General features: G+C 44.9%; 1 protein-coding gene across 7 annotated transcripts; it reads right to left on the bottom strand.

The window, feature by feature from the left end:
- Nucleotides 1–17,993: 17,993 nt before the first annotated feature.
- On the bottom strand, nt 17,994–98,140 carry AGBL3 (ATP/GTP binding protein like 3). Of its 7 annotated transcripts, none has more exons than XM_030548412.1 (22): nt 96,523–96,538; nt 94,768–94,870; nt 91,380–91,440; nt 89,803–89,985; nt 84,210–84,317; nt 81,289–81,427; nt 79,806–80,588; nt 77,244–77,406; nt 76,300–76,426; nt 71,845–71,945; nt 71,563–71,684; nt 69,788–69,854; nt 50,720–50,818; nt 48,854–48,922; nt 42,578–42,631; nt 41,072–41,126; nt 40,468–40,539; nt 25,958–26,146; nt 23,805–23,853; nt 22,161–22,363; nt 20,296–20,548; nt 17,994–18,944 (listed from the first exon to the last, which is right to left on the bottom strand). In XM_030548412.1, the coding sequence occupies exons 2-22, from the start codon at nt 94,852–94,854 to the stop codon at nt 18,548–18,550; spliced, it is 3,381 nt and encodes a 1,126-aa protein (XP_030404272.1). In that variant the 5' UTR covers nt 94,855–94,870; nt 96,523–96,538; the 3' UTR covers nt 17,994–18,547. The 7 variants fall into 7 exon arrangements, with proteins under 7 accessions (XP_030404272.1, XP_030404271.1, XP_030404277.1 ...); XM_030548411.1 differs by lacking the exon at nt 96,523–96,538 and adding an exon at nt 95,747–96,218; XM_030548417.1 differs by lacking the exon at nt 96,523–96,538 and adding an exon at nt 95,747–96,218 and having other exon boundaries at nt 20,296–20,374.
- Nucleotides 98,141–127,406: the final 29,266 nt, after the last annotated feature.

Here is a 127,406-nt window from a genome sequence, read left to right as displayed (position 1 = left end):
ACGTCTGTTAGTCTATAAGGTGCCACAGGATTCTTTGCTGCTTTTACAGATCCAGACTAACATGGCTACCCCTCTGATACTTGACAATAGGAGGGTTTGGCCATATAGCTATACTATACTAGCTTTTCTAGTCTAGACTCTGACCTAAGTCTTCTTTTCTCACTCCCATTGACCCTCTTTCCTTCAGATCTCAACTTTTAGTATAGCTTCTGGTGGTTCTGAGTGTCTGCTGCCCGTTGTCTATGAAATTCTAGGTCTCTTAGGAATGGTCACACTGCACAGTGGTTATCTGTCGACTACTTCTCAGAAAAAGTTCCATGTGGCCAGGCAGATGACTAGTGCGGTCTGGCAGCCATGACATGAAGAACTATATCTATCCCCAAAGAACTGTGCAGAGGATTAGTTATAGAATCTCTTTAAAGTGCTTTGAAGGTGTAAATACATGCATAGATTATTTTTACCTTCACCAGAATCAGTCAGGAGATCAGATCAGAGCCCCAGAAAAAAGCAGCAATTACACCAGCTTTTTGAACTCTGATACTTCCAGGCTTCAGTAAGTCACCCCAAACTTTGCGAAATCAGAGAGTGGTAAAAAGAGGGGTTTTTAGCTTTAGGACCTTGGGCTCATTAGTCACAGAAAAGAATATACACAGAATTGATTTGCTTCTACTGACACAGTGTAGAATGAGCATGGACTATGAAATGGAATTCTAACCTGTTCCCCATTCACACTAACAGATCATTTACACAAACAAGTGGAAGAACTAAGTGCCTTGAAGCAAAAATATTAATTCACCTTCTTGACTCAAATTTCTACACAGATTTGTTGAAGAAAGCACCCTGAGTTCACCATGGTCAGAATTCACACAGCCTAGACTGGGAGCTATGTAACAGTGACCTAAAGAAGATCTAACGGTATGTCTATGCTGGCAGAGTTACAGTGCCGGCTGTTACAGCGCTGCTCAGAGAGCACTGAAAGGAAACTGCTATTGTGTGTTCACACTGTCAGCTGCTGGTGCAATAGTGTGTTCACACTTGCAGTGGTATTCAGAGGAGTGCAATCTTGGCAGCTATCCCACAGAGCACCTCTTTCTCTTCTGCCACTAAGAGTTGTGGGAAGGATGAGGGGGTCGTGGGACATCCTGGGTCCTGTCCCGATGCCCTCTGATGCATTGCTTCACATCCCAGCAATGCCTGTACTTCCATCCGCATTTAACACCATCTTTCAACCCTTTGTGTACTGCGTGCTCTGCCTCTTCAGTCTGCAGAAATGGATCCTGCACTGTTGACCAGTACGCTGCTCGCTCTGGCTAACACGTCGTGAGTGGCAGTAGAGTTATTCCTTAAACTACAAAGGCAAGAGTAGTTTGACATTGATTTTGCCACATGTAGTAGGTCTGACACAAGATTGCTTGTGGCATTCCCGGAGGTGCTGGAACGCCAGAGTCCAGGGCTATTATAGGGGCACAGCACAGGGTCACAAGGATCAGGGATGCCTTGAGGCAGCACTTTGAAGCTGAAAGTCACTAATATTTGTTGCCATGCTTGGGAGTGCACTCCTTGTAATGCTAGGAGGTGATAGTGATTGGTGCAGAAGATGCACTATGAAGGTGTAAGAAAATTGCCCGTTGTTTTGCAGGGCTCTGTTTGCTTTCAATTAATGGAATAACGATCGCTTTCAAACTAAAACAATTCTTTTATTAAAAAACAACAACCAGAGGGGAGAGAGAAACAAAAACACACACATCAGCATTGTTGCGCTTTTCCAAGCTCCTGACTGCATGCGTCTCTGACCTCTGTCAAAGTTAGAATCAGGACTCACAATTTGTCAGACCACTCTGTTTTATTAGCACAGTGCTCTGCCAATAACATTCAGAATATGTGAGCGGCCATGCAAGGCCAAAACAGTCTTATTTATACAGATAAAAGAGCGGGAATCAGACAAAGGAACAAAGAAAGCAAAACTGTAAAATTCACCTGGGGCACAGCATGCATATCCTACTTCCTTACTAACTCTTTATGGATCTGAGGCTAATACTTCACCAATTGCCCTTAAATGGTGCAATTGTTCTATGTGAATGTCTGTATTCCTGACACCTGGATTGCAGCATTCCAACAGTTTTTCTTAAAGGTACAGACAGCATTTCTTTAATCCTTTCTATTTTTACAATATAATTCATTCTACTTTCACAATCCCTCCTTTTGGTCAAGCGCATGCCATGACCAACAATTACTGGGTTCCACAAATTAACCGTTTCTTATCTTTTTGTTCATCAGTAATATTCAAAATCATTATATTAGCACTCTGTTTTGGGGCAGCCATCTGGGTGACACAATTCTGGATACAACAGATTAACTGAAAGCATACAAAAATCACTAAGATTTCAAACAGGATAGTTAGGGCTCCCTGAAACAACCAGTTTCCTATGCCAGAGAAATTGAACAGGTTACTTAGCCACTTCCATAAAGAACTCAGCTCTTCATGAGGAAGATATGCGATTTGTTCTAAGTGGCTATAGCGATCTATTACCTTATTGGTATTGTATAAACATACAACATTGTTTTCCAGTGAGAGCACAGGTCCCTCCTTTGGCCGCGAGCACTATGTTCAATGCCTGACGGTTCTGGAGGGCCACCTGTCCGATCGCCTCTGTTTCCTTGGCCAGGGCTCTTAAACTTTCTCTGGTTTTATTTGCCATTATTTAACTACTTAGGAGCCTTTTTGCCTGGTGTATTGCTCCCCCAAGTGGGGTAAAGGAACTGCCAATAGCCTCTTCCCAGGTGTCATTACTGTTCCATATTGTGTTAAACAGACAAGGTCCTTCAGTGAGGTCTGGGTAATTGAGTGGGATAGCCAGGACAGGAACACCAGTTTGAGAGTGGGCTGGGATGTGGCTGCAGACCCAGCATTTAGAAATAATAAGGGTCTGAGCTATCCACACTTGCTGCTGGATAAAAGAATTGTCATTGTGTGCACCCCAGACCTTAAGACACCAGCAGCCGAAGAACAGGCACCACCAGAGGCGCATGTTGGAGGCAGGGCCCTTCTGGTTCTGACAACCTCAAATGAGGGAACTGCACTTACAGTTTTATGTCCACCAGGCAGCAGGCGCTCGGCTCACTACTGCTTCTTCTTGGGCCTTGCTTTATGTAGTCATCTGCTTCTGGCAACCCTTACGAGAGCGTAGATTGTAAGGTATTGCAGGCTGTTCCTCTACGTCTTCTTCTGGAGTCAAAAAAATTGACTCTGCGTGGTCCTGAGGTGGTGGTTGGTTCACTGGGGTCTGTGCATTCTTACACTGCGAAGCATGTATCCACTCTGAGATGCCAGACAGTTTAACAGCCGTCCCTTGACTATGGCTGTAACAATGGCCTTTACACCTTATCTTTTCCTGATGCATACATTTCTCATTCACACAAATAGATTTGAGAATACAAACAGTAGTATTTTATATTGAACAAAAAAAAATTGCAAATTAAACCTTGCTAAGTTTTACAACTGATAACTAAGACAATTTACATTGAGACCTAGGCCTTCAATGTTTCTCTAATTTACTTAACACAGACACAATAGAGAATCCTGTCTCTTACTACCTAAATCTTAAAACAAAGAGTTAGAGAGGGCCCAATTTGTAATGCATATGGGAAAACAGAATCCTATAGTCCCAGGGGGTCATTTTTTTCTGCTATTTAAAAATAGTGACTAGCAGGATGAAATCAAATTATACTTTAATTCTTATGGGATATTATAAAATCCTGCTCCTACATATCCCCCTTTTGACACTAAGATTATTAATCGCCAGTGTCACTTCTTATTTAGTCCACGTAATAGAAAATACTGGGAGGTGATTTGGGCCTGTGGCTTTAGCTTTACATACATTTGTTTTATTCACCAGCACATTTTAAACATTTCAATTAAACACATACAATGTAAAACCAAAAACAATTAGGGTAGTAATATTAGTATGCCAGTAGTTGTGGGAGACCATCCAGAAAATGTTATACCAATGGTAAGCTGTTATGCTTTTATGCAGTGGCAATTTTTAACATGTCCCCATTTGCGTGTATAATATGAATAGTTCAGTTTTCCACATTTTTGTTTTTATTTTTTTAGGAGCCATGTTACCTTTTTACCTTTTAACAGATGATTGGTAACTGTTTGCCATTCAATGCCAAGGTTGATAGAGAACTCAGCTAAATCAGTGCTTACAGTAAGCTGAGACTCTTTTGTTGTTGTTGTTGTGGCAAATAGTAAATGCGATTATTGGTAAACACAGTACTTACATTACATTTACATTTGTCTTCTGGTGGGTTGCTAGCACTTTTTAAACATTTTTCCCCAAGAATTAACACATACACATAGTCCATTATACAGTACTTTGGATTATCTGAAAGACAAAAAGAACAGTTTTCTACCCCTTTTGGGGTGGCATTGATTATTGCTTAAAGATTTCATTCTTTTACAAATACCCTTCCTGACTGCAGGCAAAACAGAGGAATTACCCCCATATTTTCCTGTGTGTTTTTTTTTTTTTAATAGACAGGCCAGGTTTTAATGGCTTCTACATTTTAAGGGTTATGCAAAAATTATTTTACTGTTTAGTTATTAAATTCATGAGGTGGTGTACCTCAAGTTTTGCCTCTTATATAGCAGACCAAGTTTGTAATGTTTTCCCTGCTGTGTTAAGCTTTAAGTTTATTCACAGGTAATAGCTGAGAAGCATCATTACCATATTACTTTAAAGGATTTTTTCAAAAATTATACACACTACAAGTTGTTACAGGGGTACTCACTAACATTAAAGTTATTTTAATGTTTAATATTAACAGTAACATTAGCATCAAATTTATTAAAGGTATCTTGTTATACCATGCCTTTTATGTAGGCAGTTTGTTTGCTGACCAGGTATGTTCTTTATTTGCAGCTTCGTTTGTGCTGGCAGTTTTCACCTTTCTTTATCAGTTAGGTAATTTGCATCAACACAGGCTAGGCTTTTGGATTCAAAGCCATCAGCAGAGCTCAGAGACTCTGTTTTAACACACAGGGATCTGAAAAAGAAAACACAGCCTATTGCGGCTCTTTTTGGAGCCCTAATAGGATTTTAATTCAGCAGCATGTTTCATTTGCATTTTTTTTTACATCCCTTTTTACAATATACGCTGCACATGTCCTACGGAAAATGCACATTCTTTTTATACTATAATTTTTTAAAAACATTAGCCATATTAATTTTTACATAAGGTATAACTTTGTTTTTTTTTCAGAGTTTTTATGTACTTTTATTAAAGTGACAGTCTGATTACACATAGTCATTTTAAGGCTCAGTGTTTTTAACATTGCTTCTTTTTGTTTTGTGCACCTCACCTCTGCTGTTGCTTCAGAGGGTCACTGTTAACTTCTTATTTTGTCATTACAGCTCTTATCTGCTATTGTTACAAAAAAAACAAACCAATCAAACAAAAAGACTCCAGAATCTCTACCTATTCTCCTGATTCTGACTGCCCTATTGCAGCCATGACTTGGTTTTTATTTAAAAACATTTTAATTTTTGTAAAGAATTAAGTTACCCCTTAAGGGTTAAATGCTAAATCCCAAAGCCAAACAACACTAATTACCTGTGTCTTGCAAAAAGGTCTGTCAGTTTTGCAACTTTGAATCAAAGAGTCAAATGAATTTTTAGTGGCATTAAAAACAAAAACAAAATCAATTTATCTTACACCTACAAAACAGTAGTTTTACAAACCAGATGTGTTGGTTTAGATTCTTAGAACTTTACATACACAGACAAATAGATACATACACATTTTCTTTTTCTTAACATTTTTTTTTTACACTGTTTTGTTTTTACATAGCTGTATATATATAAGGATTATTTACAAGCACTCTTCTGGAAAAGGGCCCATTTTCCCTTCAGAATTTCTGCAAAGAAACCAAGAATTCTCTCTCTTTAACATGGTCCTTTTTAACATTTTTCACAAAGTTTAACTGCTTAATTCTTTTCAGCCTCTATAGTTAACTTTTCACTCTTTTTTCTTAAATCACTTGTTTATGTTCCAAAATGACACCTTTATTACCTTAGATTTCACCCTTTTAAGTATTGTTCCAGGGGTTCATGCCTGCACTTACTACTTTTTTTTACTCCTGACACTATTCCCTTAGGGCTTTCAACCTGTTTCTTTTCTGTTGCTTGCCTGCTTGTCTGGGCCCGATCCTGCTTTTTTCAATGAACCGTTTGTGAATGATATTGTGGTTATGTCACAATTTTGAAAGAAATGTTTAAGGAAAGGGACCAGAAAGGGTGGGGGCTAGTTGAGGAGCCCCCCCCCGCCCCCAACCTTGCTGAATTGGTAGTGGGACACTATAAAGAATCAGTTTCTGAGGCAGACAACAAAGGGGAACAGAACAAGGGACTTTTTGTCCTTTTTACAATGAGATGGGAGTATGAAGGGGTTTGGATCGATCTAGGGTTTGGAGAACGGGGTAAAGGGGAGCGCTCGGTCTAGTGGTGGGAGAGGAGGCTTTTAATAAAGCTTTTAACTTATTATTTGAATAAGTGAGAGAGGCCAGTTTTGATTTTGTCCACCTATGATTTGCCTCTTCCCACCACTGCATGAAACAATTAACCTCTCCTTTAGCCAATTTAGTTTTAGGTTGGCCAAGTTTGTCCTTTAAGACGTCCACTCAGTCTTTGTTCCAAGATTTTAACAGTGGCCACTGAGTTTTGGGATCCTCCTGAGTTAGCCTAGACCATTTTCCCAGAAATTTACAGGAGTCTTGACCCTTTTTACAGGAGTCTGGACCCATCCTAAATACATAAAATGAGCCGGCGTTCATTTAGGGAACTGTCCCGACGTAGACGTCTGGTTACAAGTACAGGAGGACTTTCACACACCAATCACACAAGAAGGAAATTCAGGTTCGTCAGAGCGATGCCTGCTGCAACACATAAAAGGAGCCCACAGGCTACTGCCTCAATTGCCCTTGCTTTCACACTAAGGGTTTTACCCAAGGTGTGGTGCGGCTGCAATTGTGCAGATTTCACTCACTGAGACCGCGGGGACAGGAACCCCTTGGTCGGCCGATCCCCAGACAGAGGCGGCACCCAGACTCAAACACTCCACAAGAGGACAGATAGACACAGAGACAGGACAGTCCTCAGTCCGGACAAAACACAGAAAAAATTACCTGACCAGATTCCTGATGTCAGATCCCGGGATCCCTACCAGAACAGAGTGGGAACCAACAGGTTCGATGGCGTAGACCTCACTGTGGCTGTGCGCCTTTCCGCTCTAGTGGAGGACCGCTCGGGCCAAATGCCCAGGTGCCGGCTGCCACGGTCATCCCACAAAAACAGTCAGGAATCACACAGCCCCAGTGAAGACGGTTGCCATCTCGGTGGAACCTCCAAATTGTCAAAGTTAGAATCAGGACTCACAATTTGTCAGACCACTCTGTTTTATTAGCACAGTGCTCTGCCAATAACATTCAGAATATGTGAGCGGCCATGCAAGGCCAAAACAGTCTTATTTATACAGATAAAAGAGCGGGAATCAGACAAAGGAACAAAGAAAGCAAAACTGCAAAATTCACCTGGGGCACAGCATGCATATCCTACTTCCTTTCTAACTCTTTATGGATCTGAGGCTAATACTTCACCAATTGCCCTTAAATGGTGCAATTGTTCTATGTGAATGTCTGTATTCCTGACACCTGGATTGCAGCATTCCAACAGTTTTTCTTAAAGGTACAGACAGCATTTCTTTAATCCTTTCTATTTTTACAATATAATTCATTCTACTTTCACACCTCCAAGTCATCGTCTGCCTCTGGGTCCCCCTCTGCCTCCCATTCCACATCCTCGTTGAAGATTTCCTCCTCCTGGCTTGGTCCACTCTTGACTGGCACGCAAGCCACCGAAGTATCCACAGTGGCCTTTGCAGTGGAGGTGAGGTTGTCATAAACAGATAGTTAAGGGTTAATGTCTCTTTTACCTGTAAAGAATTAACAAACAGGGACCCAAACACCTGACCAGAGGACCAATCAGGAAACAAGATACTTTCAAATCTAGGTGGACGGAAGCCTTTGTTTGTGGGTTTTGGGTTTGTGTGTTGTTCTCTCTGGGTCCTAGACGGGACTAGAGGTGCAACCAGGTTTCTGCCAATCTCCCTGCTACAGTCTCTTATCTATTCAGAATAGTGAGTAAGTAAAAAGGCGGTTATAGTCTTTTAACTTGTTTTTCTTTATTTGCAGATGTGTACTTGCTGGAAGTAGCTTAAATTGTGTTTCTGCTGGAGAAAGCTTCTTTCTATTGTCTATAAGCTAACCCCCCCCTGTATATTTACCATCTTGATTACAGAGACAATTTTTATGTTTTTCCTTCTTTATTAAAGTTTTTCTCTTTTTTTTTAAATCTAATTGATTTTTTTGGTTATCTTTTGTAAGACTTCAGGGAAGGGAGTCTGCACTCACCAGGGAATTGGTAGGAGAAAGGAAAGGGAGGAGGGAAGAAAAACCTGCTTTCTGCGTTTATCTCTGTATCTCTCTCCGGGGAAGAAGGGAGGGGGAAGTTAACATTCCTCTCGGTGTGGTGATTCAAGGAGTTGAATCACGGTGGTCTCCTAGTGTACCCAGGGCAGGAAAGAGCTGGGAGGAAGAAAGGAGGGGGAAGGGAAATGGTTTATTCCCCTTTGTTGTGAGACTCAAGGAATCTGGGTCTTGGGGGTTCCCAGGGAAGGGTTTGGGGGGACCAGAGGGTATCAGGCCCTGGAATTCCTGATTGTTGGCAGCGCTACAGAATCTAAGCTGGTAATTAAGCTTAGAGGACTTTAGGCTAGTACCCATATCCTGGACGCTAAGGTCCAGAGTTGGGAATTATACTATGACAGAGGTCACCATCAAGTATTGTGTCCAGTTCTTTGAATAACCAGAAGCTTGTGGGCGCATCATCGGAGTGGCAGTTTGCCTCCTGTGCCTTGTGGTAGGCATTCTGCAGCTCCTTCACTTTGACCCTGCACTGCAGTGTGTCCCAGTCATGGCCCCTTTCTGTCATGCATCATGAAATCTGTTTGTAGGTATCATAATTCCTACTGCTGGAGTGCAGCTGGGATTGGACAGCCTCCTCTCCCCAAATGCTGATGAGGTCCAGCAGCTAGGCATTGCTCCAAGCAGGGGATGCCTAGTGCATGGAGCAGGCATGGTCACCTGGAAAGATGCGCTGAGACCACCACATGTGTCACCAAGCAAACAGGAAGGAATTTTAAAATTCCCGAAGAAGGGGTGGGGATGATGGTTGGTCACCTGAGGGCAGGGCAGTAGAATTCAAACCAATGACCAGAGAGGCGAGAAGAGGCATTGTGGGACACCTCCTGGAGGCCAATTGCAGCAGTGTAATCAACAAGGGTGTCTGCACTGGCACCATGGTGCTGTACCGCCGGCGCAGAAAGCTGTACACCTCTCATCGAGGTGGTTTTTTTACAGCGCTGCTGTGACATTGCAGTCCATAATGTTTTATCTCTGAGGGTGACATATTACCTGTAATCAGTTTCTTAATGTATTAGGCTTAGACTTGAATGTTTTTGCTTTATTTTGCTTGGTGACTTACTTTGTTCTGTCTGTTATTACTTGAAACCACTTAAATACTACTTTTTTTACTTAATAAAATAACTTTTGTTTATTAATGAACCCAGAGTAAGTGATTAATACCTGGGGGAGCAAACAGCTGTGCATCTCTATCAGTGATATAGAGGGTGGACAATTTAGGAATTTATCCTTTATAAGCTTTATACAGAGTAAAACAGATTTTTGGGGGTTTGGCTCCCATTGGGAACTGGGTATCTGGGTGCTGGAGATAGGAAACATGCTGAGCAGTTTTTAGTTTAAGTCTGCAGCTTTGGGGGTGTGGCCCAGACCTGGGTCTATGTTGTAGCAGGCTAGCATGTCTGGCTCAACGAGGTGGGGTTCTGGAGTCCCAAGCTGGCAGGGAAAATGGCTCAGAGGTAATTCAAGCACAGCAGGTGATAGTCCCAAGGGGGTCTCTGTGATCAAATTTGTCACAGCTGCAGCTGCACAGTTTTGGCGCACTAAGTGGCTTGGCAACAGGGCCGGCTCCAGGCACCAGTGAAGAAAGCAGGTACCAGGGGCGGCCAACAGAAAGGGGCGGCACTCCATCCTTTGTTGGGGTGGCAAGTCCGGTCAGCGGCAGTGGCACTTCGGTGGCAGCTGAATCGGTCCACTTTAGTCTTCGGCAGCAATTCGGTGGGAGCTCAATCAGGTTTTTCTTTTTTTTCTTCTTTTTTTTTTCGCAGCCTGGGGCCAGGGCTGCCCAGAGGATTCAGGGGCCTGGGGTCTTCGGTGACGTGAGCCCCTCGCCACCGAATTGCCACCGAAGACCCGGCAATTCGGTGGCGGGTCTTGGGGCAGAAGGACCCCCCACAGCGGGTCTTCGGGGCACTTCGGCAGTGGGTCCCAGAGCAGAAGGACCTCCCACCGCCAAATTGTCACCGAAGACCTGGAGTGGAAGAAGCTCCGGGGGCCCGGGCCCCACCAGAATTTTCCGGGGTCCCGGGAGCAAGTGAAGGACTCCGCTCCAGGGGCCCCGAAAAACTCTCATGGGGGCCCCTGCGGGACCCAGGGCAAATTGCCCCACTTGCCCCCCGGGCAGCCCTGCCTGGGGCGGCAAAAAAGCTGGATCCAGCCCTGCTTGGCAGTGTATAGACCCAGGAGTTACAATGCAGAAAGCTGCTTTACTGTGCAGAAATTTGCCACTGTAGACAAGGCCTAAGAAAAAGACCAGTAACTAGAGAATGTAAAAGTGCAATAGAAGCACATATAAAACAAGTGACATGAAAGACTATTCCCTGAATAAAGGGCATATACAACAGGAGGAGGCTGGAAAAAGCACCGAGTGAGTTACTATGTTGTCCTTTCTGGAGACATGAATTCCAATCCTGTTTCAAATCACAAGTGAAAATGCTGATTTGTCTCAGATGATGCTCTGGATTAAGATAAAAAGGGGATGCTTCATGCAGTTAGGCTTGAGGTATATAAGCAAAGCAGGTCCTGGCTCAGTGAAGGGCACAATAACCAACTGGAATCAGCAGAGGAGGTAGCTGACTTAGAAATGTTACATTTTACTTATTGTCATTGGTGGTGTCATGGTATAATTCCCCACTCTGAACCTTAGCGTCCAAAAGATGAGGTACCAGCATGAATTCCTCTAAGCTCAATTAACAGCTTAGAACCTGTAATGCTGCCACCAACCAGGAATTCCAGTGCCTGGTACACTCTGGTCCCCCCAAAACCTTGCCCGGGGACCCCCAAGACCCAGACCCTCTGGATCTTAACACAAGGAAAGTAAACCCCTTCCCTCACTGTTTCCTCTCCCAGGCTTCCCCTCCCTGGGTTACCCTGGAAGATTACTGTGATTCAAACTCCTTGAATCTTTTAACAGAGCGGAAAATTCATCTTCCCTGCTCCTTCCCTCTCCCCCTCCCTGACTCTTCCTGAGAGAGAAAGTAATCCTAACACAGAGAGAAATTAACCTCTCTCTTCCCCTTCCCTCCTTTCTCCCCACCAAGTCCCTGGTCAATCCAGACCCCGTCCCATGGGGTCTCACCAGAGTAAAAAAACAATCAGGTTCTTAAACAAGAAAAGCTTTTAATCAAAGAAAGAAAAAACAGTAAAAATTTTCTTTGTAAATTTAAGATGGAATATGTTACAGGGTCTTTCAGCTATAGACACTGGGAATACCCTCCCAGCCTAAGTATACAAGTACAGATTAAAATCCTTCCAGCCAAATACACATTTGAACTCCTCCCAGCCAAATACACATTTGTAAATAAAGAAAACAAACATAAGCCTAACTCGCTTTGTCTACCTAGCACTCATTATTCTGAACTTACAAGAGCTTATATCAGAGAGACTGGTGAGAAACCTGGTTGCACATCTGGTCCCTCTGAGCGCCCAGAGTGAACAACGAAAATCTAATAGCACACACAAAAACTTCCCTCCTTCAAGATTTGAAAGTATCCTGTCCCCTGATTGGTCCTCTGGTCATCTGACAGCCTGGCTTACTGAACTTGACCCTTTACAGGCAAAAGAGATATGAAGTACTTCTGTTCTATTAACCCTTGACTATCTGTTTATGACAGGTGACCATAGCTTTTACTGCTTGCTTTGCTTCACTATTTGTTTTTCAAGGAGGCTGGGTTTGTGTTCCTGGGAGGCAGGATTCCCCAGGTACCTTGCCTTGTAAGGTCTGAGGCCTTTTTCTGCAGCCGTAGTAGGAGAACAGCAGCCATGAGTCAAGACTCAGGAAGTCACATTCTCACATTCCTTCTAAATTATATCAAAACAATGTAATATTGGGCTGTTAAGAAGGCACCATCGTCAGATAAGCAAGGAATCTCCTAAGGCCTTGGCTACACTGGCACTTTACAGCGCTGCAACTTTCTCTCTCAGGGATGTGAAAAAACACACCCCTGAGGGCAGCAAGTTACAGTGCTGTAAAGCACCAGTGTAAACAGTGCCCCAGCGCTGGGAGCCGTGCTCCCAGCACTGCAAGCTAATCCCCACGGGGAGGTGGAGTACCTGTAGTGCTGGGAGAGCTCTCCCCCAGAGCTGGCGCCACGACCACACTCGCACTTCAAAGCGCTGCTGCGGGAGCGCTCCCGTGGCAGCGCTTTGGAGTTTCAAGTGTAGCCAAGCCCTAACATGTTTAAAGAAAACTTTGTTTGATGGCCCTCTGTCTGGCAAGGAATCTTATCAACAGTTGGGGGTGTGAAATCTATTTTGTTTATCTCTGTGATTTCTGTCTGCTTCTTTGATTGTTTCTGTCACAATTAATTTTACAAGATTTAAATCAACGAAGATGGTGGGGTATGAATTATTTCACAATATGTTAGGACTGGTCAAAAATTATTTTCTAACATTTCAGTAAAATGATTGAAGTATAGCTAAGCGGAACTCAAGTTTCACTAGATAAACTGAGGTCCAAGAAGGAGACCAGCTGGGAAGGAAAAAGAAAGGAAAAGGGAAAAGAATAATAGGAAGGAAAGACCTGAAAGTAGAACTCACCCCCGAAGACACAGCCCAAGAGCAGAGCTGCTAAGAATCCTCTGCATGACTGTGACATGAAGCAACCAGAATCCAGATGAGACTGAACTTGCCTGGGCAATAGGGAAAGTCCACCTGTGTGATCAGCCTTGGTGAGCACAGCACTGTATGCTTAGCATGTGTATTTTGCTTGGTAATTGTTAATAAATAGAAGATAAGGATATTACTGTGTAAGGTTCTTTCACTGGTAAAAAGATCCTGGAAATGCACAGAGGAGTATGCCCCGAGCCCTAGGAAATGGGTAAGAGTGGGTACTTAAGTGAACCAGATTACACTCGGAGCCTGAGGAATTGGGCATGGGTGGCCCTAAGCCCTAGAAACTGAGTAAGGGTAGGTGCCTTTCGCCCAGAGCCCAGCCAGAGACCTGGGAAAGGGCAAGGGTGTGTAAATCAATCAGGTTATGCCTTGAGTCCTAGGAACTGAGTAAAGGTGTGTGCCCTAAAGTGTGCAGGTAACAGCCCCACATCCACCACGGCTGTTGAGGCTGCTATACCTGGAGGTAGAGTGCTTCAGGGCCCGTGAGGAGTGTTTGGGGGTCAGGCCATGACCTCCTACTAAATGTACCATCGTTTTAAACTGATACTGTAATTTGTAATCCTGGTGAGGTATCAATACTGTTTGTAACATCTGCATGCTGGACCTAACCCACTTCATGTTTTCTTTCAACTGCAGGAAAAGCTGCTGGAACAGCCAGCTGGAGAGAAGCAAGTGTGAATCTTCTGTGCAAAGGCTGTAAAGCTAGTCATATCTGTAAGTCTTTATGGGATCAAGCCTTAACATTTCATACACCGATCTCACTAGTCACATGCGCGGAGTGAGTGTTTAGAGGTTTGAAGCGCTGTACTGAAATGAGCTATCTTGAGATCACTACTGGCTCAGGATACAGCTGAAGCAACTACAGTTACAGCATTATCCTGTTTACTTGCAATATCCTATTGTTCAGTACACAAGAGAAGGAAGTCAACTCTATGTTACTGTGACATTCCCAGGGCATAGGGAAGCTGTGTTTGTTGTGATATAAAGCTGAGTAAATATGAGAGGGGGTTCCTTTTGGGGCTCTCTATTATCTGACCCACATTTCATGTGAGTGTGGATATGTTCCACTATGGTAATAGATACACATTTCTGGGACAGGGGCATCAGATTGGTATAATTTTTGGTGGTGCCCACAATGGGTCCAAGTCCTGCCCCACCCCCCCACCTGCCTTGTAAGCCTATATATATATATATATATATATATATATATATATATTTAAAATAATGTAAAAATGGACTGGAAACAGTAAGCGTTGAATGGTTTCCCTATATTGCACAATGTAGGGGTGGGGACTGCAGGGTGGAGCCAGGGATGAAGGGTTCAGGAGGAGGCTCAGGGCTGGGGCAGAGGCTAAAGGTGCAGGGAGGTGAGGGCTCTGGCTGGGGGTGCAGGCTCTGGGGTGGGGCCAGGGATCAGGAGTTTGGGGTGCAGGCAGCCCCCCAACCCTCTCAGGGCCACGCAGAGGATTCAGGGGGCCTGGAGCAGGGCCAGGTCTTTGGCAATTCAGCAGCGGGTCCCTCTCGGAAGGAAGGACCCGCCCCTGAATGCAGCTGAAGCATGAAGCAGTGGGGTAGAATAGGGTGACCAGATCACCCAGGTCAAATATCGGGACGCGAGGGGTCGGGGCGGGGCAGGGGCAAAGGGGAAAAAAAAGGCCGCAGAGCAACAAACACAAACAAACAAACCAAAAAAAACCCCAACAACACAACAACCACTCCCCACCCCCGATTCCTCCTCCCCCCGCAAGGGCTGGAGCAAGGCCCAGGAGACTGTGAGTCCGGCCTAGCGCCGAGCAGGCAGGACTCGGGCGCGGTAGCTGGAGGGAGAGTAGGAGGTGGCCCGCCGGCGGCTGTTCTCCCCACCTGGGCAGCGGGACTCGGGAGCAACAGCTGCTGCAGCTCCCACTGCTGCGGGGGGAGGAAGCGGCCGCTGGCCAAGCTCGGCGGCTGCGGCGCTGGCGCTGGCCCCCGGGCCTGAACCCCCCGAGCCCGGGCCTGCTGCGGGGACCCAGCGCGCACGCTGCGCCCAGCCTCTGGCCAGTCGCGTCTGGGCTGGCTGCCCGGCTGGTGCAATCCCGCGGGCGGCCCCGGAGTGGGGGCAGCAAGCCCCAGCCCCCTCCCCATCCCGCTCGGGTCCCGCAGGGGAACGAACGGGGCTGGGCTGCCGATGCCTCCGCCGCGGGATTGCACCAGCTGGGCAGCCAGCCCAGACACGACTGGCCAGGGGCTGGGCGCAGCGTGAGCGCTGCTGGGTCCCCGCTCGGGGGGTTCGGACCCGGGAGCCGGAGTTAAAGCCGCAGCCGCCGAGCGCCACGTGCTTGGCCACTTCCTACCCCCGCAGCAGTGGGAGCTGCAGCAGCGGCTGCTCTCGAGTCCCGCTGCCCAGGTGGGGAGAACAGCCACCGCCTGGCCCCGCGGGCCGCCCGCTGCTCTCCCTCCAGTACCGCGCCCGAGTGCCGCCTGCTCGGCGCCAAACCGAACTCACTCACCCCGGCCCAGCGCTTCCCTGCGTCTCCTGGGCACGGCGGGCTTGGCAAGAGGCGGGGATTTGGGGAGGGAGCCATGGGGCAGTGAGGGGGCGGGGATTTGGGGAGGGAGCCAATGGGGGAAGAAGGGGGCGGGGAAGGGCGCGAAGGAGCGTTTGTTTTTATTGGTCGGGACGCGGGACAAACAAGCAGATATCGGGACGTCTGGTCACCCTAGGGTAGAGCGACCTAAGTGCCGCCGACCGCGGCTTTTTTTTCCTTCTGCCGCTTGCAGCGCTTGTACTCACCGGGCGGCGCTCCGAAGCTTCCGCAGCACTTGGGTGGCGGCGGGTCCTTCACTTGCTCGGAGTCTCCTGCATTGAAGGACCCGCCGCCAAAGACTCGGAGCGAGTGAAGGGCCCGCCACCGAAGTGCACCAAAAACCCGGAGCGGCTCGCGGGACCCCTGCGGGGCCCAGGGCAAATTGCCCCACTTGCCCCCCCCCGGGTGGCCCCAAATCCTCTCCCTGCCAGCAGCAGCGAGCTCCTGGGGAGGGCTCCCCCCACCTGACAGCGCACTAACCTGCACCACTGTCACTGCACCTGCTCCTAGGGCCCATCTCAGGTCCAGGGAGTTACACTTTCCCAGAGCAAGAAATCCTCATTCAAAAACAAGAGCGACGAAAGTTCAGAGGGAAAACTGACAATCAACAAACTTTTCCCCACCTTCAACTCCGGAGAGAGCTTGGGGTGGGGTGGCGGGCGAGACTTCATGCTGCATCCCGGGAGAAGCTGAAAGGAGCTGCTCACGTGCGGGAGGTGCAGCGAGAAGTCCTGCTGGCCACGGGGAAACAAAAGGCTACACTGCACCCAAGGAGACAGAGGGGAAAGAAGCTGGCTCAGTGGGAGAGGAGAGGAGGAGAACCGGTGAAGTTGTTTGCTGCCAGGAGACAGAAAAACAGCCTGAGTTTCGTCCCCCAAAGTGGAGATGGGGAGGAGGAAGTGTGGAGGGGAGGGGTCGGAGTGCCCTGGCTACAGCCACAAAGAAGGGAAACTAGCAAAATAAAAGAAAAGCAGAAGAGAGGAAGGGAAAGAAAAAGCCCAAAGTGGGCTGAGCAGTCACCTGGGGCTCCCTGAGCTGCTGCACTCAGTCACTCGCTCCTCTGAACCTCCACCCAAACACCTCAGCCTACCACCACACCGCTCCCTTTTGTAGCCAGCAGCAGCAGCCGCCAGCAAGGGAGCACAGCGCAGAGCAGAAGGGCAGCCGCCCGCTGCCCAGGGCACAGGCAGGGACGCTCTGGGGGAGGCATGTGGGGGCAGCAGGTGGGGTCAGGGGATGCTCTGTGGGAGTCATGCAGGGTGGCAGGCAGGGCTGGGGGAGAGACCCAGCCCCCAACACTGGTGAAGCTGGGCCGCTGGGGCCTGAATATTGCTGGAGCATGGGAACCACAGACCCATGTAACTCACTGCCTGTGTTCCAGGATTCATCACAAACTGCATGAGCTCTCTTGGAACCTCCCTGAAAAACTCCCTTGAAACCAGTTTACTCAGCTGCGTGGGAATTCTCCTTGGCTGTTTGAGGATTCCCTGTGCAGAGAGGAATCCCTTCTGGTGGGGTATGGCTGCTGCAGCTTGTAGGCCATCCTGCCTCAAAGCTGTGGCTGCCAGACTAGGCCCTGGAGGTTGCTGACTGTTGGTGCAGGTTAAAGTAGACTGATCTAATCTGTGCCAGTGGACTGGACTGGCGCTGAGCTGCCCAATGATCAGGAGGGTGCAAATGGCATCTTTACAGTCTGCTCTGGAGCTATGCTGAGGCACATTGGTCACAGCTCAGGATCTGTCCCACTACTTGCAGGTTTCCTACAGTGCCTATCATTAACCGAGGCAATTAGGAATTACATGGAAATCCAGTCCTGGGGTTTCCAGGAAACTTCCTGTTCAGTTTACTGATGTAAGAATGTCTAATAATTTCTATTTTGTGGGGTACACTGTATGTCAGTTCAAGGAATAAAACCAGAAACATGCATTGCTTCATTGCCCCATATGTTAAGCTCTTCTCATAGAGTCACATGTTCGAACAGCACACCTTTATTCTAGTCACAACTAACACTAAACGCACAGCGAGGTTCTGGGATACAATGGACTCAGGTATCGTCTGAGTACTGAGAAAAGCATCTCTGCACTTAGCACTTTTAGCCAACTCTACTGATCTTCTCAAACCCCAAGCTAGTGTCCTTGGGATTAATCCTGGCCCATCTTGGGGAAGGAACAAATATTAAATAGGCATAAGTATAATGGATTAGATGGACAGCAACAAAGACAGCAGTTCTAGTCACATCTGGGATCCAGCACCATAGCAAGACATACAACAAGATGGAATTTTTAAAGACACTTTACTTTTAGCTTTTTAATTTTAGAATAAACTTCTGCTTTTTGCTTTTGCCTCACAGTGGAACAACATCCTCCTTTACTTCCCCAGACTCTCTAGCATAGGCAGTCCCTGATCTGCATTCTCTATATTCCCCCAAAGGTCCTAATCTGTGACTAGCAACCATCAGCTGTACAGAACTAGATGGAATTCCCCTAGAAGTCCATTAGCACTGTTTCTTAAAGTGGCTGGTAGGGTCTGAATTGAGTAACACAAATCCTTCCCCTTTTTAGTTTTCCATTCTGGTCAGACATCACTTTAATTCTGAAGAAGTCAGATGATTCAGGTGTTTTTCTTATGTCTGAAATTCACTGACAATTAAAAAATGAAAAAATTCTAAAAGAAACTTAAATGCTGTGCCTTCTTTAGCTGTCACTCAGAGGTTCTGGAAATCTAGAATCTGTCTTGCAGGACAGTGTGAGGCTAAACTTCTTTGCACTGTATACACTTCTGCTGCATTTTCACAGTACTCCTGCCAAAGGGTTTCCCCAGGACTGGAGTCCTAATCCCTCAGAGTATCTGATGTGAAGCCACTCATTTCCCAGAGTTGATGTCCTGTCTGAATGGAGCCTGGCTGGCTGTATATTTTAGCTTGTAAGGTACCGTTTTTCACAACATTTGCATCAATTTCTAAGCCTGACAGGAAATTCACCCAGTTGCGACTGGAAGGTCTTGTAAGTAGAGTTTGTGACCCAGGCTCCAGAGTTTTTCTCTTAGCCACTGCCTTGGTCTCACTATTGCACAATAATCCTTTTGTTGATGTCTTCTTCATGGCACATAGCAAAGATGCTGGATGGAATGTTTCTACGTTGTCATGTTGGGACAGTAAAATAACTTTGCTTGATAATGTAGGCCTGGCCATGTTCCCTTTCATATTTGAACAAGTTGCCAGGTCTGCTCTGTATAGAAAAACAAAATATGTCAGTTAGTGCCTTACATGTATCTCAGTCCACCCTATTCAACTTGTATTATAGACATGTCTACAAAATACCATCTGGTGGCTATGTCCTCCAATTCCAGGGCTGTCCAGAGGATTCAGGAGGCCTGGGGTCTTCGGTGGCGGAGGGCCCCGCAGCCAAATTGCTGCCGAAGACCTAGCACTTCGGCAGCAGGTCCCGGAACGGAAGGACCCCCCACCGCCGAATTGTCACTGAAGACCCAGAGCGGAAGAAGCTCCAGGGGCCCGGGCCCCGCATGAGTTTTCTGGGGCCTCCGGAGCAAGTGAAGGACCCTGCTCCAGGGGCCCTGAAAAACTCTCGTGGGGGTCCCTGCAGGGCTGGGGCAAATTGTCCCACTTGCCTGCCCCCCCAGCGCGGCCCTGTCCAATTCTGTCTATCAAATCAATCGATCTATCATTCTAGGTATTTTACAAATTCTATATTGTAGTTAATAACTCTTTCTAGCAGCATACAAATATAATCAAAGGAGATTTCTTGTACTATTGGCTAAATCCAGTGCTGGCCACACTCAGTTGAACTGCTCAGTACTGGGTTTTGACTTAGTTTTGGGGTACAAACCGTTGAGAGGTGGAGATAAAGAAGAGGTAGTGAGAGGGCAGTCCTAGCCAAATTGCATGCTGGGTAACTGAACATGTTGGGAAATTTAAACAGCTAAGGTTCAATTGGATATGAGATATTTTTTACTTCCTGTGCTAAACTGTTGTATAGTATCATGCCTCATAAATGGTTGCAAATCAACTCTCAGGTATCCACTGTCAATAAAATGATACCTATGTAAAGTGCTATGGGATTCTCCTGGATGACAGATGATAATTATTATAATCTATATGGTTTATGACTCTCCAATTTATCTATCACAGATCATGAGATATGTATGTCAGTCTCAAAAGATAGGTTGAGTGGCTTAGTGAATAAATCTCTCAACATGTGTATCAGGGATCAAGAGTCAAGATCAGCTTGAGATGCCAAACAAAAATGAGGGCTATGTTCTTAGCTCAGTTGCTACTGGGTAGGAGTTTGCATTACAAAAAAACAATGCATATGATAGACCACAAGTGGAAGTTTCTACTCAGGAGAGACTCAAAAGTAAGCTTGTGCAGTGAGGACAGAGAAATCCCTGAGCAGGTGAGATCCCTCATTTTTCAGTTGCCCAGCTGTGTATGGCTTAGAAATAAAGCAAGAACTTTTGCTTCTGTTAGTGCTGACACCCTCATTGTTCATGCCACAATGTACATTCAACATATCACTGACAGGATAGGCAAGTTCAGTAACTGGACTTTTCTTCACCTACCGGTGCTGGCCAAAGGATTTTGGCTGTGGTTCACTCTCATGACACTTTTCATTGGATTCCCTGTCCTTTGCACCAGGCACTATAGGGAGAGAAAGTTGCAATGATTCTTGTGTCTGGCATGACTTGATCATCCTAACATTCGCTCCTTGGTTTGTTGTCCTGTTTCGGCAGGACCTTGAACTTTTCAGTGGTGACCTGTTCTTCACTTTTCTTTCTTCCCTCCTTGAACTGCTCTTTGCATAGCGATCCAGATCTGGGCCAAAAAGGAAAAAAAGCTACACCACATCAGCCATGTGTGAATTCTTTATTAGCTAAGATGATACATGGTTTTAGTGAAATGCGAACCTACTCTGATCGTTTAGTTTAGCTTACAAGAATGGAAAGTCTGGCAGCAGGGTGCATCCAGTATGAGCAGTGATCTACAACATGCTTTACAGCCTAATATACTATAGTGCAGGGGTTCTCAGCTTTCTCTCTGAGGCCCTGCTCGACATGCTATAAGAACTCCAGGACCCAGGGGAGGGGAGTGTGCCTCAGGGCAGGGACCTTGGGCATAGGCGTAGTTTGACTTCTATTTGGGGGAGTCAGGGGTCAGCAAGGTTTGAGCCACCTCCGCACGGTGGGGTCCATGGAGGGAGTTTATACATTTAAATTATAACTCAAAGGTGGGGTGCTTAGCTCAAAAAAATTGAAAACAGCTTAAGGTGCAGGGAGGGGGTAGCTAGGGGCTGTGTGCAGACAGAGGGTAGCTGGGTCTGTGTGCACACAGGGGTGGCTGTGGGTGCAGGGAGAGGGTGGCTAGGGGCTGTATGCAGCTATGGGGGTAACTCGGGGTGCAGGGAGGCAGCTGCTAGGGCCTTTGTGCAGGCAGGGGGTAGCTCAGGCTGCAGCAAGGGTGTAGCTCAGGGTATAGGGAGATGGGTGTTAGGGGCTGTGTGCAGGAGGACTCCCTTGCAGTCCCTGTTCCCAGATGGGTCTGCCAGCCACAAAGCCAGGTCTCCCCACCTAGGGGGCTCTTACTGGCTGCCTCTGCTGGAGCAAAGGGGGCTGGGACCTGAGGAGAAGCTTCAATCTGGGGCACGAGCAGGAGACCAGGGAATGCTGCCATTGCCTGCTCCATGGCACCAGTCAGAGCAGGAGTTGCCCCGCACTGCCCGGCTCTGGCTTCCTGCCTCTGACCTGGCTGGGGGTGGGAGGAGAGGAGATGGCGGTGGGTGCTCAGGGAGACGTGGAGCTGCCCTCGAGACGGTGCTCTTACACTGCACTTTGGTGTGGGGGGAAGCAATGCCCTCCATGTCCCCAACCCAGCCCACCATGGGCTCAGGGTTCTGCCCCACAGGGAGCACCAGGGCTTGGGGCTCTGGGATTCAGCCCCGTGCCTCCCGGCTTCAGCTCTGCAAGGGGTGCCAGGGATTTGGGCTTCAGTCCCATGCCTCACCCGGTTTCAGCCGGGGGGGTGCTGGGGATTGGAGCTTCAATCCTGTCCCTCCCAGCTTCAGTCCTGGGGGGGGTGCCGGGGATCGAGGTTTCAGTCCCACTCCTCACCCAGCTTCTGCCCTGTAGGGGGCGCTGCAGATTGGGCAGAGGTTAACATCCAGTGGAAAAGATATAGATTCATCTCCTACATCCTGGTAAATTTACTCAATGAAACCAGTTCTGCCATCCTCTGGCATGTAAGTCATTGCTGAAAACCTAATGGTTGCTGTATTTTTCAGCACAATCCTTGCACTTCCATCATCTAACTCATTGCTTTGTAAAATGCTTTGGGATATCTGGACTAGGGAATACACTAAACAAAAGCAAATCCTGTTGTCTTTTGGCACCTAGAATACTTTAATTAAAAACATATAAAAAACCTTTCATACAGGTAAGTGTCTTTTCTGTGCAGCTGGTGACCCCTCTGCGTTGGTGCTTCTCTACACTTTGAGATGTTATCTTGAAGAACGGTGAATAGAGGTTTGCTCTCTTAGGTAAGGTTGCATCTTCGGACATGCTTTCTCCTAACCCCAGTGGCAAACAATTCTTTTCAAGAACATTCTCTTCGGCACCCTGAGTCAGTCTCTCAGAGCTGAAAGAAATGGCATTCACACCAGTAATTCATTTATTTCCAGACTAATTTGTGACTATAAATCTGTATATAAAAGACAATGACACTGTTACAGCTGGAGGATCTCCTGTTGTTACATTAATGCCAAGTTAAAGTGTGTATGGGGGGGCATTTTCCCATATAGTTCAACTGTACAAAACAAACTATGGTGGCCCAATCATTTTATCTGATGGATACTGATGCAAATGACATTTGGCCACTGTACCACCATCCATCCAGGATCTTATACTGGTGCCCATCCCAGGAGTACTGGAGAGTCACCAGAGTAGCTCAAGAGTAAAAAACAGGAACAATGATATTTCTTTTTTCCCTTTCTGGGAAGATAGGCTTAGTTTTTTTTTAATACAAAAGTATGAGAAATAAGGTACTATTGTGGGAAAGCTTAAACGAAAAGGTGGGTTTTGCTTTAACTCTCAATATAGAAAATTTAATGGTTAAGCTTATTGCATAAGCCTTCTGGGGCAGGGACTAGCTTTTTGTCCTGTGTTTGTACAGTTCCTAGCACACTGGGATTCCGGTCCATGACTGGTGCTCCTGGGTGCTACCGCAATAATAATAGTAATAATAATAAGCAAAGAGTTTTCAAGTCTTGGTCTGGCTCTTGTGAAGGTTCTTTCTCTGCTGCATACTGAGATTCAGACAATAAGTCTACTGTTAGCCACTCATGCAAGCCATCTTTGGTATAAAAGTATTTTTTTTTAAAGCATATGGTACTTTTATAAATAAACTGGATGCTGACTGGCCAAAGCTTTATCCTTTTTCAAATGTAATAAGTAATTTTCTGCCATCCTGCAATTTGACTGGCTACCAGTAGCACTGATTCTACTTTTGAATAACATACCACCAGGCACTTCCAACCCAGGAATAGCTTACTGTGCATATTGAACAAGCAAAGGGAACTAACAGCCTATCAGTAGGTAGGTATTTATGTACTTAATGAACACTGAGCACCAATGTTACTGATATAAAAGTCCTGCACATCCAGAAGAGGATACAGCCTTCAGATTTCACTGCCAAGACAGCCCAAACCTGGAAGTGCAGATATCCATGTCTTACCTGTAAGTATGTGAGTAGTCCCATTGATTTCAGTGGGGCAAATCACATGTTTAAAGTTAAGCACATGTATAAGGATTTGCAGAACTGGGGCCTAAAATGGCAAGACAAAATGACAGAAGAACAGAAAGTCAGATAAATAAAAAAGATCAGCGGGGGAAAAAAAGCCACCACCACCTCTGAAAATCATCTTCCAAAAGGGGATCATCCTTCCCCGGTAAATGATTTTAATCTCTGTTTCAGTCTCTTTCCCTCTCCACATCATAAAGAAGGACTTTGAAAAATCAAGCTGGGATCACTCTTTCCCCTCCAAGAGAAATTTTGGAAATCAAATATAATGTTCTCTTACCTGAAGCATTTTCCCACTTGCTTGATGGAGGTTGTAACAGGCAGCTTTACTATAAAAAGTGGGAAAGAAATCCTCACTGTAATGAATGTGCATGTCAGATTTAGAGGAAATAGTTCAACACACAATACAATACCCTGATGTTTGTCTTTACAGTTTACTCCTACTTTTGATAGCTAATGTAAGTCATTGGGAGTTGTGGGTGCTTAGGACCTCTGAAAATCAAGCAACTTATTTAGGTGCTTAAGTACAGATTAGTAGCCTAATTTTAGGCATGCAGTTTTGAACATTTTGGCCTTGGAGCATATATCCATTATCCTGCTAGTACCTCAGCTGGATTTACCTTGATATTTGAAACAGCACAACTGATCAAATAGCCTTCAGATTAAACAAAATTTAGACCATTTAAGTTTGGTAGATGAGCAACATACATTATAACTTCAATTGAATATGAGTAAATGCTGATTTTATTTATTTACATTATAATAATTTCTAATGTGCTCAATACTTTAGCATCTGAGCACCTTTAACATTAATGAATTACTTTCAGCACCCCTATGAAGCACGGAAGTATTATTATTTTTATTTTACAGATAGGGAAACTGAGGCATAGAGCAGTTAAGTGATTTGCCCAAGATCACATTTGTTAGTATAGTTCTATCAAAATCCAGAGAAAAGTCCCCTCTACTGCACCTAGTTTCAATATGTGTGACTCAGGATCTCTGGGTTCAATATCTGACCCTGTCACAGACTTCCTGTGTGACTTGGGGCAAGTCACTTCATCTTTTTGAGCCTCCATTCTCCATCTGTAAAATTGGGACAATAATATTTCCTTTCGCCCTCACTTTGAATGTTTTGCCTACTGAGGCCATGTCTACATCTAAAATTTTGCAGCGCTGGTTGTTACAGCTGTATTAGTACAGCTGTATAGGGCCAGCGCTGCAGAGTGGCCACACTTACAGCAACCAGCGCTGCAAGTGGTGTTAGATGTGGCCACACTGCAGCGCTGTTGGGCGGCTTCAAGGGGGGTTCCGGGACGAGAGAGCAAACCGGGAAAGGAAACCAGCTTCGCCGCGGTTTGCTCTCTCGGTCCCGGAGCCAGCCAGCAAACCGCAGGGAAGGAGACCTGCTTGCTCGGGGTTCCGGGACCGAGAGAGCAAACCGGGAACGCCGCGGTTTGCTCTCTCGGTCCCGGAGCCAGCCAGCAAACCGCAGGGAAGGAGACCTGCTTGCTCGGGGTTCCGGGACCGAGAGAGCAAACCGGGAACGCCGCGGTTTGCTCTCTCGGTCCCGGAGCCAGCCAGCAAACCGCAGGGAAGGAGACCTGCTTGCTCGGGGTTCCGGGACCGAGAGAGCAAACCGGGAACGCCGCGGTTTGCTCTCTCAGTCCCGGAGCCAGCCAGCAAACCGCAGGGAAGGAGACCTGCTTGCTCGGGGTTCCGGGACCGAGAGAGCAAACCGCGGCGTTCCCGCGGCGTTCCCGGTTTGCTCTCTCGGTCCCGGAACCCCGAGCAAGCAGGTCTCCTTCCCTGCGGTTTGCTGGCTGGCTCCGGGAACGCGAGAGCAAACCGCGGCGAAGCTGGTCTCCTTTCCCGGTTTGCTCTCTCGGTCCCGGAACCCCGAGCAAGCAGGTCTCCTTCCCTGCGGTTTGCTGGCTGGCTCCGGGACCGAGAGAGCAAACCGGGAAAGGAAACCAGCTTGATTACCAGAGGCTTCCTCCTTCCACGGAGGTCAAGAAAAGCGCTGGTAACTGTCTACATTGGATTACCAGCGCTGGATCACCAGCGCTGGATCCTCTACACCCGAGACAAAACGGGAGTACGGCCAGCGCTGCAAACAGGGAGTTGCAGCGCTGGTGGTGCCCTGCAGATGTGTACACCTTCAAAGTTGCAGCGCTGTAACTCCCTCACCAGCGCTGCAACTTTCTGATGTAGACAAGCCCTGACATTGTAAACTCTTAAAGAGAAGGACAGTGTCTCCTCCCATGTACGTAGAGAGCACCTAACCCACCCCTAAGCACTACTGTAATAAAAACAATAATTAGATCCCAACAGTCTTTCTCTGGGGATTGTCAGCTGTCTGATTATCTCTAATGTTAATATGGAATTCAAAATTCTAGATATGTTTTACCCGTCCCAGTTTCCACTACTCCTCACCTCTTCGCTGTGCCTTTTTTTCTTTCACTTTCGGCCTATTCATCACCTTGGGAAGCTGACACCCAGAAATTGCCCCATTCCCTGCTGTTGAACCTATATAGCACATTTGTTTGAGGATGGCAGGAGGGAGAAAAAGTCTCTGGGATATGAAATGTTTTAGAGGTTGGGACACATTGGTCCAGTCCAAGTCTAAGAAAACAATAATCAATGTCAAAGATAAATGTATTTAATCATGCATTTCCATTAGTTATTGTTTAGTCATTCTTCCTTTAGCTAGTGCCATTTCCAGGAAAACCTGTCAGAATATAATCTACAAATCTCTATAAAATTGTTAATTTTTGGATATGGAATACAATAGCTGAGGACTGTGTATAACCCCTCTAAAGGCTGCAGGCCAAATCTCAGAAATCGTGTTCCACTAATGAATGTTCAAGTTCCTTGTTAACCTCTTCTTATGCAGACAGACCTTGAACAAGCAAAGCATTTAAGCCTGTGCCTAACTTTAAGAACATGAATAGTCTCACTGAACTCAGTTATTCCTAGAACTCTTTGTGCCCACAGTTAGAGGCTGAGGCGAAAAAAAAACAACAAAACAACAAGGCCAGATTTTTTTAATCTGTCCCTCCAGAATACCTGGGCTGGTATATGTATTTGTACTATATCTGTGTAGATGTGAATATAGATGTAAGCAGAGTCAGGATGAGCTCTATCCTGACATCTGGTGGTGAATTATGGGGAGTGTGGAAAGAATCTCAGGGAGTGTGGAAAGGGATTCCAGGTATTTGCATTGGCACACCCACCTCACCTAGCACAAGCCCACGGCAGCCTGGGATGGTTATTTTGACAGCTGGGATCCCCAATTTCTTTGTTATTGGGGCAGGAGGAAAAAAAAGTGCTGTCACCCTAATTATGTGAATGAGGAACTATGAGACTGCTTTATGACAGAAATGACTCAACCTAAATTAAGTAGTACTTGCTAGACAAAGGACATGGGTTCCAAAACCCAGTGAATTGAGAGAGGTTGGGGACTGGTGGGTGGGTGCGCGTGCCTGATGGTATGGGCCCCTTTTGAGGGCCTGGAACACCAATTGCACATCCTCCTCTATCCACTGTTAAAGAGTAGAGCTAATTTTGATCCCATTAGGAGTCCATCTAGAGACTGCTGAGCTGAATTCATGTTGGGCCAATGGTGCACCAGCACCAGGGCTCCCCTACTAAGAGCTGAAATCACTGAGTGCTGTGTTAACTAGTGGGGGAGCCTGAAGACCTATCGCTAAGCGGCTGGCAGAGCGGAGCAGTTTGCAGCATGTTGGAGCAGCTCATGGAACAGTGAATGGAGTGAAGCGGTTTGCAGAGATGGCTGGAGTGGCTCACGGGTCGGCTAGAGGAGCAGCACAGCTGGTATAGTGGAGCTGGTCGTGGTGAAGGCTGCAGCAGAAAAGACGGTTACTCACCTTTGTAACTGTTCTTTGAGATGTGTTGCTCATATCCATTCCAGTTAGGTGTGTGCGCGCCGTGTGCATGTTCGTTGGAAGACTTTTTACCCTAGCAACACTCAGTGGGTTGGCTGGGCGCCCCCTGGAGTGGCACCGCTATGGCACCGGATATATACCCCAGCCGACCCAGCCACCTCTCAGTTCCTTCTTGCCGGCTACTCTGACAGAGGGGAAGGAGGGTGGGTTTGGTATGGATATGAGCAACACATCTCGAAGAACAACAGTTACAAAGGTGAGTAACCGTTTTTTCTTCTTCGAGTGATTGCTCATATCCATTCCAGTTAGGTGATTCCCAAGCCTTACCTAGGCGGTGGGGTCGGAGTGAGATGTGGCAGAGTGCAGAACTGCTGAGCCAAAGGCTGCATCATCTCTAGATTGTTGGACCAGAGCATAGTGAGAAGCAAAGGTGTGGACCAAGGACCAGGTAGCTTCGCGACATATTTCCTGGATTGGTACATGGGCCAGGAAGGCGGCTGATGAAGCCTGAGCTGTGGTAGAATGTGCAGTGAGATGGCTCGAGGGAATATGAGCCAAGTCATAGCACATGCGGATGCACACCGTCACCCAAGAGGAGATCCTCTGGGAGGAGACAGGTAGGGCCTTCATCCGGTCAGCCACTGCAACGAAGAGTTGGGGGGATTTACGGAAGGGCTTCATCAGATCGATATAAAAAGCGAGCGCCCTACGGACATCTAAGGAGTGTAACTGCTGTTCCCGTCAGGATGAATGAGGCTTTGGGAAGAAGACCAGAAGGAAGATGTCCTGATTGGTATGGAAGGCCGACACCACTTCAGGGAGGAACGCCGGATGTAGTCACAACTGTACCTTATCCTTGTGAAAGACAATTTACGGTGGGTCCACCGTAAGTGCTCGAAGCTCGGACACTCATCTGGCCGATGTACTGGTGTCATAAACAGATAGCTAAGGGTTACTGTTCTTTTACCTGTAAAGGGTTAACACAGGGAACCTGAAACACCTGACCAGAGGACCAATCAGGAAACAAGACTTTTTCAAATCTGGGTGGGGGGAAATTTTAGGTGTGAGTTCTTTGTTCTTTGTCTTGTGTCTGTGCCCTCTCGGCTTTGAGAGTGATTTTTCTGTCTCCTGCCTTTCTAATGTTCGTTTCCAAATTGTAAGTACAAGGATAGTAAGACAATAGGTTTATATTGTTTTCTTTTGTATTTACATGTGTGTAGTTGCTGGAGTGTTTTGAATTGTATTCTTTTTGGATAAGGCTGTTTATTCATTTTTTCCCTTTAAGCAACTGATCCTGTATATTGTCACCTTGATACAGAGACTATATATTATGTCCTTTTTCTCTCTTTTTATATAAAGCTTTCTTTTTTAAGACCTGTTGGAGTTTTTCTTTAGTGGGGACTCCAGGGAATTGAGTCTGCAGCTCACCAGGGAATTAGTGGGAGGAAGAAGTCGGGGGGAAAATCTCTTTGTGTTAGATTTACTAAGCCTGACTTTGCATACCCTCTGGGTGAGGGGGATAGATTAGATCTCTCGGTACTTGTGTTTCCAGGACTGGAAGCAGGGAATCTCCTAGGGTCGTCCAGGGAGGGGAGCCTGGGAGGAAGTAACAAGGAAACAAGGGGAGGGGGTTATTTCCCTTTGTTGTAAGACTCAAGGCATCTGAGTCTGGAGGTCCCCTAGGGAAGGTTTTGGGGAGACCACAGTGAGCTAGGCACTGTATAATTCTTAGCTGGTGGCAGCGGTACTAGGTCCAAGCTGGTAACTAAGCTTGGAGGTTTTCATGCTAACACCCATATTTTGGACGCTAAGGTCCAGATCTGGGAAGAAATGACATGGTGTGCAGTGTTGTGGGATAGATAGAATCCAGAAGCCAGTAGGAATATTATATTTTCCTTTTCTCTGCTAGGGGCTTTTAAGCAGAGAGGGTTTGGTTTTAAAAGGAACCAGAGAGAATTTTTTTTTTCTGTTCTCTCCTTGCAGTGGCTTGCATATTAAGCAAGGAACATTTAAGGGTCTTTTGTTAAACATAGCACTCCCATTGGGAGTCCAGTACCCAGCACAATACACAGGCAAATAAAGTGGTTTTCTGGTTTACTTTACATTAAAAAGATTAGCTAGAGAAAGAAAGGGAAAAAGGCACTGTTGCTAGGCAGACCCCAGGAGGCAACAGAGAACCTGCAGTTCAGACAATAAACACCAGAGGGCACCCCAACACAAGAAAACAGGAACCAGAATGTCACGAAAACCAGAAGCAGTACAGCTGGAAGCAATGGAAAAACAGATAGAACTACTAAGAACACAAATGGCCAGAGACGAGGCAACTCACAAACAAGAGATGGAAAGGCTACAAAAACAAGAAGACGCCAAAAATGCAGCCCACCACAGAAAACTAAAATAAGAAGAGGTGGCCCACAAAATGAAACAAGCAGAAGAAGAGGCAGCCTACCGCTCAGAAATGGAAAAACAACAACAAGAAAGGGAAGAGAGGGGAAAACAGAGAAAACATAACTGGAGTTAGCGCAGGCTGAGCAGCATGCTCCAGCCAATCCTAACAACCCTTCACCAATTATGGTTCCACATCCCAAGAAATTTCCCACCTACAAGGCAGGTGATGACACTGAGGCCTTCTCAGAAAATTTTGAAAGGGCCTGTCTTGGGTACAGCATCTCTGAAGACCAGTACATGGTAGAATTGAGGCCACAGCTCAGTGGACCTTTAGCAGAGGTGGCAGCTGAAATGCTTAAGGAGAAAATGAACGATTATAAACTGTTTCAAACCAAGGCCAGATTAAGAATGAGGATAACCCTGGATCATGCCCGTCGGCGTTTCAGAACCCAAAAGTGGAAACCAGATGTGTCATTTCCCAAACACGCCTACTACGTTGGGAAAAATTATGAGGCCTGGATATCAGGAAACAATGTTAAATCCTTGGACAAACTGCACCTCCTCAAACAAATGGAGCAGTTCTTGGATGGTGTTCCTGAGGACATAACACGGTACATACAAGATGGAAAACCCAAAAATCTCACCGAGGCGGGGGAGATTGGAGCCAGATGGATGGAAGTGGCAGAAAGCAAGAAAGCTACTGTCAAGGGGAACGAATACCCCAGAGGGCACACCGACAATAAACCCTACAACCGAGGGCAGCCAAAGATCCCTCCTACAACCCAAGGAAAGCCACAGACACAGTATTATTCCACCTCACCAGTCTCCAGTTACCCACCTCGACCCAGTGACCAGTCAGATGGAAGATGCTTTAAGTGTAATGAACTGGGACATATAAAGGCCAACTGCCCAAAGAACCCAAACCGAGTGCAGTTCATTACACCACCATCACACCAAAGATCCCCAGGCCCAGATGCCTCTCAAATACCTTTGGAGCGAAGGGAAAATTTGAGAGTGGGCGGAAAGAAGGTTACTGCGTGGAGAGACACGGGGGCACAAGTGTCAGCTATCCACCAATCCTTTGTAGACCACAAATTCATCAACCCAAAGGCCCAAGTGACAATTTACCCCTTCATGTCACAAGCTGTAGACTTGCCTACAGCTGAACTGCCTGTCCAGTACAAAGGCTGGTCAGGAATGTGGACTTTTGCAGTCTATGACAATTATCCTATCCCCATGCTACTGGGGGAAGACTTGGCCAACCAGGTGAAGCGGGCCAAGAGAGTGGGAATGGTTACACGTAGCCAAACCAGGCAAGCTTCCAGACCCATTCCTGTTCCTGAGCCGTCCACAGACACCCCATCTGTGTTACCAGAGACCCAGACAGAGGTAGTGGACCCGGATTCCATGGCTACCACTGAAACAGCCACAGCACCTCCAGTCCCAGGCCCGGAACTGGAACAGCAACCAGCACCAGCAATTGCAACCACATCTTCAAACTCAACGCCAGAGGGCGCCAGCGAGCCAGAACTGGCAGAAGCAACGGACAGCCATACCCAAAAGGCTCAGCCAGAGCCTGAAATACCATCTGGTGCACCAGCGGAGAGCGGTTCACCAGCAAAGGAAACAACCCCATCACCTACATCGCTTCCAGAGGGACCAAGCCCAAGTCCCCAGTCTGAGGAAGAACTGGTGACCCCAGCCTCAAGGGAACAGTTCCAGACTGAGCAGGAAGCAGATGACAGCCTTCAGAAAGCTTGGGCGGCGGCACGGAGCACCCCACCGCCTCTCAGCTCTTCTCACCGATCCCGGTTTGTTATAGACCAAGGACTTTTATACAAGGAGATTCTTTCTGGTGGACACCGGGAAGAATGGCAGCCGAAAAAACAGTTGGTGGTTCCAGCTAAGTATTGGGGCAAGCTCTTAAGCTTAGCCCATGATCATCCCAGTGGCCATGCTGGGATGAACAGAACCAAAGACAGATTGGGGAAGTCCTTCCACTGGGAGGGGATGGGCAAGGACGTTGCTAAGTATGTCCGGTCTTGTGAGGTATGCCAAAGAGTGGGAAAACCCCAAGACCAGGTCAAGGCCCCTCTCCAGCCACTCCCCATAATTGAGGTCCCATTTCAGCGAGTAGCTGTGGATATTCTGGGTCCTTTCCCAAAAAAGACGCCCAGAGGAAAGCAGTACGTACTGACATTTGTGGACTTTGCTACCCGATGGCCGGAAGCAGTAGCTCTAGGCAACACCAGGGCTAACGCTGTGTGTCAGGCCCTAACAGACATTTTTGCCAGGGTAGGTTGGCCCTCCGACATCCTTACTGATTCAGGATCTAATTTCCTGGCAGGGACTATGCAAAAACTGTGGGAAACTCATGGGGTGAACCACTTGGTTGCCACCCCGTACCACCATCAAACCAATGGCCTGGTGGAAAGGTTTAATGGAACTTTGGGGGCCATGATACGTAAATTTGTCAACGAACACTCCAATAATTGGGACCTAGTGTTGCAGCAGTTGCTGTTTGCCTACAGCGCTGTACCACATCCCAGTTTAGGGTTTTCACCATTTGAACTTGTGTATGGCCATGAGGTTAAGGGGCCATTACAGTTGGTGAAGCAGCAATGGGAGGGGTTTACGCCTTCTCCAGGAACTAACATTCTGGACTTTGTAAGCAACCTACAAAGCACCCTCCGACACTCTTTAGCCCTTGCTAAAGAAAACCTAAAGGATGCTCAGGAAGAGCAAAAGGCCTGGTATGACAAACATACTAGAGAACGTTCCTTCAAGGTAGGAGACCAGGTTATGGTCTTGAAGGCGCAACAGGCCCATAAGATGGAAGCATCATGGGAAGGGCCATTCACGGTCCAAGAGCGCCTGGGAACTGTGAACTACCTCATAGCATTTCCCAATTCCTCACTAAAGCCCAGAGTGTACCAAGATTTTGATTTTGAAATTCAGCACATTTCAGGAGCTCCTAACAAAGTAGCTGATGCTCTCTCCCGTGAGAGTTTCCCAAAATCCAGTAGTTAAAAAGTGTTCTTAAAGTGTAAAAGTCTGTTAGTTATATACTTAGTGGTATATGTAAAGGTGCATGTGTTGTATTACTCTGTTTATTTTAAAGTTCTAGGAGGAAATCGCCGCCAGTGAGGTTCCCCACTGTCTGCAATTTGGGGGGCGTGTCATAAACAGATAGCTAAGGGTTACTGTTCTTTTACCTATAAAGGGTTAACACAGGGAACCTGAAACACCTGACCATAGGACCAATCAGGAAACAAGACTTTTTCAAATCTGGGTGGAGGGAAGTTTTGGGTGTGAGTTCTTTGTTGGTCTTGTGTCTGTGCCCTCTTGGCTTTGAGAGTGATTTTTCTATCTCCTGTCTTTCTAATCTTCTGTTTCCAAGTTGTAAGTAGAAGGATAATAAGACAATAGGTTTATATTGTTTTCTTTTGTATTTACATGTGTGTAGTTGCTGGAGTGTTTTGAATTGTATTCTTTTTGGATAAGGCTGTTTATTCATTTTTTCCCTTTAAGCAACTGATCCTGTATATTGTCACCTTGATTCAGAGACTATATATTATGTCCTTTTCCACTCTTTTTATATAAAGCTTTCTTTTTAAAGACCTGTTGGAGTTTTTCTTTAGTGGGGACTCCAGGGAATTGAGTCTGCAGCTCACCAGGGAATTGGTGGGAGGAAGAAGTCGGGGGGAAAATCTCTTTGTGTTAGATTTACTAAGCCTGACTTTGCATACCCTCTGGGTGAGGGGGAGAGATTAGATCTCTCAGTACATGTGTTTCCAGGACTGGGGCAGGGAATCTCCTAGGGTCGTCCAGGGAGGGGAGCCTGGGAGGAAGTAACAAGGAAACAAGGGGAGGGGGTTATTTCCCTTTGTTGTAAGACTCAAGGCATCTGAGTCTGGGGATCCCCCAGGGAAGGTTTTGGGAAGACCACAGTGAGCTAGGCACTGTATAATTCTTAGCTGGTGGCAGCGGTACCAGGTCCAAGCTGGTAACTAAGCTTGGAGGTTTTCATGCTAACACCCATATTTTGGACGCTAAGGTCCAGATCTGGGAAGAAATGTTATGACAAATGGCTACTAGGAAAACTGTCTTCCAGGACAGGTATAGCAGCGAGCAAGTTGCCAATGGCTCGAATGGTGGAAGCATAAGCCTGCTGAGGACTAGGCTGAGGTCCCAGGTAGGGACAGGGTGGCGTACTTGGGGGTAGAGGCACTCCTGGCCCTTAAGAAATCTAGTAACTATAGGGTGAGAAAACACGGAGTGGCCACTCTCTCCTGGATGGAATGTGGAGATGGCCGCCATGTGTACCCTCAAAGAAGATACCGCCAGGCCCTGCTGCTTAAGCAACCAGAGGTAGTCCAAAATAGTGGGGATCGAGACCTCAGGAGGAGTAGCATTCTGCGCTTCACACCAGCAGGAGAAACGTTTCCACTTGGCCAGATATATTGACTGAGTGGAAGGCTTTCTGCTACCCAGGAGTATATGTTGTACCGGAGCAGAGCAGTGTAACTCCGACTTGTTTAGCCATGCAGTAGCCACGCTGTGAGATGAAGGGCCTGCAGGTCTGGGTGGCAGAGACTGCTGTTGTCCTGCGTTATGAAGTTTGGGTGGAGTGGCAGGGTAATTGGGCTGGCTATGGACAGGTTGAGCAGTGTGGTGTACCAGTGCTGTCTGGGCCACGCTGGCGCGATCATGATTAAGTGTGCTCTGTCCCTGCGGAGTTTTATCAGGACCTTGTGAACCAGCGAGAACGCTGGGAAGGCATAGAGCAGTCGGTGCTTCCACGACATTAGGAATGCATCCGAGATCGATCCTGGTGAAAGACCCTGGAAGGAGCAGAACGTTTGGCATTTCCTGTTTGCGTGAGAAGCGAATAGGTCTATGTGGGGAAAGCCTCACTTCTGGAAGACCGAATGAATAACATCTGGCCTTATCGACTATTCGTGACACAGGAAGGATCTGTTCAGTTGATCCGCCAGAGTGTTCCGAACCCCTGGGAGAAAGGATGCTACCAGGTCTATCAAGTGGGCTATGCAGAAGTCCCAGAGTCGGATGGTCTCCTGACAGAGGGGGGAAGATCGAGTCCCTCCCTGTTTGTTTATATAGTACATGGCCATTGTGTTGTCTGTAAACACTGAGACACAATGGCCGTGTAGATGCTGCTGGAATGTCTGGCACGGCAGGCGGACCACTCTCACCTCTCGGACATTTATGTGAAGCGCCAGTTCCTGCGATGACCAGAGGCCCTGAGTATAAAGGTGTCCGAGGTGAGCCTCCCATCCGAGAGATGACGCGTCTGTTGTCAGGGACAGTGAGGGTTGGGGCAGATGGAACGGTAGCCCTGCACATACCAGGGAGGGGGTTACCCACCAGTCGAGGGAGCGTAGGGTGCTTGGGGGAATGGTGACTATTATGTCTATTGGGTCCCTGCCTGGATGGTATATCGAATTGAGCCACATTTGGAGAGGTCGAAGGCAGAGCCTGGCATATTTGGTCACATATGTGCAGGCAGCCATGTGACCTAGGAGACCGAGACAGGTGTGAGCCGAGGTCGTCGGAAAGTTCTGTAGACCTCAGATGATTGTTCCATTGCTTGGAACCGTGGCTGAGGTAAGTAGGCCTTGGCTAGACTGGAGTCCAGGGTAGCTCCTAGGAAGTCTAGCCTTTGTGTGGATTTCTCCATATTGAGCATCAGGCCTATGCGTGTGAATAAGTCTGTGACAATGCCTACATGTTGTGTGACTTGTGTCTCGGAGGTCCCTCTGATGAGCCAGTCGTCCAGATACGGGAATACGTGTATCCGATGTCGGCGGAGGTGTGTGGCGACTACGGCCATACACTTTGTAAACACCCTCGGGGCCATGCAGAGGCCAAAGGGAAGGACTGTAAACTGAAAATGCTGGCAGTTGGCTACAAAGCGAAGATACCTCCTGTGCAGAGGAAAAATGGCGATGTGAAAATATGTGTCCTTCATATCGAAGGCAGCATACCAGTCTCCAGGATCCAAGGACGGGATAATGGTCCCCAGGGAGACCATGCGGAACTTCAAGTTTATCATGAACTTGTTGAGGCCTCGCAGGTCTAGGATACGCCTGAGGCCTCCTTTTGACTTGGGGATCAGAAAGTAACGAGAGTAAAACCCTTTGCCCTTTTCGTCTTTTGGTACCTCCTCTATCGCTCCTATGGTGAGGAGCGTCTGCACCTCTTGTAGGAGGAATTGCTCGTGAGAGGGGTCCCTGAAGAGGGACTGGGTTGGAGGGTGGGAAGGCGGGGTTGAAACAAACTGGAGGTGGTATCCTTGTTTCATCATGCATAGGACCCAGAGGTCTGAGGTCAATTGGGACCACGCGGGAGGAAGTAGGAGAGGCGGTTGGAGAAGGGAGGAAAAGGATCCTGGTCTGAAACTGGTACTCTGTCCTTGGGCATACCTTCAAAAGGCGGACTTTGGTCCCACTGGTGGTTTCGAGGGACCATGGTTTTGGCCCCCTTGGGGTCCTGACTGGCGTCTACGCCCACCCCACCCGCGCCATCTGCCAAAGTCTTGCCTGTGTCTGGGCACAAAGTACGGACGGTGAGTCTGGGGACGGAAAGGTCTGCATTGGGTCACAGGTGTATGCATGCCCAAAGAACGCATGATGACTCCATTGTCTTTCAAGCTTTGTAGCCTGGGGTCAGTCTTCTCCGAGAACAGACCCTTACCATCAAAGGGTAAGTCTTGGATGGTATATTGTAGCTCCGGCGGGAGGTTGGAAACCTGTAGCCATGAGATGCATCTCATGGTGATACCGGAGGCCAGAGTTCTGGCTGCCGAGTTGGCTGCATCTAGTGAAGCTTGGAGGGAGGTCCTGGCTACCTTTCTCCCTTCCTCCAAGAAAGCAGCAAATTCCTGGCGGGAGTCCGGGGGGAGTAGTTCTGTGAATCTACTCACCTCCGCCCAGGTGTTATAGTTATATCGGCTCAGTAGAGCCTGCTGATTTGCCACCCGGAGCTGTAGGGCGCCTACCGAATACACCTTGCGGCCAAGTAGGTCCATTCGCCTAGCCTCCTTTGACTTTGGGGCTGGCGCCTATTGGCCATGGCGCTCCCTCTCGTTGACTGATTGGACAACTAGCGAGCAGGGAGGAGGGTGGACATACAGATACTCGTACCCCCGAGAGGGTACCATGTATTTACACTCGACCCCCTTTGCTGTAGGGGGGATGGAGGCTGGGGACTGCCATAAGGTGTCGGCATTGGCTTGGATTGTCCTGATGAAGGGCAAAGCCACTCTACTGGGGGTATCTGCCAACAGGATGCTCACTACAGGGTTCTCGACCTCCGGGACCTCCTCCACCTGGAGGTTCATGTTGAGCGCTATCCTCCTGAGGAGGTCCTGATGGGCTCTTAGGTCTATTAGAGGTGGTCCTGAGGAGGAAGTTCCTGCCACTGCCTCATCTGGAGAGGAAGAAGAGGAAATGCTGGGGAGGAGCGGGTCCTGCATGGCCTCTTGCTCTTGCGCCGGTTCCTGCTCCAACGGTACTGGGGAAACTGGTGGGTGAACTAGTGCTTCTTCCGTCCCAGGTGGAAGAGGATGGCTAACTGTGGCCTCTGGTGCTCGGTGCTCTGATGAAGCAGGACGGGCCGGAACTAACGGAGCACCTTGGGCCTGGTGGTACGCCCAAGGTGTCCAAAAGGACCACTGGTGAGGTCCTGGGTCCTGAGACTGGGCTTCTTGGAAAACTCTGGCGGGCACATCCGAATCGCGGGCTTGGGCATAGTAGCTGTCCACGTGGGACAACACCGAAGTGTGTCTGGATGGCCATGGAGGAGCGGAGAAGCCTTGGGCAGATGTTCCAATGGACCTCGCTCCACTACGTATCGGGGACTGGTGCCAGGAAGCATATTGGTACAGGAGCGAGATCGGGACCTGTGACCAGATCGGTGCTGGGAGGTTGACCGAGATCTCAAACCCCGGCGTCGTGAATGGCTTTGGGAGGCACGGTGCCTGGAGCAGTGCCAAGATCTGGAGCGGTGCCGTGAGCAGTGAGCAGGTGAATGGGATACTGACCGGTGCCGCGAGTCTGACCGGTACCATGGAGGGGAACGGTGCCGGGACTGCGAGCGGCATTGGGAGCAGGAGTGCCGTCTGGACCTGGAGCGTCTGCAGGACTGCGATTGTGAGCGGTGCCGGTCCACTGTGCCGACAGAGGGTGGTCTAATCAAGGTCAGTTTGCCTATGGATTGTATTACCTGCACCGGTGGTGCCGGGGGTAGAGGCAGTGCCGAGTCTGTCAAGGCGATCAGGTCCTTCGCCACTGAGAACGTCTCTGGTGTGGACGGTATGGTGAGCTCTACCGCGGCACGTGCCGGGGAGCTAACAGGCGCTGGACTCGACAGCCCTTGTGGGACCGGAATCGACGGTGCCGACTTAGTCGGTGCCGCGGCAGGTGTCGGCGCCAGGCGATCCAACTTAGGCGCACTCTCTGGCTGCGGTGCGGCCGCCGCCGAAGCAGCAGGAGTCTTGGCCTCCTCAACCTCGGAGAGAGGGAGCGGCATGGAGCCGACTTTGGAGCCGGCGACGTCCAGTGCCGAGAGGCTTTGGCCGTACCAGTGCAGTCTGGTGCCGAGGAGGCGCTTCTGCTCACCGACTGACCAGTGCTTGGTGCCGAGGGTGGAGGGGCAAGAGCCGCCTCCATGAGGAGCTGTTTAAGTCTGATGTCCCAATCCTTTTTTGTTCGTGGCTTGAAAGCCTTGCAAATGGGGCACTTGGCTGTCAAGTGTGATTCCCCGAGGCACTTCAAACAGGACTCGTGAGGATCTCCTGTTGGCATCGGCTTGTGGCAGGCCGAGCATGGTTTGAAACCCGGTAAGCTGGCCATGGGCCCCGGCACCGGGTGCAGGGAAGGGGTTAATCCCCGAACCCTCTAACTATTACTAAACTAACTATGCTATTAAAGAAGTAATGTAAGTATAACTATATATATATAAAAGGATTATAACGATATACACAATAACGAACGAGAAACTATGAGTAGCTAGGGAAGTGGAGGTCAGCTGAGCCGCGCTCCACTGTTCCAACAACCGACACGGGCGGTAAGAAGGAACTGAGAGGTGGTTGGGTCGGCTGGGGTATATATCTGGTGCCATAGCGGCGCCACTCACCGAGTGTTGCTAGGGTAAAAAGTCTTCCGATGAACGTGCACGCAGTGCGCGCACACCTAACTGGAATGGATATGAGCAATCACTCGAAGAAGAACTCCACGGAGAGGCAGGGCAGTTGGCCCTGGGCCATGTAAGGTGCCCCTTAACACCCTGTGTGGGCTTCCCCTCCCACCATTTCCACCCAGGCTGTGGGGGGTAAAACTCTGCAGATAAACTTTTGAACTCTGAGGTGGAACTGACCAGAGACTTTCAAGTTGTTGGACTTTGGGGTGATTGGACTTAAGACCCTAAGGGGGAAAGGACATTGGCAGATGTACTTGGAGGTGGGTTTTTTTTGCTTATGGTTTGTGTTATAATCCTGTTTGTGGTATTTCTCCAATGTGATGCCACATTGTTTCCCTCCTTTATTAAAAGGATTTTGCTACACTCAGACTCCATGCTTGAGAGTGGGGAAGTATTGCCTCCTAGAAGTGCCTGGTAGGGGGGTGGTATGTAAGTGTCCCAGGTCACTGGGTGGGGGCTCGAGCTGGTTATGCATTGTCTCATTGAAACGGAACCCCTGGATACTGAACCCAGCCCTTGTTGCTGCCAACTCAGAGGGGCAGAAGGGTTACATTTATACACACCACTCTAAAGCTACTTTTACTCTAAATAAATAGTGTGTGTTTGTGTGTGTGTGGGGGGTTAATAGCGAAATACAATATATTCCAACAAGAAAAACTCTTCAATTGCTATTATTTAATTTAAAAAGTTGGCAAGCTGGAGACCAGCAACAAAACTTTTTGTGGAATTTTTGAAAGTCTTAGCTGTCATCTTTGATCCACTAACCCAAAGAGGGAGAAGCAGGCAAAATGTAAGGAAAAGTTTAAATTATTTTTCTACTTATTTTTAAATATATTTTTTTCTGCTTCCCATCAAATTCAACAAGAGAAAAACCATCAAGTAGATAGCTTCCTTGCTAATGGAAGGTACAGCAGCTCTGAATTCATGTCAGGAAAAACTGAGGGAGATCCAGAGACCTGTTTTTAAGCAGCATGAATGGAAAGCATGAAATCATCATTAAAACAAATTGTTACAGTATAACATTATTATTATCCTTCAGTATTATATCATGGGTTTGTTTTTTTAAACAAATAGCCTTCACAACATACAAGATCTTTACGTATAAAAAAGAGAAAGCTACTGTCTAAAATATATCCCTATGAGTTACCAATAAATCCTGACCATGAACCAACTCCATAGGGCTTCCTGCATTTTAAGTGCTCAAATGCACACATTCTCCTTACTTATTTATTATTATTAATAATAATGTTATTGTTATTATTACAGAACGCCAAACTTGATAGACTCCCTATGAGTGATGAAGCCACTTATGTCAGAAAGGCAACTTCCAGTATCCTCAGTATAGCTATAGACAGAAAAAATATGTTATCACATATCTATACTTAATTGATACACAATATAGATACACACACGCACACTGTTACTCACCCAATCCCTGTTCAGGAAAATAAGGACTGAGATACTGTTCTGTGTAATTTGCTTGCACAGCTGGTACAGCTTCTGGAAAAGATTTTAAAGATTTAAGGGAATGCAAGCTTCAGGTTTTCTAGCTGTAACATTTCAACATGGTTGCTTAACCAGGTCAGAAATGGGCCAGAGGTCAGACGTGAGCAAAGATGTATTTTGAGCTTTGCAACATTTTGCAAATGAAATGTTATGACATTTTGTAAAGGCGAAAACACTGATTGTGTGTCTGTGCAGAATCTTTCTGGAATAAATAATTATTAAATGCATAAATAAATAAATAAAGTCCAAGTAAAACCAAAATTAACAGCAGGGTGGGACGAGGTGGGAGCAGGGAAGGCTCATACTTGTAATTGTATTTTTACTTTCCTCATAGCCTAACTTATAGGTTCCCAACTCTACAATAAGCTAGTGGGGCGTGTGATGTCCTTCCGCTCAGTTGTAGGCCCATGAAGCAGCAGTCTAATGCTATGCCCTACAAATCCCATCAATTATCTGTGCTAAAAGACAATATTTGGATTACTGGGGCTTCATACCCCTCTTCCCTTCCCCAAAAAGTGAGGCTCACCTTTCACCATGGGATCAATTTCCTTAAGTATTTTATGTAATGCCATGCTGCTAGTCTGTAAGAGAGGACAGAGACATATATTTATGTTATTATTATTATTATTCTAAATGAAACTGTGTGAGCGACGGAAAGAGAAAATGGCATTGTGCTGCTGCTCAATGGTTTGTTGAGGGAGTGTAAATTGGTTCAATGATTTCCCCAGAAGGTGAAAACTTGGGTAGAAGTTGAGTGGTTTGTTCAAGTGCGAGAGGGGTAATTGATTGAGGCTGAGTGGTTTCAGGAAGGCTGAACTGTCTGGCTGGATTGTTGTTGGGATGGGCAGAACAGACTGACCATGGGAGTGAAGCAGGATGTAGAGGTACTGGGGACATTCAGACTGATGGAAAACACTGGGTGACATGATAGACCTTGTTCCTGGAATTCGTAATTTGGGGATGGTAGTGCAAACTGAGAAAAAAAATCAAGCAGGAAGACTCATGGAATAATAATTTCATGTGCAAAGAGATTCAGTTTTATGTTTCTTAATAATTTTTAGTGGCAAAGCTAATACATGAAATAATTTTACAAATATGATTTTGGGGATGACTGGGTCTCTTTACCAGGTTCATGAACTAATAAAGCAAATGAATCAATGGTAATAGAGACATGGATTTATCATCTTTTATTTATGTTCTGCTCAACTATATCTCTGGCACTGCATAACAGTGAGAAGGATCACAGCAAGATTCTTTAAGATGAAACTCACTATCCCGATTGAGAGTCTTTTAAAAAGATTTTGGGCCAAACACTCAGCTGGTGTAAAATACCATTGCTCTACTGAAGTCAATGGAGTTATGCTGGTTTATGCTAGTGGAGAATCTGGCCCTTTGTGCACATCACTTTATTTGTAGAACTAGTGTAGCTTTTAATAAGCGACAGTGCTTACTAAAGCAGTGTATCACTGTACTTTTTGAATACAATATTTAGTGTTCCTGGACCATCTGAGGGCCCTTGACAAGGCTTCCTTTAGGTGGTGGCCTGAGTGGCAGTGAGGTTTCTTTTTTTTTTTTTTTTTTTTTGTAATTCCTTGATTCCTCAGGATTTAGCAGCCTGCCTGACAAGTGCTGTCTACTGTGTCAACCAGAATCTTTCCTACTGGCCTCTTCAAGCTGGGTTGTGTAATACTTGTAACATTGTTTTGGCTCACCAGTCTACTATGCCTGAAATTTACAAACACTTTACATGCTCTCTATCACTAAATCCTAGTTTGGACTGACACTCTTGAGTAGGACTAATTTAGACTTGTGGCCTTAATTAATGCCCTTTTTGCACCTTCACTTCTCAGCTGGGCCCACTGTTTTAAAATCCCATGTATGAGGAGTACTGAGGGTTAAAAAATAAAGAAACAAACAAAAGCTAACCATCATATTAGGGATGGATGCAGATTGATCCTTCTGGACAGCATGATTTATAATAGGAAATATAACCTCCTAGATCACAAGATTCTTTCTGCTCAAATACAAGTACCTGGACTTTGGTGACATCATTGCTTCTGGAACTAAAGGGGAGATAGACTGAAACCTTTGAAAAGAGAAACATATAAATCATATGACAGAATGACACCATCGACACTACAAATCAGTAACCTACTTCATGCTGCTATTGTTCAGAGAGTTCTTCGTAGACTAAAGCAATTAAATAATTCCAAACATCTTTTACAATTTTACTTATCGTACACAATGGGAGTCAATAAAGGGAAAACAGCAAACAGGCTTTTATTTACCTGCACAAGAAAAAGCATCATTTTTGAAAACAGTTTCTAAAGACAATCTAAAACACAGTTTCTCTAAACCAATTCTGAACAGTTTTTAAATAGGAACCTAAAGTTAGGCATCTAAATAACTGGCCTGAATTTTAAAAGTGCTGAACACTCAAAGGTGCCCATTGACCTGTATGGATGCTGCTGGCACTCAGCACTTTTGAAAAACTGGCCACTTCATATAGGTGTTTACACAGAGATTTAAGAGCATGACTTAAAGCTCTAATTTTTTGAAAATCTTGGTTTTAGGGTTAGATTTTCAGTGATCAGGACCCATAATAAGAGTCTCATTTTCAAAAAAGCTCAGCTCCTACAGACTAAAGAATTCAGCACCCAACATACTGAATTCTTTTGAAAATCTGACCTCAATTGTGGAACCAGATTTTTTAAAATCTGGTTCTAAGGGGCTAGAGTTGGGGGGCTCCTAGTTGTATCAAGAGGGGGCCAAAGTGGGTTGAGGAGAAAAACACAAATATGAGATACCATTTTGAACTTCAGTATCAGACGTAGGCCCTGAACTTGTAAGAGATTCTATGCTGATGATCCCCTGTGCCGCCGCAGATCCCCACTGACCACCAACAGAACAGTGTGAGATCACTCTGATTTTGTTGCACAACAAGGCTTATTCTAATAACAAAAGATCCAAGACTCTCTTTCCTGCTTTAGAACTTCATTCTCATGCTCTCTGCACACACAGTGCAACTCCATCAGTTTTACTTTCTGAGTAAGATGTATCTGGGAGAAAACAGGAAGATATACCATGCATCCTTTAAATCAACAGGCAGGATGGAAGCTGCACTATGGTTAGAAATGGGAAGTCTGAGACAACAGTTGATCAGTACAGATGAATTCAAACTGGAACAGGTTCAGAGACGGGCTACAAGGATGATCCGAGGAATGGAAAAACTGCTTTATGAAAGGAGACTCAAAGAGCTTGGCTTGTTTAGCCTGGCCAAAAGAAGGCTGCGGGGGGATATCCTTCTTGGGTGCTGGCTGGTGACTCTTGCCCACATGCTCAGGGTTTAGCTGATCACCATATTTGGGGTCGGGAAGGAATTTTCCTCCAGGGCGGATTGGCAGGGGCCCTGGAGGTTTTTCGCCTTCCCCTGCAGCGTGGGACACGGGTCGCTTGCTGGTGGTTTCTCTGCAGCTTGAGGTCTTCAAACCAATTTTGAGGATTTCAATAACTCGGTCCTGGGATAGGGGTTGTTATAGAATTGGATGGGTGAGGTTCTGTGGCCTGCCTTGTGCAGGAGGTCAGACTAGATGATCAGATTGGTCCCTTCTGACCTATGAGTCTATGAGTACCAACTGTGTTTTAAGTTCTAGATATACAGTGCATTATTAATTACTATTTTTTGTATTCTGAAAGAGCCAACAATATACTAGGTGCTGCCACCCCACACAGAAAGACACAATACTTCCCCTGAAGCTTTAGGGCTTCCAATCTAATGCTCCAGTCCTGCAAACACTAACGCACATGTGTAACTTTACACATGGGACTTGCGAGATAGGATAAGTTGAAACAGAATCATTAGTTATACATTTCTAATTACTAAATAAATAATAATAAAAACACCCACCCGTCCTGAGGCCACTATATTTACAACGAAGACCTGAGTCCTTCTGTGAATTCCCTTTAAACTTGGCTAGGTTAACAGACCACTCATTTGATTGCTACATAGCTGTTCTTGGCCAACAGCATTTGGGTTATGCAACAATTTACGGGAACTGCCTTTTGACCTGCCTACCAACTATGTGTCTGATTGTGGTGTGTTTGTGTGTTCTAGACATGAGTGATAGCATTGTTTCTTTCCCGTTAGCAGGCAGTGTACCTGAAAGAGCAGGATTCTTGTAAATTTCAATTTACTACCGGCACATAAAGAGGTTTATTTCAGGGGTCAGCAACCTTTCAGAAGTGGTGTGCCAAGTCTTCATTTATTCACTCTAATTTAATGTTTCGCATGCCAGTAATACATTTGAATGTTGTTAGAAGGTCTCTCTAAGTCTATATTACAGGGGTAGGCAACCTATGGCACGCGTGCCGAAGGTGGCACACGAGCTGATTTTCAGTGGCGCTCATACTGCCCTGGGGATTATGCATTTTAATTTAATTTTAAATGAAGCTTCTTAAACATTTTAAAAATCTTATTTACTTTACATACAACAGTAGTTTAGTTATATATTATAGACTGAGAGAAAGAGACCTTCTAAAAATGTTAAAATGTATTACTGGCACGCAAAACCTTAAATTAGAGGAATACATGAAGACTCGGCACACCACTTCTGAAAGGTTGCCAAGCCCTGCTATATTTTATAACTAAACTATTACAAGATTGCAATCTTATATAACTAAAGTAAATAAGGTTTTTAAAATGTTTAAGAAGCTTCATTTAAAATTAAATTAAAAAGCAGATCTTATCAGTTTAGTGTGATCCTTGCCCTTGCTTTTCCTTGCTGATTTTTGCAATGTTTGGTACGTATTTGGATACTTTAAGCTGCACGCAGGCTTCTGAGTGATCAGTTGTTAACCTGCTCCGAAAGGGACAGAGGACAGATCTCATGTGTGGAAATACCTGTTCACACAGGGATGTGGATCCAAATGCTGAAAGCATTGCAAATGCAATTTTCTTCAAACAGTTAAATTTCACTGGCAGGGATGTCCAGCAGGTCAGAATAGAGGGCCCCATGATCTCTCTCAATAGCTTCAAGTGCACTCTGCAGATCTCCAAACTTTGATATCCACAATTTTGAGCCTTTTAACTGAATGAGCTGCATTTCGAAATCTTCAACACCCATCCACTGAAATTCAGACAAATCCAAGTAGCTTTTGTTGAAGTTTTCAGGTTTAATTAGAAAATAAAGCATTGGGCCAAATTTCTGGAAATGCTGAAATCTGTCAGAAAATTCTGATTTCACTTCTTGCATGTACATTCCAATCTCATTGACACTGACAGTGCAGCATGTCGATAGTTCTTTTATGTGTTGAAAGTAGCAGAAAGTCGAAGTTTGAATATCCTGAGGAAAAAAAAACTGCTTCTTTTACAACAAATGCCTTCCAGGCTTCATAAAGATACAGACCCGTTTGCCCTGCACCCTGGAGACAGAGGTTGAGTTAGTTTAGGTGAGCTGTGATGTCAGTTAGAAACATGAGCTTACACAGCCATTTGTCATCATCCAGTTCGGAGTAGTTTTGTCCTTTTTCTGACAAAAAGGCCTTGATTGTATCAAAACAGATTACAAAGCGCACCAAAACCTTGCCATGACTTAGCCACCGAATGCTGCTGTGAAGTGGAATGTCATTATAAGCACTGTCCATCTCTCTAGCAGTGCTTGAAACTGTCTGTGTGTCAAAGCAGATTGAGCAACAAGGAAATTCACAATTGGCACCACTGTATTCATCACATCATTAAGCTCTAAATTAGAAATCATAGCACACAGGTTTTCTTGACGGATGATACAGTGAAATTTGACTGTTGGGCAGCCAATCTGATCTTCAAGTAACTTTACAAAATCCCTTCTGTTTTCCGACCATGATAGGAGCACCATCTGTTGTCACACACAATATTTTTCTGATGTCAACTCCTCATTCTTCAAAATGGCTTACAAAACTTTCCGCTATATCTTTCCCCTTTCTTGTGCCATGCAGGGGTTTTAGGCAACAAAATTTGAGATTTCATTGGAAGCACAATATCTTGCAACAACTGCCAAACATGGAATGTTGTTTATATCCACGATGTCATCAACTGCAATGCTAAACACTGCTGTGTCTTTTAATGCAGTCATCTGCTTTTCATTAATGTTTTCTGCCATTTTGCTTAGGTGTCTCCCAACTGTTCTGGCAGAGACAGGCAGTGCTTTTATTCTAAATACAATCGTATCTTTATTTGGCAAATCATTGAACAAAACCTCTGAACTGCTGAAAAAAAAGATGGTTACTCACCTTTGTAAATGTTGTTCTTCGAGATATGTTGCTCACATCCATTCCAATTAGGCCTGCACACCTAATTGGAATCGATATGAGCAAGCACTCGAAGAAAAACTTCTTTTATATATTTCCCCATCTGTAAACAGCTTTCTGTTTTTTGCAATGCACTGTGCAATCTTGTAACTTCCTTCCGTAGCTTGATTTTTACTTATACTTAAACATTTAAAAACACTGCTTTGCTTCTCATATCCTGCTCCTGCCTTTTTGATCGATTCAGTCATGTCTGCTTCGTCAAGAAAGGTTTTCTTGTGCTTCGTTTCAAAATGCTGTCGAACACTTGATGTGCGACAGACAACACTTTCACAACAGAAAGCACAAACAGCATGGTCCTTCTTTTGAATAAATCCAAATGTGTCTGTCCAAGAAGGCTGAAATGAATGGACATCTAACTTTGCTTTCTTGGGCACTGACATTTTGTCAAATGTACCCCTCAACTCATAGTAGAAAAAGAAATTGCGATAGACGGCACGCACAACATCAAACGCAGTGCGCTGTTCCATGTGGTGATATAAGCAGTAAATCAGGACTTAAAATATCCCAGTGGCTCTGAAACAATTTTCAAGGTGGGGGTGCTGAGCTGCACCCCCTCTTGCCCCTGTCTGCACCCCTCACTGTCTCAGGCTGGGGCCAGTGGGCCACAGCTGGGAGCAGTTGCAGAGTGCCAGGTCGAGGACAGGACAAAGCCCTGCGGCAGGACCCTGGTTGGCAGCGGAGCCCTCCGGACCAGTGTCCAGGACCAGTAGCAGGCTGAGCGGGGCCAGCAGACAAGAACCCCGGCTGGCAGGGGGCTGGTGACCAGTACCCCAGGCCGGCAGCGGGCTGAGCGGGGCTGACGACTAGGACCCTGGCTGGCAGGGGGCTGGTACCCCAGGACGGTAGTGGAGTCCCCTGGGCCGGTGGCTGGGACCCAGGGCCGGCGGCCGGGATCCCGACTGGTTGGGGGCTGGCAGACAGAACCCTAGGCCGGCAGCAGAGCCCCAAGGCCAGCGGCCAGGACCCGGGCAGTGTGAGTGCCACTGAAAATCAGCTCGCGTGATGCCTATGGCACACATGCGATAGGTTGCTGATCCCTGGTTTATTTTATGAGCACTCAGCAGTGGTCTTGTCACTGATATGCCAGAAGTCCAGTTCTATTCCATTTCGACCTAACGGTAAAATTCCCATGGACTTTAAGGGGAACATGATTGGGCATGTGTATTCGTCTATAGTGTACTAAAGTATTAATTTAAACATGCTACTTGTTATAAGGGAATCAGATTTTATATCTAACAATGCTGACAGTATGCTTTTGACACAATGAAACACAAGAGATGCTAGCTTGGTCAGTTAATAAATGCTAAGTACCATGTTACCTCCTTTGAAAGGTAGGAAGGTATGTGAATAGGCATCACATATCATGAATAGTGCAAATATTTTGATATTCAGAACTCTGGGCTGAAATGGTTTCCAAGATTATTTAGAACCATCCATGCCTTTTTCTCTAGAACCCCAATAACCCTCTTCTTTCCCTCCTCTTTACAGGCCCCAAAATGTTTGATAGGATTGATGGAGAAATGCGAGAAGAGTGTAACATTTTAAAGGACTGACAGAAATCCCCACAGGAAGGAAATCAAGGAGAGAAAGTTTTTACAGAAGTAGAGGGAGAGTACTAGGTGGCTTCTGAGGTCAGAGGGGATCTGGTCAAATCCCCTACTCCTATGCATATCCCTACAGAAAAGCAAGGCTCTCAAATAACATTCTAGTGGAGACTGAATTTTAGCATCTTTGGCCTCTCTCAGATTCTTGGATGTTGGTACCTTCCTTTCACTGGAAACCTGTGACCTAAGATAAATACATTTTACAGTAAAAAGAAGTGATCTTTTTCAGATTAATTATTGTTGTTTTATTACAACAGTGTGTCCAAACTCACTCCTTCTGAATTAAGCAGCCCATATGTTATTCTCTGGTCAGATAAAAAAGGTACCTCCATAGTTTAAGAGTATTGAAAAGCCCTCACATTTTTGCTTCCAGTTCCTTTGTTCTTATTGATGCTGTGAAAATTCTCTTCTGACATTTTGGCTTTTCTCTAAATGGAAAACAATAAATAATCATCTTAACACATAAGGTAAAATATTGCAGCTCAGGAAAAGGTTGCTACAGAATACTAGGGTTCCAATGTTAAAAGCATGAGATCTGGGCAAACACCTGAAGATCAGTGCTTTCCTCTTACTGTTCTAGTCACAAAACAGTTATGAATCCTGGACACAAATATACCTCAAACTGGTAGCAGGCCTCACTCCTCCTCATCTCTGCATACTTGTCTTGTAACTGCTGGGATTGAGGGTGGGGGGTGGTCTTGGTGGCAGTGTTGCCACTCTTTTGTAATTCCATAACATTAATATAGGGGTTCCGGTAGAGGGAGCTATGTACATGTAGCACAGAGCACAACCCAGATTGTGAGGCATCTGCTTATCAATCTATTTAAACCAGTGTTCTCCAAACTTTTTACCTCACATCCCCCTTTACCCCTGTCTGTGGCCCCACACCCCTGGAGCCAGGGTCAGGAGCGGGGCCACAGCTCTGGGAGGAGAGGACACAGACAGGAGTAAGGAGGCCGAGACTGGAGTCATAGCTGGGGATGGGGGTGGGAGCAGAGCAAAGGCAAGGGGCCGAGGCCAGCCAACAGGGCCTAGGGCCGACAGCCACAGCTGGCAGCTGGAGCCCTGGGCATAAGGCTGGCAGCTGGGTCGCGAGCCAGGAGTGGAGCTGGGTGGTGCTCCCTCCCCACCCCCAGGCCCCAGCTGTACCCACCTCCGAATATTCCTCCATGCCCCTTTAGGGGAGAGTGCCCAATAGATTGGGGACCTCTCTGATCTAAACCGTTAATAAAACCCCCAACACTACCGTATACATACACCTCAAAAAGGCATATCATGGAGAAAGCTGTTAACTTATTACTATTTTTTCTGTAAAATTTGTGAGCTATTTTAGTTTTCTAGACTTGGTCAGGCAAAGTGTGGGTGAGGACTGTATGCAAACTTCCCCCCAGGGGAGTTGGACAATGTACTTAAATAGTGACCCAGGATATCCCTGGCAATTCAAGTCTTAACCCTCTTCTGACAGCTTTAACAAATGAAACAAAATTCTGTGGCCATTTCTTCAAGGCCACAAGAGGGGATGTTGATAAGATCACTGATCTAGTCACTTAAATTAGTAAATGAACCCAGATCCTCAGAGGAGGAAGAGTATTGCACACCATACTGCATCAGCAAATGCTCAAATGGCTTTTTTCCCAAAAATGGTGATTTACTATGCTTTCAAACAGATCTGGCAAAAGTTATTAATCTTCCCCAGGTAACAGCTTACACAACAGTTTACTGTTTCTTGCTACTATCATACATACAGTAGAAATGATAATCCACACAATGTACAATGTGCACAACACATGTTTAGTTTCTTTCCACATTTCAGCAAAGATTTCATAGCAAATGGAATGGTGAAAGTTCATATGACTAGGATTTCATTATTTTTACACTGTGTACAACACTACATGTGTTAGCAGAATGTGAGGTGAGGTCGGAAGTCATTAGAACTGAAATTCACTAAATAAAGGCCTGATTCTGTGAAGTGATGAGCATCCTCAACACCCATTGACTTTAGTCTTTCACAGGTGATACTCTGTATCTTGCAGGATCTGTATTGCAACATCCTTACTTTATTGGTTGCTTGCTTACTGGCTAATTTGCAAAGCAGTAATTCACAATGCAGTCATTAGTGCAAAATTTTAAGGTTCTAGTCATCCTCCTAATTCTGTCTGATGGATAAATGCTACTGCAATTCACTGTCTAGCATGTATTTAACCCCTGAAATAATCATGCCCTACCATTTGCTCTTGTGTATGTTTTGTATGGTTCTTTTCCAGTGATTCTAGATAGGAATTCCTCTCTTTCTTTGTTTTCATGCACTTCTTCTTGGAATTTACCTAGCAAACAAACCAGAATTTATATGGATGAGAATCAACAGCACCTTACACTTCTATGAAGTTCCACTGTCTTGGGTAACTGGGGTCTAGATAAAAGCAGAGTCATGTCCCCCCAACTTCTATTATTTTCATTGCAAATTTCCTCTATTGCCTGAAATCAGTTATCCAAAATGATTTAGTGTCCCCCATGACATTTGGATAACCAAGGTCATACTGTAGTGCTTTGCATCCTGAGCTGTCGGGTAAACCACAAATGTGTGTGTCCTGGAACAAACTTTTGCAGCACATCTATATTAGAGGTGGGCAAACTTTTTGGCCTGTCGGCCACATCTGGGTGGGGAAATTGCACTTAAAGCCATGAATGTAGGGCTGGGGCAGGAGGTTGGGGTGCAGGAGGAAGTGTGAGGTGTGGGAGGGGGTGTGGTGTGCAAGAAGAGACTCGGGAAGGTGTTGGGGCACAGGAGGAGTGCGAGGTGCGGCAGGGGGCTCAGGGCAGGGAGTTAGAGGGCTCAGGGCAGGGGATCAGGGTGCAGAAGGGTTGCAGGAGGGGTTTGGGGTGCGGGCTCCAGCCCGGCACTGCTTACCTGGAGCAGCTCCGTGGTGGCAGAAGTGGGCAGTGGGGCTAAGACAGGCTCCCAGCCTGCCCTGGCTCTGCACCGCTCCTGGAAGCGGCCAGCACCATGTCCCTGTGGTCCCTGGGGAAGGGAGTGCAGAGGGCTCTGTGCGTTGCCCTTGCCTGTGGCTACCTCCCCGAAGCTCCGATTGGCCGCAGTTCCCCGTTCCTGGCCAACGGGAGCTGCGGGGGGTGGGTGCCTACAGGCAAGGCCAGTGGGTGAAGCCCTCTGCCCCCTGTCCCCAGGGGCCGCAGGGACGTGGTGCCAGCAGTTTCCATGAGCTGTGCGGGGCCAGGACAGGCAGGGATCCTGCCTTAGCCCTATGGCACCATGGGAGTGGCAATCCCGCGGGCTGGATTCTAAGCCCTGATGGGCCGGATCCGGCCCGCGACCCATAGTTTGCCCCCCTGGTCTATATTAACACTTGTAAAGGTGTTATCGAACTGCCAAATCACCTGAATCAGTTAACTCAGGTTACAACAGGACCACAAAAATACTGAGTGGCTTTTATAGTCAGCACAGGAGTAGTGCTGATGGAATCAAAGTCAGCCCTCCCTGGTTAGAATCATGGTCTTTTCTGGTGGAATCAAGGAGAGGAATATATAAAGATACATCATTCTACTTTGCTATCATGGGATCATATAACCGAGTTTGAGCTTTATATGCTTCTGTGTATCTCCAGGAACACCTGGAGGGAGGAAGGGAAAAGGTTTATTTCCCTTTGTTGTGAGACTCAAGGGATTTGGGTCTTGGGGTCCCCAGGAAAGGTTTTTTGGGGGGACCAGAGTGCCCCAAAACACTCTAATTTTTTGGGTGGTGGCAGCTTTACCAGGTCCAAGCTGGTAACTAAGCTTGGAGGTTTTCATGCTAACCCCCATATTTTGGACGCTAAGGTCCAAATCTGGGACTAGGTTTATGATATGGTGTGCAGCGTTGTGGGAAAGATACAATCCAGAAGTCAGTAGGAATATTATATTTTTCTTTTCTCTGCTAGGGGCTTTTTAGCAGAGAGAAACAGTTTGGTTTTAAAAGGGACCCAGAGAGATTTTTTTTTTCTGCTCTCTCTGGCAGTTGTGGCTTGCATATTAAGCAAGAAACCATTAAGGAGCTGTTACGGGTCTTTTGTCACACAATAGCACTCCCATTAGGAGGCAGATACCAGCACTATACACATGCAAATAAAGTGGTTATTCTGGTTTACTTTACATTAAAAAGATTAGCTAAAGGAAGAAAGGGAAAAAGGCACTGTTGCTAGGCAGACCCCAAGAGGCAACAGAAAACCTGCAGTTCAGAAGATAAACACCGGAGGGCACCCCAACACAAGAAAACAGGAACCATGACTTCTAAGGCAAAAATGGAGGCCGAAGCACAAATCAAAGACGCAGAGCACAAGCGAGATATGGAAAAAAAATACAGGACTAAAAATAAAACAAAAAGAGATGGAGCTAAGGGAAAGAGAAAAAGACGCTACCCACAGGAGAGAGTTGGAACTCCTGAGAGAAACCCACCGACAGGCCATGGAATTAGAAAAGGCTAAGCAAAACACAGCCAACCCTAGCAACCCTGCACCAATGATTGTTCCACAGCACAGGACATTTCCCACCTACAAGGCAGGTGATGACACCAAGGCCTTCTTGGAAAATTTTGAAAGAGCCTGTCTTGGGTACAGCATCCCTGAAGACCAGTACATGGTAGAATTGAGACCACAGCTCAGTGGACCTTTAGCAGAGGTGGCAGCTGAAATGCCTAAGGAGAACATGAATGACTATAAACTTTTTCAAACCAAGGCCAGATACAGAATTGGGATAACCCCGGATCATGCTCGTCGGCGTTTCAGAACCCAAAAGTGGAAACCAGATGTGTCATTTCCCAAACACGCCTACTATGTTGGGAAAAATTATGAGGCCTGGATATCAGGACACAATGTTAAAACCTTGGAAGAACTGCACCTCCTCATACAAATGGAGCAGTTCTTGGATGGTGTTCCTGAGGACATAACACGGTACATACAAGATGGAAAACCCAAAAATCTCACCGAGGCGGGGGAGATTGGAGCCAGATGGATGGAAGTGGCAGAAAGCAAGAAAGCTACTGTCAAGGGGAACAAATACCCCAGAGGGCACACCGACCATAAACCCTACAACTGAGGGCAGCCAAAAACCCCACCAACAACCCAAGGAAAGCCACAGACACAGTATTCTTCCACCTCACCAGTCTCCAGTAACTCACCTCGGCCCAGTTATCCATCAGATGGAAGATGCTTTAAGTGTAATGAACTGGGACATATCAAGGCCAACTGTCCAAAGAACGCCATCCGAGTGTAGTTCATTACACCACCATCACACCAAAGATCCCCAGGCCCAGATGCCTCTCAAATACCCTTGGAGCGAAGGGAAAATTTGAGAGTGGGCGGAAAGAAGCTTACTGCGTGGAGAGACACGGGGGCACAAGTGTCAGCTATCCACCAATCCTTCGTAGACCCCAAATTCATCAACCCAAAGGCCAAAGTTACAATTTACCCCTTCATGTCACAAGCTGTAGACTTGCCTACAGGTGAACTGCCTGTCCAGTACAAAGGCTGGTCAGGAATGTGGACTTTTGCAGTCTATGACAATTATCCTATCCCCATGCTACTGGGGGAAGACTTGGCCAACCAGGTGAAGCGGGCCAAGAGAGTGGGAATGGTTACACGTAGCCAAACCAGGCAAGCTTCCAGACCCATTCCTGTTCCTGAGCCGTCCACAGACGCCCCGTCTGTGTTACCAGAGACCCAGACAGAGGTAGTGGACCCAGATTCCATGACAACCACTGAAGCAGCCACAGCACCTCCAGTCCCAGGCCTGGAACTGGAACAGCAATCAGCATCAGCAAGTGCAACCACATCTTCAAACTCAACGCTAGAGGGCGCCAGCGAGCCAGAACTGGCAGAAGCAACGGACAGCCATACCCAAAAGGCTCAGCCAGAGCCTGAAATACCATCAGGTGCACCAGCGGAGAGCGGTTCACCAGCAACGGAAACAACCCCATCACCTACATCGCTTCCAGAGGGACCAAGCCCAAGTCCCCAGTCTGAGGAAGAACTGGTGACCCCAGCCTCAAGGGAACAGTTCCAGACTGAGCAGAAAGCAGATGACAGCCTTCAGAAAGCTTGGGCGGCGGCACGGAGCACCCCACCGCCTCTCAGCTCTTCTAATCGATCCCGGTTTGTTATAGACCAAGGACTTTTATACAAGGAGATTCTTTCTGGTGGACACCGGGAAGAATGGCAGCCGAAAAAACAGTTGGTGGTTCCAACTAAGTATCGGGGGAAGCTCTTAAGCTTAGCCCATGATCATCCCAGTGGCCATGCTGGGGTGAACAGAACCAAAGACAGATTGGGGAAGTCCTTCCACTGGGAGGGGATGGGCAAGGATGTTGCCAAGTATGTCCGGTCTTGTGAGGTATGCCAAAGAGTGGGAAAACCCCAAGACCAGGTCAAGGCCCCTCTCCAGCCACTCCCCATAACTGAGGTCCCATTTCAGCGAGTAGCTGTGGATATTCTGGGTCCTTTCCCAAAAAAGACGCCCAGAGGAAAGCAGTACGTACTGACTTTCGTGGACTTTGCTACCCGATGGCCGGAAGCAGTAGCTCTAGGCAACACCAAGGCTAACACTGTGTGCCTGGCCCTAACAGACATTTTTGCCGGGATAGGTTGGCCCTCCGACATCCTTACTGATTCAGGATCTAATTTCCTGGAAGGGACCATGCAAAAACTGTGGGACACGCATGGGGTGAACCACTTGGTTGCCACCCCGTACCACCATCAAACCAATGGCCTGGTGGAAAGGTTTAATGGAACTTTGGGGGCCATGATATGTAAATTCATCAACGAATACTCCAATAATTGGGACCTAGTGTTGCAGCAGTTGCTGTTTGCCTACAGGGCTGTACCACATCCCAGTTTAGGGTTTTCACCATTTGAACTTGTGTATGGTCACGAGGTTAAGGGGCCATTACAGTTGGTAAAGCAGCAATGGGAGGGGTTTACGCCTTCTCCAGGAACTAACATTCTGGACTTTGTAAGCAACCTACAAAACACCCTCCGACACTCTTTAGCCCTTGCTAGAGAGAACCTAAAGGCTCTCAGGAAGAGCAAAAGGCCTGGTATGACAAACATGCCAAAGAACGTTCCTTCAAGGTAGGAGACCAGGTTATGGTCTTGAAGGCGCAACAGGCCCATAAGATGGAAGCATCATGGAAAGGGCCATTCAAGGTCCAAGAGCGCCTGGGAACTGTGAACTACCTCATAGCATTTCCCAATTCCTCACTAAAGCCCAGAGTGTACCATGTTAATTCTCTCAAGCCTTTCTATTCCAGAGACTTACAGGTTTGTCAGTTTACAGTCCAGGGAGATGATGCTGAGTGGCCTGACGGTGTCTACTACGACAGGAAAAAAGACGGTGGCGTGGAAGAGGTGAACCTCTCAACCACCCTGGAACGTCTGCAGCGGCAACAAATCAGGGAGCTGTGGACTAGCTTTGCCCCATTGTTCTCAGCCACCCCAGGACGGACTGAACGGGCATACCACTCCATTGACACAGGTAATGCTCACCCCATTAGAACCCCACCTTACCGGGTGTCTCCTCATGCCCAAGCTGCTATAGAATGGGAGATCCAGAACATGCTACAGATGAGTATAATACGCTCATCTACCAGTGAATGGGCATCTCCAGTGGTTCTGGTACCCAAACCAGATGGGGAAATATGCTTTTGCGTGGACTACCGTAAGCTAAATGCGGTAACTCGTCCGGACAACTATCCAATGCCCCGCACCGATGAGCTATTGGAAAAGTTGGGACGGGCCCAGTTCATCCCTACAATAGACTTAATCAAGGGGTACTGGCAAGTACCGCTAGATGAACCTGCGAAGGAGAAGTCAGCATTCGTCACCCATGCGGGGGTGTATGAATTTAATGTTCTTCCTTTCGGCCTTCAAAATGCACCCGCCACCTTCCAGAGGCTGGTAGATGGTCTACTAGCAGGACTGGGAGAATATGCAGTTGCCTACCTCGATGATGTGGCCATTTTTTCGGACTCCTGGCCCGACCACCTACTACAGCTGGAAAAGGTCTTTGAGCGCATCAGGCAGGCCAGACTAACTGTTAAGGCCAAAAAGTGTCAAATAGGCCAAAACAGAGTGACTTACCTGGGGCACCAGGTGGATCGAGGAACCATAAACCCCCTACAGGCCAAGGTGGATGCTATCCAAAAGTGGCCTGTCCCAAGGTCAAAGAAACAGGTCCAATCCTTCTTAGGCTTGGCCGGGTACTACAGGCGATTTGTACCACACTACAGCCAAATCGCTGCCCCACTGACCAACCTGACCAAAAAGACCCAGCCAAATGCAGTTAACTGGACTGATGAGTGTCAAAAGGCCTTTACCCAACTTAAGGCAACGTTCATGTCTGACCCTGTGCTCAGGGCCCTGGACTTTGACAAGCCATTCCTAGTAATCACGGATGCATCTGAGCGTGGTATAGGAGCAGTTCTCATGCAGGAAGCAACGGATCACATCTTCCATCCTGTCGTGTTTCTCAGCAAGAAACTGTCTGAGAGGGAAAGTCACTGGTCAGTCAGTGAAAAGGAATGCTACGCCATTGTGTATGCCCTGGAAAAGCTACGCCCATATGTTTGGGGACGGCGGTTCCAGCTACAAACTGACCATGCTGCACTAAAGTGGCTTCATACTGCCAAGGGGAACAACAAGAAACTTCTTCGTTGGAGTTTAGCTCTCCAAGATTTTGATTTTGAAATTCAGCACATCTCAGGAGCTTCTAACAAAGTAGCTGATGCACTCTCCCGTGAGAGTTTCCCAGAATCCAATAGTTAAAAAGTGTTCTTAAAATGTAGAAGTCTGTTAGTTATATACTTAGTGGTATATGTAAAGGTGCATGTGTTGTATTACTCTGTTTAGTTTAAAGTTCTAGGAGGAAATCACCGCCAGTGAGCTTCCCCACTGTCTGCAATTTGGGGGAAATGTCATAAACACATAGCTAAGGGTTAATGTGTCTTTCACCTGGAAAAAAAGTATCCTGAAGCACCTGACCAGAGGACCAATCAGGAAACCAGACTTTTTCAAATCTGGGTGGAGGGAACTTTGTGTGGGAGACCTTTGTTCTTCTGCCTGACTCTCTCTCGGCTATGAGGGGATTTCTGTTTCCTGCTTTCTAATCTTCTGTTTCCAAGTTGTGAGTACAGAGATCATAAAAACAATAGGGGTTATTGTTTTTTTCTTTTGTATTTACATGCCTATAGTTGCTGGAGTGCTTTGAATTGTATTATTTTTGAATAAGGCTGTTTATTCAATATTCTTTTAAGCAAATGACCCTGTATTTGTCACCTTAATACAGAGAGACCATTTTTATGTATTTTTCTTTCTTTTTATATAAAGCTTTCTTTTAAGACCTGTTGGAGTTTTTCTTTAGTGGGGAACTCCAGGGAATTGAGTCTGCAGCTCACCAGGGAATTGGTGGGAGGAAGAAGTCAGGGGGAAATCTGTGTGTGTTAGATTTACTAGCCTGACTTTGCATTCCCTCTGGGTGAAGAGGGAAGTGCTTGTGTTTCCAGGACTGGAAATAGAGAGGGTGGACTCCCTCTGTTTAGATTCATGGAGTTTGCTTCTGTGTATCTCCAGGAACACCTGGAGGGGGGAAGGGAAAAGGTTTATTTCCCTTTGTTGTGAGACTCAAGGGATTTGGGTCTTGGGGTCCCCAGGGAAGGTTTTTTGGGGGGACCAGAGTGCCCCAAAACACTCTAATTTTTTGGGTGGTGGCAGCTTTACCAGGTCCAAGCTGGTAACTAAGCTGGGAGGTTTTCATGCTAACCCCCATATTTTGGACGCTAAGGTCCAAATCTGGGACTAGGTTTATGATACCTCTCTATTCTGAACTCTGGGGTAAAGATGTGGGGACCCGCATGAAAGGCCCCATCAGCTTATTTCTACCAGCTTAAGTTAAAAACTTCCTCAAGGCACAAATCTTTTCCTTCTTCTTGGATGGGTACTGCTGCCACCACCAAGTGAGTTACACAAAGATTCAGGAAAAGGACCACTTAGAGTTCCTTTTCCCTAAAATATTCCCCCAAACCTCTTCACCCCCCTTCCTGGGGAGGCTTGAGAATAATATACCAACCAAATAGGTTAACAAGGAGAACACAGACCAGACCCTTGGGGTTTTAGGACACTAAAAACCAATTGGATTCTTAAAAAAACAGAACTTTATTATAAAGAAAAAAGTAAAAGAAGCACCTCTGTAAAATCGGAATGGAAAGTAATTTTACAGGGTAATAAGATTCAAAACACAGAGGATTCCCCTCTAGGCAAAACTTTAAAGTTACAAAAAAGAAAAAAAACAGGAATAAACCTCCCTCTCAGCACAGGGACACTTCACAAGCTAAAACAAAAGATAATCTAACATATTTTCTTCCTATTACTTACAATTTGTAATCTTAGGTGCTTAGTTTAGGTATGGCTTTGGGAGATGTGTTTTTCCTGCCTTGACTCCTCACTATCCCAGAGAGAACACACAGAGAGAGACAAAACAAAAATCTTCCCCCCACAGACTTGAAAGTATCTTCTCCCCTTATCGGTACTTTTGGTCAGGTGCCAACCAGGTTATTTGAGCTTCTTAACCCTTTACAGGTAAAGGAGGGATTTTATGCTGCCCTTAGCTGTATGTTCATGACAGAAACTATTAGTGTTAACTGAAAATTACTAATAAAGAAAATAACTCCCCCACAAAAGACTTAAAGGTAAAAAACAGTTTTGCCCAGTAGGAGGGGACTGAACATCTGACGTAATGAACACTAATCCTTCATGCCAAGGGCATAAACCCCGGTTCAAAAGAATGGTTAGGTATGTACTTAAATCCATCTCTACTCAGCAAAGCAATTCAGTTGAATACGTACTTAAGTCCCATTGCCTTCAATGCAAAGTGCTTTGTTGAATTGGCACTATAATTGCAAATGCTGCCCTCCAAAATAGCTACTATTGAGGGTAGGAACAGCGCTGTGTTAACATCACTTAGTGCTAGAGTCATAACTGGTACATTTGTTCTGGAGGGAAGTGCATCATCTGAACATTGTGAGACATGAGCACTTAGCATTAGGGAATGATGACTGACACATCAGCACATATGTAGGCACCTTGAATTCTCATGCTGAATGCTGGTAGCATAGAATCATAGAAATATAGGACTGGAAGAAACCTTGATAGTCATTTAGTCCAGTTCCCTGCACTGAGACAGAACTAAGTACTATCAAGACCATCCCTGACAGGTGTTTGTCTAACCTGTTCTGAGACAATGACACAGAGTCTACAGCCTCTTGAGGAAATTTGTTTCAGTGCTTAACTATCCTTACGGTTAGAAAGCTTTTCCTAATGTCTCACATAAATCTTCCTTGCTGCAATTTAAGCCTATTGCTTCTTGTGCTGTCCTCAGTGCTTAAGCTGAACAATTTATTACCCTGGTCTTTATAACAACCTTTTGTGTACTTGAAGACTATTTTCACATCCATTCTCAATCTTCTCTTCTCCAGACTAAACAAACCCATTTTTTTTCAATCTTTCCTTGTAGGTCATGTTTTCTAGATCTTTAATCATTTTTGTTGTTCTTCTCTGGACATTCTCCAATCTGTCCATATCTTTCCCAAAGGGTGGTGCCCAGAACTGGGCACAGTGCTCCAGTACTCCTTATCTGTGCTGAGTGGAGTGAGTGGAAGAATTACTTCTCATGTATTTCTTACAATGCTCCCACTAATACATCCCAGAATGATGTTAGCTTTTTTTGCAACAGTATTACATTGACTCACATTTAGTTCGTGATTCACTATAAAAAAATGGTTTCAGAGTGGTTACTAACCTTCCATAACTGTTGTTCTTCAAGATGTGTCACTCATGTCCATTCAAATGTAGATATGTGCTTGCCCCGAGCACCGCCACTGGAAAGTTTTGCCTCAATGGTATCTGTTGTGTTGGCTCTGGCATCCCCTTAAGACGCACCTTCATAGGACCAGTATATAGGGCCCTGCCACCCATTCAGTTCCTTCTTGTGGGCTAACTCCGACAGAGGGGAAGGCAGGAGATGGGGTTGGAATAGACATGAGAAACACATCTCGAAGAACAAGTTACGGAAGATTAGTAACCATTTTTTATTCTTTGAGTGCTCGCTCATGTTCATTCCAATGTAGGTGACTCCCAAACATCTGTGCAGATGGAAGGTTCAGAGTTCATTGGCATGCTGACTGTAGAACTGCTTGGCCGAAATCCACATTATCTCTAGCTTGCTGGGTGATAGTGTAGTGTGATGTGAAAGTGTGGACTGATGACCACGTTGCTGCTCTATAGATGTCCTGAATTTGAACTTCCGCCATAAACACTGTCCTCAATGCTTGAGCTGTTATAGAATGGACTGTCAACGGAGGAGCTAGGACCTTCACTAGCTTGTAGCATGTGTGGATACAGGAAATGATCCATGATGAGATTCCCTGGGCCGAGACTGGACGGCCTTTCATTCTGTCTGCAATGGCTCTGAACAGCTGGACTTCCGAAAGGGTTCAGTCCTTTCTATATAAAAGGCTAGTGCATGCCTAACATCCAATGAGTGGGGTCTCTGTTCCTCCCTGTTAGTGCATGGCTTAGAATAGAAGACAGGTAGAAAGCTATCCTAGTTACTATAGAATTGTGAGACCACCTTTAGCAAGAAGGATGGGTGTGGCCGCAGCTGTACCTTGTCCTTGAAGGAGACCGTGTACAGTGGCTCAGATGTAAGAGTTTGGAACTCTGAGCCCCTTCTGGTAGAAGTAATGGTGATTAGGAAGGACACCTTCCAAGACAGGTAGAGGAGAAAGCATGTTGTCAGTGGTTTGAACGGGGGTCCTGTTAGCCTTGCTAGCACCAAATTGAGGTCCCAGGGTGCTGCTGGCTGGTATACCTGGGGGTATAGCCATTCCAGCCCCTTAATGAATTGGCCACAGACTGAGTTTGAAAAGACTGGCCAGCCATTCACCTGTGGGTGAAAGGCTCAGATTGCAGCTAGATGGACACTTACGGATGACACGGTTAGGCCTTGCTGCTTTAAACTGAGAAGGTACTCTAAAATGAAGGGCAGTGATGACTTGGCAGGTGAAACACCCTTTTCTGCTGACCAAATTGAGAATTTATTCCATTTTGTCAGATAAGTGGCTCTAGTAGATGTCTTTCTGTTCCGTAAAAGCACCTCGCGAATGGGCATGGAGCAAGCCAGTTCTGCTGGGTTCAGCCATGGAGCTTCCATGCCACGCCATGATGTAAATGGCTGTGATTCTGAGAGATCAAGTCCAGAAACAGGGGCAGGCTGATTAGTGTGTCCACTGAGAGATCTAGGAGGGTGGTGAACCAGTGCTGACACAGCCAGGATGGGGCTATCAGGATAAGATGTGTCCTGTCCCTTCTGACCTTCAGCAGGATCCTGTGTATGAGAGGGATGAGAGGGAACACATAGAAGAGTTGGTCCATCCAAGGGGAGGAGAAGGGCTTCTGTGAGCGACCCTGAGCTGTGGCCTAGGAAGGAGCAGAACTGAAGACACTTTCTGTTGTACTTAATGACGAACAGGTTTACCTGGGGAGTTCCACACCTCTGAAAAACATGTTCACGTCCGGGCGGCAAATGGATCACTTGTGATGTTGGAAAAGGTTTTGTTGAGGTCATTCACTAACTCATTCAGTGATCCTGGGAGGTAGGAGGCTTTGAGGTGGATCGAATGGTCAAATGGGCTATACAGAATTCCCATAGGTGAAATGTCTCCTAGCATAGGGGAAAGGACAGCATTTTACCCTGCTTGTTTATGTAAAACACTGCTGTTGTGTTGTCTGTGAGGACTGACACACAGTTGCCCTCCAGGTGGGGTTGGAACACTTGGCATGCTAGGCACACAGCCCTCAGTTTCCTCACATTGATGTGTAACAAGAGCTTCTCCAGGGACCAGAGGCCTTGAGTTCTGAGGGTCCCCTGGTGCATCTGTGATGAAAGACATTGATGGTTGGGATCTCAAGAATGGGACTCTTGCGCATACTGTCCCTGTGTCCAGCCACCAAAGCAGAGTAGAAATCACTGACGGGGGAAGTGAGATCACCTTGTCCAGACTGTGTCGACCTGGTATATAAATTAATGTTGGCCAAGATTGGAGAGGTCTGAGTCACAGTCTTGTGTGCTGCACCACATAGGTGCATGACGCCATATGCCCCAAAAGCTTTAAGTTTCTTGCTGTGGTGATGGGGTGACTCCTCAGGCACTCTATGAGTGCCCATAGAGCTCTGAACTGGTTTTCCAGGAGAAAGGCTCTGGCCTAGGCCAAGTCAAGGATCGCCCTGATTAATTCTATCCTTTGAATTGGGGAAAGGATGGATTTCTGCATGTTTATCAACAGCCCCAGGTCCTGGAAAGTTGACTGTATTAGCTTTACATTTGCCTCCACCTGGGCCTTGGATCGACCTCTGATCAGCCAGTCGTCTAGGTAGGAGTAGACCTGAACCCCTTGTCTCCTGAGAAAGGATGTGACTGCCATGCACTTCATGAACATACGAGGAGTTGCTGGCAGGTCAAATGGGAGTAGTGTAAATTGGTAGTGCCTGTGCTTTACAACGAACCGTAGGAACCTTCTATGTCCCCAAAAGATAGCAATATGGAAATAAGCATCCTTCAAGTTAAGGGCAACAAACCAGCCCCTTGGATCCAGAGAAGGGATAATGCAGGCCAAGAAGGCTATGTGGAACTTTAGTTTCTTCATGAATCTGTTGAGGTTTCAGATATCCAAGATCAGTCTGAGGTTGTGTCATAAACAGATAGCTAAGGGTTAATGTCTCTTTCACCTGAAAAAAAAGTAATCTGAAGCACCTGACCAGAGGACCAATCAGGAAACCAGACTTTTTCAGGTCTGGGTGGAGGGAAGTGTGTGTCTGAGTTCTTTGTCTTGAATCTGTCCCTCTCGGCTATGGGAAGGATTTTTCTATTTCCTGCTTTCTAATCTTCTGTTTCCAAGTTGTGAGTACAAAGATAGGTTTGTTTTTTTGTATTTACATGTATGTAGTTGCTGGAGTGTTTTGAATTGTATTCTTTTTGAATAAGGCTGTTTATTCATATTCCTTTTAAGCAATTGACCCTGTATTTGTCACCTTAATACAGAGAGACCATTTTTATTTATTTTTCTTTCTTTTTACATAAAGCTTTCTTTTTAAGACCTGTTGGAGTTTTTCTTTAGTGGGGAACTCCAGGGAATTGAGTCTGTGCTCACCAGGGAATTGGTGGGAGGAAAAAGTCAGGGGGAAATCTGTGTGTGTTAGATTTACTAGCCTGACTTTGCATTCCCTCTGGGTGAGGGGGGAAGAGAGATTAGCTCTCGGTACTTCTGTTTTCCAAGGCTGGAAACGGGGAGGATGGAATCCCTCTGTTTAGACTCACGGAGCTTGTTTCTGTGTATCTCTCCAGGAACACCTGGAGGGGGAAAGGGAAAAGGTTTATTTCCCTTTGTTGTGAGACTCAAGGGATTTGGGTCTTGGGGTCCCCAGGGAAGGTTTGGGGGGACCAGAGTGCCCCAAAACACTCTAATTTTTTGGGTGGTGGCAGCTTTACCAGGTCCAAGCTGGTAACTAAGCTTGGATGTTTTCATGCTAACCCTCATATTTTGGATGCTAAGGTCCAAATCTGGGACTAGGTTATGATAGGTTGCCGTTGGCCTTTGGGATTAGGAAGTAAGGGAGCAGAACCCCTGGCCTCTTAATTCTGGCAGAACCGTTTCCACTGCTCCTGCCCTTAGAAGCGACTGCACCTTCTGGGTTAGAACTTTCTCATGAGAAGGATCCCTGAAAAGAGATGGGGAGGGAGGGTAGAAAGAAGGGGAATAACTGAATAGAAGGGTATTTTCCACTTCTATCATGCATAGTTCCCAGCGATCTGAGGTAATGAGCGCCCACACACGATAGAGGTGGGATAAACAGTCCACAGACTCCAGAGAAATTGAATCCATACTGCGTCCTGGTAAGTCGTCCCGTCAAAAGGCCTGCTTAGACCTTCCCTAGTGTCTCCGGGGAGTAGGAGGGGAGACAGGCACAGGGGCAGATGAGGATTGGGATGGAGGTCTCCTCTTGCAGTCTCTGTTCCTTCTCCTGCTTTACTCCTGTCTCTGCTGTAGTGGATAGAAACAGGCCATTGGTTGGGCCCTGGGGCTTGTAATGCTTCCTGGTGGGGCTGGTGTATGCAGCCCCAAGGATTTAAGGGTGGCTCTAAAGTCCTTTAAGCTATGCTTTAAGCTAAGTCTGCTCCAAGAAAAGCTATTTGCCTTCAAATGGAAGGTCCAGAATTGTCTTCTGAACTTCATAGGACAACAGATTTTTGGTACCTTTAGCCTTGGGAGTCAGCCCCTGTTGACCTTGTCTCTTCCTTTTGTTTGCTGCTGAAACAACCAGCAAGCCCAGTGGGAGATGTGTATACAAAAATTCATACCTTTTGGGAGGGATAAAGTACTTCTTTTCCATTGTCTTTGCAGTAGGTTGGAGGGATGCAGGAGTCTGCCATAGAGCTTTTATAGGCTCCAGGATGGCATCATCATTCAATGGCATGGATACCTCAGGCTGCTAAAATATCCACTTGGGCATGGGAGGATTCGGAGATCTCCTCCACCTGGACATCTAGGTTCTGGGCTACCCTCCTCAGGAGCTCCTGGTGCACCCTGTAATTGTCCTGAGAGGATGTGATAGTTGTTCCTGACACCACCTCTTCGGGAGAGGAGGCAGTAGAAGCCTGTACAGGCACAGGTCTGTGTTCTTCTCCCTCTGCCCTGGATGGGACCCATGGGGGTGAGTCCTGTAGGTTGTTACCAGGCTCAGCACCAGGGACCGATCCTTGTTCCGAAGAGGATGGTGGGGGAGCTCTTGACTTCAATATGATGGAGTAAGACTGGATTGGGGGCCATGGAGTGGATGGAAAGTCCAGGGATTCCAGAATGGCCACCGCAGTGGCATTTGCCACTGTGCTGGTGGCCAGGCCATTGGCAGCATGCCCTGGGTCATGTCAGCTGTAGGGTATCACCAATTGGAGTAGTGTCTTCTCCTGCATGAGGCGTAGGACTCCGCTTCAGAATTAGTGTCTGGGGAGTCACTTCTTGGCGACCAGGACAGTGGTACGAACTGGCTAAATTTCCTGTAAACAGCGTGGCCACACAGCAGCCTATTTAGTGCCGTGCAGGCTCCCAACTCTGCTGTGGCCAGGGTGGCGCAGCCCAGCTTGGACCCAGGTGCAGCTGAAGTGGCCCAACTTGACCCAGCCCTAGGCATGGCGTGGCCCAGCCCCAGATGAAGCCTGGGCAGCGTGGCCCAAGGCACAGCCACAGCAGCCTGGCCTGGCCCCAGGCACAGCCAGGGCGGCACGGCCTGGACCTAGGCATGGCCGGGATGCCCCTCCCCCAGCCCAAACCCAAACCCAGTCCCAGCCCGAGCCTGCTGGGACTGGGGAAGGGGCACCTATCCTACAGCTCCAGCCCCAGAGCTGCCATGGCATTGAGATGTGCCTCTTTCCCCTAGTCCAGGTGCTGCTGTGGGGAGAGAGATCTGGGAGGAGTCCTCTCTCCCTGGGGCAACCGGCACCCCAAGCCCCTCATCCCTGGCCCCACCCCAGAGCCCACACCCCCAGCCGGAGCCCTCCCACCCCTGCACCCCATCTCTGAGCTCCTCATCCTCAGCCCCACCCCAGAGCCCGACCCCCAGCTAGAGCACTCACAATCCTGCACCCCAACCCTCTGCCCCGGCCCTAAGCCCCCTTCCACACTTCAAACCCCTCAGCCCCACCCTCACCACGTGAATTTTGTTATGTGCACCAACATCTATGTGATTTGTCACACATCACCTCGATATTGGTGCACATAACAAAATTAATTCCGCTCATGTGTGGGGAAAATTAGAGGGAACACTGCCGACCGGTATTGGAGAATGGTGCTGGGAGGGAGGAGATTTATATTGTGCCAACATGTCTGGCTTGCCCTTCGACAGCACCTGCCTCGGTGTCGCACTGGTCCTTGTTTCCAGTGCTACCACTGTCAGTTCTCGAATGGCTGATGATGGCGGCACTGGGAGGGATAGTTAGACCCTCACTGCCTCAAACATCTCCCATGAAGATGGTAGTATTAGGGCTATTGAACACTGGGAGAGCCCAATGGTACTGGATCAACAGTGCCCTTCCCAGGGCTGGAGTCAACAGTACTGCATGCCCCACTGGTGTCTCTGAATGGCCCAACATAGGTTGTACTCTATTGGTGTCTCTATGGCCCATAGACCTTGGAGTTGGAGAATGCCCCCAGTCAGTGTTTCTCTGCTTCTTTGTCAGTACTGGTGATGGAGAGCGGTGCCAAGAGTCCCGTCCCCTAGAGTTGACTTCCTCAGCGCCGGGGATGCATGTCGGTGCTGGGAGCCCTGGGCCGTAGGTGCGGAGTCCTTCCTCAGTGCTGGGGAGACAGAATGGCGCTGTGCCTCTCTCAGAGATGCCAGGGTGCTTTTCACAGAAGTCGAAGTGCTCAGCTCGGAGTCCACATGACTTGGCTCCAAAGGGGGACAGAGCACTACCTTCATGAGGAGGAACTTAAGACTGGTGTCCCTATCCTTTTTTATTCTGGGTTTGAAGCCCCTGCAGATCCTGCAACACTAGTGCACGTGCGCCTGCCCCAGGCTCTTAAGGCACCTAGCGTGTGGGTCGCTAACCGGCATCGGTTTATGGCACGACACCCATAAAACTCAATTTTAAAAAGGTAACTATTTACATTGTACAAAACAAGTTCAGTGAGAGAAGGTACTTGAGGGAAAAACGCAAGAACGAGCAGAAGTTCCAGCGACCATTATGGGTGGTAAAAAGGAACTGAAGGGGCAGCGTGGTTCTGTATATCGGTGCTATGAGGGCGTGACCTAAGCAGGTACCAGAGGCAACCCAATGGATACCACTGAGGGAAAACTTTCCGGTGGCAGTGCTTGGGGAGAGCACACACCTACACTGGAATGGACATAAGCAAGCACTCAGAGAATCCCCAGATCCTTTTCTGCAGTACTCCTTCATAGGCAGTTATTTCCCATTTTGTAATGCACAATTGATTATTCCTTCCTAAGTGTAGTAATTTGCACGTGTCCTTACTAAATTTCATGCTATTTATTTCAGACCATTTCTCGTCTGTCAAGATCATTTTGAATTCTCATTCTGTCCTCCAAAGCACTTGCAATCCTCCCAGCTTGATATCAACTGCAAACTTCATAAGTGTACTCTCTATGATATTCTTGTTATCCATTATGTTCCTAGCTAGTTTAATTTCATTTTTTGCCTTGGCCTTTTAAATTTTTCCCCTCATGCCTGTGTTGTTTTTTGACCTACTTTCCGCTTTTGTAGGATTCTTTTTTGAGTTTCAGATCATCGAAGATCTTCTGTTTAAGCCAGGATGGTCACTTACCATACTTCCTATCTTTTCTATGCTTTGAGACAGTTTTGTGCCCTTAATAATGTCTCTCTAAAAACTGCCAACTCTCCTGAACTCTTTTTTCCCTCTTTGCCTTGCTTCCCACAGGATCTTAACAACCAATTCTGAGTTTGCTAATGTCTGCCTTCTTGAAGTCCATTGTCTTTATTCTGCTGTCTTCCCACCTACCATTTCTTAGACTCAAGAACTCGTATCATTTCATGATCACTTTCATATAAACTGCCTTTCACCTTCAACTTCTCAACTAGTTCCTCCCTGTTTGTCAGAATCAAATCTAGAATTGCCTCTCCTCTAGTCGCTTCCTCCACCTTCTGTAATAAAAAGTTGTCTCCAATGCATTCCAATGATGCATAATACGATCCTAGAACTGCTTATTCTTTTAAACTGCAAAAATATTTCTTTGTAACCAGAAAAGCTAGAAACTGTTTTTCTTTTGAAATGGAAAACAAAATTCTGAAGAACTTAGTACAGAAGATTATGACAATTATAGAACATTATATGAAAACCCTAATTTTATTTACTGTTCTGCATTATAGATTTGGACTGCACCTGGAAATACTGTACAGCTCACTGTCATGTGATAGACTAGGTGTGGGCAAACTTTTTGGCCCAAGGGCCACATCTGGGTGGGGAAATCATATGCAGGGCCATGAATGTAGGGTTGGGGAAGGGGGTTGGGGTGTGTAAAGGAGTGCGGGTTGTGGGAGGGGGTGTGCAGGAAGGGGCTCAGGGCAAGGAATTAGGGTGCAGGAGGTGTGCATGGTGCAGGAGGGGACTCAGGGCAGGGGGTTGGGGTGCAGACAGGGAGCAGCAAGGGGCTCAGGGCAGGGGGTAAGGGTGCAGGATGGGGTGCAAGGTGTAGGAGGGGGCTCAGGGTAGGAGGTTGGGGTGCAGGAAGAGATGTGGAGTGTGGGAGGGGGCTCAGGGCAGAGGGTTGGGGTGCAGGAGTGGTGTGGCAAGGGGCTCAGGGCAGGAGGTTAGGGGGCTCAGGGCAGGGGGTTGGGGCGTGGGGTGCAGGAGGGATTTGGGGTGTGGGCTCTGGCGAGGCATTGCTTACCTCAAGCGGCTCTGGGGCGGCAGTGGCATGCAGCAGGGCTAAGGCAGGCTCCCTGCCTACCCTGGCCCTGCGCCACTCCCAGAAGTGGCCAGCATGTCCGTCAGTGTCTCCTGGGGGTGGGGTGGGGCAGGCAGCTCCGACGTGCGCTGCCTTCTCCTGCGGGTATCACCCCTGTAGCTCCCACTGGCCATGGTTCCGTGTTCCTGGCCAATGGGAGGTGTGGGGGCGGTGCCTGAAGGCGAGGGTAGTGCATGGAGCCCTCTGCCCCCACCTCCTTCAGGGGCTGGAGGGAGGTGGTGCTGGCCGCTTCTGGGAGCGGTGCGGGGCCAAGGCAGGCAGGATCCGGCCTGTGGGCTGTAGTTTGCACTCCCCTGCGATAGACCAACACAGTCTATTAACTGTACTTAATATGAGGAGAATCCAGAAGCATATTCAATTTATTAACTAGCATTATGACTAGTTTGTTACATACACCGCTACCCCAATACAACATGGCCCAATATAACATGAATTCAGATATAACGCGGTAAAGCAGCGTTCTGGGGGGGGGCAGGGCTGTGCGCTCCGGCGGATCAAAGCAAGTTCAATATAACATGGTTTCACCTATAACGCAGTAAGATTTTTTGGCTCCCGCGGACAGTGTTATATCAGGGTACTGGTGTACTTTCACCTCCTATTTAGCCTAAGCACAGAAAACTGTTCTTTCAACTCAAGCAATTTCTTTCTTGCTACACCCAGTAAAGAGATCTAAGCAGCTGAAAGAAGTTTATAGTGTACCTGAGTATCTGGTTTTAGCCAGTGTGCAGCTGTATCATTGGAATCTGAGCTGTCAGAAACGTGGGTACTGTGAAGGATTGAACGTTGTTTTATTTCCTTAGTTTTGGACTGGAAAAAAATTTGTTGAATTCATTCATATAATAAGGCAGTGCCCTGCCCTCCCCCATCCCCAATAGTAACCCTGTTGGGAATGCTGCATAGATTGTGGTTTTCACATTTCTCTCATCTAAAGCACACAATCCCACTGTATAGGCTGCAGGACCTGGAGTTAAGCAATATAACAGTGGGGACCTTGATCATGGGGACTACAGAGTTGTGTGACAAACCATGGTTCCTCAGTACAATTTGATGTGTGCAGATGACATTTCCAGTTTCTAGATAGTCATAATTCTACTTTGCATTTTCACTCTGTTTTATGTCATTTCATCTAATAACATCTCATCTTGTTTTCCATAACTGAGCCTTCTATTAGTTCTCTACTAAGATCCAGTGTATTGCAGGCATTAAGATAGGCCTGTCTGTATTAAACAAAATAAAACAAAACTTCATCTCTTCATTTGCTTATTATTCACCAAGAGGAGTGAAGACTTCAGCTTTGGGACATGTACTTCTTAGTAATTCATAATGCAGATAGTATTTTGAAGAGGCAGTTTTGAAAATAATGCACTGACAAGGGCCAAGAGATATTTCATTTCCTGTATTAATTAGACGCATCAAGATTTTTAAAAAGTTACAAAATATTACTCCTTGTGAAATGAGTTTGGAGATCTCCGAACTATTCACAATAGGCCAGTGTCCACATTTCATTAATCACTTGCACAATTGTCATTAATTAACTTGTCAGTTTCAGCAGTGAGATCAAGGACTGATTGGGCCTTGGAGATTGAATTCCTCCCGATATCTAGTGGTGGATCATTCAGGGGAGAAGCACATTGCTGGGTCATTGTGAGGAATCATGTATTACTATTGCTTACGACGGACCTATTCTATAGCTAAATGGAGTACAGGACTTCAGACTGGCTCCTTTCCACAGCAATACAATAGAACCTCAGAGTTACGAACACCCCAGGAATGGAAGTTGTTCGTAAGTCTGAAATGTTCGTAACGTGAACAAAACATTATGGTTGTTCTTTCAAAAGTTTACAACTGAACATTGACTTAATACAGCTTTGAAACTTTACTATGAAGAAGAAAAATTGTGTTTTCTCTTTATTATTTTAGTAGCTTACATTTAACACAATACTGTACTATATTTACTTTTTTCCCCTTGTCTCTGCTGCTGCCTGATTGCAGATTTCTGGTTCCAAATGAGGTGTGTGGTTGACTGGTCATTTCGTAATTCTGGTGTTTGTAACTCTGAGATTCTACATGTACACTAAAAGCAAATGATACACTTTATCCTACAGCTAAACTCCTCTGCAAAAGTGTACAGTTGAAAAATAGTGTACTGATTTACATAACACAGCTGATTTAGTTCTGCATCAATTTACAGTCAGTGCAATTCCATCTCTCTCTAATGCCTTTAGAACCCCACACTGAGCTAATGAAAGCCTAGCTTTCTTTTGTAGGTCAGGGCCAAGCTTGAGCAGATAAAGAGGTTCTATCTGCAGCCAAATGATCATTAAAGACTCAGCCTGAGATTCATATATAACTATCTTCCAGTAATTTCAAAATTAAGTTCTTGGTAATTAATCTAATGCCTAGTGTAGTCCTCTTTACTGGAGTGCACACCAAGGTAGAATATATCTCAATATCTCTCAATAGTTTTGATTTACCTGGAATCTTTGTCTAAAATGGCATCTGTGACAGAAGCATCCGAGTCACAATTAAGATTCTCTGAGTTGGTCTTAGCTTGCTGTTTCACCATTTCCTCTAACTCTTTCAGACACAGATAATACTAGGGAAGATCATACACTTAGTTAATAATGAAGTCCATTGCCTTATTGAAAGGCACTTATCAAAACCAATATAGTGTTTGTTATTATTACTTTACAGAGTGCCACATTTTATCACATAAATATTTTTACTCCAGTAGTTCTAAAAAGGACTTTTCTTACCTTACTCTTGTCTGGATCACAGTAATCCAAGAGGGCATCACAGAAATGGTATCCTATTGACTCTAAGTCTTCAGTGTTGAAGTGAGTGCCCTCTCTATTACCTGAAACATCAACAGAGATACTTAAAAATGAAGACATAACTGTTCTGCTCACTCCCTGCAGTGATATTTTCAGGATGGTGGTTGAAAGTTAAAATTTCTTTTGTTCAAGACTAGTTGCTGCTCCACAAACTTACAATATAGCTCCCAGAAAAACACTCCACCCTCCCAAAACTCGTGTGAAGGCTGTTGGTTTTCCAAGACATCTTGGAACAGTTTTCTACCATCTCAATACAAAGCTCAAATGACATGATTATGACATTGTCTTGTTCTTCCTGTGCTCCATCTGACTGAAGTCAGGGTATGCGCAAAACTTCTTGGAATGGATCTGTTGGTTCCCATGCCTTTGATCAAATAAGGAAGTTAGTGCTTCTCAGTGTCCCTCCACCTCTCACCAGAGGTCAGAGGTTCATTTCCTTCTTTCAGGAGTGGCTCACAGTAATTCTCCACACTAGCAGTCAATAAAACCAAAATGACCTTAAATAAAGCACAGTTTATTTAGCATACCAAATAGAAAATAGAGAGAAAAGTCATGTAACTACAAATTAAATTGAATACACTTGTTCATTCTAGAGACTGCACAAAATGTTAGGCTGGCCGGCCAAAAGTTTTGGGATAATAATCACTGAATAGTTCCTATAGCAAAGCTTGACATTCTGGACTTGGCAAAGCCATGTGTTTGGTCAGCACTCTTGGTCTGTGTGTGATCTCCTCCTTTCTCTGAGCAAGCAAACACCCTCTTTTATAGCCATGATCAGGACCTGATTTACCATGGCGCCACTGGCACCATAGTGCCGGGCCCAAACTCAGAAGGGGGCCTGTAACACTCGCTTCCTCCCCTCTGCAGAAACAGAGCCTCAGAGCAGTCTGGATCCAGCATGGGACCTGAGACCCCACCCAGGGCCCTGGGAAATGTAGTTCCTTGGCCAGCTCCCTGCCTAGAGAGCCTGCCCTGGAGCAGGGACGATACTACATTTCCCTTGGCCACTATCAACAGGAAAAGGAGGGGGGAAGCTGAGAGACTCTATGCGCTGCAGCTTGCTGTGAATGGAGAGCTGGCTGCTAGAAGGGAGTGGCAGTGTGAATGGGGAACAAGTGTGCCCAAGGAGTAGAAGGCTTTGGCCCAGATAGTACAATCTCAGAAGACTTCCCCAGACTGTCTTAGGGATGCTAGTGTAACCTCGCCTGGCAGCCCCCAAAGAAGGAACTGGGTGGACTAAATGGACAGTGCACCCCTCTGTCTGAAGCCTAGCAAGGGAGGTATGTGGATCCCACTAGAAGTTAAAACGAAAAGTAAGGGAGAGGGGACTCTACTAGAGGAGCTGGACAGCTTCAGATACAGTACAGGAGAATTTCCACTTCTGAGCCATGAAAATAGAAACTGACTTTTCCTTTTCCAGATTTATCTAAGATTCAGAAACGGAATCTAGCACCTGCTTTCCAGATTTGAACACCCTCAAAATTCAGGAGTGCTCAAGCTCAATTTGGGCAACTGTTACTTCATTTATCCCAAATCAAATATGCTGATCCACTGTAATCTGCTATAGAAAAAGTAGGATAAAATTGAGCAACAAATGCTGGGGTCTTCCCACTGCTAACTAGCCCTGGAATTGCTATTTTTAAGAGCCATTACCATTTTTTTTTTCGTTTTGTTTGTTTAAAAGGAAGACAGTAATATTGCACTGGCAAATTCCCCATAGAAACAAAGAATGGAACAAAAGAATAATAAAGGCCCCTCAACTTTTCCTCATTTATGTAGGACAGTCTTACAATATGGATCCAGATATCTTCCAATCACACAAGCTGAACATTGTTCCACTTCAGAGCAGTGCTGTAACCATGCAGGAACCAGTCCTGTCTGTGTTCTGTGCACATCCAAAATTCTTACTGAATTCATTAGTGCCTTGCTTTTGTGACCATACTACCTGATATTTTCAGCCCTTGTAAGCAAAGCAGGTTTACATTTAGTAATTGGGTGGGAAGCCTCTCAGAAAAAGTTTGGTGCTGTAGGAGGTGTTTCTTATTCACTAGGTCATATGAGACCTTCCTGTTACAATCGTAAACCAGTGCCACACAGAATGCACTTTGCTCCAAGAGCAGGGATAGGCAACCTATGGCACGCGTGCCGAAAGCGGCACTCAAGCTCATTTTCAGTGGCACTCACGCTGCCTGGGTCCTGGCCACAGGTCCGAGGGGATCTGCATTTTAATTTAATTTTAAATGAAGCTTCTTAAACATTTTAAAAACCTTATTTACTTTACGTACAACAATGGTTTAATTATATATTATAGACATAGAAAGAGACCTTCTAAAAATGTTAAAATGTATTATTGGCACGCGAAACTTTAAATTAGAATGAATAAATGAAGACTCAGCACACCACTTCTGAAAGGTTGCCGACCCCTGTCCTAGAGTCTAGAATGGGGTTCTTTGCCTCTATACACAGCCCATCAAAGACAATGAAAAGACTCCCATTCACTTCAACAGGCTTTGGATAGAACTGATTATATACAGGGTAACTCCACTGTCTTCATAGGGTCCTGGTTTCATAGCGGAGGGGGGGCATGTGAACTTGTTGCAGAGCTGCTGCTCAGGGATCGGAACCTCCTGGCACTCCAGCCTCCAAAATCATTCAGGCTGCACTTTCTGCATGACTGTGTGCTAGCTGAGGGGTGCGTGGGAATTGGTGGCCTCTGCTGCAGGTGTTGGGAATCTCAGGTACTCAGGAAGACATGGCCTAGAGGAGGGAAGTGCCTAACTCGAGAGTCTGCAGCTGCCTAGGGCCAGCGCTGAGGATTTAGAGTCCCTACTGCTGCTGTTGCAAGGTTCAAACATGTTCATTCTTGGAATTACCACCTCTCCTGCGGCTAGTAGCTGCAGCTGTCTAAGGCTGGCCTCTGGCAATTGGCCCTATGGTTATAGCCAGAGAAGCTACAAGTGGCTCTGTGACTACTGGGGGCCATTAAGCTAGAGCAGATAAGAAACTGGAGTTAACCTCACGGAACAGAGGTCACCAGTAGGAAAGGAATGTCAAGGGGAGCAGGGAAAGAGGAAGCAGGTCAGGCTTGCAGAGGGAGCTTCCAGATGGTTGGGGAGCATGTCCAAAGTAGTAAGGAAACAAGTATTGGGAGAGGTAGTGGTGATCAGGTAGTAGACTAGCATGTAGATAGGAGCAGAGGGACAAAGGCTGGTGTCTTCAGATTCCCAAGGGCTAAATCCTCACTTTGGGGAAATGGTGTTTGCAGGGGGCTTGTTCAAATGGCAGGATGGGTGCTGAGGGAGGGATTTGTCAGAATTGATCAGGTATCTGCTGGCTTTAGAACTCTTAGCTGAGACTAGGACCACATGCAGTGACTGGTGACATAGGGTGGTACTGGAGACATGGCTATAGAGGGTCTGAATGAGGAAGGAGATAAATCTGTGGGGAGTTTCCTTGATCACTATGAAAATTCTACTCACAGTAGACACTGGTAAACCCTGGTAAACCCACATGAGTGTACAGCTCAATAAGAAAAACTGGGGGCTGAGGGAGCTGTGTACGGCAATTCATATAGTCATGTAGAGGTATATGATTAAAATGAAAAATGTCTCTGAGATTCAGTACCGAGTATACTATGGCACCAATGGCACTACCACACCAGGCCCAACTCAGAGCCCACAGTAACTACATAGGGGCCCACAAATATGTTTGGCACCGGGGCCCACAAAAGGTTAATCTGGCCCTGGCCACGATGGCCTTTTCTACACTAAGAAAAATTTGACCTGTACTTTCCTACTGGTGCAACAGTGGTGGAAGCTCTTGTCCAGACAGCGTAAGAATGCGGTAGACATGTCCACACTAAAACTTCCCTATCGCTATTACTGATGGAGTTCCACCTACAGAAAATTCTAAATCCATGTTTTGCCAGTGTAGACAGGGTCCCCATTCTGAGTGTCTCACAGGGATGGAATTATATATGACATTACATTCAACAAAACCAGCTTGCGACTAATAACATTTCTCCTTGCCTCTCACCACGTATCCTTAATAAGGAATCTCTCCACTCATTTGTACAATTGTTTCTGGTATATCTATTTCTAGCAATTCCATTTAATTTGGTAGGCAGGCCCACTAATTAATTACGTATTGGTTTCCAGTACATGTCTGTAAGAACTGTGACCTGAAGTTAATTTATGCATACCCTGAATTAAAATGCTCACTCTAACTTTATAGAATGTGTCCTTTATCTGTGTTAAACAGGATTCTTTGAGGATGGTAGCTAAAACCATCACAGATCACTACTGCAGCTGTAAAAACAATCAAAACTAGATTTTGTTTGATGACCCCTACAATCTCCCTCGAATAAAAAGGACTTACCTAGCTTAGATCCACAAAAAGTGGCTTCCAAAGTATAGCTGTTGCGGATGCCCATCTTCCACATCACTACTCGACCTGTCCCTTCTTTGCTTTTCTGTACTTTGAAATTGCAGTCTGGGAATGAAAACTTAAAAGAAGGATGTAGGGTCAGTTCCCTGTCTTTTAAGGAGCACCCTTTCCCACTAAAGGAGACATGAAGATAGCAGTTTTTTCTTAACTTCACTAATGTGTAAAACTTTCAAGCCCAAGTAGGAAAATAGTTACAGGTTCAATCCATCCTTCTTTCACCCTGCAGTACATAAGTATTGCATCACATATGGTGCATGGCAGTCTTTCAATATTTAGATACAATAGAGCGGTGGGTGGAATGAGAATCCGACTTTGATTATACCAGTTTGTTTTACTTTAATAAGTATTTGTAATCATGACACATGTAACACCTTTTAATACTGCTGTTCATACTATCCCTATTAGTTGAACTAGTACCAGACTGCTGGACCAGCCCCCCAAAGCCTCCATTTCTGTTTTTAATACTAAGATGGTGTGAGATACATGTTTAGTAAAAGTCTGAATAGCTCTTCTGTCATGGGTGAACAAATCAATAATTTGGTATCCTGGACCACATGGAGCTTTGGATCACCTCCTCATTGTTTTCTGAAGAAAACAGAATTAGACTCAAATGCTACAGTGATAAATCTAGTATGATAGTTTGTGTGTTGTGCTATTATTGAATTGCTGAATCCCTATTGGTTTAGAGAATGGATCTGTTGTGTGTTTTAGCCAATCAGAAGTCATTTTTATCAATAAAAGCACAATCTTGTAATGCTTAGTACCTTTATAAATAAATTTGTTTGCAACTGACTGACATTTTAGTAAATCAGATTGGCTTACACAAGTTTCATTTAGTATAGGAAAGGACGATTTCAAGTTAGCAACTTGCTTACCTTATCTGGGCAGTTCTTGCTCATCATGAGAGGAAAGATGCGTTGGTGCAAGCATGGCATCTCTGCTTGCTCCCCACCATCACAGCCATACATGAAGACATTCTCTTTTCTGCTATGACCATGAAGATCACAATACAGGAGAATGTCACGCTCCTCCATCACTCTGTAACAAGAGAGGAAACAATATTTTACTATAAATGCTTTTTTTTTTCTGCATCAGCCAGGGCTGATGGGTTGCAGCAATCTTCATAGGAATAATTAAATACATAAACATATGCTTAGCTTTAAGTATATGAGTAATCTCATTGATTTCAACAGGATTACTCATGTGCTTAGAATTAAGCATGCACTTAGATGCTTTGATAGATCAGCGCCAAATAGCTCAGCACCTTGCAAGATCAAGCCCCAAAAGTGTGCCATGGCTTAGTAACAACAGGATCCAAGGCTTGCATCAGAACTTTGTGTTCATTTTATTAAAACAATTGTAATGGATCAATCATTCTTCATGAGTCCAAAAAGTGGGAGTCATTTTTTTAAAATGTGGGTAACTGTACTCTATTCCATTTTATATCTCATTCCCTTGATCTTCCTTTCTTCAACAACTATTATCTGGGTCTTCCCTTCCATCTCCACATTTCCCTTCCCAAATACATTCACTCTGGCAAATTTCCCCTCCAGTCCTATCAACCCTCAATAGGAATGATCTTCTGCCACTTCAGGTGTACATTAAAACAATTTGAAGTATTGCCCCAGAATGCTACTTTTATGTTCCTTCTTGTATGCCACATCATACACAAGGCACAATCTTGAGACTTATAACACACTACAAATATATAGCACAGAACTGTGTAGCAGATAGCTCTTTCCCCACTCAGGGTGAAAGTAGTATCAGTTTCAAGTATTAGTTTTTTGCAGTATTGCAAGTTTTGGAATATGCTGCATTTTGTCTATAATTTTTTAAAAGGAACTTTTAAAACTGCACAAGTTTTGGAAAAAAAATGGAATTTAACACATCTCCAAAAAGGCAGTTCCAGTAGGATTTCATGCAGGTGATGTGATATCACTAGATTCGTTCATGCTGGGCCATCACTCTGCACAGGAGTTGGCAATTCATGATGGATCAAGAAAGAAAGGGGAAAAAAGGATTAGCCTTTTTTAACTGATAATGTGCTAAATGTGAGTCTGGATATTTGGGGCACTTCAGCAGATTTTTCTAAATGTATTTATTTTTCTATTTTGCTATACCAGTTGCCTTTAAATTGTAAAACTGGGATGCAGGATGAAGAGAGGGTTTTTCTGCTACACATCTTTACAAAAGACTAGCCTGTATCCATCTATCATAAAAACTTTTGTCCTCTCTCAAATCTAAAAAAGTTGTCTCCTATGGGAGAACAGTCATTTTCGTTCTCTAGCAGGCTCCAAAGTCCTTCCCCAGAGTAATCAGAAACTCTTGAAAGGGTGAGTATTAGACAGGCCAAAATGGAAATAAGCAAAAGCCAGTGTTTGAATTTGAACTTTTTTGAATATTTTTCTAATGGAAAGGTGATAAGTTAGACAGAAGGATTTTCGTTTGAAGAACATAGAGGCACAAAGGGAAAGTACTTATGATTAAACAAGTACGTGAGAATCAAAACATACTGTAAATGACATTGTAGGTTAAATATTAGCTTTACAAGCACTGACAGAGCTCTTTCAAAGCTAAAGCCATTAGAAGAACTCAGTTACATAAGCCAAACCTGAATGGTGACTCTGGGTATGAAGTTATATGTATAACCAGATGACTAGATGTCTGCACTGCATAAGGAAGTGAAGCATTAAAAACCAAACACATTTATACTGAAATATACAGTAAACCTGATAGGACTAGTAGTCAAATACAAGGTTGGGATCCACTCTGGACTTGGCCCACTTTAGGACACTGTCTTGCACCCAAGGCCGGCTCCAGGGGTTTTGCCGCCCCAAGCAGCCAAAAAAGGTCGCAATTGCAACGCAATCTGCACCAATTCAGCGGGAGGTCCTTCGCTCCTAGCGGGAGTGAGGGACCTTCTGCCGAATTGCCATCGAATACCTGGACGTGCCGCCCCTCTCCAGAGTGGCCGCCCCAAGTACCTGCTTGCTAAACTGGTGCCTGGAGCCAGTCCTGCCTGCACCAATGAAGTTGGCAGATATTTTCCCACTGAATACAAATGGGAGCAGAATTAGGGCCTTCATCTGTAAATCTTGGTGGGGGGCACTGAGGAGAAGGACTATGAAAAAAAATCACTTTCTGTTCTGGGGTTGATGGTTCCTGAAAAATTCTCCTTCACTACCCAAGAAATCTTTTCCATTCCCTGTATTAAAGCGATATTACAGGGTGCTGTGCAACAGAAGAACATTGTAAACTACAATAAAAACTCATGCTTTTTAGAATTTACACAAATAATACAAACGGAATGGGTTAAATATGAGATGAGAGGCAATAAAAATAAGGCAAATATAGTGCAAACAGTGGTTATACTAAATAACAGACACTACGAATACAAAGGTTTTTTTTTGTTCTGAAGAGAGGAGAGATGATGTTACCTTCTGATCATGTTCCGGGTGTACCAAACAGAAGGAAAAGATTCCTTCAGATCTGATTTGTAATTACGATTTAAGTCCTGACCTACTAAGGAGCAGCGATAATTTCCCACAATCACACCATCTGGGTTCAACATTGGTACCACTTTGAAGACAAAAGTGTCACGGAGCAACCGAGCATCGCCTGAGTTACCCAGAATGTAATCCAGAAAGCCCTTCATTATCCAGGAGCTGTTTGTTTCGCCTGGGTGCACCCTTGCAGTCAAAATCACAGCTGCCTTATGCTTTGCCTCCTTGCCACTTTCTGAGGGGCTGGTGATGGTTAAAACATACACTATGTTTCTTGCTAGTGAATGGCACAAGATGCGGATCTTGCAAAACGTTGACTTCACTGGATCTCTAGAGATGGCTGCCAGGTAGTCCTGCAGGTTGGAATAAGTGTAAGGATAGCAATGGGCAAAGTAGCAGGTGTCTCGATCATGTGGGAACTGGAATGTCCAAGTGAGTGAGAAATACTGATGCCCATCTTGGCCAAGGTTGTTTTTGTAATACTTGATTTCATCTCCTGTTCTTTGCCAGCCAACTCGGTGGATCTTCGCATCCACTTCTGAGTACAACAGTGGACGCATACCGTGGTTGTACAGGCTGGTGGGCTTGGTGAAATTGACAATGGTGAAACGATAAGGCATTCCTGCCTGAGTGTTGGTTACTCGGAAGTAGTACCATTGGGTGTGCCTGTTTGTGTAGAGGTCAGTGCGCAGTGTCAGCTGGTACTCGAATTCACTACTGATGTACAGAAAGAAGACAAGCATTTTTAACGCTGGTTACCACAGAAATTCATTACAGACTCAAATCATGCTGGGGACTGTGGGATGGAGAAGGAATTCTTCCAACATCACAATAAAACACTGTACAATTAGCCAGGAGCAAGTGTGGGGGGATTTCCACTTTCATATAAACAATCAAAGCATATGTTGCTGCTAGGGTCAGGATGTCAGACTAGATGGAATGCGTCAGTAATCTAACCACCACATGCCTTTAGTGCTTACTTAAAATAATTAAAATGTGTGACCAAACCAAGGCTCATTAAAAAAAGGTCTTGTGCAAAAAAACTCACTCAACTAAATAAAAAAATATTGTCATCTCTAAAAAAAAAGTGTGAATGTACGCGTATGAATTTGTGCATGTAGGGTGTGCTGAGGGCCTACATCACCATTTTGAGGCTTCATTGCAACACCAGTAGTACATAGTCCTTGCCCAGACCCTTTGTACAGAAGTGAATTTCACCTATAGATAATATTTAATGCCATGGAACAGTTATGAGATTGTTCCATTTGAAGTCCACATGAAAATATTCTTAGGGTTTATTCTGTTAGTGTAATTCAGGGTGCAGGCCCCAACATCACCCAGGGTATTTACAAAGGCGTATTTGACTGCAGCTGGTGTCTATGCTACCTCATCAAAGAGGAAAAGATCATAAACCTACACTTTGACCACCTTTTCCAGATTCCCACTCTCAAAACGTGCTTCAAAGTTCAAAGTGTTGTCCCAATCTTGAGCGATGACCTGCTTTGAGGGGTAGCTACCTCCTACTCGAGAATACATAAAACAGGATTCCTCGTTAGCTAGTGAAAGGAGCAGAACATACATATTATTCAGTTGTTAATGATTTCCAGCAATGCCTAAAACTGTTTACAGGAATTACACACTTGATTTTCAGGGCATATCTAGGGTAAATTCTCAAAAAAGTCGTGCAAAGTTTTAGCTACTCCTTCCCAATGCTTTTCAATCCACCACATGGCTAAAACATCACCATTATGCTTTGAAAACTTATATGATTAATATTTGTTGCTATTACTGTAAAACTCCTTTTTTACTTATAAATAATCTCTGTATTGAATTTATCTTGTTTATAAGTGACAAACTAACACATTAACCCACCAGTTCCCAAACTGTGGTCACCGATGGGAGAACTTACTGTTCACATACTTTTAATTTGCCTCCTTTATTGCAGCTGCTAAATCAGATTAAAAGAAACTAAAATGTTTCCATTATTACTTTCTATGTATGCAATTGCTGTAGTTGCCATAAGGATGTTATACAATCATGAACTAGAAAGGAGATGGTCTGTGCTATCATGACTTGAAGAAGTGAGGTCCATGAGACAATTTCTCTATTAAGTTATGATCCATGCTATAACAACATATTAGCAATGGATTAGGTTACCTAGGGAGATGGTGGAATCTCCATCCTTAGAGGTTTTTAAGGCCTGTCTTGACAAAGACCTGGCTGGGGTGACTTAGTTGGTGTTGGTCCTGCTTTGAGCAGGGGGTTGGAGTGGATGACCTCCTGAGGTCTCTTCCAACTCTAATCTTCTACGAGTCTAACATTTTAAACCCCTGCATCAATCCATCTCACTACTTATTCTTCGGTTCCCCTCCTAAAACCTATTGTGCACTGTTTCTGGCAAAAGAATAGTTACCATATGCAACCAAGAGATGACTGTGTGTATTGAAATCCTAAGATCCTGATGCAGCAAAGCACTTAAGCATATGTTTAATATCTATTGACCTTAATGTAAAGCACATGCTGAAGTGTTCAGAACTTGAGCCTAAATTAAGTGGTTCCTATACAATAAAAAGCACCTTGAGATTTCCCTTGATGGAAAGTGCTATACACCTTTAGAGTTTTATAACACTTGCCCCCTACTTCTATTATTGTTACTGAGAACTATGCACAAAAATCCATTAATCATTATAAAGACCTTACATTTAAATAAGGCCTGTCATCCCAACACACATTACAGACATAGACTGATATACAAAATATATAAACAATATTGCTTCATTCACTGCTCAAACACTGCTCTGTCCAGATTGAAATGCACACAGAACACTAGGTGAGTGAGGCAAGAAATGATAAATACAATTTCCAAACTGTAGGTGGAATTTTAATTAAGCAGAATGTAATTATCCAAGTGGGTATTTGGCCAGGACAGTAGGATTAAAACACCCATCTCTTGTGAAAGGTGCCATGGGTCATTAACAACTTAATCCCCAAGACCCATACACTTTTTGCAGCATGGTTTGTATGCAGCAATAAAGAATTCAGGGGTTAATGACTATAACTGGTTGAGATCTTGGTTTCACATAACATCCAAAAGAAGGTGCTTTCAGCAACAGAGCTCCCCTAACACTATTGTGGTTCAGAAGAGAATCAGAAAACAGAGTAACATCAAAAGAATCAAAAGTATCACTGCCAGCAGCAATTAGCTATTCCCTTAGAGATCTGTCGTTAAATAGTCCCCCAATCTGACTCTGTTTAACTTAAGAGAGTTGACAAGGTCATAGTATAAGTGATAAGCTGCAAAGAAGATACTGAGTCTCTTGCCAACATGTACCTCCAGTTTTATCCCTGCAATTATGGAAGAAAATCATTTTTAAACTTTCATACTCTCTTTGCTCAAATATTATGAAAACATCACTAGAAAGAGATTAATTAACAAACTAGTTTCAGGCTATTTCCCACTGATGTTCAGAAACTGCCTGAACAGCACTTTTAAGGTTGTTAATAACAAAGGTTAAGATTTTGTCTCGGTTCTTTTAAGTAAAAGTCACAGACAGGTCATGGGCAATAAACAAAAATTCACAGAAGCCCTGACCTGTTCGTGACTTTTACAAATAATATGGCAGGGGAGAAAGGGCCGCAGGGGAAGGAATGACACCTGGATCTAAATGGGGGGAACTGACAGCCCCTGCCCCACTGCTATGAGGGGGCACAGCCCTGGCACACAGCAGTGGCTCTGCCCCCAGCCGAAGCCACAAGGGGTGGGCACACAGCACCAGCTCTGGCTACAGCAGCAGGGGACAGAGGGGGTGGTGCATAGCCCCAGCTTCAGCTGAAGGAGTTGGGGCTGGGAGGGCAGGCACACAGCCCCGCTGAAGCCGCGAGAGGAGAGGGTGTGCAGCCCCAGCTGAAGCAGCGGATTGGAAAAGCACAGCCACGGATCCTACTGCAGCTCCGAGGAGGGCGCACAGCCCCTGCTCCAGCTATAGCCATGGGTCCAGGATGCACAGCCCTGGCTCCACCTCCACCGCTGACAGCTGAAGCCAAAGTCATGGAAGTCCGGTAAAGTTACAGAATCTGTGAGTTCCCTGATCTCTGTGATTAAATCGTATCCTTATTAATAACATAAGCAGAATCCATGGATGGGGAGAGAGCTCTAATTTATTTCTATATCTTCAGATACAGGAACTTATCCAAAACTCATTAAGTCAATAGGAGTCTCTCCTATGATTTTAAATTGGCTATGAATCAGGCCCCCCAAAAATAAAAGAAACCCAGTCAATCAAAATGGGAGCCAAAATTACATGCATCTTGAAATAACATTTCAGAATGTGCTCCCACCTTCATCTGCTAAATAAACCACCGTCCCCTCTCTGGGGTATTGGTACAGTGGCTCGAGCTCCAGACCTGTTGGTTGGTACAGTGGCTCAGGCTCACGGGGAATCCAGTCTGAGAAAGAAGAGACAGAGAGAGCTAAACTACAAAGGGTGTCCACCACAAATGAAGGCTCTGAAAGCTGCTCCTTGAATCTTCTCCCTGCCTGCCAGGCAGCAACTTCAAAATGGTTTGTGATAGGAATAAGTGAATCATGACTTTTGGAAGATAAGAGTTTTTCTTAGGTTTATAAAAGGGTTTTATCAGCTCATTCTTTACCTTGATAATTTGCCTTTAAAAACATTATCTGAGTGGATGTCATGTTTTGGGGTGCAATTCAGACCCCCTGTAACCGGAGGTGCCTTAAATGTTCTGCTGCTGTGGCTCAGAGCCCAGACACCAACAGCCAAAATGGTTACAAGCAAATAAAAGTAAAATATGCTTTCTAGTGGCTAAGGGCTTTCTACTCTATTGGCTTTAGTGGAATTATGCTTGATTTACAGTGGTGTAACTGAAATGAGAATTGAGCACTCAGTTCAGGCTACAGAGAACAGTACTGGCTGCAGAGAACAAATAGTACAAAAATCTATCTTGTGACTCATGACTGTATGCCATCACCATTAATCTGATCTTGTGAATGAAAACCAGGTTGAAAAATTTCATGTCTCTGGTAGAAATCCACTGACGTGGCATAGTGCTACATTATTACCATGGTTAAGAATTTTTATTTTTATTTTATTTTTATTTTTAACATACTATCCGTGAGAGGTATTAGACAGACAGCCCTGAAAGCTGAAATCCCTATTTACAATGTTAACTTCTGCCTTGCCAACATGCCTGAAAAAATGATCTGCAAAGGGGGAAAAAAGTGGCCTTGTGCCCTTTATTCCTCCTTTATGATGTATACAGGGGACCAAATTATTAACAACAACAAATAAGTAAGAGGGCCAGAAAAAGGCCACCATCGCTAAACAACAGTGTAAAGAGGCAGTTAAAGGAAAAAAGGCATCTTTTTAAAATTGAAAGTCTAAACCTAGTGAGGAAAATAGAAAATAGCATAAACTTTGGCAAGCCAAGTGTGAAGGTATAATTGGGCAGGTCAAGAAAGAATCTGAACAGCAACTGTCTAAAACCACAAAAACTAACAGCAATTTTTTTTTAACTACATCAGAAGCAGGAAGCCTGACCAAGTATCAGTGTGTCCATTGGACAATCCAGGAGCCAAATGAACACTCAAGAAAAAAAAGACTGTTCTGCAGAAGCTAAATAAATTATTTGCATCAGTCTTAACTGCAGAGGATGTGAGGGAGTTTTCTACACCTGATTTCAGAGTTGTAGCCGTGCTAGTCTGTATCAGCAAAAAGAACGAGGAGTACTTGTGACATCTTAGAGACTAACAAATTTATTTGGGTATAAGCTTTCCTGAGACATTCTTTTTAGATGACACATCTGAGGAACTGTCTCAGATTGACGTGTCAAAAGAGGAGATTTTGGAACAAACTGATAAATTAGACACTAATAGTCATGAGGATAAGACGGTATTCAGCCAAGAGTTCTGAAGGGACTCAAATATGAAACTGCAGAACTATTAACCGTGGTATGTACTCTATTGCTTAAATTAGCGTCTGTACCAGATGACTAGTGGATAGCTAATGTAACACCAATTTTTAGAAAAGGCTCCAGAGGCAAATCTGGCAATTACAGGCCAGTAAGCTTAACTTCAGTACCAGGCAAACTGGTTGAAACAATAATAAAGAACAGAATTATCAGAATCACAGATGACCATGATTTGTTAGGTAATGTGCAGCACCAGTCAAAAACTCTAGCAGCACCAGTCAAAAACTCTAACAGAATGTTAGGAATCATTAGGAAAGGAACAGACAATAAGACAGAAAATATCATAATGCCACTATATAAATCCCTGATACGCTTACACCTTAAATACAGTGTGTAGTTCTGGTCGCCCTATTTCAGAAAGATATATTATAATTGGAAAAAGAACAGAGAAGGGCAATAAAAATGATTAGCAATATAGAACAACTTCCATATGAAGAAAGATAAAAAGACTAGGACTTTTCAGCTTAGAAAGGAGACAACTGAGAGGGGATATGATAGAGGTCCATGAAATCAAGAATGGTGTGGCAAAAGTGAATATGGAAGTGTTATTTACCTCTTCACACAGCACATGAATCGTGTCACCCAATGAAATAAATATGTAGCAGGTTTAAAACATACATAAGGAAGAACTTCTTCACACAATGCACAACCAGCCTATGGAACTTGTTGCCAGGGGAAGTTGTGAAGGCCAAAAGTATAACTGGGTTCAAGGAAGAATTAGATAAGTTCATGGAGGATAGGTCCATCGATGGCTATTAGCCAAGACAGTCAAGGACGCAACCTTATACTACAGGTGTCCCTAAATCTCTGACTGCCAGAAATTGGGAGTGGACAACAAGAGATTGATCACTCTATAATAGCCCTATTTTGTTTATGTCTTCTGAAGCATCTGGCACTGGTCACTGTGGGAAGACAGGATACTGGGCTAGATGGACCATTGATCCAAGCCAGTATGGCCATTCTTATATTCTTATGACCTGGAAGATTTTTTATATAAAAAATTAATAAGTACGTTTTCTTCTTGCTTGTTTTTTACATTAGAAATGTATATCCACTGGAAGATGCTGTTGTGACCAGGGGTCAGATGGGAGGGAGACAGGGAAGAGGAAAGGTAGTGGTACTCTTCCAAGCTCTGATCACAAAATAAGACCCACCCATCACTCACATCTGATTGTGCAGATGTTCAAACTATGACCACGCATGCTGTCTGAACTCCTTGGCTCAGCTTCCTCTCAGTGAGGTCCAAATACAACCATGATTCTATTTGGCTTCCTTTAGGTGATGCCCTGCTGATATTTTGAGCTTGATTCCCCCTGGTATGAGTTCAGCTAACTTTCTGTGGTATCTGTAAGGCTCTTTGGATTTGGCTCCTTCTTGATTAGGGACAGGAAAATATGGCAGTACTCTTCTGAGGCCACTTGCTACCGGTGCCAGAATAAACTGCTATTCACAGTATTGTGTATCTCTTCATAATATGATATTCCCTCTCCTTTTATACATACTTTGATGAGCAGCAAGTTAACAATGTTGACATTTAAAGTACTATCTTTGGGCATCTAAGTTAGCACCCATTGAGATGAATGGGTCATGCCTCTTGGAATTATTGTTTTCAATTCTGCAAATGTAGGCAGATTTAATTGAATCAGTTAGCCTCAAAACAGTTAGAGACTTACTTTTGCTTTTTAAATTAAAGTTTATGATTCTGGAAAACAAGCAGACAGCATGAAAAAGGTGCTGTACCATGCTGTATCACATTCTTCCACCATTTACCAGATGAATCTGAGTTCTGGTCATGGCTGAAAAACTAGTGAAGTTATAACATCACTAGAGACAAAAGAATGAAAACTGGGAAAATATTTTTAGTAATTTTGTTTAAAACATTACTTTTTGTTTGGTTTTGACACCTATTTATCTCTAATTTCTAACGAGTGCTTGGGAGAAACATAGCTTTTGTTAAAGAGTGGACATCCTCATCCCTTCAATTAAATTGTGAAGGCTCAAAATATACAATCATGGGATCCCCAAGAACATCTTTAGTTGACCCAAGGAAGATCAGACTTGATTTTTCTTACACATGTTCTCTTGTAAGCCTTCTGTACAAAGAGAAGACTCCATTCTCTCAACATCCCCAGTGGCACACAACTCATTTCATTTTCTGGTGTGCTTTTTGTTCTCCCTGAACAGACTTACTCAAGGCTGATCTTAGGTGTCAAGACAGATGCTGATTATATTAAAATCCACATGAACAGCAATTTGATAATTACATTTTTATAATACAGTTGTTTGTACATGTGAAATGACACATTCTCTGCATAACAGAGACAAGATGGTGAGGTATTATCTTTTATTGAACCAACTTCTTGTTGGTGAGAGAGACAACTTTTGAGCTTACAAGGAGCTCTTCTCCATCCCTCTGAAAGCCCAAAAGCTTGTCTCTCTCACCAACAGAAGTTGGCCCTGTCATAAACAGATAGTTAAGGGTTAATGTCTCTTTTACCTGTAAAGGGTTAACAAGCTCAGTGAAGCTGGCTGACACCTGACCAAAGGACCAATCGGGCAACAAGATACTTTCAAATCTTGGTGGAGGGAAGTCTTTGTTTTGTGCTGTTTTGTTCTGTTCTTTGTCCTCTCTTGGGATTAAGAGAAGCCAGACATGTAACCAGATTTCTCCAATCTTACTGAACAGTCTCTCAGATTCAAGATAGTAAGTAACAGATACAAAGCGGATTAGATTTATGTTTGTTTTCTTTATTTGCAAATGTGTATTTTGCTGGAAGGATATTTCACCTCTGTTTGCTGTAACTTATACTTAGGCTGGGAGGGGGAGTCCCTCTGGTCTAGGTGAAGCTGAGACCCTGTAAACATTTTTCCATCTTAACTTTACAGAGATAATTTTTACTTTCTCTTTCTTTAATTAAAAGCTTTTCTTTTAAGAACCTGATTGCTTTTTTTATTCTTGTGTAAGACCCAAGGGGAGTGGGTCTGAACTCACCAGGGATTGGTGGGGGAAAGGAGAGAAGGGGCAGGAAAAGCTTAATTCCTCTGTTTTAGGATCCAAGGAGTCTGGATCAGTGTACTTCTCAGGAAAAGTCTGGAGAGAAGGAGGAGGGAAAGGTTAATTTCTCTCTGTGTTAGGATCCAAGGAGTTGGGATCAGTGTCTCTCTCTCAGGGAGAGTCTGGGACGGGGAGAGAAGGGGGGGGGAGGTGAATTTCCTCTCTGCTTTAAGATTCAAGGAGTTTGAATCATAGTCTCTCTCAGGGTAACCCAGGGAGGGGAAAGTCTGGGAGGTGAAAGGTAGGGGGGATGGTTTATTTCCCCTTGTTTTAAGACCCAGGGGGTTTGGGTCTTGGTCTCCCCAGGGAAGGTTTTGGGGGGACAAGGAGTGCACCAGACACTAAAGCTCTGGTTGGTGGCAGAGCTATCAAATCTAAGCTAGAAATTAAGCTTAAAAGGGACATGCAGGTCCCCACTTTCTGGACGCTAAAGTTCAAAGTGGGAAAGAGACCTCGACAGGCCCAATAAAAGATACCTCAACCACCTTGTCACTCTAGTATTCTGGGACGAACACAGTTATTACAACACTAGATTCTCTGTATGACTGTTTTCAAAAATAGAATTTTATTTATATGCTCAATTTTGACAAGTGTGTCCCTACTAAGTGGGTGATGGCAACCTAATCCTATACTACTCAAGTCAGCAGGAGTTTGATCACTGACTTTAAGGGGAACAGAATCAGGGCCATCAACAGTTCAATCTCACCTCAGAAAAGCACATGATCTCCACATGATTGCTTCCAAACCACAGTGAATTTTATCAATAAAGCACAGGGACTGGCAAGGAAAGTTCTTAATAGTATCCCATTAGCTTTGACAAAGATTAATTTGTAAAAATTATGAAGAGTTAAGTATTAGTGTTATTAATGACCAATATTTAGGACTTACCAATGTGCTCAATTCTGTCCCTGATGACCTCACATTGGTGTGGCCAACGTATTAAGCTCAGGTGACCTGCAGGGGATATGCCATAAAGATTGCGAGGCTCACGAAGCCGGGGTACCCATCTCCCAGAGTCATATGACAAGACAATCTGTTTTGTCCGTGGGAAAAGCTGATCACAAATGGAATCTATGTGAAAATGAAAAAATACACTAGTCTCTTCAGTCCTTCAAGTGACAGTATTCAAAGCCAATTGGTCTGAAACTAATGGATACTCCAGTACACCAGAATGATTTCATGAATTTACTGTCATCCCACTGAAAAAAGGATCACTGCTGCATGCTATAAATCACCCTGAATTTAAAAAGCTGAGTTAAATGGACAGTGAATTATATCTATCACAAAATACACCAAGTACTCTGCTATAAGTAATAAATAGGATAAATATTTCAAGCAGGGTCTTTCATTTGAGTCTTTGTAGATCTGTATTAGCAGCTTTTAACAAAGTTAGAAAGGATTTGTTTCATGTAATCTGGAGCAAGTCTCTTAGTTATAATTGTTAGGGGTGTTGAATGCAGGAGGAACAGGGGCACAACCAGAATTTTCCTAAGGAGCGGGGCTCAGGTAAGATCATGTGCCAAGTAACAGAGGTCACATTCTGAGAAGTTCACATCTGTATATGGGGTTTCTCACCTCATATTGCCGCATGGCACATGTATGTCCTCACTAAGTCGCCATCTCTCCTTCTGGAGAGGGCCCAGAAGAGGTGGACGAAATAGCATGAGGAGATGGCATTCAGGGCTCTAGGAAATGGGAAGCTGGGTCTGTGGGTGGGAAGGGAGGTGGATGAGGAGTTCTGGCAGGTCTCTCTCACCTGGGTCCGAGACTTGGACCCAGGGAAGAAGCAGAGAATGAAGCTGTCAACAGCTGGCCAGTGCAGGGCCATAAGCACCTCCAGGATGCCACAGACCCAGAAAACAAGGCTGCCATCTCCTCATGCTGCCTCCTCCATCTCTTCCACTTCTGGGCCCACTCTGGAAGGAGAAATGGCAGTTTGACGACGAATTTCATAGGACTTTGTTGTAATGCCTGTGCCAAGGGTGAATTAGGTCCTGGGCTCATGGGCCCCTCTCTTGTTGCACCCCTGGAGGGAATTTTATCCTTTCAAAGTGTTCAGTTTGTTCTTGCTTACTACTTTCTCTGGGTCTGCTTTGTGTCAGCGCAACAAATAGAGACTGGGGTAATGCCTTTTCATCTCTGGGGACCTGGGTTCAAATCTAGATTACATCTAGAGCATGTAGAAAAGAAATTAGTTTAGCTGTCTCATTTTCACTCCTACTGGATAAATGTTCACATCCTGAAGCCACCACACAATTTGGTAAGAACAATAGTTTCTGATCAAAGGAATGCAGCACATTATGACTGAGGTGCATTAGCTGAACAACTGTGTGAGGAAGCATATATAGCTTTTGCTCAGACTACACTTGGCTCTTTTTTCACTCGCATGAGCACTAACATAGCTTCTTATCCTCCCTTGTGACCTTGCAGTGAAAGTGTATGGAAATAAATGGAGGGGTTCTAACCTGTGAAAAATGCACACTGCTCAAGATCTTCTGCCACAAATGAGTTAAAGGGATCTTCATCCTAAAAATAAGACAACAGGATAGGCTCCTCTTATTTCTATTTAACCAAAAGGAAGCAGCAATAGTGTCCATTCTGGTACATGTTCTAGAAGGATAAGTGGTTTTCAACAGTGAGATTACTCACTTGTTCATTATTATTATGAAGACAGTATATCATAATGTAAACATTTCAATGGTGGCAGAGAGAAGGACGTGCCACTAAGGAATGAGTTTCAAGAAGCATTGCAAATATGAGGACCTGACCACTCTCTGCATAATTGATTGGTTTCCTTTTGGCCAATTACCTTGACAAATGAGCATGACTGAACATATTTTGCAGGAAATCTGAACAGAGCAGATGCCAACTCCAACCGGCCAGATAAACTATAGGAGACTAGAAATAGGGCTGGCTCCAGAGGTTTTGCCGCCCCAAGCAGCGAAAAAAAAAAAAAAAAGAAAAAAAAGCCGTGATTGCAATCTGCAGCAATTCAGCGGGAGGTCCTTCACTCTGAGTGGGAGTGAGGGACCCTCCGCTGTATTGTCGCAGAATACCTGGACCTCCGGCCCCTCTCCGGAGTGGCTGCCACAAGCACCTACTTGCTAAGTTGGTGCCTGGAGCCAGCCCTGACTAGAAGGCTCAGAGGATTGGTAAAGGGATATTTAGTCTTCTCTCTTTGTTAACCAATCTGAAGTCACAGTTATAGCAGAAGTAACTGAAAGTTGTTGTTATTAATGGCTGTTCAGAGGTCTATGAAAAATGAGTTTGACAAGTGTCTATATCACAAAAATTCCGAATTCCACACTTGGCATTTTTGTTGCCAGTTTCAGTAGAGAGGCCAAAGTTTAAAAGAGCCATGGAGAGCAAATTACTGTTTTGACCCTAAAGGTGATTTTGCCAGGTCAAGGTTGGAACACTCTGGCAAGGCAATATGAAGGAGTATGAACTGCTTCTGCTGCCTGTCCTGTACATTTTCACTTAATACAGTACTTAGTCTCTAGAACTGTCAGAAAGGCACCCCTACCATTAATATCACATTTATGTAAAAAAGCCACCTTCCTTCCTGAAATACCATGGAACATTTCTAACTCCAAAACTGTTTCACAACTGCAGCAGGAAATTCTGATTCATTTGTGGACACTATTTACATTAATATTTTAAATAGTTATGAGCTGAGTTAAACTCTGCTACGGACTGAGATAAAACCTCATTGGAATTAATAAGTATGAACATGCCCTTCATTTAAGTTGTCTGTAAGGAACAGATAAGAGGTGACACCCAAAACAACACAAAATGGCGTTTGCAGAGAAACTAGCACCATGTGGGCAAAGTATGCCACTCACTGGCTATTGCATGTGTGTCCCTGTGGTGAAAAAGACAAGCTGGAGTGCAGACAAGAAACTGAGAGACTCAGAGGCAGAGCAAAAAAGTCAAGTATCAGCCTGCGGCCCTGGCAGAAGGCTAGAAAAAAGATTTTGAGGTGGGGATGCTGGCAGAATGAAACTTGGGCCTGGAAGCTCAGAAACTACTCCTTTTGGTTTTGGTTTCTCCTGCCTTCACAGAACTTTGCACATACCTTGCAAATAAACAAGACTGCATCGAAGAAAATACCAGACTATCATCAATTTTTACTCCCAACTGGAACAACCTACAACGCCCTGAACTTTGACTAGCTGCTTGGATCAAAAAGTAACAATACATGGTTTCTGAGAATTTACCTAGAACAGAAAAATATGATGACAAGATTTTCAGAAATGACTAAATGTTCACTTCAATTTTTGGGTGCCCAACTGAAAATACCTTATAGTGCTTGATTATCAGATGATTGGTGCTGAGCACTTTTCAAAAATCAGGATCCTTTACTGTGTCCCAAATTAGGTACCCGAAAATTGAGACATTCAAAATTAGTAGTCACTTTAACATCTTGGTCCCAAATCATTACTATTGGGTTAACCCAACCGCAACCTAGTAGAGTTATGGAGTGGCAGCTGTGTTAGTCTGTATCAGCAAAAAGAACGAGGAGTACTTGTGGCACCTTAGAGACTAACAAATTTATTTGAGCATAAGGTTTCGTGGGTTAAAACCCACAAAAGCTTATGCTCAAATAAATTTGTTAGTTTCTGTCTGCATGCATCCGATGAAGTGGGTTTTAGCCCACAAAACCTTTTGCTCAAATAAATTTGGTAGTCTCTAGGGGGTGCCACAAGTACTCCTCATTCTTTTTGCTAGTAGAGTTAGTTCTCTGTATTGGCGTGTGGGAGTCCTTGCTTTGATTCTGCCATGCTTCCTCAGACAGTGGGGCTAGAAATACTGTGGAGGAGTGAATTCACAATCCCCACCCCCATGGAGAGCAGGGTGGAGAAAGGGTTTTACATTACTCAACAATGTAAAACTATACTGTTCTGAACAGTCTCCGTGGTGACCTCAAAGGGGGTTCCATCTAGTGCTGTGCTAAATGAGTGGTTTCAAAACTAGGGTCTATGGATCAACAATGGTCCACAAAACAATGGTTGGTAGCTGTGGAGAGTTGGCTAGTTACCTGGTGTTGTCTCTTCTCTTGTTTTTGGTTGCTAAGCCATTTTAAAATAAGTTAAAACTACATCAGTGTGTTCATATTATTTTTCCACAAAAGCAACAGATGTAGTTGCCCCAGTGATGTTAATCACAAATGTGAGAGGAGGTGTGCATGAGACAATGTCTCAAAGATTCAATCCACCCTATGAAAAAGTTTGAGAAAAGCATGGGAAAATATAAGGTATGAGGGAAAAGACAAACCTCTGGGCTACCTCAGAGATGAAGAGAAGAGGAAGCAATTACCATCAGCATCATCACATACATCTCTCAGTTTTATTGATATGCCATGACATCACTTCACTACATTTTCGCAGTTTGGACGTAATACAAAATAATGCTGTATTGGAAAATAGTTGAGAAACCAATCAGACCCCTGTGTAGACCTCAATCCCTGCATGAAGTTTGCTATAGGACTGGGGACTGTATTTTTACTTTGTGCATCTGATAGCACTCTGTGTATACTCAGTTGCACTCACAATTTTTCCCTGTTTGAACAAGATAGTTGAGAGAAAAATATTTTAAAAATAGAAAAATGTGGTTATAAACCCACACAAACTGACAGGGAAACTCAGAGGAAGGTGTCGTACCTGAAATTATTTTTAACTCTTTTTTTAAAAAAGTGGCTAAGTTTCCAGATTACAGGGCCTCTTTAAAGTGGGGAACTGGAATCAAATGTCATAAAGTTTGCATAGAAAGCAAATCATATTATACTGATGGGTACGTTCTAAATAAATAAATAGATACATACAAAAGGATGAAGGACAAAGGGAGACATACCGAATTGTATTCATCACTTATTATGCGACTTATCAGCTGCTTATCCTTGTCTGAATCTTCTGACATAATCTTCAGAAATGTGAACATTAAATTGTTCTGCAGACTGTGAAATACATTACAATTTCAAAATGGCATTTTTTACACTTTTTCTACAACTGATTTCTACACAAATAAAAGGGCAGCAAGGGTGGGATTCTTCCTGAAATCTCTGCCTTCTATGAAAATATTTCTTTACAGTGACAAACAATTAGGTATTATGCCACCAGAGAGGTAGTCAAAATGCTATCACTAGCTGCATTCAAGGAAAGATTAAAACAAACACTAGAGGATGCCATAAAAGGAAACCCTTTTGAAAAGAGACCGGAATGGATTATAACTAGATATCCTGGAAGATATTTGGGATAGTATTTACATTAACCTTTTCTCTAAACAGTTCCCAATGTTGCTAATACCAGCACAGCTCCTGCTGTGATAGCAATGGAGATAAAGCAAGAGGGTAGGACTGGAATGTAGGCATCAGCAGATTTCCATGCCAGAGAATTCTCTAGGGCACTTTTCTCACAGACCCCTTGATAAAGGGAAGGGATGTGGTTGTAGAAGGGAAATATGCCACAGCATACTGTGATCTAACTGTTCTGCTGGTCCTAAGAGGGGCACTGCAACAAAGCAGACCTAGGCTGCTCTTATGGCAGAGACTCAAACAGTCTGATTGCTTCCAGAAACTGGAGCAAACGGTAAAGGTGATGTACAGCCATCTTTGCCTCTGCACAGAGCAGAACTTAGCTTGGCTGCTGCTCGGAATCCAGGCCTCTGTTTATTTGATTCTCTTTCCCTGTGAAAAGATTCAGATTTTTGCAAAGTAGCAGTTTAAACTGGCATAATTCTTGTTATTTTCACTGTTGCCCCCCAGGGTTCTGAACAGCAGCATGAAACAGAACAATTTTCTCTATTTTACTTGGTTGCTGTTTGGCAAAGTTACCAGCAGAAGTGAAGGTCCTGGAGCAGTGTTCTGCTGCCGAGTAAGATGATTAAAGGTTTACACGTGGAAGGATTTTGTTTTCTTCCTGCTAGCAGCTTCAACTTCCAAAAGTGAAATAATAAGTTCTGCACAAATTAATAGTTTGGGTCCCAGTGATCACCAGGGGTATCTAAGCAAGTGTGTTTTTCACACTCTTTCTACATAACTCACAGGAGGTTAACAGGGAGAAGGAAGTTCAGGGAGGGGAAGCAGGCTTAATTTGTGCCTCTTAGTCTCTGTCCACCTTAGATGCCCTGGCACAGGCTTTCTTCAGCAGCTGGCCAGACGGTGGCTGGCTTCTCCCATATGACATGTCTGACCCTCTCTCAGGGACTGGGGGCCGTTCTCCTGGAAGTCCCACCCCATCCTGTCCAGCCCCATTCTACCTCCACTACACCATCCACAGCATCCCCAATTTACACTCACACCAACTGCCTGCCATACACCCCTCCCCCACTCACACCAACACCCCCATACACCCCTCCCCCACTCACACCAACACCCCCTTACACCCCTCCCCCACTCACACCAACACTCCCATACACCCCTCCCCCACTCACACAAACACCCCCATACATCCCTCCCCCACTCACACCAACACTCCCATACACCCCTCCCCCACTCACACCAACACCCCCATACACCCCTCCCCCACTCACACCCCCTCACCACCCCTCCCCTTTACCCCTCCCCCTCTATGCTAATACAGGCTCCGGTGCCCTAAGCGCATACCGTACCTCAGCCCCGCCCCAGCCCCGCCTCCTCTGGGCACGTCCCGCCCCGGGCCCAGGCGCGGAGCCCAAAGGGGCGGAAATCCCGCCCATGAGCTGCCACCCGGTTGCCTTAGCAACCGAGTTGCCCGCAAGTCTCGCGAGAATTCTGCCCGCTCCCCTCCGCCGCGATGAGTCCCGCCCCGCGGTGTAGGCGCAGAGCCCACGTGGCGGGGGCGAGCGGGGTGAATAGTCCTGGGTTGTAGCGGGGTCTGTTCGCGGAGCGCTTGGCCCGCAACGTCCCCTTGTGCCAGGGACCCCACCCGCATGCAGCTGCCCTGATAGGAAGGAACCCGAGCCTGGAGGGGGAGCTACCGTCAGCCCCCAGCTTGTGAGGCTGCCTCCAGTTCATACCACTGGCAAACCTGAACCAAGTTGGGGTGTTTCTGGCTTGTGAGCCCTCGGGTTTTGCAGCTTTCTTCTGCGCAGCTGTGGCTAGACACTTGCTTTAAATGATTCCCTCTATAAAGCAAGAAGGGGGGAGTCTCATGTAATCCCGGAGACGCCAGAAGCTGGAGCGTTACGAGGCAAGAGTTGGGAACTCTTGACACTAGTCTAGGCTGAGATTCTTGGGAAATCTCCCGATACTGCACTGCACGGCCTCCGGTTCAGCTACCCTGATGGGTATTGATGGTGGGAGGGGGAGCATTAGTGAAGATAGCTCTCCAGTGGAAAAAGCAGAGTTGCAAATAGCGATATAGTGATTTTCCTGTAAATTGATCATTCAAATGCTGCAGAAACAAGCTCAGAGGGCTGATCACCCTAGATCAAAATTTTCATGTGATTCCAGTTGGTTACTAAGCATTTAAAAAATTAGTATTGAAATATAACCCGAAAGAATCAACTAAAATGTTTTAACTAAGGTTTCCATTTGGGTGATCAGAGACTGTCCTCGTTTCTCTAGAGCTGAGGTCTCAGGGTCATGAGGAATTGAGATTATTTAGGTGAGGCAGTGCACAAAGCAGCATGATCTAATGGCTAGAGTGTTGGACTAGAATTCAGGAGACTTGAGTTCTGTTTCTGGCTTGGCCATTAGCCTGTTGGGTGACTTTGAACAAGTCACTCGACCTCTCTCAGCCTCAGTGTTCTGATCTGTGAAGTGGGGATAATGGTATGGACCAAGAGTAGCCACTTGTGCACTCCTGGAATATAGGACATTTTAGTAAGGCTGGGAATGCTCTGGGCTTGCCCTCACTGGTATGATGTTGCCTGCATGGTGCATGTGATTTCAGACCACACGGGATGCACTTTTGAAGAGCATGCTGCTCCTCCTGTACTGATGTGGTGTGTGCAAGGTCATACTGGTGGAGTGACACACTCTTCAGAATGTCATCTCCCCCTTATATCAGACAAAACCACATCCAGTTTTGTCTCGGTGACAGATGGGACAAGCCTTAAAAAGCAGGACTGCCTAGTTCAGTGGTGCCCAACCTTGTTACACAGGAGAGCCACAAAACTAAGAGCTGGTCTACACTACGGGGGAAAATCATGAATAACATAGCTGAAGTCGAAGTATCTAAGATCGAATTACCGTCCTCATGGAGCGGGATAGATATCCGCAGCTCCCCATGTCGACTCTGCAACTCCGTAGGGGGTTGGTGGAGTTCTGGAATCGATATAAGTGCATTTGGGGATCGATATATCGCGTCTAGATGAGACACGATATATCGATCCCCGAGCAATCGATTGCTACCCGCCGATATGGCAGGTAGTGAAGACGTAGCCAAAGAACAACCTTGTGTGGGCCAAACAGATTCTACATATTTTAATAAGATTTAAAGTCACCTGTATTGATTTATATTTTAAGTTCAGCTTGTTTCATATGTAATTAGGTTTTTTCTACGTACAGGTATTGTTTATTTACACACTTGTGTGACCTAAAATGATGTAAACACGATGACAAAAAACTGATGAATTGCCCGTTAAGTATATTTTGTTGAAGTAGGCCCCAGGCCTTATGAAATGCTCTGGTGAGCCCTGTATGGCCCATAGGCTGTAGTTTGGGCACACCAGGCTAGTTTAAAATCAGTTGCATGGCCTGCCTATACAACAGACAAAATGCTTTGAAATCTACTGAAGAAGAGAGCTGTATAAGAGCTAGTGTTAAGGCTGTAAGAAAAGTGTGATTTTTTTTTGGTTCAAAAGTTGCAGCCACAGTTTGTTTAAGCTGCAGTTTTGGAGTGGTCAGCTCAAGTACCACAAAAGGTAGTGTGCGGAGGAGCAGGTGTGTGTAGGCAGCTGTGGGGAGATAGGACCTAAACTCTTGTTTTGTAACTGACTAGATGTTGAGTGGGCAGCAGAGTCCTTTACCCTCCTATAGGGCTGGATACCTCTCTCCCCCAATTCTGTGTTTGGCTCTCTCCTCTGTATCCCCTTTCCTCCCCTCTGGCAAAGCACCAATGAGGGACAAACTCACCAGTGCTGCCCCAGGGTTGGGGCTGGCTTGCTGGGTGCTGGCAGTGCTTGGGACAGACTGCCTGCGGCACCATGCTGAGGCCTTGCTAACTCCCCTCCCCACTTATGGCTGGGCTCTGGGGTCTCTCCCTGCTCATCCTGCTCCTGGGTAGCCTGGGGCCCAGCGAGCCAGAGGTGGGGGAGCCTGGCCCTGACCTGCACAGTTCCTGGGTCCTTTCCTTGTCTGCCTCCACCCCCCTCCCACCACAAGTGCCAGGTCACAATGCCACTTACTCAGATTTGGCCCAGATGCCCCTCCACATAACAGCGGGATGTCTGGGACAAATTGGAGCAATGCAGAAAAGTTGCAGAGTGTGTGGAAAGTTGCAGTTTTCCCAACAAAATTGCAGCCTGCCATTTTCTTTCAGCCTTATTTATACTGCCTTTGCTGCTTCTGTATTGTGTATGGAAGACAGCAGTTTCCAAGGGCTGTAAATCCGACACTTCACAAGAGTCAAGTTCACAGTACAATAAAAGGCGTAACATACATTGCTATCAAAGTAAATATAATTAAGTAAACCCTGCCCCTAAATCCTGCAAATAAATATTAATTAACCACCACCTCCTCCTAGCTCCACATGCTATTAAATAGGGTTAAAAGTAATTTACCTTAAATGCTGATTTTTCTTGTGGGTCCCTCAGGATTATTCCTTTAAACTTCAGTTGTTTTAAACAATGCCATTGAAATGTTGATGTTACTGAAGGGTTAATAATTACGGATTAGTAAATACAAGTGAGTTTGGGTATGTGGAAGACTGAGAAGTCACTATCTTAAAAGTGTAGCTTTCTCTTTATGCTGCGTGCTTTGTAAACTTTTGAACCCTAGATAAATAATAGATTCTGTTGGCTTTCTTGCCTTGCTAATGATAAGGCAGCATCATGAAAGACATCCCCAATCTATTGTTGCAGGCAACTGTCAGGGATCTAAGAGTGGCAGTGAAGAAGGGCAAGGAATGATATAAACAAAGAACTTAAGAGTGAAAGTCCATCTAGGTCCCCCCACTCCGCAAAAGTACATTGATGTACAGGAGAAATGGCGCAGTATTATGAAGCAATCATTCTTTCAGGTTAATGAAATGGAACGGACTAAGTGATGAAATTATAGAGAGACAGAAAGAGGCTGAGCATGACTTGTATTTGGATATTAATTTTTATTTCTGTAGAATTTGTCTAACCCAGCACTTGCTATGTAAATTACCACAGAGTCGAAATTTAGGTTCCTCTTATTAGTATAATATGTTTACCTTGTGACTTCGAAAGGATCCTGTTTCTCACTGCTGAGTCATTACAGCAGGGAGGGTTCATATAACTGTTGACTTGCTGAGTGTGGTAATACATGGCAAATTAGACACAGAACATGTGTCAGGCCTCTTCCTTTCTTAGGACAGAGAATTCAGAAAAGGGGGGCCTATAAATGATGCACCGTAAGAACAGAAATCTCTAGCTTATGATTTTTCTGTACTTGCCTGATGTCAGATTGAATTACATACAAAGAACAGCAATAGAGGCACTCAGAGATTATAAAGTACTCATCCTTGCATGGAGTTTATACAGTGATAGTGAGAATAGTGACGTTGTGTCCCCAGAGGTGTGCAGTATTGCAAACCTAATTCTTTTCAGACTCTAACTCAGCATTCTAGCTAACTAATTACTGGAACTGAATTGTCTAGGGGATCAGAATTGAAAGGGGGCAGATATATGGCATTGAGATTGCGGGGTAATGGTAGTGGCGGTTAAAGAGAGGGATACAAAGAAGTAGTGTTGTATAAAAGTAAATCGTATTTTCTAAATGGACAACCTACCCTATATTCTCAATTACTGAGGGACAATCCTCACTATTGCTATATTTGCTTTCCACAACCAACTCTCTGTACAACTTTTCATGAGTGATGTACCTGAATACTTGGATGCTAATATCTAAACTGTATTCTTAAATATATTCACCTAAATATGGGTTATTGCTGATTATGCACTATATGTATCTTCTGACTTTAAAAACAAACCTTGTATTTGTGGATAATCTAAGCACTATACCCAGCTGTACAGACACTTTTTTCTTAACCTGTGTACTATATAATTTTTCAACATTAGCTTTAATAACATTTTTAAATCTGTAAAAGAAAATTTAGATTGGGCATAGCAAATTACTGTAATGGTGTAAGTTGTAATGAAATGCATGTTATGAGTTACTGATTTTGCACTCCCTGCAAAGGACTTCCCAAGGACTTTCTACAGTCCTAAGGGGGATCGTGTGGGTTAAGCAGTTTCTTTCCTCTGGACCATGACTCCCAGCAGGGGTACACAAAAGTTCTCGAAAGCCTGGGACAAAATCTGAAACTGAGGCCCTACCTTTACGAAAATACACACACACCACACAAGGGGGTGCAAAAACAGAGGTCAGTTACAAAAACACAAATGTGAGGCCCTAGGTTTGGGGGTTGAAGAGTGACTCCCCACTGTTGGTGTTGTGATCTGGAGCACAGGATCATAACTCTGGCATTGCCATCCCAAGCAGAAGATCACGAAGTCACTTGATTTGGGGGGGTTCTCAAATTGGGGCCCCAGGGCAAACTGCCCTCCTCAGGAGGTCCTAATTCAGAGAAATTGGCTTTACTAGTGAGCAACAGTTCTGCAGTGTCCTGCAGTAATGGCTTGGGAAAATATGATACTAGCTGCTATAACTGTTGAAAAGCTATTTGCTGTAATGAAAATACACAGAGATGTTCTCCAAAAATTGATGGGAGTTTTGCTGTTTTCTTCACAGGGAGAGACACTGGGGCCTTTACTCATAGAATAGTAATAAGTTTTGTGATTGTGCAACCCTTAAAGTGGTTTATTCCATAGGCAAAACCAAGATCATCACAATTTGACACACACATATGGGGGAGAACTATTTTCCTCTGTGAACCATTTCCTATAAACAGTTATAAAACACTCTCTAGTGTCACATACAGAAGGGAATGTTTCTATTTCTCTGTAGGAAAGCCACTCCTAAGATGTGAATGCCCCACTCAGGAAATATCTGCCTCACTCAAGAAATTGCTTGAAATTGGACATGTCTCTTTCAGACAGCACTTTTCTACCACAGTGTTTTGCTGCCACACATAAGCAAAAATATTGTTTAAAATAATATCTAAAGCACCACTACTTTACAACAGAGGCTTTCCAACACCACCAGTCAGAATTCTACTCAGATAGGTTTCAGAAAGGATCCTGATGCTTATGCTGAAAAATAACACTGATTGTTTAATTTACTGAAGATTTAACAATTTCTTGCTTTATACTCTTTTCCCCCACAAATGCCAAGTGAGGGCTCAGGATAGCAGCTATGTGGCCTAGTGGAAAGTACTCTGGACTGGGGTTCAGGAGACCTGCTTTTTATTCCTGGTTTGCTGTGAGACATTAGGTAAGTCACAGCCCTCTCTGTGTCTCAGTTTCTCCATCTGTAAAATGGGGATAATGATACTGACCGTCCTATATAACGTGTTTTGATATCTACTAATGAAAAGCAATCTGTAAGAAGCTGGCTCTCAATATTAAAAATTGCTTGAGTTGCTTCAGATATATAGACTGGGAACTAACCCTAGAGCAAAAGGTTAGAAAATATCCAAATACTCTAATGTTGTGGCTCTCAACCTTTCCAGACTACTGTACCCCTTTCAGGAGTCTGATTTGAGTTGCATGCCCCCAAGTTTCACCTCACTTAAAAACTACTTGTTTACAAGATAAGACATAAAAATACAAAAGTGTCACAGCCACACTATTACTGAAAAATTGCTTTCTCATTTTTACCATATAATTATAAAATAAATCAATTGGATAATAAATATAGTACTTACATTCTAATGTATAGTATAGAGCAATATAAACAAATCATTGCATGAAATTTTAGTTTGTACTGACTTTGCTAGTGCTTTTTATGTAGCCTGTTGTAAAACTAGGCAGATATCTAGATGAGTTGATATACCCCTGGAAGACCTCTGTGTATCCCTGAGGTACACATACCCCTGGTTGAGAACCACTGCTCTAATGGTTATTAATATTAATAATGGCATAATCAAGGCCAGGACCCCATTGTGATGGGTGCTGTACAAACTACTCCACTCCTGGGGGAATTCTGCACCACTGCGCATATTTCATGTGCCACACATTTTTTGTGTGTGCAGAAAATAGCTTCTGTTGAAAAGTTGCTGCAGTTCTGCCTTTTACCCACCAGAGGGCACTGTGCTGCTAGAATAGAGCAGCAGCTCCCAGCAGAAAATAACTTCTGCAGTGCTGCCTTTTTCCCACCAGAGAGCGTAGTGGCGCTAGAACAAAGCAACCACGCCTGGCAAGCCCCAGCCAGGGAAGGGAAGGGAAGGGCTGGGTACCTTCTTCACAGCGCCTGTCGGGCCAGGGCAGGAGACAGGGGCTATGGGGAGACAGACAGCATAGGGTTGCTGGGGGAGGTCAGAGAGGGGCTCATAAGGGCTAGTGGGGGAGGACAGATTGAGGCAAGGGCTGAACGGGAGTGGAGGCGTGGGGCCACATGGGCAAAGGGGGAGGGGGTGCAGAGTTATATGGGGAGGGGGCATGGCTCAGTGGATGCATGGAGATGGAGTGCAGGGACACAGGGAAAAGAGGGGATGGGGCTGGTTGAGGGGGTGCAGGGATACATGAGCAGAGAGGGAGGAGTGCAGAGCTATAGGGTAGTGTCTGAGTAGGGGCACAGAGACATGGGGAGATGTGCCTGACTGAATGAGAGGTTAGGGTCAGGTAGGGTCTGCATGGGGGAGGCTCCCTAAAAATCTCTTCCCAGCCTGCCCCCCCCCCAAAAAAAACCCAACTGTTTCATACTTTCCTCACCAATACCCAACAACCCTTTAAGTTTATACCCAGGCTCCTTCTCAGCAATTACTTCCCTCTCCCTCAGTTCCTCTGTTACCCCTGACTCCCCCAAGCCTTTGCACTGCTTCTGAGGGGTTCAGGAAATATGGTTCTGTTCTGTAGTTTAAATGAATTATTACTCACAGTTCTGTATTAATATGGCTAGTAAGAAATCTCTTTGTCAAAAAACATTTCATAAATCTTTTTTTGCTGTATGTATTGTTCAGATATACTTGCTGACAGGTATTTTGAAATAAATTACCCAAATAATTGAAACTGGTGTGATTATATTGTGTATTTTGACAAATAAAATATGCAGAATTTTGCAGAATTTTAAAATATTGTGCACAGAATTGTAAATTTTTTGGCACAGAATTCCCCGAGGAGTAAAACATTTAGCAAGATACAGTTGCAGTCTCAGAAAGCTGAGAGACAAAGGATGGGAGGAGAAAAACAGGTGTGAAGTGTCTTTCCCAAAATCACAGTAGCAGAGCTAGGGCTAGAAACCATGTCTCCTTGGTTTCAGTTCACTGCCCTAGCCACTGGACAGCACTGGCCCTACTGATTGATTTTAGTGAGATGTTGTAGGGTAAGTTGTTTTCTTGCTTGAAAAAAAAAAAAGTTTTGTCAGTGGTATTCACCAGCTTTACAACATTTTCTTTTTGCTTTGAATAAGAAACATTATCACACTGTATGCTAAGCCCAAATTAACTATAGATTTCAGAGTAAGTATTTTAAGATTACTGCTTGATATTCTAAGATAGAATTTGTGTGTGTTTTTGAATTTTTTGTAACTATTCTTTTAAAACCAGTGAGTGTGCACTGAGAGGTATTGCTTGAACCAGCTGTCTGGTCATGATTAGTACTAATTAGCTTCCCTAGAGAAGGCCTAAGTGGACAGAGGTGTGCCTGATTACCAGGTCAGATTGGTGCAAGGGAATCAATGAGCCAATTAGACCATTAATATGAAAGCTGGACAGAAGTACGGGGAAGGAGACACTTGGAAAGCAGTGCTGAATTTGTAATGAAAGAGGTGCCAGGGCTCAAGCAACTTTCTTACTTTCATAAGACACCGCAAGCCCAGAGATGGTGGGGCCCAGCCTTGGCATAAATTAAGCGCTGATAGAAGGCTAGGAGAGGGCTCAGTGTCTGTTTTTTGCGCCTCACTGCAGGACTCACCAAACTTTGTGGGAATTACTGTTGTGGAGCTGGGCTTGCTCTCATAAATTCCTGCAGGCTCTTTTGTTGCTCTGTCTGCAAGGGCAAGCAAGAACTGTTTTTCTGCATGGTGGGATTCTTAGACGGTATAGAGGATTTTCTGCATCTCTTTTTACTGCTCTATCACCTATTACAGTGTTTCTGCCAACACCCTACCTGCCAGACCTCTTCAGCAGCTTCTCCATTCACACAGGTACAAGCAAATCCCAGAGAAGCCCCCACTGGTGACTGGGTGGTATGCCACTCCCCTGCCTCTTCTACAGACTCACAACATTGAGACTTTCTTGTTTGTAAACACCCCTGTAGTTTATTTACAGTCTTTTAATCCCTCTATCAAGACACAGGTGTGTCTCCCCTTCTTTACAACTTTCTAGTCCCTTTTCCAGAAAGGGAGGAGGTGATAAGGTCTACTCAGAGACCTTCCTTCAGCACACTCCCCTAACCCTCTATTTATCTCCATCATAGCCTTCCCATGTCCTTTTATACAGCTTCCCTGTTAATGGGCTAATTGGCTCACTAGTACCAATCTGGAGCCTGGACTGGTAATCAGCTACACCTCTGTCCAATTAGAAAGTCTCCAGGGGAACCTGTTCAGTATTAATAGTGACAAGAGTGCTGGCTCTAGCACTAGCTTTTAGTTCTCTGTTTTGAACAGCTATATATGTTACTGCTGTGTGTGTAAAGGAGTTTTGAATATTATGTTACTTGATGAAGACTCTTGTATAAACTTTGAGAAAAATGCTTCTAATGTATTTTCTCCTTTGTTAATTCTTTTAGCTTGGTATAAGTATCTCAGAATGCTCTAAGGCTGTTTCTTCTGCTACTAAAGGAGACAGCTTACCCCAGGGGTTGGCAGCCTTTCAGAAGTGCTGTGCCGAGTCTTCATTTATTCACTCTAAGGTTTCGCGGGCCAGTAATACATTTTAACATTTTTAGAAGGTCTCTTTCTATAAGTCTATAATATACAACTAAACTATTGTTGTATGTAAAGTAAATAAGGTTTTAAAAATGTTTTAGAAGCTTCATTTAAAATTAAATTAAAATGCAGAGCCCCCCAGACCAGTGGCCAGGACCCGGGCAGTGAGAGTGCCACTGAGTTGCCTACCCCTGGCTTACCCTAAGGGTATGTCTACACTGGCAGAGTTACATCGCAGGCAGTTACGGAGCCGCTCAGAGAGCGCTGAAGGGAAATGGCTGTTGTGCGTTCACACTGTCAGGTGCCTGCACAGTAGCATGTTCACACTTGTGGCACATGCACTGGTATTCAAAGTGGTGAACTCTGGGCAGCTATCCCACAGAACATCTCTTCCACTTCTACTGCTAAGAGTTGTGGGAAGACAGAGAGGGTTATCGGGCATCCTGGGTCCTGTCCCAATGCCCCGTGATGCACTACTTCACATCCCAGCAACCCCTGTGCTTCCTTCTGCATTTGGTGCCATCTTTCAATGGTTTGTGTACGGCACGCCCTGCCCTGCCTCTTTGGGGTGCAGGAATAGATCCCAAACTGTTGACAAGTAAGCTGCTCGCTCTGATCACCACGTCACAAATGGCAGTGGAGTTATTCCTTAAACTACAAAGGCAAGAGGAGTGTGACATTAATCTCGCCACACATACTAGCTATACCACAAGATTGCTTGTGGCATTCCTGGAGGTGCTGACCACAGCAGAATGCCGCTTTTGGGCTTGGGAGACAAGCACTGAGTGGTGGGATCACATCGTCATGCACGTCTGCGATGACGAGCAGTGGCTGCAGAACTTTTGGATGAGGAAAGCCATATTCATGAGACTGTGTGATGAGCTCGCCCCAGCCCTGCAGTGCAAGGACATGAGAATGAGAGCTGCCCCGTTTGTTGGAGAAGCACGTGGCGGTTGCACTGTGGAACTGGCTACTCCAGACAGCTGCTGATCGGTCACTAACCAGTTCGGAGTGGGAAAGTCGACCATTGGACTCTTGTTGATGGAAGTGTGTGGGGCCACTAATCGCATCCTGCTGTGAAAGACCATGACTCTGGGCAATGTGCATGACATTGTGGGTGGCTTTGCAGAATATGGCTTCCCTGACTGCAGAGTGGCAATACTGGCACACATATTCCAATTCTGGCACCAGACCACCTAGCCACCAAGTACATTAACTGGAAGGGGTATTTCTCTGTGGTTCTTCAGGTGCTTGTGGTTCACCGTGGGCATATCATGGACATTAACGCAGGCTGGTACAGAAAGGTGCATGATGCATGCGTCATTCAGAACCCTGGCCTGTTCAGGAAGCTGCAAGCAGGGACTTTCTTCCCGGACCAGAAGATCACCATAAGGGAAGTTGAAATGCCCATTGTGATCCTGGGGGACCCTGCCTACCCCTTAATGCCATGGCTTATGAAGCCATACATGAGGCACATTCACAGCAGCAAGGAGTGGTTCAACAACAGGCTGAGCAAGTGCAGAACAAGTTGAGTGTGCTTTTGGCTGTTTAAAGGCCCGCTAGCGCTGCCTATATGGGAGGCTGGACTTGGCTGATGACAATATTCCTATGCTTATAGCCGCATGCTGTATGCTCCATAATATTTGTGAAGGGAAAGGTGAAAGCTTCACTCAGGACTGGACCACTGAGGCTCAGCACTTGGAGGCTGAGTTTGAACAGCCAGAGACCAGGGCTATTAGAGGGGTTCAGCATGGGTCCATAAGGATCAGGGATGCCTTGAGGCAGAAATTTGAAGCTGAAACCCACTAATATTTGTTGCTATGCTTGGGAGTGCACTGCTTGTAATGCTAGGAGGTGATAGTGATTGGTGCAGACGATGCGCTATGAAGGTTTAAGGAAATTGCCTGTTGCTTTGCAGGGCTGTTTGCTTTTAATTAATGGAATAAAGATCACTTTCAAACCAAAACAATTTTTTTATTAAAAAACAACAACTGGAGGAGAGAGGCAAACAAAAACACATCAGCACTGTGGGGGAAGGGAGGGTCCAAGGAGGAGGTGGGGTCCCGGGATGGTTAAAGATTTGTGTATGTCCAGGTATCATATGCAGCCTTGTCCTTTGGAGTACAGTGCAGCGGATATTGTTCTTCAGCAGGGCTAAGCTGCTGAGGGACAGGTGTTGGGTGCAGTGGGTGCTGGGAGTCTGCAGAGCTGGACTGTGATAGGACAGGAGTGGATTGCAGCAGGTACAGACTGGAGCCAGGAGGTTGATAAGAGTGTGTTGGCGGTGTCTGGAGGGGGAGCATGTGAAAGAGTTTTGCGACAGCAGCTGCAGGGGAGGATGGGTGCAGAACTGCTCGGTTTGCAGTACTAGTAATACCTCAGGCATGTCTGCTTGGCACTCCCTCTTTAGTTTTTTGTGGCCGTTTTCTAATTCTGCACACACCTTAGCACATGCATATCTTTACCATTGATTTCAACAGAACTGACAGTAGTAAAGCCAAGCATGAGTACAAATGTTTTCAGGATGTGGACCTAAATTAAAAGATCACTTCAGCAAGCCTCAAATTAATTTAAGTCTCTTTACTCCTACTCCCTCTCATTCCATTAAAGATTTGGGAATAGTCCTATATCTCTTGGAGATAAGACTACAAAATAAAGACCACCATCTAGATATTATGCCCTATGCTCATCTCCCAATATTTTTTTTCTACTCCCATGAGACTTAATTTATATATATTATAAAACAGATATCAAAATATAAAACTTATCCTCTTACTCCAAACCTTTCAAAGATACATTATTTCACTTAACCTACTAATTAACTGTTTAAACAAAGTAGCACTAATTTGTTAACCTTGCCCTTAAAATCAGTGATTTTCTTAGATGCTATTAGATGCTTGCCCTTAAAGTCAGTGATTTTCCTAGATGCTATTAGATGCTATTAGAACCATCTGACTGAAAGAGTTCTGCAGATTCTCTGGATTTTTACAGTATTTGTGAAATTCTTGATCAAGCATATTCTTTTAAATATTTCTTCTTTGTTTTCCACTCCTGATCTTTTCAGCCACTTTTCTTTCCTCAGCTAGTCTAGCAAGATTCACATCCCTAACAACCAGTATTAATTGTGTTTCTACATTTGTTTTTCTTGTCCTTGTGCAGTTTTATTAAGTCTCTTGATCTTTATTTGAAAGGTAAGTCTAAAGGAAAAATATTTGTATTTTATGTTACTATTTGGATCAAGAATTTAGTGAGACGTTTTTCAATTTTATTTTAAGGGTTTAACAATGAGATTCTCAGACTGTATGGTGATGAGTGCCTAGAAATACCTGAGATCATTTTTATAGCCCTGGAACAAAATAAGTGGATGTTTAAAGATCTCTATCATCATTAAAAATCATTCTTTTGGAGATTGTCTAAACCCCTTCACATATTTATTGTGGGATAAGGAATTCTATAAATATTATCATTATTGGGATGGGAATGTACTTTGTTCATATTTTCCGACTAACTCTTTGACTTTTGTACAAAAAAATAAATGTCTCCCCCAGCACCTCGAGGAATTTTCCTTATTCTTGGCTTCTTTCTTTTCTGCCTCCTTCCATTTTAAAGTCTTGGCTACAGCTTTGTGCCATTTTAGCAACAACTTGAAATGACATAAAGGGGAAATTGTTTTTTAGTATTATAAACTTGGCCCTGATTTATTAAAAGATTCATAAACATTGTTCCAGTTTTGAGCTGACCCCTGCTGTTTTATGGTTTCTTTCCAAACCCATGATGTTGGATTTTTTCCAGCACAAAACTAGGAGTGGGAATGAGAGGTGGAGTGGACCAATGTGAAATGAAATGGAAAGAATAAATCTATGCAAGCTTATAGTTTTGTACAGCTCTAGCTGATCCAATTGCCATTTGGATTATAAATTAATGGGGGCAGAAACCATCATTTTGTTCTGTGTTTGTATAGCACCTAGCACCGTGGGGCTTTGATCCCTGATTGGTGCCCCTGAGTGCTGCTGGAATACAAATAATAATTGTGTTATTTAATCAATGGCTGCTATAACTCTTCTTGAAATGTGATATGTTTGCATAAGGTTTGCTTTCATACTCAATATCCAACTGCTTCTCTCAATGGTTACCCCTGTCATTGCCATGACAATATTGCTGTGAATTGATTTCTGCGATTAGCTCATTTTTAAAAACTCGATGCTATAGCTATAATCAAATCAGAGGTTAAAAGTTACAATGTTTTTGAGGCCTAATCATGCCTTCATAAAAGAGTTAGAACCCTGGACCGACAGCCCAAGGCTTGAGCCTGCTTATAGGGATGCTACACTACACTACAAACCTGTTGTAACCAACTCAATCACAGCTGTAATATAGACAGAGTTGAAGAGCCAATTTCAGAGCAAACTGTGATCTCTCTGTCTCCCTCTTTATCTAATTTCCTTTGTGTATGGGTGGGGTGTGTGAGTTATTTTTTTGGGGGGGGTTTGTTCATGCAAGCAAGGGCTCTGCTGGCATTTCTTCAGCTGCCTCTGCAAACATCTTAACAGCTAACCAGCAAATCTTTTGAAACACAGTCTGTAGTGTCACTTCTGCCGTTCTTTACTATCTTCTTTCCAATTTTATTGACATCGGTATTAGGCAAAATTCCTTTCCCAGACCCCAGGCAGCCTTTTAAAGAAACTTCAAGAGCGGCATATAACTACGCGAACAGGCCCGCAGTATGAAATCTCACAAGAAATAGGTATTTCCCCACCTTCCCTCTCACACATCTTCTGAATGGTTATTGCTGGCCATCCCATGCACACATTCAAGACTATTTGAATGAACAATGAGGATTACTTACAAGATCCAGCTAGATGTCCTTGCCTTTAGTGGATTTTGTTTTTTAAATAAAACCTTTGCCCCCATAACAGCAATAAAGAGGAATAGGGGGCATGAGAGTGAACATGCCTCCTCCCAGGTTTTTGTACTTGCTCAAAGTTCCATAGGCCATGGAACTGGGAGGTATGCCTTGACCACTTGCCATCATTTCTGGTCCCATACTAAATAATACAGTTTCTGCTGTGTGGTCACAACACCATGGATATTTATCATTTCTCCAGAAAGAGGGGCAACCAGGCCAAATGGTGTTGTGGTCTGGTGCATGGAGAGTCTGTTCCTGTACGGCTGGGCGCACAGTTCTGGCAGCACCAGCACATGCCCTATGTGGGTAGGACAGACTGGAAATTCCCTGTCTGAGGGAGACCTGGGGTCCCTGCAGGAGGGGAGGGGACATGAATGGGGACTAGAATGAGGTCTGTGCAAGGGTGAAGGGACACACCAGAATTTGTCCCCTCTTTTCTTCCCCCCCCCCCGGACACTTTGGAATTCATGCCACTGCTTTCTCCAATGTTGTAATTTGTACAGAGGTGACTTTAGGTACAGGTTTGATGAATGGTTGCCTAGGGTACCACATTCTGAGGGAATAAGTACCCTATGACTTTTGGAGGCATTTGTCTGTAAGAAGTAATCAGTCCAGAAGAGTCCCTGGGCTCTCTGAACCTACCCCCAAAGCACAGGCTACGGAAGACAGGCTGACCAGAAGACATGTTCCCTGACCTGGCAAAAAGATAAGGGAAAGACAGTGGGGAGGCTGACAAGGAAAGAAGTGTCCTGGAGAAGGGGAAAAACTCTTGTTGTGGGGAACATGCAGAAATGGGAAGGACGGTGACTGGAGTCCTACTTTGTCAATATGGGGAATCGTTAAAAAAAAAAAAAAAAGCTGTGTTAAATGCTAGTCCTGTTCCACAGCAATGCTTCAACAAAGTGCAACTTTCATAGTTTTACTCAGGGTTTGGGAGCATAGAGTAACATTCTAATTTGACAGAGGAATAAGCTGGATTTCAAATCTCCATAGCTTAATGTGATAGCCTAACAATTCATTGATGGTAAGGCCAGCACAAAATCCTACATAACGCAGGCCACAGAATTTTACCCAGTAATTCCTGTAAGGAACAGCAACAAATCCCTCTTGATACTTTTTACTGTGTCTATTACTTGTCTAAAACCCCTCTTAACATGGACGGAGTTGTGCTATGGCACTATAGCATATGGAATATGTGCGATAAGGTATCTTATTTTGATGAGCAAACATTTTTTGTAGAAGTGATGTGGTTTGTATAACATACTTGCCGTACTTTGCTTGCTAGTTTTTGGAGTAGTGCTTTAAGATACACATCTGAGTTAAACAGATCAGCAAGCCAACTTGTAAACAGAAAGGATATCAGGCAACTGAGCTGTCCCCTCATTTTCTTCCAGTTCGAAGGGACCTGCATCTAGCTTGGAATGCTACAGAATGGATAATATGATGCCTAAAGAGAAAGTGAATATTCCAAACTGATACCCTGTTCATCTGCAAAATCTGTATTGCAGAAACATTTAAAATAAGTGGTTAAATGAGAGATGTTCTGTGTCTGCTACTTGGAAATGACAGCCACTGAGCCCATGAAACAAAGGTGGCAATGACTAAATACCCAGCATTATTTCATTTGAGTTCACTATCTTCTCTAAAACATGTGACCATAGCGTTTCCTGCTGCACACAGCTATCACAAACATCAGAAGAGATATTCTGCCCCAGCTACCCAGTGCCTGAATGTACCCTACGTATAGACCATTTGTATTCTATGAAGGGAGATTGGAAATCTCTATCATTGGGGATTTTTAAGAGCAGGTTGGACAAACACCTGTCAGGGATGGTCTAGATCAGGGGTGGACAAACTACGGTCCAGGGGCCACATCTGGCCCTTCAGATGTTTTAATCCGGTCCTCGAGCTCCTGCTGGTGAGCAGGGTCCTGGGCTTGCCTCGCTCCGGCACTCCAGCCAGGGGCTTGCCCTGCTCTGCGCATGCTGTGGCTCTGCGCAGCTCCTGAAAGCAACGGCATGTCCTCCCTCCAGCTCCTATGCATAGGGCTTTGTACTTCCCATAGGCTGGGAACCATGACCAATGGGAGCTGCAGGGGTGGTGCCTGCATATGGGGCAGCGTGCCAAGCCACCTGGTTGTGCCTCCATGTAGGAGCTGGAGGGGGGACGTGCCTCTGCGTCTGGGAGCTGCTTGAAGTAAGCGCTGCCTGGAACCTGCAACCCTCACCCCCTCCTGTTCCCCTGCCCATGCCCTGATCCCCCTCCCGCCCTCTGAAACCCTTGGTCCCAGCCTGGAGCACTCTCCTGCACCTCCAACCTGCATCCCCAGCCCCACCTCAGAGTCTGCACCCCCAATCGGAGCCCTCAGACCCTCCCTCACCCAACCTCCCAATTTCATGAGCATTCATGGCCCACAATACAATTTCTGTACCCAGATGTGGCCCTCAGGCCAAAAGGTTTGCCCACCCCTGGTCTAGGTAAAGGCAGGGGACTGGACTAGGTGACCTCTCGAGGTTTCTTTCAGTCCTATGATTCTGCTCTTTGCATGAGGCTGCTGCTCTTTGCATAGGTACAGGGTTTCCATGGCCCCCCTCCAACCTATGAACCTAATAACAGCTTTTTTCCTGGCATCTGCCAGCTACAGTGACACTGAGTATAATTCAGTGGTGGTGTCAATGTGGACTGATTGTACATCCAGTTAAACAATTGCCCATTATATGAGGCAAAGTTTACAAGAAACATTTTGGAGGTCAAGATATTGGGAGAGCGTGCATGGAAGAACATGTTACAGAACAAATATAATGAATAACACTAGGAAGCTATGGCATGGGAATATTCTTTGGTATTTAAGATGTTCTTTTTCAGGAGGTTGGTGTGGGGTGAAGAGAAGCGTAAGAGATAGTATAAGGGTTCTTGTTTGGGGCAGGTGGGGGACATACTGGTTGGGTTTTTTCTTTTGTGGTTGGTTATTTTTTGATTTGAGGTTAGGAGCAGCTCCTGGCTTTACTTTTGATTTGACTGTATTTTTAACTTTTGGCAAAGGCACCAAGAGCCTTGGATAGGCGCTTTTCATATAGATTATAAAGCAAAATAAAGAAAAAGAAGCTATTTGTATCTTTGTGCTGTGTGTGGGCTGTAAACAAACCCATTACTGAGATGTCACTGACCTGAACAGGACCAAAACATACCCTGTGCATCACCCTGTTGTTTGTTTATAATTGTAGAGATCTCAGAGTCAATCCTTTAAGAGAGTTAATGTTGTGATGGAGCCTCCAAAAGGCCCCCTCCAGCTCAGGCTTTCAACAAGGGTAGGTAACACTTGGAGTCTGCAAAGCATAAACAAGTGGGGCCTCATACAAATGGTGCCATTGAATGTACCTTCCTGGGATCAGATACATGACCAGTAGTAATTTAGTAAAGGATGCCTTCAGGTTTAAAAAGCTGTGATTTTGCCCATTTGTCAATGAAGCTGTCTTCTGAATATACCTAATTGCACCTCTGTCAGAAATAAGAGATGTTGTTTCCTCAGTGGTGGCTTAGCTTCCCCTGTACTGTTATATCCACCACCTATGCAGATGTTCCAATCTTGATTTCAGGTGACAGAGAATCCACCACAATCCTAGATAAGTTGTTCCAGTGTTTAATTATCCCTCACCATTAAAAACCTGAATTTGTCTAGCTTTAGCTTCCAACCATTGGACCTTGTTTTGCCTTTGTTTGCTAGATTAAAGACCACTCTACTATTAGAAATCTTTCCCCATGTAGGTATTTTAGTCCATGATCAAATCACTTAATCTTTTCTTTGATGAGATAAATAAACTGAGTTCACTGAGTCTCTGTCCAGACCTTGAATCATTCTTGCAGCTCTCTTCTGAATCCTTTCCAATTTGTCAACATCTTTTGTTAAGGAGTGGACACCAGAACTAAACATTTAATTCCAGTAATGGTCATACTAATATCTGGTCTGGGGTCCTGGACAGTAGTGAACAGCTAAACACATCACAAAAACACATCTGGCGGTCTCATAAGAGAGGTAAAGGACTCAAGGGGCCATGGAGATTGACCTCCCTTTCTCCTCTCTAGATGAGGTCAAGGTTAAGACACATCAGTGAGGGGGCAGTATGGTGATGTTTGCACTGTAATCACTAGTTGCTGTATCAGTTTGGTAGAAAAATAGAAGATTACATTCTCTAGAAACTGTCTGAAACGTTTCACCAGTGCTCAGTTCGCTCACACTTCTTTGAATGAAGGAAAAAATATTATGAAAATAAGCTTCTGTGTCTGGCAACACGAACAAAATTGTCAGTGCCATTAATTACACTTTGGCTCCATTATATCCAGGTGTACAATGTTAGAAGTCTTATTTTTTAATCAGTGACTGTGAGATAAGGTTCTTCATGAACCAGCTCCAAAAAGAACTTAAACACTTGTGTTGGACCAGCACCTTAGTCAATGGGTGGCATAATATCACAAGGAAATCATTGCTTGTTGCAAAGGTAAGTTAGACAATGTTGGGGTTTAGTGCAGCCAGAGTTATTCAAGCTAAACACTGCATGAAATAGCTCTAAATGTTTTTGAATACATAGGAACAGCAGACAAAGTCTATGTCAGACGGATGTAATGTCACAGCACCTCATTCTTCAGGAAGTTCAGAACTTCAGGGCAGAAAGGAGCAAGAGGAAATAAATCAAGGTATATAAGAGAAGGGATGGCTTTGAGAAGGCCTTTTGGGTGTGCCTGTTAGTAATCTAAGGACCAGGGTATCTCGAATTTGAAAGGCAGATCATTTAAAGTGGATAAAAGGAAGTAGTTCTTATGCAGCATGGACCTGTTCCAAAGCCCACCAGAGTCAAAGGAAGGGCTCCCATGAACTTCAGCTGATTTTAGATCAGGTCCCTTATAATTGAACTGTAGACCTTGGCTGCCACATCATATTATTGACCGAAATAGCTCAGTAAGATTAAAAATGGGATTCGACTTTAATATGAATGAATGTTTCACTCATCAATTGATCACAGGCTGGAGGTGAGGAAGAAATTGTCTCCCATAGCACAGCATTGCACAATCAGGTGCAGTATGCATTTCTCTGAAGCTGAAAAATCTGGCACTGGCTCTCATTGGAGAGAGGATACTGGACTAGAAGGATCATTAATTTACTCCAATTCTTATGTTGCTAAGAAAATGTTCTCATTGGTCAGAAAATTGGAAATATTTCACTTTTCCCAGGACTGTTTCCTTTGAAGCTTGTTTTGGTAGAAATTTTGGTCCTAATTGTCCACTGTCTTGTGTAGTTACTTATACCTGTGGAAAATGAGTGGAAAACAATCTGGGAAAGGAGAGAGAAAAAGAGGTGGGTAGATGAGGTGTGCCAGGACTAGGACAGTTGTCAGTGCTAGGAGGAAGCAGAGATGAGTTGAAAATGGGGAGATAGTAAAAAAAGAAGAAGAAGCAAAAAGCGGAGCTTAGATGGGAGGATAGAAAGAGGTAGATTGTCCCTAGCCTCTGTTTGCCAGAAGCTGAGAATGGGTGACAGGAGATGGATAACTTGATGATTACCTGTTCTGTTCATTCCCTCTGAAGCATCTGGCACTGGCCACTGTCAGAAGACAGGATATTGGGATAGATGGATCTTTGGTTTGACCCAGTGTGATATTATCTGAATAAAATATGACTATATAGATCATTGTTGCCACCACTGTTATATTTTTTCAACAAATCTTGTACAAAGGTTATCAAGTAAGGTGTCTATGGAAAGTTTATGACTTGCTGAATATAATTCTGCTATTTATATGCATGTATCATTTTTGTAATTGAAGTTATGAGTATTTGCTCTATAACTGGATTTCAATTGTTTGCTTCTGGGGTAATGCCCACAAGGCAGCTAGCCAGCACATCTTGGAGGGACTATTCAAACTGAGTAGTCCATCAAAAGATTTTTAACTCACAATGGAAGACGCCTACCTACCCTGAAGGGACTTTCCTATAAACATGCTGTTTGAGGTATAGGTAATGATTTCCTACTATGTCTAAGTGGAATCATGCATGGACGTGTGACTCGCCCATGTGACTCCAAACACGATCTTGTCACCTGTGTTTTTCCACTAGCTGTGCTGAGGGCTTTGTCTGAAACAACGGTTTTCCCTCCACATGGCAGAAGCTATAAAAGGCTCTGAAAACACCTCCATTTTGCCTCTTTCCTGCTCCAGCCTCTGGACTATGGATTTATACTAATGGGAGCATTCTAACCAGGAGATTGAGGTCCTTCCAATTATTTGGAAGCAGCCAGAGACTTATCCAGCCAGCATTTTATTTCATCACTGTAACAAGCCTGAACCAAGAACTGTGCAATTACTGTATGTATTTGATCCCTTTAACCAGTTTTAACTCTCACTTTTCTTTCTTTTTAGGAATAAACCTTTAGATTTTAGATACTAAAGGGTGATTTTTGGGTAAGATCTGAGTTGTATATTGGCCTGGGTGTGTGGCTGGTCTTTTGAGATCAGAAGAACCTTTTATTTGAGGAGATTGGTTTTAAAGAACCACTCATCTCTAAGTCTAGTGTTTTTGATGGCGATACAAGGACTGGAATGCCTTAGGAAACTGCTGTTCCCACTTCTTGTTAGTCAGTGTAGTGAAACAGACGTTTATTTTTCTTGCTGGTTTGGTATATCTCATGGGAGAATAACCTCCAGTTTTGAGGTGCATCTGCCTTATTTCTCAGCAGTTTGTCCTGAATTTGATATTCTCATTTGTGACCCACAGAGGCATGGTTACACCCAGTATGGCCATTCTCATATTCTCATGTGCAGAACAGATGATGCAAAGGGGAGAAAGGGAGGGAAAGGAGGGCAAAAAGGAGGAAGAACTTGGGAGAGAGAATGGAGGGAACAAGGGAGGGAGTAAAGCTAGTGAGCTGGCTGAGAAAGCGTAAGTGTTGCAGCTGCCTAGTTGCCCTCCACCTCCTAAAAACTCCACGGGAACTAACCTGCTTCCTAGTTGCTGGTACCTTTCTGCTAGCTAACCCTTATCCAACACCTTCCTAAGGGCACCAGGCAATGCTCTAGGTCTAGGAATTAAAGGTATGTAGCAACTGTCCATGTGATATTAGAAGCCCACAAGGAACAATCTCTCATCAGCTGTCCACACTCATTCTCTATGCTGTTTTTTTGGAAATCTTGAGAGATAACACAGCAGCCAGCAAACAGAGCTGTAAACAGGGGAGTTTCAGAGGGAGTTTACAGGGGGAGTTTGCAGGGGAGACTAAGGCCTGGGCTACACTACATGTTTAAACCAAATTTAGCAGCATTAAACTGATTTAACCCTGCACCCGTCCACACAACGAGTCTCTTTATATCGATATAAAGGGCTCTTTAAACCGGTTTCTGTACTCCTCCCCAATGAGAGAAGTAGCACTGAAATCAGTATTGCCATGTTGGATTAGGGTTAGTGTGGCTGCAAATCGATGGTATTGGCCTCCGGGCAGTATCCCACAGTGCACCATTGTGACCGCTCTGGAAAGCAATCTGAACTTAGATGCACTGGCCAGGTAGACAGGAAAAGCCTCACAAACTTTTGAATTTCATTTCCTGTTTGCCCAGCATGGAGCTCTGATCAGCACGGGTGGCCATGCAGTCCCAAATCCACAAAGAGCTCCAGCATGGAGCGTACGGGAGATACTGGATCTGATCGCTATATGGGGAGACAAATCTGTTCTATCAGAGCTCCGTTACAGAAGACGAAATGACAAAGCATTTGAAAAAATCTCAGGGCTATGATACAGAGTCCACAACACAGTGCTGTGTGACAAGCGTAACGGAAAGCCAAAGAATGAAATGGACGTTCACGGAGGAAGGGAGGGGGGACTGAGGACTCCAGCTATCCCACAGTCCCCACAGTCTCCGAAAAGCATTTGCATTCTTGGCTGAGCTCCCAATGCCTGAAGGGTCAAAAACATTTTCCCGGGTGTTTCAGGGTATATATCGTCAATTTACACCCTTCCTCCCCCGAAAGAAAAGGGGAAAAAAAACGTTTCTCACCTTTTTTCAATGTCACCCTATGTCTACTGCATGCTGCTGGTAGACGGGGTGCTGCAGCGCTGAACACCAGCATTGTCTTCCCGATGGCAGACAGTACAATATGACTGCTATCCATTGTCATCATCAGCCCGTGAGTGCTCCTGGCTGGCGTTGGTGAGGTTGACCGGGGGCGCCTGGGTAAAAATGGAAATGACTTCCGGTCATCCCTGGCTGATGGTACAGAACGGCTGGTAACCGTCTTCATCATAGCAACTGGAGGCTGAGCTCTATCAGCCCCCCCCTTTCCTGTCAAAAGATAAGATTCTGTACAGCCTGGACTATCATAGCAGCAGGATGCTGGGCTCCTCTCCCTCGCCACCCTTTAATGTTCTGCCTGGACTATCATAGCAGCTAGAGGCTTCCTCCCCCTCATTTTATCTCACTAAAAAGTCAGTGTTTCTTATTCCTGCATTCTTTATTACTTCATCACACAAATAGGGGGACACTGCGACGATAGCCCAGGAGGGTTGGGGGAGGAGAGAAGCAATGGGTGGGGTTGTTGCAGGGGCATCCCCTAGAATGGCATGCAGCTCATCATTACTGCGGGATCTCCGGGGCTCTGACATGGAGCAGCTGTGCTCTCTGGTTCTCTAGTACACTTGCCCCATATTCTAGGCAGGATTGACTCTATTTTAGACAAAACATAAAGAAGGGAATGACCCAGGGAGTCATTCCCATTTTTGTCCATGCACCCCCGGGCGACTTCAGCGAGGCCAGTCAGGAGCACCCATGACAGCAGCAGACAGTACAGAACGACTGATAACCATCATCTCATCACCAATTTACAATGGCTTGGCAGACGGTGCAATAGGGATTGTAGCCGTCTCTGTTACCTTGCAAAGGCAAATGAATGCTGCTCTGCAGCATTGCAGTACCGCGTCAGTCAGCAGCATCCAGTACACATACGGTGACAGTGAAAAGGCAAAACGGGCTTCATGGTTGCCATGCTATGACGCCTGCCAGGGCAATCCGGGGGAAAAGGGCGTGAAATGATTGTCTGCCGTTGCTTTCAAGGAGGAAGGATTGAGTGACAAAATTTACCCAGAATCACCCGTGACACTGTTTTTGCATTGGGATCTCAACCCAGAATTCCAATGGGTGAGGAAGACAGCGGGAACTATGGGATAGCTACAGGATAGCTACTCACAGTGCAATGCTCCGGAAATCGATGCTAGCCTCGGACCATGGACGCACACCACCAAATTAATGTGCTTAGTGTGGCTGCGTGCTCTCGACTTTATACAATCTGTTTTACAAAACCCGTTTATGTAAAATTGGAATAATCCCATAGTGTAGACATACCCTAAGAGACCTAGGCAGAGGAACTGACAGGTTAGTGAAGGGAGTGGGCTGTGGTCTGCCAGTGTTGTGGTGCCTGTTGGGGGTTTGTTTTGTTTTGTGTTTCGTGGACTAACAGGTTTTAGGTGGGAAGGCTATGACCGATACAGAGGCAGCAGTGAAAGACACAATGAGGATGACTGGATGTGGAAGCTGCAGCATGTACATGATCCTGGAGAGGGTACCTGAAAAGAGTTTTGTCTGCATGAAGTGCTGCCTGATAGAGCTGATGGAAGAAAAGATCCGAGGACTGGAGATGCAGGTGGAAACTCTGGTAGAGTTTAGAAGGAGATTCGAGCAGATGATGGAGCAAAGACATGAGGAGGCTGAAGAGATAAGCTCAGACTTGCAGATGGCAGCAGGACCAAAGAACTCTGAGGAGAGACTGCTGGGTAAGGAAAGTGAATGGTGGAAGCATGTGACTAAGAGAACCAGGCAAAGGAAAAGACAGGCCAGTGAAGGAGAAATAGAACTAAGGAACAGGTTTGCAGAGCTGGAAAATGAAGAAGGGGCACAGCAGGTGGTCACTGAAGGTGAGAGGGCAAGGAAAAAGAGAAGAGCAGCTAGCCCTACAGGAAGAGGGGAAGAGACAATGGAGACAACACCAAATATGAGCCCCAGGAGGATACGGGATGGGTTGCGGAGGATTGCAAGGGCGAATAGGAATCGAGAGGACTTGCAGCCAGTGGGAGCAGGAGATAGACCGGAGAATCACACTGTCACCAGGAAAAGGCAGGTCTACGTGATTGGGGACTCCTTACTGAGAAGAATAGACAGGCCTATAATTAGAACTGATCCAGAGAACAGAAGGGTGTGCTGTCTGCCGGGCGCTAAGATATGGGATGTGGACCTGAGGCTGAAAAGAATCCTAACGGGAGCGGGAAAGAATCCGTTGATTGTCCTTCATGTGGGAACGAATGATATGGCTAGATTCTCACTGGAACGTATCAAGGGAGACTATGCCAGACTGGGGAAGACACTTAAGGAAATCGAGGCTCAGGTGATCTTCAGTGGGATTCTGCCGGTTCCTAGAGAAGGGCAACAAAGGTGTGACAAGATTATGGTGATCAACAGATGGCTCAGGCAGTGGTGATATAAGGAGGGCTTTGGGATGTACAGCCACTGGGAAGCATTTATGGACAGAAGATTGTTCTCTAGGGATGGACTTCACCTGAGCAAGGAGGGAAATAGACTTCTAGGATGGAGGCTCGCCCAACTGATTAAGAGAGCTTTAAACTAGGAATTTGGGGGAGATGGTTGGGAGATGTCCAGGTAATCTCCACGCCAGAATTTAACATTGAGAGGGAAGAAAACACAGTAAGAGAGGATACAGCCACGGGCAGAAGAATGGACATAAGGAGGAAGGGTAGTGTAGATACCAGTCTAATAGGTGATACTGTAGTAGAATGTCTGTGCCTAACTGGATAAAGAATGTCAGTGAAGCCAAATGGCAAAAATTAAGATGTCTGTACACTAATGCGAGGAGCCTAGGTAACAAAATGGAGGAACTAGAGTTACTGGTGCAGGAAGTGAAACCGGATATTATAGGGATAACAGAAACATGGTGGAATAGTAGTCATGACTGGAGTACAGGTATTGAAGGCTATGTGCTGTTTAGGAAAGACAGAAATAAAGGCAAAGGTTGTGGAGTAGCATTGTATATCAATGATGAGGTTAACTGTAAAGAAATAAGAAGTGATGGAATGGATAAGACAGAGTCTGTCTGGGCAAAAATCAAACTGGGAAAGAAAGCTACTAGAGCTTCCCCTGAGACAGTGCTTGGGGTGTGCTACAGACCAGCGGGATCTGATTTGGATATGGATAGAGACCTCTTTAATGTTTTTAATGAAGTAAACACTAATGGGAATTGTGTGATCATGGGAAACTTTAACTTCCCAGATATAGGCTGGAGGACAAGTGCTAGTAACAATAATAGGGCTCAGATTTTTCTGGATGTGATAGCTGATGGATTTCTTCACCAAGTAGTTGAAGAACCAACAAGAGGGGATGCCATTTTAGATTTGGTTTTGGTGAGTAGTGAGGACCTCATAGAAGAAATGGTTGTAGGGGACAACCTTGATTCAAGTGATCATGAGCTAATTCAGTTCAAACTAGATGGAAGGAGAAACAAAAATAGATCTGGGACTAGGATTTTTGATTTCAAAAGGGCTAACGTTAAAAAATTAAGGAAATTAGTTAGGAAAGTGGATTGGACTGAAGAACTTGTGGATCTAAAGGCGGAGGAGGCCTGGAATTACTTCAAGTCAAAACTGCAGAAACTATCAGAAGCCTGCATCCCAAGAAAAGGGAAAAAAACCATAGGCAGGAGTTGTAGATCAAGCTGGATGAGCAAGCATATCAGATAGGTGATTAAGAAAAAGCAGAAAGCCTACAAGGAGTGGAAGACCTTGCAAGGGGAATTAAAACCAATAGTAAAAGGTTCTATAGCCACATAAATAAGAAGAAAACAAAGAAAGAAGTGGGACCGCTAAACACGGAGGATGGAATGGAGGTTAAGGATAACCTAGGCATGGCCCAATATCTAAATAAATACTTTGCCTCAGTCTTTAATAAGGCTAATGAGGAGCTTAGGGATGATGGAAGAATTACAAATGGGAATGAGGATATGGAGGTAGATACTACCACATCTGAGGTAGAAGCCAAACTCGAACAGCTTAATGGGACAAAATTGGAGGGCCCAGATAATCTTCATCCAAGAATATTAAAGGAACTGGCACATGAAATTGCAAGCCCATTAGCAAGAATTTTTAATGAATCAGTAAACTCAGGGGTTGTACCGTATGACTGGAGAATTGCTAACATAGTTCCTTTTTTTAAGAAAGGGAAAAAAAGTGATCCGAGTAATTATTGGCCTGTTAGTTTGACATCTGTAGTATGCAAGGTCTTGGAAAAAATTTTGAAGGAGAAAGTAGTTAAGGACATTGAGGTCAATGATAATTGGGACAAATTACAACATGGTTTAACAAAAGGTAGATCATGCCAAACCAACCTGATTTCCTTCTTTGAGAAGGTGACAGATTATTTAGACAAAGGAAATGCAGTAGATCTAATTTACCTCGATTTCAGTAAGGCATTTGACACAGTTTTGGCAATTAATTTTCCCTTAATTAAATTGGAAAAATGGGAATCAATATGAAAATTGAAAGATGGATAAGGAACTGGTTAAAAAGGACACTACAATGGGTCGTACTGAAGGGTGAACTGTCAGGCTGGAAGGAGGTTACTAATGGAGTTCCTCAGGGATCAGTTTTGGGACCAATCTTATTTAAACTTTTTATTCCTGACCTTGTCACAAAAAGTGGGAATGTGCTATTAAAGTTTGCGGATGACACAAAGCTGGGAGGTATTGCTAACACAGAGAAGGACTGGGACATCATACAGGAAGATCTGGATGACCTTGTAAACTGGAGTAATAGTAATACGATGAAATTTAATAGTGAAAAGCGCAAGGTCATGCAATTAGGGATTAATAATAAAAATTTTAGTTATAAATTGGGAACACATCAGTTGGAAGTAACAGAGGAGGAGAAGAACCTCGGAGTATTGGTTGATCACAGGATGACTATGAGCTGCCAATGTGATATGGCCGTTAAAAAAGCTAATGCACTTTTAGGATGCATCAGGCAAAGTATTTGCAGCAAAGATAAGGAGGTGTTAGTACTGTTATATAAGGCACTGGTGAGACCTCATCTGGAGTACTGTGTGCAGTTCCGGTCTCCCATGTTTAAGAAAGATGAATTCAAACTGGAACAGGTTCAGAGACGGGCTACTAGGATGATCCGAGGAATGGAAAACCTGTCTTATGAAAGGAGACTCAAAGAGCTTGGCTTGTTTAGCCTAACCAAAAGAAGGCTGAGAGGGGATATGATTGCTCTTTATAAATATATCAGAGGGATTAATATTAGGGAGGGACAGGAATTATTTAAGCTTAGTACCAATGTGGACACAAGAACAAATGGATATAAGCTGGACACTGGGAAGTTTAGACTTGAAATTAGACTAAAGTTTCTAACCATTAGAGGAGTGAAGTTCTGGAACAGCCTTCCAAGGGGAATAGTGGGAGCAAAAGACATATCTGGCTTTAAGACTAAGCTTGATAAGTTTATGGAAGGGATGGTATGATGGGATAGCCTAATTTTGGCAATTAATTTTGGCAATTGATCTTTGATTATCAGCACGTAAGTATGCCTAGTGGTCTGTGATGGGATGTTAGATGGGATGGGATCTGAGTTACTGCAGAGAATTCTTTCCTGGGTGCTGGCAGGTGAGTCTTGCCCACATGCTCAGGGTTTAACTGATCGCCATATTTGGGGTTGGGAAGGAATTTTCCTCCAGGGCAGATTGGCAGAGGCCCTGGAGGTTTTTCGCCTTCCTCTGCAGCGTGGGGCATGGGTCACTTGCTGGAGGATTCTCTGCAGCTTGACGTCTTCCAAACCACAATTTGAAGACTTCAATAACTCAGACACAGGTTAGGGGTTTGTTATAGAAGTGGATGGGTAAGATTCTGTGGCCTGCATTGTGCAGGAGGTCAGACTAGATGATCATAATGGTCCCTTCTGATCTTAAAGTCTATGAGTCTATAACTGATCCTGGCAGATAACAGGTAGGGAGCTTAATGAAATCTTGACTTACAAGGTTTTGCTTCAGTTACATGAAAAGGATGGCAAGTGAAGAATTATCATTTCACAGGCTGCTGTTTCTATTGCTTAAAACATCTTCATTTTTTACCACCTTTTCTGTCTTGCTATTGAATTTGAAAGTTTGCAGATGCCTGAAGAACTGAATTGATTTCTGTGTTTAAAGTTGCTGTTGGAATGAGTGATTCTGAATTTTACAAGCTTTTCATTTTATATACTTTACTATTTCATAGATACATAGAAAAGCAGAGATGGAAAAGACTTAACATGGTCATCTAGTTTCCTCTCCTCTCTTCTCTGACCCATTCAAGATTGTTCCCAGTGGGGCATTCTTGGGTATTTTGTTCAGTTTAGTTTCAAATGACCCAAACAATGAAGCTTCACCATTTCCTTTGGAGAAGAGTCCATTCTAATGGATGTCACCATTAGGAAGGTTCCCTGATGTAGCCAGTCTAAATTTTTCTGTGCTTGTTCTCATCAAATAGACTCTCATCCTTTCTTAGTTATACCCTATTGACAGATGGGAATCAAAACTCTGCTTGGGATAAATTCATTGAAGTCAATGGAGTTACATTATCTCTTTTCCTCTAAGTTTCCTCTCCCACCATTGTGCATTATTGTTGATAGTCTTTGAATTTCTTATAGTTTATCAAACTTGCAGTTTTTGGAGTACCTAGAAGTGAATGCAGATTTCTTGGGGGTAGTAACAACAGAGTTAGGCTCCTTTTAGTCTTCTCATGTCATATTAGGATTCTGTGTGGTGAATGATGCCTCAGTATATGCAGCCCAAAATCACACTGACTTTTGTTTGCTGGCATATCTCATTGCAATCTAATAGCTAATTTCCTGCACACTATCACCCCCGGGGTCTTTCCTGGGACTAACTCCTACCAAATTTCTTCTTACATAAGGCTTGTGTTTTGAATGATTACCTCCAGATGTTTTAGCTTGCATTTTTTTCCATGCTGAATATCAGTGGATATCCTGTCCATCTATCTGACATCTCCAGACCACAGGGTGTTACATCTCTGTTTTCAGTGGTTTTCACAAAACTTCCTAGTTTAATATCACCCAAAAATTTAATTAACAAATGGCCTGATTTTCATAAGTGTTCCTAGCTCAACACCTCCCAGTGAGAAAAATGGGAGTTGGTGCGTGATGGGCACTTCTGAAAATTAGGCCTCTGTTGCTTACCTTTTTATTGTCACAGTGCTTAGCACAATAGGACCCCAATCCTGCCTAGGGCCTCTGGTGATACTTGTTAAATAAGCTCAGATCTGATACTGCTCCTTGGGGGACCCCTCTAGACACCTTGTTCCATCCTGATACCTCGATGTTAATTATTCTCCTTTGTTAACAATTGTCAAAATATGAAGATATCAAAGCAATTTAAATCAGTTTTGAATAATACAGTATTTGGTAACATATTATGCAGGAGGTCTGCAAAGCAGCTGTAGTGGCCCTATGTCTCTTTGCTGCCTGTAAGCCATTAGCATCTCTACGGTGCTCTATAAATAACAGTGTTGTATGAATGCTTGTAATAATTGCATGTGTTTGATTTTGTATTAACAAACATGGGGATTTCCAGCTTGATCCTTTGCTATTTTCAATGTCTTGAGGAATGGAAACCAAACTCAGGTCACTAAGTTCCACTTGTTGGGCTTTTCTGGCCTCTGTGAGCTGCAGATGTTACTGTTCGGGATATTCCTAGTTATCTTCTCGGTTGTCACCCCTTTGGGGAATGTGACCATAATGATGGTGATCTGGTTGGACCATCACCTCACAATGACATGTACTTCTTGTTCAGCACCCTTTCCTTCTTAGACAGCTGTTTTTACTTTATCACCACCCCCAAGCTGCTGGTAAATCTCTTGTTGGAGAAGTGAGTTTCCTTCAGTGTCTACATTATGCTGATGTGTTTTTTTTTCCATCACCATGGAGGGAACCGATCTCTTGCTGCTGGCAGCCATAGCATATGACTGTTAGGTGGCAATCTACCACCCCCACACTACACTGTCATGAGCAGAGCAATGTGCGTTGCCTTCATGGCCAGCTCATGGACAGGTGGCTTCACAACATCCTTGTTACACATTCTGCCGGTTGCCTTTCTGTGGCTCCTCCATTGTCATTCACCATTTTCATTGTGACATCCAGATGCTCTTGGAGCTGGCTTGTTCTGACACCTTCCTGAATGGTGTCCTGATCTTTGCCATCAGAGCATGACAAGTGTGGTGAGCTCTTTCATCCTGACTTGCATCTCCGATGTTTACATCCTCCTCATCATCCTGACAAAGCACTCTGGATGCCACGGGAGAGTAAAGGCCTTCTCCACCTACTCCTCCCATCTGACTGTGATTGCTATCTTCTATGGGAGGATGAGCTTCATATACATGTGCCCCACCTCCAGCTTGTCTAGCAGT

Source organism: Gopherus evgoodei, chromosome 1 (assembly GCF_007399415.2).
Source record: "Gopherus evgoodei ecotype Sinaloan lineage chromosome 1, rGopEvg1_v1.p, whole genome shotgun sequence".
Lineage (NCBI taxonomy): Eukaryota > Metazoa > Chordata > Testudines > Testudinidae > Gopherus > Gopherus evgoodei.
Note: the sequence above shows the minus strand (reverse complement) of the source record. Positions and strands in the feature narration are given on the sequence as shown.

Coding starts and splice junctions, on each gene's coding strand:
- AGBL3 (XM_030548412.1), bottom strand. CDS start 94,854: ATGTTCACATTTCTGAAGATTATGTCAGAAGATTCAGACAAGGATAAG. Junction 80,589..81,288: donor CTGGAAAAGGTGGTCAAAGT/GTAGGTTTATGA, acceptor TCTGTACATCAG/TAGTGAATTCGAGTACCAGC. Junction 69,855..71,562: donor ATTTTAGACAAAGATTCCAG/GTAAATCAAAAC, acceptor AATCCTTCACAG/TACCCACGTTTCTGACAGCT.